The sequence below is a fragment of the Nelumbo nucifera genome, chromosome 5 (assembly GCF_055504915.1).
Source record: "Nelumbo nucifera cultivar China Antique chromosome 5, China Antique-T2T, whole genome shotgun sequence".
Classification (NCBI taxonomy): domain Eukaryota; kingdom Viridiplantae; phylum Streptophyta; class Magnoliopsida; order Proteales; family Nelumbonaceae; genus Nelumbo; species Nelumbo nucifera.
Window position 1 is genome coordinate 53,546,170 of NC_142653.1, and position 137,120 is coordinate 53,683,289.

Here is a 137,120-nt window from a genome sequence, read left to right on the forward strand (position 1 = left end):
ACGAACCACCCATTTGAACCGGATGATCGGACTTGTTAACTCAAGAACCAGTCCCAGAACAATTCCTTGTCCAATTCGGTTTTTAAAACCTGGCACTTACTAGACTCTAGAATTCAATGATCTCAACAGTGTCGTTACGTGTTTGAAACAACAGCCAGCTGACATGAACTGAATGACTTAATATTGCTTTTTCTTGTAGTTTTTATTTGTAAGCTTGTGGCCGAAGCTGAGGTTCGGTTAATTACTATAACCCCAAATATTTTATTATTTAATTATTCAATCAATAATAGACAACAAAATAAGTCATTCAATTCAGCAACTTCAGTTATCATAGGTCAAGATAGTAGGATAGTAGAATGCTAGTATATAGAACACCATTTTATATCTTCCCTGAAAGACAAGCAATATATATAGAGGAAAGCTCTAATTAAGGCTGCAACTTGGGTTGAGTTGGGTTGGGTAGGGTCAGGTTGATGCTCGGGTTAGGGTTAGGGTTGAAATTTATGAACCCGACTTTACTTAGGGTTGGATTGTGGTTAATCCCTTGGGCAATCCGACTCAACCCGAACCCGACTCTATTGTGCATATCATATATAAATATATTATATATGATATATAATATATTTGTTTGTTTATATGCATGATAATTATATAGCCCCCACCACATGCTACCATTTATTTCTTTTAAGATAATCAGTTCACTTAATCCTAATTAGAAATACTAAAACCTCAGTAACATATTTTATGTTTTTGAATATTTTATTCTTTATCTCCTCTCTGTTGTTTTACCACCTATACTTGCTACCTATAAAATATCTATTATAAGTCATAACTCATAATAAACTATAGTCATTTAAAACACTTTTTTTTCTGAATTTTGCACTTAAAGAACCAATAAAAACATCAACAAATAAATACTAATAAAACATAGGATTAATATATGTAGTAAAAGTTGAGTTAAGATATGAGATTAAGAAGTTCTACAAGATTATAAGGAATGGGAAGAAGGTTGGGTTGGATTAGGATTGAAGGAATTTAGTTAAAGTTAGGGTTAGGATAGGGTAGGTCGGGTTGGGTTAGGATTAAGGTTAGGGCTGGGGGTTTAGAACTTAGAATTGGGCTAAGATTGGCCTCAATCCAACCTAACCCAACCTGACTTGCAGCCCTAGCTCTAACAGATACATGGATCTTTGCAGCCCATTATCTAAAATTAATGTGGTTGTAAAAGTCCAATGGTTCAACCCACTAAAAAACCCAAATCCAATGGTAAGTATATTAAGATTAATTAAATGGCTTGAATGGTGAAGATTAACCAACCAATGCAAGCCATTAAAGTGGTCTCTTTAAGATCAATGGATTAATATAAACCAACTAATTGATAACAAGGTTGCAATCAATCTAGACCATCCGAATAATGTGTCTAATAAGGCCAAGGTCAAGCTTTAGCAAATTAAATTAGAGACCATGTTCCTCAAATTGGTATCGATATAAAAATCAATAGATACTCGTTCCAGCAGAGACATGGGATTGAATCCCGTTGCCGGTTGCCACCAGGGTAAAGGGTTATGGGTATGGGGGATGGGCTACCCCCCGTAGCAGTGAACCAAAATCATTTTCTTTTTTTTTTTTAGTAGTAAAATAAGATTTTATCAGAATTAAAAAGGGTATAAGATAAAGCATCCCAACCCAAACAAAACGAAGGCCAAAACATCAAGTTATACAGCTTGTACAAACAAGCTCTATAAAAAAGAAACTTAGCTAGCCCACCCCACAAACTCAGGAACCTCATCTCTAAGACTAATAATTCTACCCAAAAAATCATCTGCATGCCCACGAAAGAAAGAAGCCAGGCCAAATGCGAGATGTCACTGAGACCTCAAGTAAACTACATGTACTCAGGCTTAGGGATGGATTTAAGCCGAGCCAAGCTGAATACTTGGTTATTCGAGCTTGGCTTGCTGAAATAGTCTTAGGCTTGAGGACTCGAGCTTCAACTTGATTCAAGCTAGAGATTTGAGCTCAGTTCGATTACAAGCCAAGTTTTTTCTAAAAAATAAAAATTATACAGATAAAAATATTTTTTTATTTTACATACAGCAAAATAAGAAATAAAAATTATTTATTATTATATATAAAAAATAAAATATATATATATAAATTGATTTTATTTTACATACAAAAAATAAGAATTATAAAAATTATTTACTATTATGCATAAAAAATAAAAATATTATTATATATAATAAAAATTCTTTATTTTATATATATTTATATATTTCTATTTATATGTATGTATATATGTATGTATGTATGTATGTAATAAAAATTTATTTATTTATTATACTATGCTCGCAAGCCTCATGAGCCAAGCTTCACTGGGCTCGAGCTCGGCTTGATTAGAAAATGAGCCTATTTATCAAGCTCAAACCTCGGTTTAAACCGAGCCGAACTCAAACAGCTCGTGAGAAGCTCAGCTCATGGCAATCCCTACTCAATCTCCTTGATTAGATTGAGCTCCTCCCTCTCCCACCTCTCCCCGAGACACTATAAGACAATCTCAACCCTACTTAAACCACTTTGTCAAAACAGAAGTCAACAAACTTTCTCCATTTCCAACATTCAGGGGCTGTCAAAAGCCTTATCTCCAACTTGCTCCTTAGGAAGCCTATATATACAAAGAATCCTTGAAGGAATTTTGACTAATAGCCTTTGCTCCAAGCTTTGAAAAACCTCCTAACCCACAATCTTCACCTCTCAGCATATTTGTTGTTAACCAACATCATTTGCACATAGAACCAAATTCATATGCAAGAAATTGTCAAAGTCAGATCGAAAATTAGAAAAGAGAGAGAGAGAGAGAGAGAGAGCATAGCCGAATGGTGGATGTGACACCTTGTAACAGTCGACACCCTAAAAATTATATTTATATTAAAAGGTAAAAGGAAAAATCTGCCCTTAATGTACAAAAGAAAGAGAACAAATAATAGTTATACAACAAAGGAAAAGTAAAAGAACAAAAATAGCCCTGCGGCTAATTTCTCAATCCTTTACACTCCCCCTCAAACTGATGCCTAGGAATAAGCATCAGTTTTTCCATGAGAAATAGATGCCAAGCTCGAGTCATTGCTTTAGTCAACAAGTCTGCTAGTTGAAGCCCGGAAGAGACATGAAGAAGAGATATGGTACCCCCAAGAAGAAGGTCGCGGATGAAGAGGCAATCAACTTCTATGTGTTTGGTGCGCTCATGGAAGACGGGGTTGGAAGCAATTTTAATTGCACTAATATTGTCTACATACAGAGGGACAAATGATGTTGGATCATTAAGTATTTCAAATAGAGGAGCCCAAAGGCATATGATCTTACTACACACGGAAGGCATAGCCATGTATTCAGCTTCAGTGGAAGATTTGGACATAGTAGTTTGCTTCTTGCACTTCCATGAGATAAGAGAATTGCCTAAGAAAACACACCAACCAGTAGTGGATCGTTGGGTGTCAGGGCATCCAGCGTAACCAGTATCTACATAGGTCATAAGATTAATAGGGGATCTTCAAGATGATAACCATCATCTTTGCTAAGTTTCAAGTTCAATTCTAGTGGGGTGTCCACAATCTTAGAATCACTAAGATTTGCCAGTTTAACAAGATTAGCCGCATACTTTTGCTGATTAACAAAGTAGCCCCGAGAGTTTATGCTCACTTCAAGTCCTAAGAAGTATGTCAAAAGGCCCCATGTCCTTCATCTTAAAGGACTCACTAAGTAACTGTTGTAGCCTAGCAATTCTTTCTGTGTCATCCCCTACAATGAGTATATGATTAACATAAAGGAGTAATATCGTTACTCCCTGCTTCCACCTTAAGGTGAACAATGACTAATCGGAAGAACTCTGGATAAAGCTAGCATCAGTCATGACAGATCTGAATTTCTCAAACCAGGCCCTAGGAGCTTGCTTCAGGTCATAAAGTGACTTCTTCATACGACAAACAAGCTGCGGGTCTGTACAATATCCCGGAGGAGGCTTCATGTAGACTCTCTCTTTCAACACCCCATGGAGAAAAGAATTCTTGGCATCCATCTGATGAATTGTCCACTGTATGGTTGCAAATACAACCATCAAAAGTTGTACAACGGTCACTTTAGCTACAGGAGCAAAAGTCTCCTCATAGTCTATCCCAAATTCCTGTTTGTAGCCCTATGCAACAAGCCTAGCTTTGTTTTTGTCTAGGCTTTCATTATATTTTAGTTTCACAGAATAGACCCATCAACTTCCTATGAGAGGTGTCTCAAATGGAGCTTTGACCAAGTCCCAAGTGTCATTCTCAAGAAGAGCTTGAATCTCAGAATCCATGGCATCTTTCCAGTATAGTTCTGCTACAGCCTGCTAGTAAGATCTGGGGATTCCAATGGTAGATAAAATTGCAAAAAAGGAGCTATGGTTTGGTGAAAAACCATAACGGTTAGGTGAACAAGAAATTATAGAGGAACGATGTAAAGTAGGAGTAGTGGGTTCAAGAGGAAGGTCTTGAACACTTACTAAGGTAGCTGGAGTGACCAGATCAGCAACTGGAAGCGGAGCAGAGTGGGGATGGAGATTAAAGAAGGTTGTTGCTTACTAAAGTAGGTCTAATGTTGTTGTGGAGGTGACAGTGGAATATCCGAGGTACCTGTAGAATCAAAACTGTGCAGCAAGGAAATAAAAGGAACTGGAAATTTCACAATATGTTCAAAAAATGACACATTTTCAAGAAAAAATTACATTACGAGAGATTCTAAGACGATGAACCAAAGGTCATAGCAAAGGAACCCTTTATGTTCAGAATTGTACCCCATAAAGGCACACAAAGTTGCTTGTGTAGTTAACTTTGTGCGTTCATGAGGTGGAAGGTAGACAAAGAAAGTACAACCAAACACCTTGAGCATAGATAGATCTGGGGGTTTGTGAAAGAGAGATTGAAATGGAGAGGAGTTATTCAAAACATATGATGGAAAACGATTTATGAGATACACTACAGTGTTGGCCGCCTCCACCCAAAACCAAGAGGATACATGAGAATCCTGTAGGAGAGTTCTGGCTACACTCAAGATATGCCCATTTTTCCTTTCTATAACCCCATTTCGTTGTGGAGTGCCTGGACAAGACTTTTGGGGTTGAATTCCATGTTGTTTTAAATAATTCTGGAAATCCCCATCAATATACTCTCCCCCTGAATTCGATCATAGCACACAAATTTGGACATCAAATTGGGTAGTAACATAGGTATGAAAGTGTTTAAATATGGTGTACACTTCAGATTTCTTTCGAAGAAAATAAGCCCAAGTGAAACGAGTGCAGTCATCAATAAAGGTTACAAAGTACTTATATCTCAACCGTGAGACAAGTGGAGATGACTAAACATCACTATGTATTAAATAAAAAGGAACCGTTGCATGATCAGAATGAGAAGGAAAAGGCAAAATATGACTCTTACATAAGCTACAAGTGATGCAATCTTTATTCACATTCTTAAAGGAAACATTAGAAACAGGTAAACTACCAGAAGCAAACAACTGATCAAGTTTCTTAGAGAAATGATGGCCTAGGTGCTTATGCCACAAATGCCAATCATTATTACAATTAAAAGATTCAAAACTAGAGGTAGTAGAAATCAAACATGAAGTAGAAACAGGCACAGTTTTATTCTTCTCAAATTCCAAAGCAAAAAGTCTTCCCAGTCTACGCTCCTTCCCCTTCACCTCCCTAGTTTGTCAGTCTTGTATTAAACAGACATCAGAAGTAAATGAGACATTGTTACCTTCCTTTACAAGTTGGCCAACAAAAATTAAATTGGTGGTAAGCTTAGGTACAAATAAGGTTTTAGACAAATGAAATGGAGATGACTTAGAAGTAGATAAATACAAATCATCACATCCAAGTATATCTAATTTCTCACCATTAGCAGTAACAATGTATTTATTGGGAAGATGGGGTTTGTAACACTAACCAAGAGTGGCCCCTATCATATGGTTAGAGGCTCCTAAGTCAATGTATCATAGATGGTTCGGTGAGGGACAATAGGTAGAAGACTTACCAGACAAACCCATAGCAAAGAAGGCTAAAGAGATGACAAAGGACATGAGTTGTCGAATTTGTTCTTCAGACATGCCACCTGAAGTGTCATTTTGGCCAACCATAAAAGTAATGGAGGATATTGCATCAGATCCATCTACACCCGTCTGATAAGCCTTGTAGCTTCCTTTCTTCTAATTTGATCCACTACTTTTCTGAGGCCGAGTGGGGCATTCAGTAATAATATGGTCGACCTGCTTACAATAGATGCATGTATTCTTTTTATTGCAATGGGAAACAACATGTACGAACTCCTTACACTCATAGCACTGTATTTTAGAGAAGTCATTCTTCCCTTTCAATTTTATTGCCAGGAAGACAGTATCAATGTTGGACTCCTTTCTTCCATCTAGAGTAGTCTGTGTGGCAAATCTGGTTTCAGCCCTAAGAATTTCCCCAAGAATAGTATCCAAGTCAGGAAGTGTTCCTCGACTCAGGATATTAGATCTAATAACTCCGAATTTAGGTCTGAGATGCATTAGGAAGTGCATAATCTTCCTTCTATCAAAATGTTCTTTCATATGCTTCACGCAACATTCTGATGAATCATTTCCCATGTGTACAAACTCATATTCGGTCCAAAGGTTAATAAACCCAGCATAATACTCATGGACCTTTCTTTCTCCTTGATAATAGGATAAGATATCAACCTCTATTTGGTACTATCTTGAGGTGTTTGATTGCTAATATACTCTCTCGAGATACCCATACATCTCATAGGTAGTCATGTATCCTCTCATAGGAATTGCAATGTTATCTTCAACTGATCCTAAGATCTATGATGCAATTTTTGCATTATCAATTTTCCACTAATTAAGACCCTTGATGTCTAAATCATCAGGTTTAACTACAGATCCATCCAGATATCCCTAGAGACCTTTCGCCTCCACGTGAAATTGGAAATTGAATTTCTAAAGTGCATAGTCCATACCATTAAACTTAATTGAGAGAATTTCCATCCTTTCTGATGCCATGAATCACAAGAGCAAGAAAACCACAGGAAGTAGGGTTCAAAACAGAAAAAAAAAAAAAGAAGTACCCTTCAACCGATGTCTAGAAAACGAAACTGTAAGGGTCTGCCAAACTCAGAAGTGGATCAAAACCCTTGTAAATCAAATCCAATTCAAACCAAACCAATTAGAATCAGTAGATCTGCTCTGGGCAACACTAGATCTAAAGTTTTAACCTGATCTAATGCTTCTAGAGGGAGATCTAGCACAAACGAGAAACCTGATGGCACAACAATCCAGGAAAAGAGTGTCAAGTTCTGATTAAATGCAGGTTCAAAAAGGGGATTCAAGAGAACTCGAGAGCCTCCCAAATATTGTTAGGGAGTACTCTAGATAGCAGAGAAGAAAGGGGTTATGAAGAAGTTACTTGCATATCAAATCGTGACCTGCTCTGATACCATGTCAGAGTTAGATTGAAAATCAAGAGAGAGAGAGAGGGCACAACCGAATGGTGGGTGTGACACCTTGTGACAGTCAACACCCTAAAAGTTATATCTATATTAAAATTTAAAAGGACAAATCTACCCTTAATGTACAAAAGAAAGAGAACAAAGAATAGTTATACAACAAAGGAAAAATAAAAGTACAAACATAGCCCCATGGCAAATTTCCTAGTTCTCTATACAAATTAGGTGATTTCTTATTCACCATGTACACCCTCAATGGGATGGACATTATATGAACTTAAAGGGGTGAAGTGTTGCAAAAAATAGTATAGGGAGCTACGTGTCATAACTAGGGATATAGGTCAGGTTGCCCAATTCATGAATTTCAACCACATTGGGTTTATGTTAGGGTACAACCTATTAAAAATTTAACAAATTCCCAACCCAACCCAAGTACCATTAGTCACACACCTCAAAGAGAGTGCTCACTCTTTAAAAAGTGCTAAAGTGTCGTAAAAAATAGTACAAGGGAAAAGTGCAAGGACAATCCAAAATTATAGAGGGTCTTAATGATTTATTGGTTTGTCTTTTTAGTGGATGAGTTTTTAATAAAGTTGTGAGCTAGTGCTTTCAATGGGTTGGGTTGGGCCTATGTCAGGGTAGACCTAGTTCTAACCCAATAAATAAATGTGCCCAAGTATCCTAACAAACATTTCCACTTGGTTTGTTACTTTGTTACTCCCCTTGAGTAGTAATCGTGCAGTTCAAAGCGTTGCACGATTTGATTCTATTTCATTTTAGAAACACAGGCATGGTCGTAAATGTCTGAATTCCTAACTTCAATTACTATAAGTAACATTAGTGAATGAATTTACCTTTGGACTTATAAAATGAAAATCTGTTGGCAACAACCCGAACCAATCCATACTCAATTAGAATTAGGATGCATAATGCAAATCAGACTCAATATAATTGGATTTGTTCAGTTGATGTTGGGGAAAACACGAGAAAAACATATTTGAATGGCATCCAATATGAAAGAAAAACAAAAATAAAGAGAAGCAAGCAAAGAGAATACACAAATTTATGTGGTTTAGCTTATAGCCTATGTCCACGAACAAAGGCGCAGCAGAAATCCATTATGTAGTCAGCAATAGAAAAGAAATATAGAGTTGTACAACCTCACTCACAGAAAAACCCTAAACCCCAAATACACCCAACGTCTCACTCTTTTCTCACAAGACAAAGACTAAGTATACAAAAGAGAACCTTGAAAAATACATAACTCTTCGTATTCAGTTTAGAGCAGCCCAAACCCTATACTTCCTTCACAAACCACTATGAAATTTTGCCTTTGGGTTTCTCTCAAATTAATTCGGAGAAGATTCATGAAGTGGATCGCCACAAAGAACTCAAGGAGTAAACATAACAATTGGGACCTATTGGGTCTACCTGACCCATGACCTGTTGTGGGGCAATTTTGGTGGAGAAATATTTGCTCAAATAACTTGCATTGCCTTATTTCATTTGATTCACTTTCTTATAAACCTCAGTTTAGCAATTTTTCCTTAATGTTGTGTTTGGTTTGAAGGAAAAATAGGGAAAGGTAGGGAAATCTATACAAAGTTTGTAAAGGTTTCACTACCTTTGCCTTCCTTTCCCTACTTTTTCCTTCAAACATAGCCTAAATAAAAAGAATAAAAAAAGAAAAACCTATGAGAATATAACATTGTTTTCTGTTGTTAAAAATTGTGAAGATTTCTGTAATTTACCAAGAATTTGAGGAGTTAAATATGTTAACTATTTGATATCGCATTGTCATAAATATTTGAAATCATACTTGGATCCATGATTTAGGATTTTCTGTGAGAAACCTATGTTATTTTCTAATATAATTTATTTATTGTATTTACTAGCTTCACCACCGAGGCAAATTTTATAGCCCAGAATGAAATGTCAAATGGATAAAATGAGCCAAATAACAAATAGGAAGCAAGGGTGCAGACAAATAAGAAAAACAACTGAAAGTAAAAAGCTAGTGATTGAACTTTAAACAATAGTTCCATTGTCTACATACAGAATAAGTATGGGGCTTGTTTGGTGTGTCTTTCCGCGCGGTCTTTCAGCTGCTTACAAGCCATGCAGACCGATTTTTGGTCTATTTCTGTTTGGCTCACGGAAGGTCTAGCCACCAAAAGTCGGAATGCCGAAAAGATGTGAAAAGCCCATTTTGGGCTGATTTCGGGAAGCTTGAAATGAAACTTTTTGCGTCTTTTGCAGTTTATTCTCGTGCGGAAAGACATATGCCTGCCAAACATGCTTCGGACTGCTCAAATCTTCATGCAAAAGCTTAATTGTCATAGCTACCAGAAGATCTTCCCAAAAAGACGTGTCAAACAGGCCCAATATTTTTCTTATTGTTTAACCTTTCATCTTTTAGGGTGAATTTTTTAAATCGAAAGTAAATTAGAATCTATCAAGCAAATGAATATTAAATCCTGAGTTTAAGAAAATATAATACATAAAGATGTGTAAAGTTGAAAAGCATTACAGAGAAGATTGAACCAATGAAAAAAGAAACTGAAGAAAAATAAAAATAATTTCTAGCCCTCTTGGAATGATCTTCTTCTTGTTATATTGCCTCTCTCATTAGATCAATCCAGAAGAAAAATAATTGAAAGGGGGCAAAATAGGGAAAGGAAAGGAGCTGAGGAAATGTATTGCAAAAAAGAACACAAAAAATCACTTTCATCTTTCTTTACATTGGATATTAGACTAAACAACACAAATGGTTAGAACAGGATTCATATAGCTGACCCCATGTATTTGGGACAAGGCTTTCTAGAGTATAACTTCTATTTAGCATCAATCTTCCCAAATATCATGCCACATTAAGCATATTTTTTCTTTCGTGGCTAAGTTTGACAAAGAATTGACATTAGTAGGAGAAGAAACCATCTCGCTTCCTTCCAGCTTTTACAATCTTATTGTTTGAATTGTACTGTAATACTTAAAAGGAATTCAAAATAGTTTCAAATGATAAACCAATTTCCAAGTATACCAGGTACATAATATCATTAAAAAATTTGCCACAGTACAATTTATGCATTCCAAAACATATACATCCATCATAAATCCTACACATATGGGATGAAGTGGTTTGTTGGGAAGGGTTGAGGAAAGCTTCTCTATCAAAAAAGGATTTTATTTTGGGTACTAGAAGCTAGATTAGCTATCTTCCAATTTATCAACTCCCTTATCTGAACCTATGAACATGGTTTTAAAAATTGATTCAGAAATGGAACCGCTCTGGCCACCGGTTTCTGGGTCGATGGTTCGACCGTCTGGTTTGAATGGGCGATCGGTTCTGACAAAAAAAAATTAAAAATAAAAATGACCAAAAACTGTTGAACGGGTTGACAGTTCGACCATTCGGGTCAACAGATCATTGATTGATTCAACAGTTTTTTATCAAAGACTGGGTTTAGGGTAAAATGAACCAGTTTCCTAAACGGTTCCCGAGCCGAATGGTCCAACTGCCCAGATCAACGGCGATTAATAAACCATGTAGTGAATTTAAAGATGCTTGGAGCTACCTCTAGCAAACTGTTCTACCAATTAATATCACAAGTGCATTGGTGTACCACAAGTATCATAGTTGAAGAATCACTTTCGAAAGTAGGTTCCCCTATAGTAACCTTAACCTATAAAAAAAAGGGCTTTTATCTAGCTTTGCTGTCTTGCTTCTACCACCAAACTAGAAATGTCTCCATTGTGGTTGGTAGTGAGAAAACCTAAATATTATTTGTAGTGGTATATACTTTCGAAGTTGTACACTAAAATTAAGTATGGTTTTTTTAGCAAAATTGAAAAAAGAAAAAAAAAAGTGTGGTGGCAATGTGGCATACCGAATTTCAATTACACGTGTAATCATCAACATTGTGCATCATAGCATCTTGGGAGTTAACATGATACTATAAAACATGGTTTTCAAAACCGGATAAGACAGGATGATCGGACCAAAAACACTGTAGGCCAAAAACCATTAATTTGGTCAGTGATCCGTTGATCCGGATGGTTGAATCATTGAACTGTTGACCCAGATAATGGTTTTTGGCCTTTTTTTATTGTTTATATTTTTTATTTTTTAAGTCAGAATGGACCGTCCGTTCAAATCGAATGGTCGGGCGGTTCTACCACCCAGAAACCGGTCCCCAGAACGGTTCACTGTTCGGTCCGGTTTTAAAAACCTGGTAAGATTGGATGACATTCGTAAAACAAATGAGAAGGCATGGTTTTCAAAACCGGACCAGACTGGAAAAACTAAGAACCGATCACCTGATTGGTTTCATTTTACCCCAGAACCATCTTTTGACCAAAAACCAATGATTTGGTCGACAAATTGCTGACCCATGTGATCAAACCGTTCGAACTGTCCAACTGTTTTTGGCTTTCTTTGTCAGAACGGGCCTTCCATTTTGTTCGAATGGTTGGAACGTTCATGGTCTCATCCATGTGTAAGAGTAGCACAAGTGGCAACTTTTGCAAAAGCACGCATCAGATCGGTGAGGGGCATGCTTGTGACTTGTGAAGAAAGGAAAATTATTATAAAATAAAAATCTATCTATGGAGAAGAATAACTAACCACTGGGAAAAAAATATGGCTTTTCTTAGTTAGGTCATAAAATCAACCTATGAGAATAAGGTCTTGTTGGTAGCAAAGTGTGTCCTTGAAGAATTGGGAGAAAACTTGGGCCAACAATCGATCAACTGATTGATATAATAATCCCAATGAAGAAGGGGTAGCTGAAATTACAATGCAGAAATAAAAGAAAAAGGAGTGAAAACTGAAAAGACACCCAGGAGGATCCATAACCTAACATGGGCCCTTCTGAATGAATTATAGAACCCAAGCCCAAGCTTCAACAAGTGGGCCCCCAACTCCGCGCCATTAAATTCTATAAATTCTGGCCCATATCAATAAAGAATCTGATGGCCGCCCACAACCAACTTGCAACTTTTGTCCCCAAGGAAAATTGAAGATCTCTTTAGAAAAGGTAAGAGATTCCTGCGCCACAAAAGGAATATAGAATTTTATGATGACTGATGACCCATCATGGATTCATTGGCATCCGAAATGAGAAATAAACACAATCAACTTAAACATGTTACAGCCTTTAAAAGAGCTTCTCCATGATTTGAAGTGATCTTTAGAACTAGAGCTGTAACCTACTTTTAAATTTGTTTGTTTATTTGCATAAACGTCTACATTTGAATTGCAATTTGTTTGGCTTTGTCTTGATTTTAATGTTAATAACAACCCAAAAATTGAGACTACTAGGAAGATCATTTTCTCCACAGAATTAATTTTGTTACACAATGGCAACCTCCAAACAATGGTTACAAAGCAGAAGAAATGTTCATTCTAGTCTAAAACACATTGAACCTATTGAGAGAAAGAGTAGATTTGATATTGGAAAGATTAATTCCTGTAGAAAAATCAAAAGATTTTAATCTCAAAATTAATTGTACAGAAATTCTACTTAATGGTGGTTATGTGAACATGGTAAAGTAGTTGATGCAGAGAAAGTACTGTCAATATTACCAAGAAAAATGATAAATGTGTTAGAAGATCATCTATCATTTAAATTTTCCATGCTGAGGCTGTTATTAGGTACCTATCCTGCCACCCAAGAGAAAGAGCCCTTCCCTCATCTCTCTCAAAAATTCTGAACCCACCACCTCCACCTACCTCAAGAAGAGAACAGTTGCTCCTAATTTTCAAAAGAAGCTTCGCCTGAATCAATGACTTTGAGCTTAGGTTAATTCCCTTAAACCCATGACTCTCCATCCTTCCTTTCCATGTTTCTAACCTCTCATACCTCTGGTTGTGCTCATCATCCTTCTCATAGCTAATCATTTTCTTTATCTCCTTACCCAAATGATTCTTCTCAATGCTCAACCTCTCGGCACTGTCTCTTGGGAGACAATCTTCCAAAGAATCAAACATGGCGGCAAAATAGTGTATAGAATCTACAAATCTTGACAAGAAGTTTCGAGGGCTTCGGCTACCTTCTTGTTCCACCAAGATTACAACAGAAGGATCAAGGGAATAAGCCAACTTCAACGTATCAGAAATCTGTAAAGAATTGCCTAAGGTGTGCAAATAAAACACCAAGTTCACTGCAACTGTTCCATCTCCTTTCCTCGGATGAATGGATTTAGAACCTCTCAGCAACCCTTGGAATTCAAATTTTAGATTGTGACAACCCTTTGAGAAGTTCACTAATCTGGTCTCAGTTTCCATCACTTCCTCCAAGCTTCTACCATACCCTGTAATGCGAAGAGAGATTTGATTATCACTGGTTGCCTTTTCCGAAAGGGATTGAATTAGAGAAGGCCATTGGAACCCATTGGAGATGTCGAAGTCGATTACATGCAAACTTCTGTTGTTGTGCTTTTCCTCCTTTTCGAAGGCCTCAATTATTGCCTGGTTTGCGGTGAAATGAGCAAATTGGTAATAAGGAGAGACTCGATAGAGTTCTGTGAAGGCCAAGAACTGTTCTTCTGCTGTGGGTTCCTCCATGATCATGTCAAACGAGGGAGATCTCTGGGTTAGGTGTCTGGCAGCCAAACCATCTGCAAAATAAGCCGCAAGCCGCTGCATCGAATTACCAGTCAAGGATGCAACTCTGTATAATTCAACCAAGTTCTCTATGGCGGAGTTAAGGTTGTTCTCATCAACTGCAGTGGCAGATACGAGCAACAGATGGATCAAATGAAGACCCTTTCCATCATCATCCACCATCTTTTCCTTCCTGGGGTCTAATCTTAACATTTGCTCCCTCTTGTGAAGCAGTCTAAAAATCCTCCCTTCATAGCCTTCACATGGATGCAAAGAGTTTGAATCATCTCTTCTCTGTCGCTTCCTCTCACCACCAGAATCTTCTGCAACGGAAAGCCGAAGGTTCAAAAGCTCCTTCTCATCTATTTCTTGCATCCTTTCCTGGGAGAAAGAAAGAGAGACTACGTTTTGTAGGGAGATAGACTGAAGATGGGAAATAGAAGAGGATCATGTACATGGGAAACGAACGAAGAACGAGAAGGAAAGGAATAATGAGTTTGTTTTTATTCCTTCGAACTGAGAATTTGGAAAGAGAAGGCATCTTGTAGCTTCTTATTGCGTCTTGGGGCCATTGGCCGGGTCAAGACTCAAGAGAGCTCTTCCACTACTTTTTTGGGTAGTTTGAGGATTAATGGAATAATGGTTGCGTGTGACTTGGGAGGGTTCCAAGTTCAAAAGCTGCTATTTGAAGTTGACAAATCGTTAGGGAGAAAGTTGAATAAACCTATGTCTTACATGATTTGTCCTCTGCCTCAATTTCATTCTGAAATCCAACAAATCTTCTGTAGATATTCTCCATCTTTATTCTTCTCATTATTTTCCACCTAACTCTTGTCTTCTAATACTTTTCTTCCTTTCTCAGGAAAGACAAAAAGGATGGGGAGTGATATGGACACATCCCAATTTTTATAAATCAGCACACCCCCAGTTGAAAAAAAAAAGAAAAAAAAGAAAAAGAGAAAGATGCAATTGTTTATAATGATAAAAAATAGGAATTAATGCATGGAAATGTGCCCAAATCAATATAATCCTAAATGGAAATCAGCTTGGGATGAATCATTCAACAGTCATTTGCCTTACCTTGGTACAAATATTGGCAAAATATGGAAGCATCATCTACGGTTTGGGTTTGGGTTTGGGTTTGGGTTTGGGTTTGGGTTAGGAAATGATTTGGCCGCATTCCATTTTCACACACCAATAGTTGGCCAGAAGATAAAAGTACATGTTTTATTAATAGAATAAAATGTTATTACTATTTAATAATCTTTTATTATATTATAAATAAGGTTACCTTTTGACTTTGTAGAGGGGAAGACCCACTTGTTGAAACCTCCAGTGCTGTTGATGATGAAAGTGTGTTGGATGTTGATGAAAATACTGTTTTTGTTAGGATTTTTATTTGGATGCTGGTTTGAAATAAGGTAAGACTCCAAGGCATTTTGAGGCTTAAGCCTTTAGAAAAAAATATAATCTATAAACAAAAAGTCATGAAAAAACATAAAATTAAGATTTTATATGTCTTGTTTAATATATTAGACATTGAAGATTATCAAATATAGGGTTTTTCTCCTAAAATCTAAATACCATGTAAATCCAATTATTCAGCTCAAGGATATGAACCAACAGTGTTTTAAGAGCAGCATTTTTGTTTTATTTCTTGCACATCTATGCATCAGTGAAGAATAACCACCTATGTGATGCATGTGCTTTATAAAAAATAAGTTATCAACCATGGGATAGATGGGCAAACGGGTAAGAAGTAAGAACAAAGTGTGAATATTAAAGAACATAAACAATAAAACAAGCTATTTTCACACATATTTATATGCATTTATTTATTATTTTTATATTTATTTATTTGTGTAATTTTCCAATATAAAACAAAGTATTTTTTTTTTGCCTTAAATTTCTGTTTTGCCCTTATGTAAATCTTCATAATCAACATTAGCAAGCCAAATTCTTGAGGCTCATGCTTTGGACAGTATGAGACCAAAGGCCTAAAGGCATAAGCCTCAAACAACTTGAAGCCAATCCTTTAATTTCTAGCCTCACCTCAATAGCCTTTTAAAACAATGATATTAGGTATAGGGGCAGAGTTGGTCGAGGTCAAAATACTGGTGGTCAAGGTCGTGTGCTGGTTAAGTAATATTTTCTTGGTCTTAGTTGGTGGATTTGGAGGGTTTCTTTTGTTTGATTTTGCTTATGCGTTCATTTCAGTTGCATTATGGTGGTCTTTTATTTCTGTTGGTGGGATTCCTGCTTCTGTTGGGTTGTTTTAGCTTCTCCTCTTGTGACCTTGAACTGGGTTTTTGTGAGTCCATTGGACTGGGTTTGATCCAATCTGATTCAGTCCAATGTGAGTCCATTGCAAATGGACCATGTCCAATTCAATTCAACAAATATTTTGAACCGGTCAATTTAATGTCCGGGCCAACAAATCTGTTCATATTTGTAATAGTTTAGATTAATTCTAATCCAAACCTGGTCAATTGACACCTATATTTTTATCTTCTATCAATGAACCAACTATTGGCTCAATCCAATATAAATTCATTATGAATGGACAAGGTCCAATCCAATCCAATAAATACTTTGGACCATGAAGTCTGGATTGGTCCAATTCAATATGTCTTGTTGGTCCGTCCAAATTGATTTTGGTTTGAATGAGGTCCAATTCAAAACTGGTCCATTGACACCCTTAAATATATCCCCTTTCTTTTTCCTTTCTTTATTTTAATATATATTTTACTACCTTAATACAAAAAAAAATCTCAATCTATAAAAATTAAAAAAATTAAAAAAAAAAATTGATGTATAGATAAGTCCTTAATTGTTTCTTCCTTGTGAGGAGATGAGTTGAGTTTGGAGAAATTTTTGTATGATGGACTATGTATTCCCCTGTAAGAATGCAATAGAAGAGGACCAGACATAGGGGCCTGCAAAACACAGAATTACATAAAGGATCGGTGGCCAAGCCATATCTGACCAAATTAGTACTTCTATAGAAAAGCTTTGTGTTGGACCTAACCAAATTGTAAATGATCGATACATTATCCTTTTTCTTACGTAGTCTTATCTTTAGGTTGTTTTTATTTTCATGTTTTTTGAACTAATTTTTTTTTCAGGATGAAATATTTGAACAATATTTTTATCCCTTTCACAGTGAAAATTTTACTTCCTTTCCACATCAAAATAAATTACAAGGGGCGAAAAAGCCTTCTTTTTTATTCTTATAGCTGCCAAAGAGAAGGAATAATAGCTGAAACGTTTCAGTATGAAAGAATCAAATGCAATAAAGGGAAGAGTGTCTAATATTCAACAAGTTATATAATTTCAATATTTATTACATAGTATTTTCCCCTCAAAAAAGTCAAAGAAAATCCTCATGGGTATTAAATATATTCAATGACTCAGCGACTCAACTAAGTATGAGCAGTTGTAACATATCGAATCTAGGTTACAAGTTGGCGCCCAACTAACATCTATATAAGCTCAAATGTCTATAATTAACTATTCCTCACTCAAGCCACGTGTGCTTAGAAAATTCTGGTAAACCATAATGATAGAAAAAAGTGGAAGAAAAAAAAAAAAAAAGGAAAAATCAACACCCAATAAGGAGATAAGTCCTTATTGGGTTACATGATTAAGGCTGTGTTTGGCATTTCTTATTTTAAGGATTTATCTCCATTTTGTTGTTAAAAAATTATTGTCCATAGGGGTATTTTAATTGCAAAAGGAGAAAGCCCTTATTATTAATGCCAAATGCAAGCCTAATTGGTCTTCTCTGAGTTACATGACTAAATTAAAGCTTTTGGATTCATATTTGTAAAATCGATGGTTTGATTGGAAATAAGTATTTTAAGTTCCATTTCTATTTTGTTTTTGAGCTTTGGGCTTTGGAGAATTACTTTTTGGATTCAAAAACACATATCCCATAGTTTATCCAAACACAATATCAGTAACTAAGAGTCCATTTGGGGCGGCTTATGCGATGATTGAATTGTATTGACTGAGCCGCTTCTAAGAAGTTACCTATGATAGCTTTATGGGGGAAATTAATCTATTTTTCAATTCATGTGTTTTTCTACGTACTTTCTATATTTTTACCAAATACGGTTTAATGACTTTTCAGATTTCTTGGCTCATACAACATCACAAGCCACTGCATAAAAACCGTCCCAAACGGGCACTAAACGTTTCCACCAACATGAGCTCTAAGGTCTTCCACCAACCATAATCTATTATGAGAAGTTGAGAACTGTTGAATGGTTTGAAAGTTGCTTAATTTTAGGGTTGACCGGATCCACCACCTGTTGATGACCGTTTATTTTAGTCTTTTTCACATACAAATATTTGTTCTATTTTACAAAACACTGCTTTTAGTCCTCACGACTTGTGTAAAACATTCAACATGTATGGTCCAACCACATCATTATGTTGGCTTTTTTGTCAACATGTGTAAACGGTCTCGGTTTCCTTGCGATTCTGAAATTCACAAGGTTTCATATATAATATTCCGTTGGAAATTTTGAAATTGTATTTGAATTTCAAAGGCTATGTTTGGTTTGAAGGAAAAGGTAGGAAAATTAAAAGAAGAGAAAGATAGAAAAACCTATACAAGGTTTGTAAAGATTTCTCTATATTGCCCTTCTTTTCCCTGCTTTTTCCTTCAAACCAAACACAGCCTTAGATAAAAGCTGACTCCTACACTTGACTTTTGAGGATTCAAATAAAGATCTACTCCCGGTACGTGTTCATGTTAAGGTTGTATATAATTACTAAAACACCCAACCCAGCACCTACCAAACCATATGTAAAAAGACACAAAATACCATCAACATGACGCATGTAAAGCAACAGGCTCCATCTGGAAAATCTTTGGCTGTTTTGGTAGCCTCAATCACGAGTGGGTAAAATAATATTTATACAAATAAGGACCTGAATTAAGGTGTCATGTGCACATTGCGGATCTATATTCTTCCTCTGCGGAATAGGTTCATGCAATTATAATTGGAAGAAAAATGATTCAACCCAGGATCAAAATTTATAGGCACAAAGCACTGTTGGTACATAGAATGTGGGTTGTTGACATTTTAAATGTTTATAACTCCGGTGGAAATCAGAAATCTTCTTTGAGCCTGTCCCTACTTCTCCATTTATAATTCCATATTAATCATGGAAATCATCCCTAACCAGCTCAATTGGGACATCAATTATTATGGTGGTCAATAGGTGTAAGAATATGACCCCTTCATAGCCTATCCACGTATCTAAGAGTCCAGCTTAAGTGAACTCTTAGATACGTGGGATATCCATTGGCATCATCTGGGTGGTATATTTCATTTGCCCGTTTGGTTTAGATGGAAATCAGAATCAGCTTAAGTGAATTCTTATTTACAGAGGGAGAGGGAATTGGCCATTCTATCACATGGGAGAATGCGCTGTTCCACCAGAATGGAAATGGGATTCCAATTCCTAACCACTGTTCCAGTAAACCAAATGGACCCCAAGTATATATTTAAAGCGCTTGAAAAAATAAAGTTAGGCTTTCATCATATCATAATAGCTTGTCTACATACCACATATTATCATTTATTATTGCTCTTTTGCAGATAACTAATTTGATGTGCATGGAAACCCATGCTCAAAGGTGGATGTATCCTCGTATACATCATAGGACGAAAATTGGACTGGGTTGAGATAGGATCTTTGAAATTAATTTGGTCAGTTTAGGGTGAGTTTAGTTGAATTTTAGATGGATGGAAAAACAATCTATTATAACTTTATAAAGACAAAACAATATAGCTAAAGATGATCGGAACACTTTCTTAGAGCCCCAAAACTTAATTTCAGGTGGAGGGGCAGCCACCTTAATTTTAGGGTAAATTGCTAAACCTCCCTTGAAGTTTCTAATTGTTGATGAAATTTCCCTTAAATTTGATAATTGCAATCACCTCTGAACTTTTTGACACATTTGCTCCAAAATACCCATGCAATTAATATTACGTCTGGTTTCTGCTAAAAAATAATACAAACTTAATGAACAACCAAAAGAAAGTTTATAATTACAACTTTACCTTTAATTTGGAAAATAAATCAATTTTGATAAAGAGAGTGGAAGGGTTTGGGGTAATGATTGAATTAAAGAAAAATTTTGAAAAATAAACATTTTAGTCAAAAATAACTGTGTGGGTATTTTGGACACTTTCATGCCTCTTGTTAGAGGATTCTAAGGAAAGGGGTCTACTTGCAATTGTTTTAGAAAGTTCAAGGTCGGTGATTGCAATTAACAAACTTTAAGGAAGATTTCAATAATTTACCCTAAATTTTATTAGCCATTATTAAATGAGAAAAGAAAAAGATTACAAGAGAGGATGTAACCCGCCTTTTGTCCCAAACTCAAGACCTCTCCCTTACAAATTAAACTCAACCCCAAGGTTTTTAAAACCGACCCAGACAACAAACCGGTCAAGGGTCTAATTCCCAGGTCGAACGGTCGGCCCATTCTAACAAAAAAAAAATAAAAAAAAAAAGTCAACCATTGAACGGTTCAACCACCCAGGTCAGCAATTTGCTAACCAAATCAACATTTTTTTGACAAAAATCCAGTTTTGGGGAAAAATGGAACCAGTCACGATTCCCGGTTTTTCTGGTCCAACCATCTAGTCTGGTTTGGTTTTGAAAACCATGCTCAATCCTATCTATTACAATGAAAATCTAAAAGCAAAACATACAAGATGATCCCAACATGTAAGCCCTAATTTTGTATTCAAGTAGGTTTGAGAATGGAGCTAAACCGACCCAAAGACTGAACCGATCAAGGGTCTGATTACTGGGTCAAACGGTCCAACCATTCAAACCGAACTTTCAACCCATTCTGACAAAAAAATTAAAAGAAATAAAAAGTCAAATAACCGCCCAATTCAGCAGTTTACTGACCAAAATCAACGATTTTGGGGGAAAATCCAGTTTTTGAGGAAAGTGGAGATGACCAATTCCCAATTTTTCCGATCCAACCATCTGGTCCGGTCCGGTTTTGAAAACCATGCAACAAACACTCTTGACGTTAATCCATCCAAGTTAATTCAAAATTTATTACCGTGCATGATGCCGGCAGTGGATGAAGAATATTGTTAACATAAATGCAACTACTAGACATGGACAGGGAACAATTAATCCAAACAACAATTCATTATAGTATAGAGACTCAATAAACAGCGAAAAGGTATACTACACAATGCCTTCAGCGGCTCAGCCTATCATTGATCCAGTTGCTCGAACCGTTTGATCCATCACCTGGTCATAATACCTATCTTCAAACAAAGTCATTGACTCGGTCAGAGACCCATCAATCCAAGTGGTTGAACTATTCACCATTTGACCCGATCAGTAGATGCATGGGTTAGAGATCTTTTTTTCTTTTTTATTCACTTTTAAGTTTATCCATTTATATATTAACAACACTTCTTATTTATTGCACATTCGCACTTCTATGTTTAATGTAATGAAACGCTAAGAACGGAGAGATGCTCAAATTTCTACAATTTTTGTAATTTTAACAGTTTTTCTTACATTTGGCCATTTCAATTATTATTTCTTATGTTTTTTATCAAATTTGACACATGCCAAATATCTTGGTGGGGGGTCCTTGCCACCCCCCCCGCAAACCTTCTATCAAGACCATTATTTATATGTGGTTACTACGTGGAGGTTGTTGGATCAAAACCTAATAAAGTGGGTTTTTTGCGCCCCACCCCCCAACATCAACTAAAATGTAAAGGATTGATTACTCCTGAGACCATTTTCCCTCAAACCCTACTTCGTCTGCTCCCTATCTCATTTTATTGTTTAATACTTTAACTAGCAAGGAAGCCCCTGCTTTGCAGGGCTAATGAGAAGATATATTGCTCCCAGACAACTTGTTATAAAAAACTTAGAATTAGAATTATATACAACTGGAAAACCATTTCTTTCTAGAACTCTGTTTTCCACTCAACAAAACAGAATATATAACGTTGCAGGCATGCAACTAAATATAACTTAGCATCAAACAAATATCAAGTGCAACTCAAAGTCAATACGCACCCTCACATGGTAACAATGCACTATGGCATAACAATGGAACAAAAAATATAAATTGGAATGGAGGCCTCCACCATCTTCCGCTTTACCCATTAAGTAGCTAAAAATAAGAATTTTAAACAGGCCATTGTATTCACTTTTTTTAAATTGATTGTGTTTACCTTTTAAGAAAAAACCCAAGTAGGCTAGAACTGATAGACTTGCTGATAAACACAAAAAGGAAAAGAGTTTTTAATCGCATAAATAGGAGAAAGAACTAGAAATTGATCAGCTTGTTGAACAATAAAGGAAGAGAAGAGGTAAAGAGCAAAGACAAAACTAATTAATGATTTTTAATAATTAGTTTAAATTAAATAAAAGTGAAGAATAAATCCAAACATCAAATAAAGAGTTAAAGCCACAATTAATAAATTAATTAAGTGCCATGAAAGAAAAGACTTGTCCCCATCGTATTTGAGTTGAACATGTTATTAGCTACTTAGATAGTAATGTGATGCAATCCAAATGTACAAATTACATTTTGATCAAGAGGCAATTAGAAACGTGCAGTGGGTGAAAACGCACAAGCGAAGCTGATCTACCAAACTAATTACCTAAGGCATCCGCCCATCTTGCCCAGAGTTCGTTCCTCCTCCCACTCTCTCTAATCCATCTTTTTGTCAAATAAATATATAGCTACTCAAGCATCTCCCTCCCCCTCCCCCTTCCACTCCCAGTCTCCCATCAATAAAAGAGGGGCATCCAATGGATATATAAACATTCAAGCATCTACATCGTTCCTCCACCCCCTCTCTCTCTAATCCATCTTTTTGTCAAATAAATATATAGCTACTCAAGCATCTCCCTCCCCCTCCCCCTCCCCCTTCCATTCCCATCAATAAAAGAGGGGCATCCAATGGATATATAAAATTCAAGCATCTACATCGCTCCTCCACCCCCCCCCCCCCCCCCCTCCCCCTTCCCTCTGCCTTTCGCTCTCTTTCTATTCAAGAGGTGTAAGTTTGGACAACCAAACCAGCCCAAATCTAATCGATTTTATCCTCTTTTTTGCTAGTGCAATAGCAAATTGCAATAAAAAATAGCTACATAAAATCAATGAAAAATGCAAAGAGGTATAACTTTTAAAAACAGAATCATAGCAAATAAAAGAGAATTGTCCATAAATCACAACCAGCATTTCAAAGCTACAAAGAAAAAAAAAAACAAAAAAAAAGAAGAAAAAACAATCCCTAATCAATGATCCCAACGGAATAAGCACACAAGTCAACAAAAAAATTAAAAAATTACATATCAAATTAAACATAGAAGGACAAACAACAATAAATCAAGCTGACTACAAACTAATCCTACATATCTATAGATTTAGTGCAAACAAATATAACACCAACCATTAGTAGTTAATAAACGTGAAGAAAGTCTAGGACCACACTTAAAATATCGGCCAGGAGCCTACAAGTAGAACACCATTCAAAAGCGAACAAGATCACAAACATATTAATTGTATCTTTCATAATTCTTTTTTAAAAAACACAAATAGATTAATTGTATCTTCTGCATTCATTAAGAAAACTAATCATATAGTGGAATCTAAAACAATGATATATATTTAATTAATTGAAGCTATCATTGGAAACCCGGGAAGAAAAAATCTTGCAAAAGAGGAAAAAGCCAGAATATGAAAACCCATATAAATTGGACTCAATCAGGAAAAAAAAAGGCAAACTGTTGGACTACAAAAGCAAAAAGATGAAGGTCAAAAAGAAAAATAAATAAATAAATAACTCAGAGGGTGTATAAAAATGTAAATTGAAGTTGTATAAAATCCTTATGAGAATACCATAACTCAACACAAAAGAACAAACCTAAAACTTCTGATCAAGCTTAAATTCATAACTCCATTGAGGAGTTCCAATGGAGTCAGGCAATGCAAATAGCCTGTAAAAAAATGAAACAAAACTTAGCCTGTAAAAAATGAAAACATCGCAGATAGAAGAGAGTCTCTAAAGAAAATAATAAGAACATGAAAAAACAAAAAAAAAGGCAACAACAACGTTCATAATAACATGAAAAAGATCAAGGCCAAGAAGTTAGCCAAGCAATATATTATAGGACTGTTGACGCTGAAAAAAAACCCGACATAGTACAGAAAAAGATCTTCAATGGAAACCATTGGAAGTGGTAGCTTTCCCCATGCGCATGTAGACACAAGATCTAAACAAGGGCTTTGAGAGATAGAAAAGGAAGTGAAAGAAACCCTTACAGTGACGATCGAACCTCAAGCCTTTCTGAAGGCACAAGGAAGGGAAGTTCTTCACCACAATAATTCATCTTGACTGCTCTCATAAAAAAACTTAGAAACCATTGAAAGGTAACTTTCCCCGTGTGCTTGTAGACACAAGATCCAAACAAGGGCTTTGAGAGATAGAAAAGAAAGCAAAAGAAACCCTTACAACGACAACTGAAGCCCAAACCTTTTTGAAGGCACAAAGCAGGAAAGTTCTTCACCACAACGATTCATCTAGACTGCTCTCATAAAAAAACCCAGTAGCGTTGAAGGAGAAAGAGAGGCAGAGGGGAAAATGAGAGGGAGAGAGCGGGAAAAATGAAAGGGAGAGTGAGAGCAGGACGAGGAGAGAGAGGAAGAGAGGGAAATGAGGAACAAAGAGGGGAATAGTGAGTGTGAGACCAAAAAGCTACCTGTCGAGGTAAGGCCGTAAGGAGTAGTTTGCTTGGCAAGCTTTTCCTCTGGAGAGGAGGAGAAGGGGCAGGCAGAAGTGATATTCACACGCTCAAATTACTCGCACATGAAGGTGTTCATCTACTCGCACAAGTAGATTCTATTTAGCGCAAGGAGAATAAACCCATTTCGTAATAATATATATACTAGCAGGCAGGCCCCTGCGTTGCAGGGGCTAGTGATAAGGAATATGAAATTAAATTATGCAAAAACAACAATAAAACAAAAGAAGTGATAATGTAAATTAGTTGTGTTGCATGTAGATGCAATCCTAGTCTAAGTTGTTAAAAGAGTACAATAACATAAATAGTCCAACAAGTAAAGAAATTATTCAAAAACATAAATGGTCCAAGAAGTGAAGAAACGATTCAAAAACGGCCGACTGCTGACTGCTGACCTGTTCAAATCGCTGGAATGAATTATGAATTTCCATCTACAACATGTACAAGAATGTGAGGGAGAGTCACTTTGGTCGAAGTGGTTGACATGCACTCCCCTGATTCATGGAACCAGTAGCCTTTTCAGTTAGAAAACCTTGCCACAAAATCCTTGAATATGAATAGTGGGTAGGTATAATGAATGCAGCTATTCTTGGACTTGAGGATAGAGGTAGAGATCACCCTACATCACAATAGAAATTCAAAGTTAGAGTTAAATCCTTACATTAGAAATAACAAGGATAACCACTCTATCATACTGCCATTCCTTGTTAGGTGATCATATGGCCATTCAGTGGCAGCTATTGCAACAGTGTGCATAAACAATCAAAGCACACACCAAGCCTCTGGCCGCAAGCACCGGTCACCATTGTCAGTCAGCCCCAAACGAAGCAGAGCCAGCCGACTCTCCCTATTGCAGTGTTGACAGAGTTCGGAGCCAAAATCTCAACCGAATGAGTATTTTGATTGCTTATTTTATTTTTCTTCTGTGCTCATTTTCTGGATTTATTTTTTCCTTTGCATTTTATTAATCAAGATTGGGGAGGGGGAAGTTCTCGAAGCCGGCTAGAAATGATTCTTGTCGCAGGCTTCGAACAACGTTGGAAGGAACAATTGAGGGAGGAAGTGGTGGTCGGCGGGGCATTATGTATGTGGTAACAGAGACAGAAATAAGGATGATATTGCTTTGTTCACGTCAAGAGGTAGACGACGATGAACAGAGCTGGTTTGAGCGGGTTTCGTCAAGAAGTGAGAGGAATAAAATGAGAGTTGGGAGAAGAAGACGGAGAGAGGGAATCAGAGAAGTGGAAGATGGGGAGGGAAAACCGCCGTTATCGAGAGTTGCAGCGGCGGTGGTTGAGAAGAAACGAAAACAGGGAGAGGGGCCAAGAAGAATAAGAATCAGAGAGAGGAAGAGAGAGGTCGGTGAAGGAAGGCCACCGCCGCTGGTTCGAGTGGAGAAGATGAACAGTGTTCGGCTCCCTGAAAATGAGTAGAGAAGACCAAACCGCTGCTTGCCAGAAAGGGAAAAGTGTAAAGGGAGAGTAGAGAAATTGAGAGAGGAAGGTGGCTTGCTCGGCAAGCTTCTCCTCGGAAGAGGTGAGTGAGAAAAGAGGGGGAGAAGGAGAAAGACCGGAAGAGAGAAGGCGGAAAAGGAGAGGAGAGAGAAAAGTACATTTGGAAGTCATGTATTCCAGCGAGCAGTTAAACCGACGCAGCGGTTTGGCCTCCTACCCAGCAGACAGCTCGACTGTTGAGCATTCTCAATCCACCTAATCAACAGTAACACGAGAATTCGACTGTAGTTGTGGCATTTCTATAATTTTTAAGAAAAAAACGTAAAATTCACCGTTAGATTCCATTTGCAGCATTCTCAGCCCTCTTACCGTACATATTTATATTGATATATAAATAATTTTAATAAAATTCTGGCTCCGCCACTGTGTCTAATTGTTTAAATAATTTTTATACATACCATACCACATCATGAAATTGATTCATTTGGTCTAGATGGTTAATGACCCGCCACCCATAAGAAAAAATGATCATCATCTATATTGGTTTTCAAAACATGGTATTACATTAATACGTATGTCGAGCATTCGACCCGTCATATTGGATTTTGGGCAACTGGAGAGATGCAATATTGGCTATATATATATAGGTTATATATATCTATATATATATATATATATACTTAAAAAGCGCAAGGGGGCATAAGGAAAGGAGACGTGGCCGCTTGTGGAGCTGGTAAGAAGCATCTACACGTGTGAAACTCACATGTGTATGGGTGTATTGTTTTTGTGTATTAAGTTTTCTGTATTGTTTCTGTGTAACGTGTATTATTAATGGATTGGTGATTTGAATCCTATGCTTGAATGGATCGATGAAATGTCAGCAAAGTTTAATGGATTGGTATTAAAAAATCCAAATCCTGTGCATAATGGATTGGTGCATGGGCTTAATGTACTCAAGTAATGGAGTTTAATGGATTGGTGAAACGTGTACTCAAACAGCAGTATTGAAGAGGTGCATTGGATGATAAGCAGGGGCAAAAGCGGTATTAATGTGCCTTCTAAGACGGCTGAATATAGGAAGGTAGTTTTTAACGGCGGTTAAAGAAAAGTCGTATTAAAGACATTTTTAATGGCAGTGCCTTCTAAGCACATTTAATGTGTCTTTGGAGCACAATCCATTCACATCTTCTCAATGGCAGTTTTTAACATCATCGTTCTACACATCATCAATCTCTCAGACTTGGGATTCCGATCTTTCAAATGGGAAGAAGGCGATTCTACCTTACTTTGCACCATCATCGTTTTGTTTTTGCACCAGCACTACACATCATCGATCTCTTAAACTTGGCATTCCGATCTGGCCGTATTTGCCTTATCAAATCAAAATTCTCTTCGTGGACTTCTTTCCAGTGGAATCTAAAGGCAGAGACGTATTCTCAACAATTGGGAAGCTTTTCATTTGTAGCTGGAGGCGGATGCATCAACTCCTCACCCGACCTGCCAACTCCCAACTGCAAGAGTGATAGAACTTCAGATTTCTTGAGCGGTTGTGTTTTGCACTCATGACATGGAGGCCCCACCCCACCACATGCTATATATCTTTGGGTGTCTTCTGCCTAGCATTCTCCTACTTTGCATCCTCCTTCTACTTTGATTCGTTGCATCCACCAGGTAATTGATTATTTATCTTCTTTGTTTATTAGCTTGATTCTTTATCTTCTTCTCACTGTTTTTGTTCTTGTTTTTAGCTTCTAACCATTAATTTTAAGGTCTTCTTTCCATCCCCAAAGAGGTTAGGTTATTCTTTAGTATTATTTCTCTTGTTTTCTTTCTTAATGTGCCATTGTTGTAACCAGGGTTTTCATATTTTTTATCACTATTTTTTTGTGAGTCTTTTTTTCTCACTAATTACTTTTATATCATTGATATTGATCTTCATCATCACACTGCCAAGTTAGGGATTCTGAATTGCTATTTTACTTCTTATTGTGTCTTTTATATACATTGAAATCTTGTGCTTGATCACTATCATTTGGTGCAACTTCTTTGGAGACTTAGGTGGCTTAAGCCTAATTTTAAAGATCTGGTTAAACTACCTAAGAAGAAAACATAAAACGGTTGTATTATTAGGGCTCAAATTCTTAGACCTTTCCAAGATCCATAATTCCAAGAGATAACTAAGCTACCTGAGAGAAGACATGAAGGGTTTGTATCATTTAGGTCTTAATTCTTCTAACTTGATGAAGCCCCTTACAGATGATGAGAGTTTCTCTTCATTTGATTAAATAAGTACATTAATGGATGGTCAAGATTGAAAAACATCCAAATATCCAATGGTTATAAACCTTCTAGAGTTCTTTATTCATCCCTTTATGCTTATACTTTAAAACACTTCATGCTTTATTCATCCCTTCTAGAGTTCTTGAACCACTTTCATATTTTCCTTGAAATAGGATTAATCTGTTAATTTTCTGTATACATGCTTATGCTTTTGATGAGATACTTAGGTCTCTTTCTTGAACCACTTTCATGTTATCTAATGCCTCTATCAAGCTAATGTACTAGACTACTAGTCAATAGATACCAAGATGGTTCCTAAGTGGTGCCTTGTCTCGTGGTTTTGTTCACCAGGATCTCTATTGCTCCTGAATGGACCTACTCATCTACCCCGATGAGCCTGTCTTGACTTCAATGAATAATTCTGTTCATATTTGCAACGCAGTGCAAGATATGAATATTTAGGGTCAGGATAGGAGATGTAAATCTAGACCATGAGTCAGTGGGTACGATTATGGCAAATGTGTGCCTTCAATGCTATAGGAGACAATGGCGCTTCATAGAATAAATGTGTGTCTTCAATGCTATAAGCCTCATTCTATGATGTAATCTTACTACACATTTTTTGCAGATATGGACTGCCAGGATGACATTGTTTTCCCTATTTGTTTTAAAATTGTCCTGAGAGGTTTGCTTCGATTCCTTGGAATTTCTAAGCCCATGTATTTGGTGGAAAATGATGAACGTGGCTATAACACCAGCCTTGTACTTACTGTTCCCGATGAGAAATGGACCTTCACTGTCCTTTTACAAGTACATCCTTGATTATACCTGCTCCAAGACCAACCCAATCAACTCAAGGTACTATTATACCAGTCCAAGAATTTTTAGCCTGATTCTTGCAACCATAGAATTATTTTGTTCATTATATATCATATATGAACAATAATCAAACTTGCCCAACAAACACAACCTTCCTTTCATGAAAGAATATTAAAATTCAGTGTGACAACAAACACATTTTAACACTATTGCTCACAATTTACATGGAATCTTCCTTTTCCAGGCATTGGCAAGAATTTGTACATTGGAGAGACTAGCTCATCAAATAAACGGGGCAAGAACATTCTTTAAAAACTCCCTCTTTGCTTCAATTCTTACAAATGAATCAGCTGTCATTGAAGCGTTGTCACCTTCATGATAATGCATCTGCAGTTATTAAGCACATTACAACATCTTTATGAAATTTAGAACTATTGCTTTGTTTTTTTTTCCTTTTTGGCTTATGTATCACACCTTAAATTACTTTTTTTTCTATCATTGCTTAATCATCCAATACGGTACCTGCAATTTCTCTATTAATTTCTTCATTTCCAGTTTTTTCTTTCGAATTTATCATCATGTTTTTCCCCTACATAGCAAGGCCCCTCGCTAGTTACAATCTAACAAACTTTGTAAGCATCGGTCCTTCCTCATTTATTTTACGAGAAAAATATATCTGACATCCATGGACGTTTTGTCCATCATGTTGATGAGGTCATTGCCAACCAAAACTTTTGTATTTATTTCTAGGCGAATATATGCAAGATTTATCCACGTCATCCTTGCGTCAAAGAGAGAGAGAGAATTAATCATACATTGAGTGCTTACATGCCAAAAAAAGTAAAATGGAGGGCCTGTTTGCAAGAACTAAGCTTTAGTTAAACTAGTTCAACTGTTTTCAAAAATTGTGGATATATTCAAAAGTTTGAAACGAATAGACCTTAAAATGGTTGATTGGCAATCAGTTTGAGCTCTTTGGATTTTTTACTAAATATAGCTGATAAGTTGTCTCTGTGGAGTCCATCTAAAATAGAGTTTTTTTTTAAGCCAATAAGGATCTTAGCAACTTATGAAACTTATAATGAAGGGCACACTGCAGAAACTTATATCCTTAAGCTATATGTTTACTGTAAGAAAGGAATTATGGAAGTATTCACTAATAAGGATGGCAATACCCACCCCTACCCTCTTCTATGGGGTGGGTTTTTTTGCTTAAATGACGGGTTTTTTGGGTGGGTACGGGTTTATGGATTCTACAATCTATACGGGTACAGGTAGGGTATGGTATTAGGCTAAACCCAACTTGCATATTATTGGAAAGCATATAAACGTTATGTACTATGTGTTGAATTTAATAATATTTCAAATTTTATGTGAAGGATAATTGCTAGTTTATGTTTTTTTACATGTCTTAATCAAATAATTAGAAATCTTGATGTTTATTTGTGTTATTTTACTTATTTTTACTTATAAATGATAATAAATAATAAAAAATTAGATGTAGGTTTTAAACCCAACACACCCTTACCCTTGAATGCAGTGAGGGTAGGGTCAGGGAGGGTTTAGATTCGCAAAATCCAACCCGCTACGGGTTTTGGGGTGGGTACAGGCTAGGAGCTTTAGGGAGGTGGGTAGGGTCTAGAATTTACTAAACCCTCCCCGAACCCGCCTTGTTGCCATCCCTACTCACTAATTACTTTTATGCGTTTGAAGAAAAAACAAAAATAAATAAATAAAAGAGAGGAGGGGTTATGGTGGCAATTTGCATGGTATTTGGAAGATAAAAGTGACTAATAAAAAATAGTATGGTTGTGGTAATGGCAAAGGAAAAGGTTGAAGAGGAGGTAATTGGAGTGGTATTTGGCGGAGAAGAAAGTAGGGGTTAAAGGGAGAGACGAAACAAGTGGTATATTGGCAATGGTGGAGGTTGTGTCTGAAGAAATTGATGAAAATAAATAACGATGACATAATGTGGTGAAGGTTAGTTGAATGATCTTAGGGAATGGCTAATATTAGAGGAGAAAGTTGTAAAGTAAAAGATGAAAATAAGAGTTAGTAAATAGTAATGATGGAAATGGTTGCTAGTTGAAGAGTTAATCAAAGGTAATGGTGGTAATGTCTGGTTTCAGTTACTTTGTGTTTGGTAGGGAATTCCTTCCCTTACCTTTTCATTCAAACTAAAATGGGAAAATCTATGATGCGGGGAAAATATGGTATTGTAAGGATTTTGACCAATCAAAATCCATCCATGAATTTTGATAAATAACACCTGATTGACTACAATGTTTGTAATTTCAATTGACTGGTGAGAAGGTTTTCAAATATCATATCTTTCCCATATTATAGTTGAACCTAACTAAAACACAGCCTTATTGTTAGAACCTGGAAAATTCTACTAGATATGTGAAAACTCTATCATATCGCTTGAATAGCTAGATCAATTATTTGCATTCCGAACACCAATTTGACAAATTGGCTCAGTGGTTTAATTTGTCATATGACTTGGGGATGAGAATAGGAATGACAACGGTGTACAGTGCAGGGCCGGGTTTTGCCTACTCCATTCCTGTCCCGAACCCTGGCGGGGCTAGAAATCCTAATCTCATCTCCGTATTGAGAGAAAATAGGAAGTACGAATCAGATTGAATGCATTAAAACATAGAAGAAAAAAAACTATTAGAATAAATCCCAAGTGGAAGGAAACATAAATCAGATAGGATATCTAGCTATTATCCAATTCGATTCTAGGTTTAATTTCTTGTTGTAATCTCCCACTTTCGATTAAATCTGTGCTAAGTGGTAGATTTGAAAAGAGAATGGACGTTTTAGTATTTAGGAGAAATCTGAAGGGATGTATAAGTACCCTTTAAATTATTAAAATTATTTATTTTTATTAATGACTGGTTGCTAGGTACCCAACAACAACACTTATTGTTAACAACTGCTAAATAGAATTGTCCAATACAGACAGCAGGAAGCTGGGGTTGCTCATTGGATTTATCCATTTCCATGCTTTGTCCGACGTTGCTAGAAGAAGCCATGAGCGTTGGGTTGTTTCAAGGAAGAAGAAGGAACTGATAGAGTTTGGAGGGAAAGGCTTTTTGAAACATTTCCCACAAACGGCGCCAAATGATGTGGCGCGATCCGGGCACTCCTAGCTGGTGGCTGATAGGCTCCTCGCTGGCAATGAGCGGCACCTGAGAAGATGAAAGGAAGGATTCCCGGGGGTTTGCCCGGTGGGAATACTCTAATGCTTAAGTTAGTACTGTGTATGGAAGTAAAGAGGGCAAAAATGAAAGCTAAGAGTGGAGGTCGCGCTTATCACTATATTCAGGGGGTTGGAGTTTTTCCAGAGAGCTTTCTTCTCTGCCCTGGGGGCTTTTATAGGAGCGTTCTTGCGAGATCGGGCATAACCGTCACTGGGCTCTTGCCGTGGCCGTTACCTGCCAGGTCTGCGCAGGTGATCGTTACAGTGTACTATCCACTTGGTTGAGTGACACGTCCCAAAGGGGCAGGCACGCCTCCATCTGTCGAGAGACATGGGTACAGACTATCGAAAGAACAATGATTGCGCCGCCAGTCAAGAGACGTAGCGCAGTCTGTTCGGTACGGTCTTGTCAGATAGAAGCTTCCTGAGAGCGTCGCATCATGGTCGCAAGTTACCTTGTAGCGAGCTATCCTTGGCGCGAGCTACTTTGTAGCAAGCTCTTTGTGGTACTTCGAGGTGACCCTCATCAAGGTGGGTCTTTGGGGCAGTCTTCCGCCCAGGTGCTAGAGCGAGCTGGTTTCCCTAGCTCGTGAGCTGAAATATTCTTGGAGTATTCCCTTATTGGTAGCTCGGGGAACCTAGAGCTCGCGTTGTAGCGAGCCTCTCTTTTACCTTGCCATCGCGTAACGTGCTGCTTTATGAGCCCATCACTTAGCCGTACCGGAACACAATGTTGAGCTGTCGCTTACGCTGAGTCAGCATCCACGTGTCGTCGTTTCATAGGTCGGGTCAAATCATCCTTCATCAATTGCCCCCCACTCCTCGGGCTAAGAGTGCCGCCTTAGCGCGGGGAGTTTATGAAGCGCGATGGACTGATTTGACCGAAATTTAAACTTGATTGATTGTAATAAATGCATTGGCAGGAATCAAGAGATCTTCTGACTTCTCCGACTTCTCAGATTTCGAAAACGTGCTGAGTTGGCCTTTAATTTCGAATGCCGTGCGGCTGTGACTACCTTAATCGTGGAAGATGTGCCGCCAATCGCCTTCGGTTTTTAGAAGGCGTGCGGTCAGGGCGCCCGCGGACCGTTGAATCTGTTTCGATCCGGGCCATCGGTTTGAGAGGGCGAGGGGCTATAAATGGGGAGCCCCCCTCGGCCCTACCTCCGTCCACGCCATCTTGCTTTGGATTCTGCAGTTGCGTACTTCGCCTGGTCTACTTGAGTTTCTCAGTCCGCCCCGTTCCGTCTACTCTAGTGAGTCCCAATCGCTGTCAGCCATGTCTGGGTACCCACGCCACACCTACCACAGGGGCGATGGTCAGGATGATGATGATGCTCCCTCGAGCTCAGGGAGAGCCTGGGAGCATATCCCGGAGGCTCGGGAGTTCTCTGGCGACATGGTGTCTACTTCTAGGGGAAGGGAGCCTGATACCTTTGGCCCTTCCTTGATGACAGTGGAGAGGCTTAGGTCTCTGATCCGTTACTTTTGCCTTCCTAGGGATCTGGTTTACAGCCTCCCTACCGGCAACTTCCCTTGGGAGCATGGTCCCAATGACATAGTGATCTTTCAAGAAGAGCTCGAGGCTGCCCTGCGTCTTCCCCTACACCCCTTGATAGTGGAGGTGCTGAACCACTTCAACGTTACTATAGACCAACTTCACCCCAACGTTGTTCGAAACATGGTTGGGACTATATCCTTATGTCACGAGTACTGCCTCCCTCTAGACCTTGACACTTTCGCCTCTATCCTTTGTTGCTCCTAGGGTTCCTCCGGAGAGGCGCTTTTACTACCTCTTCCCATCACGGCTACAAGCTCTTGTACGAGCTGCCGAATAGGATCCCCGCCTGGAAGCGGGACTGCTTTGTGGTCCGTAACCCTGAGGGGTGGCATTTTCCCACCGCTTAGAGGGGCGCCATCCAGGACCCCGGGGCCGAGCTAGACCCTAAGACTCGAAAAACGATGTTGTCCTGGGCGTCGATAGGCTTCCTTTGCTCGGACTACTTGGCCGAGGAGAAGCTCGTGCAGGCAAGCTTGAGCCCGGGTAGGTTGGCCTTTTAGGTCGCGTAGTGTCTCGTGACTTGTGTACACATGCATTTTGCTTCCTATCGGACTGATATCTTGTGGTCTTTTGGCAGCCATCATGTCCAGTGCCGATTCGCGCCGCCTTCTCTCAGGTAGCTAGAGACGCTAGGTGAAGAGGACGCGCCCCGACCGGACCCCTCCTTCAGGAAGCATTGAGTTCGGGTCCGCCAAGTCGGTCCTGCCCTCTCCCCCACTTGAGGTTCCGATGCCCCCTCCCGAGGGGACTAGCAGGGTCAACCCTGGGGGAAGCGAGCCCTCTCTGTTGGGGGATGCCCCCTTTAACCCCCTTTAGCCCCGTCCTTACCCCCGGTTCCCAGTGGGGAACTGGGAAGGGGTAAACGATTATCTGGTGGCTCACCGAAGGAGTCGGAAGGCGATCAGTAATGACGAGATAGCTCAGTGGGGAAACATGGAGCCCGGGGACCTCTCTGCGTTCGCTTCTGCCCACTGCATGGTGGTGAGTGACCTTTTTCCCTCTTCCTCTCTTGTTTTGTCCTTCTCCGCTGTGTTCTGATCTTTCTTTTTCGCCGATAGGTAAATTCTACCATCCATGCCATGGCTCTCTAGACACGCATCTATCGCGTCGACGCCCTCGACCAGCGTGCTGCCAACTAGAAGCTCCAGGTCGAGCTCGACCGGATCCGGGGTGAGCTCCATCACACCCGCAAGGGGAGCGAGTCTCAGGAACTGCTCGTCGACGACTAGAAGGCTCAAATCGCTCGGCTTACTAAAGAGAGCGCACGCTATAAGGAGGAATCATCGAGGATGGCGGGGGAGAGGGAGCTTCTCAGGCAGCAGGTGCGGGACTTGGAGTCCACTCTTCTGAATCGGACCCGAAACTTTGATCAGATGGTGGAGGCTGAGCGAGAGAAAGCGGTCTGGGATTTTAAAGACTTCCAAGAATTTCATGACCTCCAGGCAGAGTATGGTTCGGGTTCGTACCGCTCAGGGTTTAAACTCTGCCGGTGGCTGGTTCGGAAGAAGTTCTTCGGGCTCAACCTCGACGGCATTACTATGAAGGGTCTGTCCCCTGAGACAGCAGACCAAGCGGATGAAGAGGAGCCTGACTCTCTGGAGGATGAGGAGACGGATCCTTGAGGTGGCGTTTCTCTGGGCTTCTGTGGCTTTCAGGTGCCGTAAACTCGGTCTTTCACCAGTTTTTTTCGGTTGGGCGATTGTGCCCCGTTTAGCTCGGTTGCTGCACTTGTTATTTTCTTTGTTGTTGTTGTTTTTTTTTTTTTGACAATGAAAGTTTCTTCCTTCTTCTGGGTATGATGAACTCCCTTTATTTTTACTAAAGCAATCTCATCATTTGAGCTGTTAAAGTTACATACTCGAAGTAGGGCTCTTCGGTAGGCGTTGTCCCGATTTGTCACGTTTAAGGCCCCTGTGGTATACCATGGAGTGATTACAACGTATGTCCGATCTAAGCATTGGTTGGCCATTCCTTAGTTCGACCAACGTATCGGGTTGAGCTATGCTTCGCAGGGTTTAAACCCGAGTTGCTTACGCTTTTGATATTTCATACCTTGCCTTCGCCACTGAAGTGTCTTTCTTCACACCGAGGTCTTTGTTAGCTCGGTGTTTTGGCCCTTGGGCTGAAGGAGTGGCTCGTGGCCCACTCACGGAGTTTGCCCATGCCATAGAGGCGGCTGGGTCTTCTTGCACCGAGGTCATGTTAGCTCGGTATTCTGGCCCTTAAGCCTCGGGAGGGACCCGTAGTCCGCTCTTGGATTCTCCCAAGCCGAGGTGGCGAATGGGGTCTCCTTGCGCCGAGGTCATGTTAGCTCGGTATTCTGGCCCTTAGGCTTTGGGAGTAACTCATGGCCTACTCACTTCTTACAGATAATATTGCTTCAAATTGACAATACTCCATGCTCGAGGTACTTGTTTCCCTTCGAGGGTCTCGAGCTCGTATGTTCCTTCCCCGAGCACTCATTTTACTCGGTAAGGACCTTCCCAATTGGACCCGAGTTTGCCAGTGCCGGGTTCAGGTACCATAACTTTACGAAGGGCCAAGTCGCCAACGCGGAGGTTCTACTTCTTGACCCTGGCGTTGTAGTACCGAGCTACTCTCTACTGGTAGGCTGCGGTCCTAACGTACGTGAGATCCCTTACTTCGTCGAGTAGGTCGAGGTTGGTGCGTAGCTCGTCCTTATTTGTTTGATCACTGTATGCCTCTAGGCGCAACATAGGTACCTCGATTTCTGCGAGGATCACTGCTTCGGTGCCGTAGGTGAGATTGAAGGGTGTTTCTCCCGTGGCGGTTTTCTCCATGGTTCGGTAGGCCCATAGGACACTGGGTAGTTCATCTGCCCACAATCCTTTAGCTCGATCCAGTCGTGCCTTTAGTCCGCGGAGGATGACTCTGTTCGTGACTTCTGCCTGGCCATTTGCCTAAGGTTGTGCGGCTGAAGTAAAGTTCTGTTGGATCCCCATGTCTCGGCATCCGTATTGAAATTTGATGTCCCCGAATTGTTTGCCGTTGTCGGAGATCAATACTCGAGGTAATCCGAAGCGGCATACGATGTTCTTCCAAAAGAAGTTTTGGACACTTTGGGCTGTTATTGTTACAAGGGGTTCGGCTTCTACCCACTTGGTGAAATAGTCCACCGCTACCACTAAGAACTTCCTTCCACCCGTTGCTGGTGGAAATGGTCCGAGTATATCAATGCCCCACTGTGCAAAGGGCCACGGACTGGTGAGGTATTTGAGGTCGGTAGCGGGTTGGTGGTGAACATTGGCATGTCTCTGGCATTTATCACATTTTCTAACGAGTTCAATGGCATCTGCCTTCATCGTTGGCCAATAGTACCCTTGTCGAAGCGCTTTATGGGCGAGGGCCCTGCCCCCTAAGTGTCCGCCACACAGACCCTCATGGGTGTCGCGTAGTACAAGTTCGACTTCGGAAGGTCGCAAGCAACGTAGGTAGGGGAGTGTGTAGGATCTCCTGTATAGCCGCTCGTCTGTCATGACGTATTTAGCTGCTTGACGTTGCACCCTTCTGGCTGCATTGCGCTCTGTAGGGAGGGTCCCGTGTAACAAGAAGCTCATGAGTGGGTCAATCCAGCTCGGCTCTGCTTGAACGACGGGAGCGACCTCCTCTGCCCCCCTGAGAATGCTAGGCCGGGGTAGGTCCTCTATGTACACGGTTCTCATGGTGATATCGCTGGTGTTGGCTAACCTGGACAGGGCGTCGACCTCGGCGTTCTCTGACCTATGGATTTGTCTGATAAAGTGTGATTGGAAGTTGAGTAGGGCCTCTCTAACTTTGGCTAAGTAGGCGATCATGGTTGGCTCACGAGCTTCGTACTCACCGGTAACCTGGTTGACCACAAGCTGGGAGTCACTACAGATAACGATGTGCTTGGCTTTTACTTCTTTGTCTAAAGCTAGTCCAGCTATCAACGCCTCGTACTCCGCTTCATTGTTAGATGCCGCGAACTCGAAGCGTAGCACGTACTCCAGTTTCGTGCCACTCGGGTCGTGCAGAACTATTCCGGCTCCATTGCCCTGCTGGTTCGAGGAGCCATCTACGTGAAGGATCCAGGGCTCCTCATCCCGGCTCGGGCTTGGCCGAACTAGGAGAGATGCCACACTGGTTACTACCTCACGGGGCTCGGACTCCACTGGCCTGGGAGCCTCGGGCTCACCTGAATTGGGGGCCTTGTGCTCAACCGACCTGGGGGCTTCAGAGCTGAATGTGCACTCAACGATGAAATTTGCCAAGGCTTGGGCCTTGATGGCAGTTCGCGGCTTGTACTGGAGATCGTACTCGCTGAGCTCTACGACCCACTTCGTTAACCGACCAGAGACCTCAGGCTTCAGTAAGACTTGCCTTAGGGGTTTGTTAGTGAGAATGATAACAGTGTGAGTCTGGAAGTACGGGCGGATCTTCCGAGCTGCAATTACCAATGCATACGCTAGTTTTTCTATCTCCGGGTATCTCGTCTCTGCTCCCTACAACACTTTACTAACATAATAGATGGGTCGTTGGACCCGATCTACGTCCTTTATTAGTACCGAATTGACCACTTCATCGCTCGCCGAGAGGTACAGTTCTAAAACGTCGCCCTCCTCGTGCCGGGTTAAGACTGACACACTAGCGAGGTATTTCTTGAGCTCGTCAAACACGAGCTGACAGTCTCGGGTCCACTCGAACCCTTTGCTCTTGATTGCCTTAAAGAACGGCAGACAACGGTCCGTCGATTTGGACATGAAGCAGCTTAGGGCAGCTACGCGGCCATTCAACCTCTGAACCTCCTTCAACTTACAAGGTGGTCTCATGTCTAGGATGGCCTTAACCTTATCCGGGTTGGCTTCAATGCCGCGCCGGTTAACGATGTACCCTAGGAATTTACCCGAGGTCACACCGAACTAGACCTGTTCATGGGCCGGGTGGCCCGACCCCCGGACGGGCTTGGACATTTTTATAGGCCCACGGGCTTAAATTCGGGCCAAAAAGTCCGGCTCGCAATAAATTCAAGCCGGGCTCGGGTTTTGTCAAAATAGCCCAACCTGAGCCCGGCCCGGCCCGACCTAATATTAAACTTAAAATTATTTATGTGATTATGTCCATTTGAATAAATTTTTTTGATTTAAGAATGTAAAATTGTGTTTTAAATTATAAAAGAAAGGGAAAAATACCATATTGTAGGCCCATTGTTCATTTAAATAAAAAAAATACTTATCTGAAATTTTAATTCTAATTTGAATAGGGAAAATTGTTTTTTTTTCAATTTGATCGGGCTTCGGGCTTTTTACCATGACTGGGCTCGGGCCCAAGTTATAGGCCCGTTGGTCAGGCCGGGTTCGGGCCCAAGTTATAGGCCCGTTGGTCGGGCCGGGCTCGGGCTCGGGCCTAGTATATTTTCATTAGTGACAAGTGAAAGCTCGACCCGAGCTCGGCCCGGCCCGGCCCATGAACAGGTCTACACCGAACACACACTTGTTCGGATTCAATATCATGTTAAACTTACGCAGAATTCCAAAAACAGAATGCAAGTCTTGTATTAATTCATGTGAGAATTGGGTTTTGACGACCATATCATCTACATAGCATTTTACTTTTCTGCCGATTAACGCCACAAACAATTTATTTACAAGCCTTTGAAAGGTTGCCCCTGCATTTTTCAACCCGAAGGGCATAACCTTGTAACAGTACAGACCGAATTCAGTAATGAAGGCAGTCTTTTCTTCGTCCGTCGGGTCCATCTTGATCTGGTTATAGCCCGAGTAGGCGTCCAAGAAACTTAGCAACTCATGCCCTAAGGTCGCGTCCACCAAACGGCCAATTCTGGGGAGCGGGAAGCAGTCTTTTGGGCAAGCCCGGTTCAGGTCGGTGTAGTCGACGCACATGCGCCACTTGCCGTTGGCCTTCTTTACCAGAACGAGGTTGGCTACCCAGCTCGGGTATTGGACTTCTCTTATGAAGTCCGCTGCGCGGAGCTTCTCGACTTCCTCATCGACCGCTTTCCACCGTTCCGGGGCTAGGTTGCGTTTCTTCTGTCTAACGGGCCTAACTACAAGATCAGTGTTCAGCTTGTGAGTTATGTGTTCGGGGTCCATATTGGGCATTTCTGCCGCGGACCATGCAAAAATATCTAAATTTTGAAGTAAAAAGCTTACCAGTTCGACCGTAGGGGCTCCTGAACGGAAGCGCCGATTTGAAGCGTCCGAGCTGGGTCTGCTGTTGAGGTCGGGACCGCAACTGATTCTTCCGTGGGTGCGGCTCGCTCTTCGCCTTGCTCCGGGGGTCATTCCAGTTCGAGGTCATCAGCCACCTTGGTTTTCCCTTTTAGGGCGGCAACGTAGCACTTGCGGGACTCGAGCTGGTCGCCCCGCGCTACTTCCACACCGAAGTCTGTTGGGAACTTCATAGCCAAGTGGTAAGTGGAGACCACCGCCCGTAGGACATGGGTGATCGGTCGACCTATTATGGCATTGTAGGGATGGGGGTCGCTACCACCAGGAAGTTGTGTTCAAATCTGACCACACAAGGCCATGTGCCGATCTCTACAGGTACTGTTATTTTTCCAAGGGGCCGGACTTCCTCTCCGCTGAAGCCTACCAAAGGAGTGTCTGCGGGCTTCAGGCCGCTTTTCTGCAATTGGAGCTGGTCAAACGCGGCTTTGAAGAGTATGTCGGTCGAGCTGCCCGAGTCGACGAGTATGCGCCTAACCTCGAAGTCGTTGATTCTCAGCTTTATTACGAGCGCGTCGTTGTGGGGGTAATGGGCCCCTCGCGCATCGTCTTCCGTGAAGAAAATTGGCTCTTCCATTCTTGGCCGCTTTGGGGGGTTCTGCTCCTCCTGGGCGGCCTCGCTAACCGACGTCCGAGCTGCCACGGAGGTGCACCCTGCAACGATCGAACCTCCCACTATCATGTGGATGGTTCCGCGAACTGGCCTCTCCTCTGGAGGTTGCCTCTACGGTTGTTCGATCGGCCTGCTGCTGGACTCAAGAGCATTTTTGCTGTGTTCCCCTTGCCAACCTGCTCTACTACTATTGTTATTATTATTATTTTGTACAAAGTTTCTCAAATATCCACGACGGATGAGCTCCTCTATCTCGTCGCGGAGGCTTTTACAACTCTCGGTACTGTGACCGTGGTCTTTGTGAAAACTGCAATACAGACTCTTATTTCTCTCATTGGGGTTCCCCCTCAGACGGGGTGGCCACTTCACGTATGGGGCGTCCTTGAACGCCATCAGGATTTCGGTCCGCTTTGCGTTCAGTGGGGTGTAATCAGCTCGGTCTGGTGCGGGAGCTCGGAACAGTTGACCCGGCTTTGCCCCCCGAACTGTTTCTTTTTTTCTTCGGGTGTCCCCTTGGCTGGAAGGCTCTCCTTCTCTTTCTTTTTTCAGGTGCGGCCTCGCCCTTCTGGTTGATCTCCTTTTCAGTGGCTATGAACTTATCTGCCAGATTTAGAAACTCGGTTATGGTTGCGGGTTGGTTGACGACCATGTGCCACTTGAACTCTTTGTGCACCACGCCCTTCTTGGCTGCAGCAAGGCGTACGACGGGGTCCAGGCGCGGTATCTGCATACAAGCGTCGTTGAACCGCTTGACATAGCTCCGAATGGACTCTCCCTCTCTTTGTGCCACGTTGAAGATGCTTTCTTCGGTTTGCGGGCACCGTTTGCTGGTGACAAAGTGAGACGTGAAGGCTTGCACGAACTGCGCCCAACTTCTTATTGACCCGGGTGCCAAGTTCCGGTACCACGTGCGGGCCGCTCCCTTGAAAGTAGTGGAGAAGGCCACGCACATGCACGACTCACTGGCTCACGCCAGGTGGATCTGTGACTGAAAGGCATCCACATGATCATTCGAGAGCTGAGGCTGCTGCAGCTGAGGTTGGGGCAGCTGGGGGAACTGCTGTTGATACTGATACTGGGAGACTTGGTGCAGTACGTGCTGTTGATAGAGTTGAAGTTGTTGAAACTGTTGTATTAGAGCCTGCATGGCCCTCATGCACTGCACCAAGTCCTCCAGCTGGTTCGGGCTGGCCGTTGGGGGCACAACCGAAGGTTCGGTGAACGTCGTTCCGACTGTAGCAGGGAGTGGGGCGATGACAGGTGCCATTGTGAGAGGCACGTTTAAGCTGGGGATTCCGTCCGCTGAGAGGGGACGGTGAACTGTCCAATACAGACAATAGGAAGCTGGGGTTGTTCCCTGGAGTTATTCATTTCCATGCTTTGTCCGACATTGCTAGATGAAGCAATGAGCGTTGGGTTGTTTCGAGGAAGAAGGAACTGATAGAGTTTGGAGGGAAAGGCTTTTTGAAATGTTTCCCACAGACGGCGCCAAATGATGTGGCGCGATCCGAGCACTCCTAGCTGGCGGCTGATAGGCTCCTTGCTGGCAATGAGCGGCACCTGAGAAGATGAAAGGAAGGATTCCCGGGGGTTTGGAGTTTTTCCAGAGAGCTTTCTTCTCTGCCCTGGGGGCTTTTATAGGAGCCTTCTTGCGAGATCGGGCATAACCGTCACTGGGCTCCTATCGCGGCCGTTACCTGCCAGGTCTGCACAGGTGATCGTTACAGTGTACTATCCGCTTGGTACTTCGAGGTGACCCTCATCAAGGTGGGTCTTTGGGGCAGTCTTCTGCCCAGGTGCTAGAGCGAGCTGGTTTCCCTAGCTCGCGAGCTGAAATATTCTTGGAGTATTCCTTTATTAGTAGCTCGGGGAACCTAGAGCTCGCGTTGTAGCGAGCCTCTCTTTTATCTTGCCACCGCGTAACGTGCTGCTTTATGAGCCCATCACTTAGCCGTACTGGAACACAATGTTGAGTTGTCGCTTACGCTGAGTCAGCATCCACGTGTCGCCGTTTCATAGGTCGGGTCAAATCATCCTTCATCAGATCTTTTTTCATTTTTTGATAAAATTACAAGACACAAGCAAAACAAACACCTAGAATACCTACAAGAACTTTATAATGATCCATTTGGTTGTGAAAAAGAATAGGACCGGAAAGGAAAATTTATTTTCTCATTTTAGCATCCTATGTTTGGTTGTTGAAATCAATTATCCTGCAATTTTTTTCTAGTGTTTGATTGTTGAGAAAATTTTGTAGGATGCTTTATATCATTCACCTTCTATAAATCTATACATTCTCTAACTCCACAGCACAAACTTAAAAACCTTGAGTATTACTAATCAAAACCTACCACATGGCATGTTATTGATCGAAACTTGCCACGTTGCATGCTAACATGGCAAACTTAAAAACTCTTAACAAATAAGATTTTTAGATTAAGGAGCCATTATGTTGGGTTAGTTGGCTTTGAACTAAGAACTAATTATCCAACCACAAATTTGTAGAATATATAGAATTTCCATCCACATCTAGATCTGTTTCCATACTGAATAACATTAAGCACAAGAGGGTGAAAATTCTAGAATAACAAATAGCAATTTAACATTAAATATAGTTCTACTGAATCTAATGCCCAAACAATTTAAATAGAAAGTAGAGAAAAGAGAAAGAGATGGAATAAACCCACTCTTCAAATAAAAAAAAAAATCTAAAAAGCATCATTCATATTGAAAATAGCCTCATCAAAGAGTTTACAAGTACTCAAAGTCTAATCATAAAAAAGCAATGAACAAATGGAACAAACTCACTACTTGAAGTACATGTACTCTACAAAGCACCATTCATAGTTTAAAATATTTCCATCTAAGAGTTTACAAGTACTCAAGTTTCACAATCATAAAAACAAATAACAATATGAAAATATAAAGCTATAGGTTAGAACATTAAGAAGAATAAAAAAATATCTTTAGAGAAACTTTCCTAGTAAAGGGTGTTAACTAAATTGTTATCATGAACTGCTTCTTTCTTTATGGACTCAAAAAGACATTGAGAATCTGGAATGATACATACAGTCAAATTAATAAAGACAAGTTGTGAGGTTTCTGCACAACTTGTCTAGTATCTATTACCTATTCTTTTACAAATTAATAAAGATTTTGTTGTGTTAAAAATTAAAAAAAATGTTACAAATGTTGGATAGTGAGAAATGTCTACTCATTCAAGTTAGGAAGGATAAAAGATTGGTTTGAAGTTCAAAATCATTTACACCTTATGACATTTTAGATAATACAATCTTGCTATCCTATGTGCCTACCCAAAACAGAAAAGATCCTTGAAATATGGTCTGGGTGATAAAGTTTGATTACTAGACAAGGTTATCTCCCATTTGTATCTTAAGCAACCACTATGTATTTGAATATCTATGGGATCAGGTTGAAGAAATCAACCAACTTTTACAAGTTGACCTTTTTTAAATGTGTAGATGTAAGACATTTCTTTCTTTCAATGCCATAACATGGAACCATGTCTACTGAAAACAAAGAAAAATATGGAGAGAATAAGATATTCAAATAAAAAAAAAAAGTGAAGGGTAGGATACTTTTGAGGAAGAAAAAATAAACCATGGGTACTAGTTTGAGCACAAGACTTTTTTGAATGCTTAATTTAATGGAAGATCATCCACCTTTAACAAGAAATATGCTAGCCTTCAGAATATCTAAAGCAGTCTATAGTCCTCCTACACATGACTAAGGATGAAAGAATATTTTAAGTGCCCAGAACATTTGAACTTCTTAGCAAGAAAGATGAACCTAAGAATACATATGGGGAGAGAGGCTAATGTAATTGCTGATTATCTAGCAATGAAAATGATAAATAGGGATCAATTTGAAGGTTGTTTCCATTCCCATATGGTCCTTTTAGCTCGATGGGTTTTGTTTAAATTGGTTTAAATTGTCCTTTTATATGCCACTTTTATATCGGAATCAAAAGGCATCAAAACTGGATACACCAGTTGTAGCGTATCAGTTTGATACACCACCGATGCATATCGTATAGTATTGGTCGATACGGTCCGATGCTTAGCAATATGGTCCAAACAATTAAACACATCCTTAACCACTAAGTCCATTTTATGATAATATGTGAAATACATTAACTTTCATTAAATTTAATGTCCATAACCAATTCAAATAAATAACATATATTATATTCAATCACCCCAACTATAAATTAAAAAGAATAATATTTAAAAGTAATATTTTATAAACTAATAGAACAAATAATCTATCAAATCCACATTTATATTAAAAAATGATTTTTAACCTTAAGGAATTTATACAAATAAAAATATTAGTACTAAAATAATTATTTTAGTACTTAAAATTTATAATTTTTCATATGATATGTATCTAAAAAAAATTATAAATTATTAATTAATATTTTAATTTGTATTGAATAACAATGTATTTGTTGTTTACAAAATAAAAATATTATTAACAAATTATTTGAGAATATAATATAAATTGAATCTATCAAATCCACTAATCTACGTTTATATAAAAAATTATAATTTAAAAAAAATAAAAATATTAATAATTGAATAATTATTTTAGTAATTAAAAATTATGAATTTACATGTGATATGTATCTTCAAAGTTTTAATAGATTATATATTTTTGTAAATTATTAATTGGTATTTTAGTTTACATATTATAATAACAAATTTGTTGTTTACAAAAAATAAAAATATTATTTACCAAGCATTTGAAAATTAAATTTTAATTTGACATTTTTGTTAATGTTAAAAATTAAAAAAAGATAAATATAAAATAATTGATATAATAATTTCAATATAATAGTTACATATGTTTTTTTTTCCTTAGACTTATAGAAATTAAAATAATAATGGTTGTGTATGCATTAATTTATAAAAAATCTATATAATATATGTCTTGAACTCTTAACTAATGTATTATCGATAAAATTATATGATATTTATACATCATATTATAATAAATTTAGTGATATTAATATACTATTTATATGTGTTTTTCTAATATATTCATGCATTTCTATAATTTTCATCTGTACCTATGCTTTTCCAAAATATATGCTTATAGCCGATACCGACAGTAATCCTTGCCCCTAAATTAATTTTCCCTCTAAATAACAAACGCGTTTGAGAAAAAGGGTATGATTGTATTTTCGCATAAATTATCCCTCACTCCTCTCTCTATTCTTGCCGCCGCACTTCTCTTTCTGTTACTGCTAAAGCTTCCTGCATAACGGTTTGATTACATAACTCCAATTTTCTTCTCCGGCGACGACCACCTGGTTACAGTCGTCCTCAGCTTATTTATCGGTATGTAGATTAACTCCAATCGTCTTCTCTACATGTTTTGTGTGTTTCTTACGTGATTTTCCACTGTTTTTTTTTTTTATTTACATTTTACAAGATTAACTCCAAAACGGGTTCTACAAAGATATCAAAGCATGAAACTTTCAAGGGTACTGGTGAAATATGCCCACTGTTAGGTCAATCAGTACAAGCCGGTATCTGTTCTCTGTTTGTTTTGCAAACAGAGGACGCATCCTTGAATAATTAAAAATGTATATATGTTAAAACCATGGATACCCAATGTTTTCTAAAGTATAGCAGAACACCAGAAAACTTATTATTGCCTTGGTTTTCTGTGGATACCATCTCAAGCATATATAGAAGCCCTACATTGGCAAGAAAGAAAATGCTATGCCGACCCTAAGATCTAACTCATTCAGACATGCTTTAGGACATAATTTGTTCAGTACAGCTATGTCGAGGCATGCCTTGGGACACATTTTGGTTAGCCTATTTTGGATCAAACCAGATTGTTCAATCTAGATTCCGGATTGCTTCCCATAAATAGATGTCTAATATTTGAATAAGTCCCTCACCACACCGTAGTCAGGCTGGTTGTTTTTGTTCAGCAAAGGTCCCCAAAGGGATGGCAAGTTTCCCCATTTCCCACCGGGGATGGGGATGATTTTCCCCGCAGGATGGGCATGGAGAAATTTATCCCCATCGGCAGGATGGGACGGGGCGGGGACGGGGAGAACACTTCTCGCGCCATGGGGTCTTCACTTAAATATCTGTAAAATATTTTTAAAATGTGGTTGAATATGTTTTAATATGTTTGGATCCATTTTAATAAGATTGTAAATTGTAACTGAACAAGTATTTAAACATTCAAACAGAAAAGACAATTTGAGAAAGATCACCCGTTGCATTTCTGGGTTGATCAAGAATTGAATTTATAACTTACAAGATAGTTACAGTTACAACAGTCACAGTACATGTGTTTTGAAAATAATTAAAGTGGCAGTTACAGTATAAAGGATAGAATTGAATGGATGAGAAGAAGCCAAGTAGGACTATGTTATCATCCCCCCTCAAGCTGAACAGGGGGTGGACCAATGTTCAGCTTGGACAGCAAACTTTGCAGGCGATTTGAGCCGAGATGTAAATCGGCAGCCTGATCTATAGAAGACACATGACGAACCTGGAGAAAGTTACAAAGCACTTGTTCTCGTACAAAGTGATAGTTGACTTCGATGTGCTTTGTGTGAGCATGAAACATAGGATTAGAGGTGAGTACAATTGCTGAAATGTTGTCACACCAAATAGTAGGACAAGAGAGGATGGGAATGTGTAACTCCTTGAAGAGAGTGCAGAGCCATCAGCCATGTGATTTCTGAAGGGATGAGATATCCATCACATGGACACCCAAGTCTTGCGGAATGGATTGGGCGAATTTCAAAAAATTTCTCCCATCTTTGCAGGGAATCGAATTCCCCATCTTTAGAAAAACATGTTTTTCAATGATCAATCTTGAATCAAGAACCAAACCAGATCTGAACCAAAAGGAGTAGGAGGGAGGATGTACCTGATACGGAGAAACAATATCTCCCAATCGAGGTGTTCACGCCCAAAGAAGGATCCAAAATCTGCTCTCACTGAAGATGGCGTAGTGTAGGATGAAGCAGAATCAGCAATGTTCTTCCAAAGAACTTGACCCTTCGCAAGAATCAACTGGATGGCTTGTGAGTACAGCTCCAAACAATCTTTTCCCAAAAGATTGGAATCAAGATCAGATATTGATTTCTCCCAAGAACTGGAGATCGAACTGAAGGTGATGGCGGCGGCAGGAAGGAGGCGGCAAGAGAGAATTCGCATGGTGCAAAAATCTCTCTTCTTGTGATTTTCAGCTCTGAAGAGAATTGAACATCAATCACTAACTGTTGCCGCCCCTTTCTTCTTTCATAATCTTAAAGGGGTCAGCTCCTAATCCCATTAGGAGTTGCTAATCCAAATCATATTTGGATTAGAAGTCCCTTTAAGTGATAAGGGATAACCCTTATCTTATCTGCAGATCAGATCAGCCATCTCCTAATCTAATTAGGAGGCTTCCAGATCTAAATCTCATTTAGATCTTGGACTCTCTAAGTGGATAGGGTCTAGGCTCAATCCTATCAGCTGATCCATCTCAGAATTCGCCCCCTTTAACTGACTGATCAAATCAGCCCAGTTCGAAATGGGCTTAAGGCCCATTTATGGTTATGTACTCATTTAGCCTTCCAAACTGCTACCCAGTTGGGCTTCCTTGTATGGCGTGGGACCCAAACATTGATCTACACATCAGCCACATGGGTTCAGCCCAGCCTTTGATACAAGGCCTGGCCGAATACACTGTTATGGACAGTGCACCCCCTGAAAACCCATCTTATGGGCTCTATGGGCCCAACACTTACCCTAAGTGGTTCCTGGGCCAAGCCACCTTGTAACACCCAGGGACTGTGGGCAGATGCAAGATTAGCCCATCAGGTATTATTCTCAATGGTCTTACACTTAACCTCTCAGCCCTTAATGATCATACACTGCCCGACAAGAGAGGACCTCTCCCTCGGTTGCGAGGAACAGTGTTGCACTCTCTACTTATATGGATCCCGAGAATTAAAACCTTTTGCAAACCATTTCGAAACCATAACATATATATATCTAAATATATTTTGCAAAACAAAATCTCAACAATTGAAATCGGCTGCCGGCAGTCTTGGTTTCCATCAGAGAGAGCGCATCCCCGATCATTACCTTTGTCTGACAAAGGGGTTGATCCTGTCACTATGATCACCCACTCAGATGAATTCTCGGACTGTCCCAACATACCCAGGTTTTGACCCCCACTAAGGGTCTCACTGATTGGTACATCAAAGACAGCCCAATCCGACACTTAGTGTAGTATCATAATCGAGTCTAGGGGTTAGGTGTAACTTTCCAGTTTTGCCCATCTATCTCCAAGGTCCAGGGCAATACTGGAAATCTGGTCCGGTTCAAAGGTTCTATTAATCCTACACTGCATGTGCTTCGGGTCTTACCCTGGTAGCTGAGACAAGCCACCCCAACAGTTGGCCGCACACCAGTGTCAGCCTTGGCAGGATAAATCTCCCCAGACTTACCCAATGGCTGTGAACATTCTAAACTAACACAAGTCTCATTAAGTGTCCAGTTTAAGGGTATTACACAGAAACACACCATAGGAACATGAATCAAATGTGTACTTTATTCATTTACAATAAATTCATAATGTACATCATTCTGATTGAAGCTAAGGGCATACAACTATCTAACAATTTCAGCAGCAGTTTGGGCAAGACATTGGTAATCTGCTTCAGTGGAGGAACGAGCCAACGTGGGCTGCTTCTTAGCACACCATGAAATAGGACTTGGGCTGAGAAGAACACAGAAGCCACTAGTGGACCACCGGTCAAGTGGGCAACCAGCTCAATCAGCATAACAGGCACTTAACTTCAGTGGGCCAGGTTGAAGATGTAGTCCAGTGGTGATGGTGCCTTTTAGATACCTCAGAATTCTTTTCACAGCAGTATAATGAGCCTCAGTGGGTGAGTGTAAATGCTGGCATGCCTGATTAACAGTGAAAGCAATACCAGGCCTAGTTAGGGTGATTTATTGAAGAGCTCCAACCAGGCTTCAATATGTAGAGGGATCATGCAACAATGGACTATCGTCATGTGTGATTGAGGAGGAAGTGGGTGAGGATGCAGGTTCACAACCCCCCATATTTGCACGATCCAAGAGATCCATAACATATTTGGACTGATTAAGAAAGAGCCCAGTGTGAGTACAATGAACATGAACACCCAAAAAATAGGACAATGGACCTAAGTCTTTCATCTTGAAGTTGGTATTAAGAAACACAATGGGTGTAGAAATTAGTGTGGAGTTGCTGCCTGTGATGATGATATCATCAACATACAATAAGAGGAGAGGAGGAGGATATTGTGTCTACGATGGTAAATAAAGAGGGAAGAATCAGAAGTAGAGATGGTGAACCCAAAATCTAAAAGTGTAAAACTGAATTTCTCATACCAGGCTCGTGGTGCTTGGCATAAGCCATATATGGACTTACGCATCTTGCAAACATGTGTGGGTCATAAAGGATTTGTATAGCCTGGAGGTTGAGCCATAGACTTTTTCCTGAACATCACCGTGGAAAAATGCACATTCAACGTCCAACTGGTGAAGTGGCCATTGAAGAGTGACGGCTAGAGAAAGAACAACCCATATAGTGGTGTGTTTGACAACTGGGATGAAAGTTTCAATGAAGTCAATACCCGGTTGTTGATGAAAACCTTTAGCAACCAGTCTTGCTTTGAACCTGCTAACAGAGCCATCTGGGTTGTGTTTACCTCGGTACACCCATTTACAGCCAACGACATTCATGGTGGGTTGAAAAGGCACCAGTGTCCAGGTACCTTGGTGTTGAAGAGACGTGTATTCCTGATCCATGGCGTGATGCCATTCTGGGCTTTTGGATGCTTGTGTATAAGAACGGGGTTCCATGACGGTGGTGGCACCAAGGGTAGTGGGGAGTGGGTATTTGGTAGAATATAGTTTGGGTTTAAAGATTCCTGATTGAGAGCAAGTTTTCATGGGATGGGTGTGCAAGGGCTGAGAGGACTTTTGGGATTGGTGATTACTAGAAGGCTGGACAGGGGAAGGTGATGATGGTGGGGTGAGACACAGTGGAGAGGATGATGCAAGCAGAAGATTATCGTCGGGTGCATGCATTGAGGAAGGAGAAAGGTGAACATCAGTAGAATCCTTTGACAATGGTGGTTCACCTGAAGAAGTATATGCAGTAGCATCCTTTGAGATCGACGCAACTAAGGGTATGGAGCCAGGTTATGTCAGTGGGCTGTTGTTGGAGTGGTAGCCATGGATAGCATAGGCAACCGAAGGACTTAAGATGACTATAATCTGGTGGATAGTGAAAGAGTTTTTCATATGGGGAGAGAGTGGGGAGAGAGTGTGAGAGTGAAGAATAGGCATGCGATTAATTAAATAAAGTGATGTTTGAAAGGCATCCAACTAGTATGTTGGTGGCATGGAAGCATGAGAAAGAAGAGTTAATCCGGTTTCTACGATATGCCGGTGTTTCCTTTCCACCACACCATTCTGTTTGGGTGTGTGAGGACAAGAATGCTGGTGGGAGATACCATGGGTAGTGAGAAAAGTTGTAAATGGTGTGCTTGAAAATTCTCCCCCACTATCAGTTCTAAGAGTTTTGATTTTGCAGTCATAGAGATTTTCAACTAGTGCTATGCATCTTCATTTTTCTTAATATAAAGAAAAATGAGATTTTTCTTTGTTAAAAATAAAGAAAATTGAGATTTTTCTTCCCCCTTCCTCCTCATCCCCCCCTCCTCTTAAGGAGGCTTACGCGTCTTACATTCTGAATTATGCCTCATGCCTCGAGGTAGTGGAACGCCTCGCATCACGGCTCCGTGTTTTAAAACATTGGTTGTGTCTGGGAATTAATTAGTCATTTTTTCATAGAAGACCAAGTATATGCCTGAAAATCTGATGAGCATAACTTTGTGCTTCCTATTTGGTAAAGCCTGATCCTTTGCACTTTGCTTCTTTGAATGGGCAGACAAAACTCTCCTTCCAGTGCTTCCTAGCAATGCACTAATGCAGTTGTAGGCCTTAGTGCTGTGAGAATGAGTTCCTCCTTTATATTACGAAAGGTTGAAGAGTCTTTCTCCTGCCCATATCTCGAACCCAAAGTCCTTAACATAAAACTCAATTTCTAATCCCTACTAAGAAACTCAGTGTTTTTTGCAGTATATCGTAACAGTTATTTTTAAGGTGTACCTTTCTATATCTCTAGTATTAGGAAATTTGTGACAGTCCAAAGTTTTTTAGTATCCCAAACAATGTTATACCTTAACAGTTATTTTTAGTTAATGAACAGGTGCATAAGAGATGTTGGATATGCCTAATCATATATGCAAATGCTGCCTGTGTGGGAACTTTAGTGGAGTGCTACTTCTCAAAACATATGTTCTATCATGAGGATAGTTTTAAGAAAAACAAGGGCTTCTTTGATTCCTCATTACTTCAAACTACAATAGCAATTTTACAGTTCTGCTTCATTTCTAATGAGTACCTTATCTCCCATTTTATGAAAAGGAGAGAAGATTCCTCCCATAAATAGATTCAATAGCATGGTAAATCAGGCATCACTTGATATCCAAATGAGTGAATTCTATTTCTTGTTATCTAGATGAGTCAGTAATCATCGAAGTATTGAGAAAGTTGATGTTGTTTCCTATCATTTGCAGCTGTGAAAAGTTAGGATTTCTTTCTCAAATGATGACATCTCTATATTGCTGATATCTAGGCTTGTGTTTTCTAAGGAGGAAGAATAAATATAAGAGAGCAATCCCTAACCTTCATTAGATAAACCCCTCCCCTCCCCCCTTTTTCAATTTTGATGGTATTATTCTCATACCATAATTTAGATGGTATTCTTCTGTTTTAATGGTATTTTTTATTTTGACATTTCTGGTTTATCTTTAATGAAATCACTCTTTATCTATTAGAAAAAATATTTCAAATTTAATATTAATTTTCATATTTTGCAATTCTTTAATTTGTGCTTAGCTACTGACTTCCTGCTAAGAAAGAAAGATTTTCACTGTTTTGAAGTGCTAGTAAATTAACAGTATGTCAGTATAATGTTTTTATCAATTTCTCTGTTTATCTAGAATTTCTGTTTTTTGAATGCAATATTTTTATTTTTAATAAATTTCTGTATTTTTCTGAATTTTTCTTTTTTGGATGAAATATATGTTTTTTGATTTTCCATTAATTTCTGCAATTTTCTGCAATTTCTTCTATTTTTAGATTATTTATAATTTTTTATAGTCAACAATAAATTCATTAAGAAGGCCAGTGTGCTCAAACAGAAGCATCTGGAAGAAAGTAAGAAGCTTTCTCGAAGGCTTGGAGCTCAATAAACAATGCAACTAATGAATAGGAAAACAAAGCAGCTCAAAAAAAGGTTACAAATTGAAACCCAGTCCTGGACATTCCCAATCAAGAAGATTTTTTCCCACCCCCACCATTGCAAGAGAATCTGTAAACATTGGCACACCTAGGCACCCAATTGAATGAGCAGTTCGACTAGGATGCCGAAACTTGTACTTGTCTTTGTCTCACCAACAGTTTGAAAACCCAAGGAATTTGGTCTTCGTTATTCATCCAGAAATTTACAGTTTGGCAATCTCTCCTTCTACCTTTACTTCTTTCAGACAGTATATGTTCAAGACTGCTATCAGCCTTGAACCCTAATAGATTTCAGGTTCGAAAATAGGAGAAAAGGTATAGAGGAGAGAGGAGAAAGAGTAGAGAGAGAGCAGTAGAACACAAGAATTGAAAGGAAGGACAGAATCTAAAATGTTCTACTGCCACCACTTCTATTTAGTATTTATAGGTTATGCTAATTACATGGAAAGGACAGATCTGCCCTTAGTATTTACATAACAAATAGAACAAGATAAAGCTGAAATAAATAACAACTGAAATAACAGATTGGCCACTAGCTAACCCTAGGATGAATAGAACACATTCTACCCTACGAACACAGTGGGACCATAGCTGTGGGGCCCACATCAGTGTTCTCTACACTCCCCCTCAAGTCGGGAATAAATGTTTATCATTCCCAACTTGGATAGGTCCGCCTCTAATTGCAAGTAGTGTCAGAGAAGACTCCACCCTCTTGATGAATAGGGTATGATCTGTCTGGGCCTGTACATAACCGAACTTCCCAAGGTCTAGTTTGAATCTATCGAACCAAGCTCTAGGTGACTGCTTCAAACCGTACAATGCCTTATTGAGTCGACAGACCTTCTTACCTGTCTCTATATCATAGAATCCAGGAGGCAACCACATGTAAACCTCTTCCTGCAGGTCTCCATTCAGAAAAGCATTTTTAACGTCCATTTGGTACAAAGGCCAAGTGTGACTTGCTGCAAGAGATAATAGAACTCGAATGGTGGTCATCTTGGCTACCGGGGCAAAGGTCTCCAAGTAATCTATACCATAAGTCTGGGTGAACCCTTTTGCATCTAGCCGAGCTTTATACCTCTCAATGGAGCCGTCCACATTGTGCTTCACAGTAAATACCCATCTGCAACCAACTGGTTTCTTTCCTTTGGGCGGATCAACTATCTCCCAGGTGTTATTTTTTAACAAGGCATCCATTTCAACCTGCACTGCATCTTTCCACTCTGGAACGGATAGGGCTTCTTGCATTGTTCTTGGAATAGGGACATTGGCAACGGAAGTAAGATAGGACCTGTAGGTGGGAGATAAGCGATCATAGGATAAAAACTGGGAAATACAGTGGGCTGTAGATGTGGTACAATGCCGTCTCCCCTTACGGACGGCAATGGGAAGGTCAAGGTCATCTGTGGGAGGTGAAGTGGCAACAGTGGAAGAAGTCTCTATGGGTCGTGGGATTGTAATACCTGGGCTTGGAGCCGCAGAAGAGATTGGAGCTGGTTTGGACTGCTGATGACTAGGATCAACCTGCCTGCATCGTCTGTGATAGACCCTCAACTCCTGATCCCTCTAACCACCCTCACTATGGTAGCCCTCATCACCCAATGGAATAGGTAAGGGAACAGCCCCAAAAGTATGAACCCTACCCTCACTGCGCTCCCCCTGAAGAAAGTGACCCAAATCCCGACTCGCACTGCTCTCCCCCTGAAGAAAGTGACCCAAATCCCGACTTGCACTGCTCTCCCCCTGAGGAGAAACCCGAGAATAATAGGGTGTCTCCTCAAAGAAAGTGACATCCATGGAGACAAATCTTTTTCTTGAGACAGGATCATAGCAGCAATAACTCTTTTGAGTTTGTGCATAACCAAGAAAAATGCATTTGGAGGCTTTTGGTTCGAACTTGGAGTGATGGGGTCTGAGAAGCTGAACAAAACAGGTACAACCAAAAGTTTTAAGGGGAACAATGAACAACTCCTCATCTGGGTATAGAAGGGAAAAAGGAGATGACATATCAAGAACCCGATTAATAAGATATACCGCCGTGAGGATAGTATCACCCCAGAAGCGAATAGGGACATTGGAGGTAAACATAATACTTCTAGCCACCTCCAAGATGTGTCTATTTTTCCTTTCTGCAACCCCATTCTGCTGAGGTGTATGAGGGCAAGTGCTCTGGTGGATAATCCCATGATTAAGAAGGTAAGATGCCAATGGTTTAGCAAAGTATTCCTTTGCATTATCAGATCTAAGAACTTTGATCTTAGCATCAAACTGGGTTAGGATCACTTGGTGAAAGTTTTGGGTCAAGGCGGGAACTTCATCTCATGAACGCATAAGAGAAACCCAAGAAAACCGGGTATGGTCATCAACAAATAACAAAAGATATCTGTACCCACCCATAGAAGGGATGTGATATGGCCCCCAAACATCCGTATGCACAAGATCAAAAGGACGATTACTCCTTTTATTACTCAATGAATAAGAGTTTCTACAATGTTTAGCAAACTCACAGCTTTCACATTGCAACTAGGACAACTCAACAGACTCAAACAAATTAGGAAACAGACTCTTTTAAGGACCGAAAAGACAAATGACCCAATCGGTTATGCCAAAGCATAACCGAACTCACACTCTGGGAAATAAGTGACTTCTTATCCACTGACTCTTCCCGACGAGAACTCTCCCCGAGCAGATAGATCCCATTCGTCTCACGGCTAGTCCCAATCACCTTTTTCGTCTTCAGGTCCTGAAAAACACACCGGTCAGGGAAGAAAGTTACTGAGCAGTTCATGTGTTTGGTAATACTATTGACTGAAAGAAGGTTAGTATCAAGCTTAGGAATATGTAAGACAGAAGACAAGGAGGTGGTATCCGATAGCTTGATGTCACCCTTGCCAGAAATGGGGACAAGAGAGCCATCAGCAATAGATACTTTATCCCTACCAGAAGATAAATGATAAGTGGTAAACAATGAAGGTAAGCTAGTCATATGGTCGGATGCACCTGAATCTATTACCCAACAGGGTTCAGTAGTACTTGGAGCTGAGGCATGGTAGGCTGAGGCTCGAGTACCTGAATGTGCGAAAGCAGATGTGGCAGGGGCTAATGGTGACTGCGGTGGCTGAGCTGAGTTCCCAACTTCCTTTTCCAACTGTATAAGGGCAGCCCGAACTGCGGCTAAGGTCTCTAAGAAAGTGCCTCTTGTGCCAGACGAGGATGCTGAATCAGTTCACGGCCACATGAGCATTACCCTTCTTGCTTCTCAACTTTGCCGGGACCAAATGAGGATGCAGCTTCCAACATGTTTCTTTTGTGTGTTTGGGTTTCTTACAATGCTCACATACCACATAACTGTTGTTCCCAAAACTGCCTTCGGCCTGATTTTTAAACTCCATTTCGGTCAAAAACTAGTAGTCTCAAAATTAGTGTTACTACAGTCAAAGAACAGCACTTGGACTATCAATCACAACCAAAAATCAGTATAGAACCAATCTGTATTCACGGTATATGTGCATGAAACAGGTATAGCTGATGATCTGAAACCAACTAGCAAGCACAACAGCAACAGTCCGTACAGTTCTCACCCCTTAAGAAAACCCCCAAAAAAAAATCTGAAAACAGCTTGGAAGCAGGTCTGATATGTTTAGCAGAATTAGGGCTTTAATCAGTCCTTAAAGAAAACATTTCAGTAGCACATTCCATTCAGTACCGTACAGATAGATTTGCAGTAGGGTTAATATGAAACCCTAAAAGCTGATCAATGCTGGAAAAAACTTGAGGAGAGCTCCAGGTAAATCGCAAGGTTCAGCCTAACATTAGGGCTTGACGCAAGCTTATTAGGGTTTGCCGCAAGATCACTTTCAATCCCTAGAGTAGGAGAAAAGAACCCTAAGGTAGTTCGGCCCAACAGTAGGGTTTGCTGTAAAACCCTAGAGAATAGAAGGGAGAAAACCCTAGAATGGTTCGGCCGCCCTTTCCAAGGTTTCCCGAACCCTAGCCTTCTCTGATTCTTCCTGATCACCAACACTCTGCAACCGTGACAAGTCTTCAACAGCTGCTAAACCCTCTGGCGATCTCCAAGAATCAGGCCACGAACTCCACTTTCTCAGCTTCCAGCCCTAGGAGATTCTCATGTGGTCGGCTGGACTAGACTCACATGAGAAACCCTAACCTTGCTTTGATACCAAGTAGATGTTCAAGACTGCTATCAGCCTTGAACCCTAATAGATTTCAGGTTCGAAAATAGGAGAAAAGGTATAGAGGAGAGAGGAGAAAGAGTAGAGAGAGAGCAGTAGAACACAAGAATTGAAAGGAAGGACAGAATCTAGAATGTTCTACCGCCACCACTTCTATTTAGCATTTATAGGTTATGCTAATTACATGGAAAGGACAGATCTGCCCTTAGTATTTACATAACAAATAGAACAAGATAAAGCTGAAATAACAGATTGGCCACTAGCTAACCCTAGGATGGATAGAACACATTCTACCCTACGAACACAGTGGGACCATAGCTGTGGGGCCCACATCAGTGTTCTCTACACAGACCTTGCAAATTCATTAAAATTAGCCACTGAAGTAAATCCTGCAACTCAGCTTTTAAAGAAGTACCAAAGCCAATTGCGCCGGAAAATCTAAGCAGTATTAGTCCATTATAGTCCCTAACTACACCCCCAATGCCAGAATCCCCTGAATTCCCACGACAGCATCCATCAAAATTAAATATTATTTTTCCTAACTGCCAGTGCACCCCACTCAACCAAACTTTCAGGCTTCCTAAGTTCCTAACTTGGAAATCAGCTACAATTTTTCATCCTCTTAACAGATAATTCATGGCAATGCTTCTGAAATCTTCACAAACCAATGTCCAATGAGCTCAATCAAATCCTCAGCCCTTCTTACCTTTTCCTAAAAAATTCTAGCATTTCTTTCCATCCACAAACCTCACAGGACTGCTCCACGCATAAATTGCGAAGGATTCTTTCTCTTTGTAGTGTATCTCACTTTGTTGCTACTGAAAAGTTCCTTCTGAAATCTGAAGGTGCCATCCAAACACAACCAAACAAAGATGAGAAATGTTCCAAACCTGAGCCTCAAAAGAGCAATCCAAGAGCAGATGATTTGTACTTTCCCCACTTCACAAACAAAGGATGCATACATGAGGTGAGAGACACCAGTTTTTTTGCTTCCTTTGCAATCTATCAGAGGTATTACTAATGTAATTGTCTGCTTCCCAACAAAAAAGTTTACCTTGGGAGGGATAGGCCCACACCATAGTTCTTTACCGGGAAAAAGGTTTCTATCAAAAGGTTGATAGAAAGTTTGGAATAAGGAAGCATAAGAAAAGGCACCATTAACATTTGGGACCTACACTCTCTCTCAGGACACAAGTTCACCTCTTGAAGGGTAGAAAGTAGGGAAGACATCTCATGCATCTCTTAACCCTCCCCCCCAATGGACACCAATTCTGCAATAGATTTGTTTTTGGATAGAGAAAGGTTGTAAGTTCTGAGAAAAGCTTGACGAAAGGTAGTCACCCCACCAAAGGTCTTCCCACAACTTCACCTTGGGACCCGAATTCACGTCATAAGGATGTGTTGCATGAAGTTAGGTAGAATGGTCAAAATTGTTTTCCATGGACATTGAGAGGTAAAGTTTCTACCAGGACCCATATCCCACCGATTTGAATGCAGCCCATACATACTTTTAATAACCAAATTCTACATGCCTCCTCTCTAGGGAACCTCCACAACCATTTACATAATAGAGCCATATTCTTTTCCTTCACCCTCCCAATTGCAAGCCCACAGCCTCCTTAGATTTGCACACGTCCCCCTAGATCATAAAGTGATCTTTTATCTTACTTCTAGGGTCCCAAAGAAAATCCCTAATAATCTTCTCAATTCTTTATACAACTCCCACTGGGGCCTTAAACACTAACAATAAGTAAACTGGGAGACTAGCGAAAGTAGATTTAATTAAGGTAAGCCTCCCACCCTTAGAGATGTAGTTCTTCTTCCAGCTGTCAAATTTCCTTGTGAGCCTCTCAATAATCACCTCCCAGAAAGAACCATCTCGAGGATTACCCCCCAAAGGAAGCCCTAGATACTTAATTGGTCATTGCTTAACCTCACAACCCAAAATTTCCACTCTTCCAACACTTTATACCCCATTTGTATTCCCACCAAGCTACACGTAACCAAGTTTATTCTCAACCGTGTTATTTTTTCCACAAACTCCAAAATTCTTTTAAGAGCCCTCACACCATGAGTCTCCCTGAACTCTCCAAAAATTAAAGTGCTATCCGCAAGTGCCTAAGAATAAAATACTATTTTTCTGAAATAGGTCATATTTGGGCATATGGGTTAACCTGGCCCAGTTTTGCCACATAGTAGTAGCCACAAGTGCCACACAATAAGATGCTATTTTCCTTGTAATAGATCATTTTCATTTTTGGGTTTACAGGTTCACCCAACCCAGTTCAAGTGTTCAGCCACATACACACAGATGTCACTTTTGGCTAAACAGGTCAAAGTGTGTCGGTTAGGTTTGGGTCGCAACCTCAAAAATGCCTGTTTTCGGTAGCCTCAGTGCTATCCTACAAGGTATATGCCTTCTGCCTTTAACCTCTTGAAGTGTGAGGTAGGCATCTCAAATTAGTGCAATGGCAGCTACTGATTTGGAATTTTGCATCAAGCTTTCAAGAGCAAATATGAAAATTTCTTTTTAAATAAACAAAAGGACCAAAAGATTAGGGCTTTTGGTCAACATTGAGTTTCCTTTCTCCCTCAAACTCGTCTATTCTCCCTTGGACTCTTGGTCAGCCACTGAACTCTCTCAACCCTTCTCCTTAAAGCAAGCATTCAAGGTCAGGTCTCCAGCTCTCTAGAATCTTTACCATTGATTGGTCAAGGACTCAAGAAGTGGGGTTTGTACTTTGCAGGTATGTAAGCAATCATTCACCACAGGTGGATTTTGAATTGGCAATTATCTTGTTTTTTTTTTTTTTTTTGCTTTCTATTTTATCCAATGCATCTTGAGGAAATTTTGAACTTTATCCCATGGATTTTCTACTTATTAGGATTTGTAGTCTCAAATTATCTTTTCAAGATTCCTTTTGCTTTGCTACTGGTGAGGAGGGTTAGGTTTTGTGAAGATTGTGGAAACATGTAGGGATATGTAGACCATATCTGGGCGGAAATGGGAATTTTGATCAACCTGTTGAAATGTCTTGTAGATTATTTTTTGGGTTGTGTTGAAGGCAACAAAATTTTTTGAGTGTTGTAATTGGATTATATGTTACTTGATAATTTGCACCAGAGTTGCTGACTTCGGTGAATCTTAGATCTTGCAGTTTTTTAGTGATCATGATTTGTTTGGTCAGCACTTTTCATTGGAATTTATGGGTTTGATCTGTATGGGATCTTTGATAGATTAGATGACATTTATTGTAGAGAGTAATTTATGGGTTTTGATCCGTTTCCTTCAATCGTTGATTATAATAGTGGAAAAAATCCACCTAAAAAGCAGGGAAAAGGCAATACTTCTTTAGTGTATGTGTATACATAGTGTTGACACCAAAACAATCTGTTAGCTTGGTTAAATTTTGTCATAATAGCCACTGGCCTAACTTATATTCAATCACTAGCCAACTGCCATCCCATTCCAAAAGTTCCATAAAAGATACTCTTAAATTGAAATAGGTTAACATTGCAAAATAACGAGTATTGACTTCGCTTTTTATTTAGTGATTAAATTTGACACTGCTATATTCTATTTTTTTTTATAAGTAAATAAAAGTTTCATGAAAAGGAAGAGTACAAATTTGTGGTGATAAGGCATCAACCATTTACATCAAAAAGAGAAAACAAGATACCCAGATTCAATACAAATTTTCCAAATTACATATTTGAAAACCCAGCACTTTCCCTAAGTTTTCCCCCAAGTTCTCCCTTGCGCATTTGATTGAATTCTGGGTGAACCAAAATCCAGTCAGCTACTGATTTGCTTACTGCAGCTACTATCCTGTCCAAATTACAGCTTTTGTCATAAAAAATTCTTCTGTTTCCCTCCTTTCAAATGTTCCAACAAATTGCAAACGGGATGCAGCTCCAAACCACCCTCACCTTCTTGCTACCTCTCAAGTTTGGCCATGAAGAAAAAATTTCTGAGACTAAATTTGGATGAAAATCAGATACCCCAAACAATGCTGTGAACAATCTCCATAGAAAACTAGCAATCTTGCATTCGAAAAATAAATGTTTGACATTTTCCTCCTGCTCTTTGCATAAGCAGAACCTATTGGCCAAGTGGAAGCCTCTTGATTTCAAATGATCCACAGTCAGAACACTGTCCATAGCCACCAGCCATGCTAAAGCTTCTACCCTTGGGGAAACCGGATTTCCCCACATACCTTCTAGTTGATCTGATTCTGAACTGCTGCTGCTGAGGGCTAAATAACAGGATTTTACAGTAAATTTTCCATCTGAGCATTCTTTCCACCACAGCTTATCCCTCCTCTGAGAAGATATTTTCACATCCTCTAATTTCCCCAACAGAGAGATGAATTCATCAACCTCTCTATCCAGCAAAGGCCTTCTGAATTTTGGGCTTCATATCAACTGATCTCCCCTTCTTTCAAGTTAAAGTAGTCGAGAAGAAGAGGAAGAAAGGTTTATTGAAGAACTCAGGTGTGTTACTGTTCACACATTGAAGAGGCTTTCTTAACATATGAAGAAAATTACAAATGGGCCCTTGAATAGGCGCCCAAATACAAAAAGGATGAAAGGACATAAATGCCCTTACATTCTTAACACTCCCCCTCAAGCTGAGCATAGATATTTGTCATGCCCAGCTTGTTCAAATTGTTGTCAAGCTTTGATTTGGAGACACCTTTAGTAAGACAATCAGCCAATTGATCTTCAAACCTGACAAAAGGTAAACAAATCTCTCCACTAGCAACTCTTTCTCTAATGAAATGTCAATCAACCTCTATATGCTTTGTACGGTCATGTTGAACAGGATTGTGGGCTATGTTTATGGCTGCTTGATTGTCACAATATAATATCATTGAAGTATCAATCTGCACTCCCATTTCTGTCAACAAGTTCTTCAGCCATAACAATTTGGAAAATCCATGAGCCATAGCTCTGTACTCTGCCTCTACACTAGATCGAGCCGCAACTGATTGTTTCTTACTTCTCCAAGATACAACATTACCATCCACCAAGGTACAATAGCTAGAAGTAAACCGTCTACAATAGAACCTGCCCAGTCAGCATCAGAATAAGCATCTACCTCGTAGTTTTCAAGGTGCCAAGGCTAGACTAGTCGCCTAGACGATGCCTAGGCGATGGATTTTTTTTAATTAAAACCATATATCCCTAAGGTAGTTCCCTAGGTTCCATAACCATCTTTCCTTAATAATTATTCATAAGAGAAGTATAAATTTCATGTTTAAGTATAGAAAGTCAACATTTTATGAGAAGAAAAACAACAAAGGAAAGAAAATTCAAAAAAATATAGGGGCTGAACCCCTACTTTTATTATAGGAAAGAAGAAAAGAAAAGGTGGAAGAAGAAGAAGAAAATGTGTTGATTAGACCAAATTTTAAGTTCTTCCCTTGCTTATTGGTTCAGGTTTTGAAAATTTTGAGGGTTCAATCAAGGATCAAAATTTCAATACGACACGCCCCGTATCGGGTGTATTGTATTGTATCTTTGGGGTCCCGATACCTATTTACAGGTGTTTTCGGGGACCAATTTTTTTAAATAATGTATATATTTAAAAATGAAATTGAAAACCAAAGAAATAAAAAAATAGGGGGAGTAACGTTATAAGTACCGATACACCTGTGCCAATACACAGAGGTGTATCAATACAAACGATACTTTGAACCATGGGTTCAATACAATAGTTAGCAATGTTTGTGTTGATTAAACCCTAACAAATAAGAAAATAATAAAAAGAATTAGTATATAAACACATAAAATGAATATTCTAGTTTAATAATGTCTATTTTATAATTATAATGTCAAAAAATTAAAAATATAAAAGTATTTTATAACCCAGTGCACAAAACTACTTGGCAACTAGGCGAAGCAAGCCTCCAAGGGTGCCTTGTCGCCTAGGCGTCGCCTTGATAGCTATGATCTACCTTGAGATGCCCATGATTAAAATACAACATCCCTATTCCTGGGCATCCTTTTAAATAGGCTAGTATTCTATTCACTGCTTGCATATGAGATGATCTAGGCTTGTGCATTTATTGGCTAACCACACTCACAATATGATATATTGGGTCCAGTCAAACACAAGTAGAGAAGGCGACCGACAAGTCTTTGATACACAACTTTGTCAGGAAGGACATCTCCATCATCAACTCCCAACTTATGATTGGGATCAATTGGAGTTTCAGTTGGTTTACAATCCAATTTCCCTACTTCCTGAAGCAAATCAAGGACATATTTCCTCAGAGAAATATAAATGCCCCTCTTTGACCTTGCAACTTCAATCCCTAGGAAATACCGAAGATTTCCAAAATCTTTAATTTCAAATTCAGCAGCAAGAAAAGACTTTAGTTCAGCAATTCCAAAGATATCACCCCCTGTAATAACAATGTCATCAACATATACTATCAACATAGTCACTTTTCCATTCGCTCTCCTGATAAATAAGGTATGGTCAGCTTGAGATTGAGAAAAGCCAATTTTTTAAGATAGTTTTTCTGAATCTGTCAAACCAAGCTCTAGGGTACTGTTTAAGGCCATAAAGGGATTTCTTCAAACGACAAACCTTTCCTTCACTCCCAGGGATGTTCACTCTAGGAGGAACAATGCCGTAAGATTGAGTGTACCCTTTTGCCACGAGTTAAGCTTTACCTTTCAATTCAGCCATTAGCTTTATGCTTCACTGTGTAAACCCAGTTACATCCAATAGGAACTTTGCCTACTAGAAGAGAAACAATTTCCCATGTCTGATTTTTCTCAAGTGCCTCCATTTCCTGGTTCATAGCATCCTTCCAATGAGGGAACTACACTGCCTTAGTAACATTGTGACGGATAAAAATAGAAGCAATAGGCACAATAAGAGGGAGATAAGGTATTATAAGAGACATAATTTGAGATATGATATTTAGCACATGTCTTATTTGCTTTACGAACCGCAATAGGAAGGTTAAGGTCAGAAACCACATTAGGAAGCTCAGTAACAGGTTCACTGCAAGTATCAGAAACAATAAGAGGTTCAGAATCCAGACTACCTAAGTCCGGAAAGTCAGATTGTAACGGACATTCAATCTCTGGAGTCATCCTCTTTTTCCGTCTAACGAACCACTGGTGCCAAGACCGAGGAATAGGAGGCACAGGAGGAGTATTACTACCACCACAAGGAGGAAGAGGAGAAGGAAAAGGATTGACAATACCAGTTACAGCTAGAACAAGAATCGACATACAAAAAGGAGTCCGACCTTCACTAGCATTCTCCCCTTGAAGAGAAGGACGAGAAGAGGAAAAGAAAGGAGTAGACTCAAAGAATGTAACATCTTTGGACACATACCTTTTTCTAGAGCGAGGGTCATAACAACGGTACCCTTTTTGGACTGAAGAATATCCCAAGAAGACACACTTAATAGACTTTGGATCAAATTTCAACCTAGAAGGACTCAGACTGACACATTAACCTAAACTTTGGAGACTGATCAAGAAGATAAATTCCATCGGCTTCATGTCCACTGCTAATTGTCTTCCCCGTACTCAGATCCTAGAAGACACAATAAGATGGAAAGAATGTTACAAAACAATTATGAAACTTTGTAAGAGAGCTAACAGATAAGAGATTTCTATGCAATTGTGGGACATGGAGAACTGATTTCAAAGAAAGGTTGTTGGTAAGTTTAACTTCACCCAAATCCGAGATTGGGGTCTGAGATCCATCAACAACAATAATCTTACCTTTCTCTGAAAAAAGTTAATACATGGTAAAGTAGGAAGGCATACCAATCATATGATCATGGGCTCCTGTGTCAATTATCCAAGAGCCAGAGGATGAGGCATGACACGCAAGTGCAGTACCTGATTTTGCAAAGGCACTAGAAGGTGTATGTGAACCAGCAGATGTAGGCAACCCACTCTTTTCAAGATGGAGCAAGATGCCTCTCAATTTTTCCATCACATTAGAGGTGTCATGAGTAGAAGAATTTCCCTCAACCATGTGAGTTTGAGAATCATGACTAACTGTAGCAACATGAGCATTTACCTTTTTTCCAGTTTTAAACTTCTCAGGCTTTAGGTGGGGATTTATTTTCCAACACCTATCCTTGGTGTGCTTTGGCTTCTTGCAATATTCACAAACTACATCTTCAGGTTTACCAGAACTCCATTTGGGTTTTGTAGACACAAGAGTTGTGTGCTCACTGACAGGAACTTGCATTAATGGCAATCCTCCTACTCTCTTCATTCTGCACCAAAGAATATGTTGTAGAGAGTGAAAAAATATCAGCACTAAGGATGTGTTGCTTGGTGAAATCATAATCGGCATTCAGTCCAGCAAGAAAATCAAAGCCTTGAGTTTTTTCAATGCACTTCCTGTATTGTTCAACATCAATAGGATCCTTCCACTCCAAAGCTTCTAAATGATCAATTTCTTCACAAACTGATTTGTAAGGAAGAGAAATACATGGCCATTGAGTTCTTCCCCTGTCGCATATTACATGCTTCTCTTCGCAACTGATAGATTCTAGTCGTGTTCTTCATTTGAGAATAAGTTGAAGTTAACCTATCCCAAATGTCCTTAGTTGTTGGAAGGAACATATACTTGCGGGCAATGTGAGGCTGCATAGAGCATACCAGCCAGACATAACCAGCAAATTATCCTACTTCCATTTGGATAAATTTGGATCTTCAGGCTTCGGCTTAGCTTCCTTACCGGTAATAAACCCAAGCTTACCTCTTCCTCCGATTGTGAGCCTAGCTGATTGAGACCACTCAAGAAAATTTGTTCCATCAAGTTTTATAGTAGTAATTTGCCCTCCAGCATTGTCATTACTTCCCGGGAGGACATAGGTAGGTATGTACACATCCTTGCATGAGTCCATTGATCACCACCCCTCTAAAAACACTTTTCTCACCAACAACACAATCTCTCAACACTAGCTGAACACCCAAACACCTTTCCTTGAAGGTTAAACATGGGCTACAACAATAAACAAAAGAAAAGAAGGTGCTAGTGGCAAAATAGGGGAAGAAAAAAATTTCCAAAAAAAGTTTTAGGGCTCCAAAAAATCTGAGACTGCTTCCTGTAATCTCAGAAATTTACCACACTTCAAACACAAGTGGGTTTAACAGCAACCAACCCACCATGCTAGCATGCAAGCCCTAAACTCCAAATCTGTAATTTTCATCTAAAAAACCCAAGAAAAGTGTAAAAGAGCTTCAAATCTCCATGAAATGTATATCAAAATTCCTCTAAAAATGAGGTGCACCAAGGGGTTCCAAAACCGCAAATGAACGCCGCCAACTGTATGGGCTGCTGACGTCAACCGGCGGCGTGCTGACATCAGCAGGTTCGCCTGTGAGTCACGACCAGTGGCAGATGCTCTCCTTGATCTTCCGATGCTCTGATACCAGGTTAAAGTAGTCGAGAAGAAGAAGAGGAAGAACGGTTTGTTGATCAGGTGTGTTACTGTTCACACCCTGAAGAGGCTTTCTTAACATTTGAAGAAAATTACAAATGGGCCCTTGAATAGGCACCAAAATACAAAAAGGATGAATGGACATAAATGCCCTTACTTTCTCAACATTTCATAACAGCAGCTAATAGGCACTTCAGCCTCTGGTAGCCTGTATAGTCTTGGACATACCTCACTTAGCTTGCCAAACCCGCACCAATCATCCTCCCAAAACATCACTTTTGAACCATCTCCTACTGAAAAACTTGTTAGACTTCTAAACTCCCTATTGAAATTCACAATCCCTTTCCACACACTCGCTCCATAAGAAGACCTGACCTCTCTAGGTTCCCATCCAAACCGTACCACCCCATACTTTCCCACCACCACCCTCCACAAAGAACCTTCCTCTGTCCCTAACCCAAACTTCCACAACTATTTTCCCATTAAGGTCCTATTAAAACTCTCACTTTTCTAAGCCCCAGCTCTCCCTTCTCCTTCAGACTTTGTCCCAATTCACCAAATGAAATTTCTTTTACCCTCCCCCTACACCCACACCCTCCCATAAAAAATCCCTCTGAAGCTTCTCAATTCTTTCAGCTACTTGAGGGATCTTCAGCAAGGACATATAGTAGGTTGGTAGACTTGAGAGAACACTTTTAATTGAAGTTACCCCCCCCCCCCCCCCAAGGGAGCTCACCAATCCTGCATTCAAAAGCATTGGCACAATCCAGCAGAACTTCTTTATCAATATTTCCAACTCCAATCCGCAGACTCTTTGAAAGGTTAACTTTTAGACCAGTTCAAAATTTGCCAAGACTGCCCTCAAATTTAACACTTGTTCAGCCGAGGCATTCAGAAAAATCAAAGTATCATCTGCACATTGCAAATGAGATATACAAGGACCATTTCTTCCCACTTTAAAACCCTCAATTAACCCTATTTGCCCAGTTCTCATTAAAAGAAGGTTCAGCATCTCCATAACCAAGACAAAAAGCATAGGAGATATTGGATCTCCTTGTCTCAACCCCCTGGATGCTTGAAAGAACTCTGAGGATACGCCATTTAGCAGAATAGAGAAGGAAGCAGTAGACATACATGCATACGTCCAAGATCTCCATGAAGGAAGGTAAGATCCATCATATGGATGGCCGAACCATGCTAGATGGTTGGGTGAAATTTCAAAAATTTCTTTCTACCTTCTGGGTATCGCATTCCCTAGTTTCAAAAAAATTGCATTTTCTAGAATCGTTCTTGCACCGAAACCGGGTCAGATTTGAAACCAAAAGGAGGGAGATGTATACATGATACGGATTCCACAAATGTAGCTCCCAAAGTGGTAGTTCACGCCCAAACTAAATCCCAAAACCAGCTTCCACTGAAGATGGCGTAGCTTGGAATGAAGTCGGTTCAGCAACGCAGTTTTCAGCAAAACTGCAATCCAACTATATGGATCAAACAAGGGAGGTGATCACGATTTTTCTCTACAATTTTCTTGCAAAATTCAGAGAAGGAATTGATCAAAATTAGTCCAAGAATAGGAGATCAAACTAGGGTTTCTAGGCGGCAAGAGCAAAGAGAGAAAGAACTGATAGTAGAGTTATTTGAAGTAGTTCGATCTCTCTTTTCTTAAACCTTAAGAAGCACCACTCCTAATTGAATTAAGAGGTTTGTAATCCAAATCTTTATTTGGATCTAGACTCTATCAGTGGATAAGTCTTGTCCTCTTATGAGAATGGGTGCTCCAAACTCATATTCACCCAAGTCACATGACAGCTTAATAAGTCATGTGACAGGTTGATTAATCTCATTAATCATGGGCTTTAGGCCCATTAAGCAAGTGGCTCACGTCCCAAGATAGTTGCTGGCCCATTTAGGTTCAATTTGTATGGCGTGGGACCCCAACAATGACCTCACATAAGCCTACTGGGTTTGGTCCAGCCTCTGTGAAAAGGCCTAGCCGAATTCACTGCTAATCAGTATGGGCTCAATATGGGCCCAACATTTATAGTTAAATGATCACAGAGTCTAGCCATCCTATGAAGGCCCAAGGATAATGGACTTAAGTAAGATATAGCCCATCAGGTAAACAACCCTTAATGGTCTCTTACACTCAACCTCTCAGCCCAAAATGATCAAACACTACCTGACAAGGAAGGACCTCTCCCTTGACTGTAACACTCTCTGCTCGGATGGGTCCTAGGAATTAAAACCTTTTGCAAACATTTTTCTTGAAACATAATATATATATATATATTATATATATATAAATATATTTTGCAAAACAAATCTCAAACACGATTGAAATCAATTGCCGGTAGTTCTGGTTTCCATCAGAGAAAGTGCAGTCCTGATCATTCATTTTGTCTGACAAAGGGGCTGATCCTATCACTATGATCACCCACTCAAGTGAATTCTTAGACAGTCCCAACATACCCAGGTTTTAACCCCCAAAGGATCTTACTGATTGGCATATCAAAGACAGTCTGATCCGACACTCAGTGCAGTACCATAATCAAGTCTAGGGATTATGTGTAACTTTTCATTTTTTGCCCATCAGTCTCCTAGGTCCAGGGCATAACTGGAAAATGGTTCGGGTTCAGTGCTTCAAACAAACACGCATTACATGTACTTCGAGTCTAACCCTAGTAGCCGAGACAAGCTGCCCCAACTTCTTTGGCAACACATTAGTGTCAGCCTTGGCAGAATAAACTCCCCAAATCTATCCAATGACTTATTCATAAAAAGGAAAGTCTATCCAACGGCTGAGAACATTCTAAGCTAACATGAGTCTCATAAGTGTCCAATTTAAGGGGTAATTACACAGAAACACACCAATGATAACATGAAACAATTATGTACTTTTATTCATTTACAATAAATGTATTTGTATGGCAATCTGATTGGAGCTAAGGGCATACATTGTCTAACACTCCATTTCTCACCGAAGCCCATCAGCCTTTGAATTTCTTCTACAAAACTCCACTCCACATGATCGTAGGTTTTCTTGATATCAATCTTACATACCAGACCTGGTTTACCACTCCTTAATCTGGAATCAAGACATTCACTTGCCACTAAGACTCTATCCCAAATTTGCCTCCCTTCCACAACGCCATTTGGGAATCCCCGACAACCTCATGCGGAACTTTCCTCAACCTTTTTGATAAAACTTTAGCCATCAACTTGTACGGGATACTAATCAAGCTTATGGGTCTAAAATCCTTCAGATCCACTACTCCCTCCTTTTTTGGATTCAAAGAGATGAAAGTAGATTTCACCATCTTTTCCAAGATTTTCTCTATGAAATTTCTTAAACAGCAATTCAAAATCTCTTTCCATCACACTCCAGCATACCTTGTTATAAAAAAAGTTAAATCCATATGGACCTAGGGCTTTATCTCCATTCAAATCTCTCAAGGCTTCTATGATCTCCTCCATCCCAAATTCATTTTCAATCCATGATGCAGAAGCATCGGCCAACTTCTTAAGAATCATCTCCCCTAGGGAAACTCAGCTCCAAAGTCCAAACTCTAGAGGTGTATAACCTCTTGTAATAACCAACCACCTTCTCCTGAATTTCACTCCAGTTTTCCACCATCTCCCCCCCCCCACACCTGAACTCTTGAAATAAAATTCTCCTTCTCGCACTAGCATAGGTGTGAAAAAAAAGGCTGTATTTTTGTTGCCTTCTTTTAACCAAGATAATCTGGACTTTTGTCTCCAGCTCCCCTCTTCTCTATGAATTAGATTTTTAACTCAAACTCCAACCTATCTCTTTCCACTCTCTCCTCCCTTGATAGGGATCCCACCTCCTCCAAAATGTCTAAGCTGGTCATTTTCTCTAATATTTCCTTTTTCTTGTTCCCCACATTACCAAAAACCCATGCATTCCACTTCTTTATTTCCTCCAGCAGCTGCAATTTCCTGATCAGCTTGAAACCTGTAGTTCCTTCCACTTGCAGTGCTCCCTAATTCTCTTTCACCCAATCCAAAACATCTGGATGGTCCAACCACATTCTCAAATTTAACTGGTTTTGGACATGAAACCACTGAATTGTCTCAACATCATTGGCTTATGGTCTTACATGATAAAAGGTAGAGCTTCTTGGATCAAATCACCTACGTGTTCCTCCCAATCTCCAGAATATAGAAATCTGTCTAGTCTTCTTAAAATAGGTGGAGAACTGGAGATTGGCCGTTCTTCCAGGTGAACCTACAACTACTCATGGGAGGATCAATTAAACCATTTCTCCTGATAAAATCCCCAAACCTCTTCATACCCAGCCTTTCACTTCCCTCCCCCCTTTCATTTCCCTCAATCTTCTGACCCTGTTGAAATCCCCCCCGAACACCAAGGACATCCCCACTCCCACCTTGCTTCCTCCAGTTCCTCCCACAAGTCCGCCCTCGCCCCTTCTACATTTGGGCCATATACACTTGTAAGTCCCCATTGCCACCCCCCATCTTCCATCTGAAAACAAATCAAAATAGAAAACCTTCCTTTTTTTCTCCAATCTTCCTAAGCTAGGATCCCAAATTATCACCAAACACCTGAAAGACCCACTGCATTCAACTCCACCTTTCCCCACTATTAAAATCCCATATTTCATTCTTCAAACTAGGAGTATCAACGACATTCCAAAATCCGGTTTTGAATTCGATATTTGACATAATCAAATCAAATTTGGATAATTCAAATATCTAATCGGTCGAATTCGAATATGACCTGATTCGATTCGATAAATATCTAAATTTGACCGATTATTTAATTCTTATATATAATATATAAAATATTTAAATGTTTTATATAATTTATATATATAATAGTTAAACCAATATAAATATTTTATATATTCATATACTTTATATAAATAAAATATTTATTTTATATATTTATTAATTATTTAAAATAATTAATTAGTTGAATTTGAATCGAATCGAATATTCAAATATTTAATCGAATTCAAATTCAAATATTAATTTTCAATATCTGTCAGATATCAGATTTTCTAATCGGATTCGAATTCGGATATTGCCATATCCGATTCGAATTTGATCCGTTTACACCCCTACTTCAAACTCATGTCAAATGATTCCAACTTGGTTTCTTGTAGCAGAACTACATTAGAACTGTGTTTTCTTAGGAAGTTCTTTACAATCTCCCTCCTTCCATCTCTTAACCCTCTCACGTTCCAAGTAATCAATTTCATCTTTCAACACTACCTCCCCCTGCCCCCCTACTCGTCAACCAATTCCTCTTCTTCCTCTTCCCCGTCCTCCCCACACTCCCGCTTCTCCACAAGTAGTCATTTTAAGTTGTTCTTCTTTTCTATTCCTCTCAAATTGTTCTATAGCCTTCCTTACTACCCCTTCTCCCAAAAAGAACAATCCCAAAGATTTGCCCACCTGTACTTGCCTCTCCATCAACCTGACCATCTCCACCTTAAGACTCTTCTTTGTTCCCATTTTTCATCCTCCTCTGAAAATTCCTCTCTCTTTTTCTTTTTCTTTTCATTAGATATCCATCACCCAACCATCAGTATTTTTTTGTTGCTTTGGTTTTTGTATTTAATTTCTTGACATTCATTAAGGACCTATGGTTTCAAATCTTTAGATAATTATGCTACTTCCCTTGGATGTATATAATTTCAAAATCTGGACTCTTTCTTCAATTGAATGAAACCCACCTTGTATGTTTTCCAAGAAAAAAGTTCACTAAGCTCCCTTACTGTCATCTGAATGGAAAATGTAGATAGCATTAATGTCCGGATGTTTAGTTGTCTGGAGGAATAAGATTATCAAAAACACATGTTTAAATGCCTTGAAAAAGTATTGTAGATTACATAAGTCTTCAATTATTTGTCTTTTTTATGTTTTTATGTCTTTATGTCCATAATTTTTATTTTTTTAATCTAGAGGGTTATGCCTTGCCTCTCCAAGACCCAACTGCCTTGCTACCACCTTTAGTCTTTTAAAGCCTTGGTTGCAACCCATTAGTATGTATTTGGCATGGGTGTTTATTGGTTGTGAGTGATTAATGGATAGGTTTGGAGGTGTTCTTGTTGCGTGACACTATCTACCAAACCCTAGCCATTTGGGGGTGTTCTTGTTGTGTGACACTCCTATGCTTCATTTCAACTATTACTGCTGGAGCTCAAGATCAAACAACCTGTCAGCCAGTTTTGTAAATCTATGTTTTTTTTTTTTTCCTTTTTACAGAAAACAACAAGTGTAGAAACGAGTCTTTACCTGTGATTTCTTCCTCTTCCTTGTTTAAGAATGTATTTCTTCTCTTCAGTGGAGCATTTACGGGTGAGCCTAATCTGATTCTTTCCTTGTTTTCGTGTTATTCCTGGTGAACTGTTAACCATCTCAATTGCATACTTGTTAAGCTCCAATGAGATTTTGCTGTTTGCAGCAACTAGAGAATTTATTCAACCTCATGGCAGCTTTCCATTTACAAGAAAATGAGTTCGCTAACTTTAGTAGTTACATAAGATTGCCAATACTTCACTAACTGTTTGCTCTCTCACTCTCCCCACCCACTCAAATAGGAACCTTCTTATCTGCATCTTCCATACTGCCTGGTCCACCAAATCTGAGTTACTAAGTTGCAGATATCAGTTAAATGATTTTGGTCTTGAGTAAATATTTGATTCTCATTTCTCACAAGAGTTATTATTTGTGGGTAATATTTAGAGCTGACACCTATTATCTTTTCATCTTTTTTTTTTCTTTTAAATAATTTTTTCTTATCATATAAAAAATGGTTAAATTACAACCAATGACTTAAAAAGGGAAACTAAAAGAAGGATGAGTTTTTCTATTAAAAATTCTTAATATTTTGGGGACAATCCTACTCAATCTTTCTACAGTTTTGAATTTTTACAATGTTGCGCCTATAATTCTACATTATGAGCCTCCAGGAAGTTGCCACACCATATTTGTGTGTGTGTGTGTGTGTGTACTTGTATACATGTTAATGTGTAATTGTTTTGAAAAGTGTTGAAGATCTGATATTTTGCTTAAGAAATCTTAATTAAGTGGAATGACCTCAACGTTCCTATTATACATTTTCTGCTATTTCTGTCTATGTAATCTAATCTGTAATGTTCCTGGCTGCTTTAATTCTTGTGAATGTTGATTTTGGAAGCAGAGATGGTTATCCCTCCACCTGTCAGGCCACCCAGAATTACAAATTTTCTTAAGCCATATGTGCTCAAGATGCACTTCACAAACAAGTATGTCAGCGCACAAGTGATCCACTCGCCAACAGCAACAGTAGCCGCCTCTGCGAGCTCACAAGAGAAGGCATTAAGATCAAGCATGGAGAATACTCGAGATGTTGCTGCTGCAGCAAAGATTGGGAAGATTCTGGGGGAGCGCTTGTTGATTAAGGACATTCCAGCCGTCTCTGTTATATTAAAAAGAGAACAGAAATATCATGGCAAGGTGAAGGCTGTCATCGACTCTGTAAGGGATGCAGGTGTGAAGCTTATTTGATTGGGAACAGTCTCCTACGATTGCTTATGAAAAGTTGTTCCAATAGAGGTCTTCTTGTTGCAAGGAGTTGTCTTCTGGTTCTTTGAACTTTAGATCAAAGAATAATTTCTGTTATCTTGGGCCATGGAAGATTAACAAATAGATCAGCTAGTGTGTGGGTATCAACAAAAAAAAAAAAAAAAAAGCTTGTGTGTTTATATTTTGGGCTGAAGATATTGGATTAAGACGAGTAGATCAGCTAGTGTGTGTTTATATTCTGGGCTGAACTGAAGGTATTGGACCCAGGTTCGGCCTACAACGTCTTGGGCTTCGTAGAGGCCCAGGTCGGGTCTGGATGCAAAACCCAGGCCTAAGCCTGCATATTTGCAGGCCGGGCTGGGCTTCTTTGCTGACCAAGTGGCTAGGATTTTTTTTTTTTTTTTTTGGTATTTTGGTGATACGCCTGAATCCTCCGTTAATGATGGCAATTTTTCTGTCCCTATAGGGTGCCCAGAATCCCCAACCCCTAGGGAATGGAGATCGCCTTGGAGATGGGTATTGATAGTGATACTCAACCAGGAACAGGGACAGGAATGGAGAGTGAAATTGCTGCCCCACCCGACCCCAATATATATAATTTTAATTTAAAAATTTTAGGAATTCGGGTCCCCCATGGGGAATACGTCTCCATCAAGGATTGGGGGTGGAGAGTCACTTTTATCCCCGTTGGGGGTTGGGATTGGGGACCTGAATTTGTTTCAAAGTTGGCGTGTGGGATGGAGAATAGGATTGCCACCCCAAACCCCAACTTGCCATTCCTAAGCGCAGCACCACACTAATCCTCCTAATGTACCAACTGAGCCACCCGTCAGTTGGCACCAAGTGGCTAAGAATAATCATCTATAATTGCAACCCTTCAATTTGAAATTCGGGAATTGCTGAATTAATATATTGATCATGGTTGAGGTTAGTACCAAAGCAAAGACGATCCATAAACAGCTTCAAAGTTCAAAATACTAGCAAGATTAGCATGATGATTACCTACAGTGCCCGGTAAACAGAACTCAAAAAATACCAGCAAGAGCAGAAAGTCTATTGCTTTGTCCTTAAATGGATAAAATAATTAGACAATATTCAAGGTTACAGTGTTCTACCCAACTGCAGCTTCAGAGTTCAGACGAAGGAATCCACAATAATCGCTAAAAAAACTTGGTTCACTAAAAAATCAAAGCAATAGGTTTTCCAGTTCAGCCACTTCAACTGATACTGAACTACCCCTTATCAAAATCAAATGGCAATTTGACCTGCCCCCATCAGGGCTCCAACCTGCGACCGCTAATCAGGTTCAGGGCAGGTTTCAGGGGAACCCATATCTCTTGTAACTGGATATGGTATTTGTCCACCCCAGCCCCGAATCCCCTCCATCTGAAAGTAGAAATGACAGACAGGGTGGGACAAATTCGAGGATCCCTGGGATCCCTGTTTCCTGCAGAGGGGTTGGGATTTTTAGGCCCGTAGGGGTATGGGGTGGGGTATTAGGGTTCATGGTCAGGGACAGAGCATGGAAAACCAGCCCGGCCCTGCCCTGCCCGTTTTACATTCCTAATAAAAACACAAGTTGGAGCTTGTTGACATTTAGAAGCAGCATAACTTTAGATGAGGGGGCCAGAAACCAATCGAATCACAAGTGGAACCCTATCAGACTAAATGCGTAAACGGAAAAAAAAAAAAAAGAAAGTTGCATTAAGAACCCGCAGGGATATTTAGGTCTAAAATTGGGCTGGATGCTAGTCTGTAAAAGCAACAACTATAAGTACATGGTTTGGGCTGAGATACTAATCTTAGATGGGGGACATATAGTTGATTGAAGAAACCCTGGTAAAAATCTGACTAAGAGCACCTGAGCCTGTGGAAGATAGCCCAAAAGTTTCATGAGCTTCCATGAAACTGACAATGTAGAACTAGTGAGCACGGGTCATCTTCACTTTTGGCATAGCCTTCCTCATCTGGCGAGAACGTTCTTTTGCTTCTTTCTTGCGAAGAGCTTCTGCAGTAAGTTTTGCCTCAGCCTCCTCCATCATCTTTTTCTTCTCCGCCTTCCTCTTCTGCAAAGCTTCCTGCCTAGCATTCATGAATTCTTTGTATGCCTCTTGAGCAGCCTTTGTTCGGGCAGCCTCTGTTTTAGAATGGACCTGCACTTACATGGAGGGAAAAGCCAGAATCATGAATGACCAGTTTTTTTGCAGTCAAAATCATAAATAACAATCATAAGTCGAAATAACAGATTAAACTACTGCCAGAGAGAAGGATAACTAACCCACCTGTGAACTGACTTTATACCGTCCAATTAAATCAATGTAGTAAGGTACAAGTGCAACCAATCGTGTCATGTCAGCCATGTGATTGGCATCTGGAAGAGCAAATTTGAACAGCAACATCTTCCTATGGGTGCCTGGGTGTTGATCAGAGAAATGCATGGAGATGAAACCCCTACCAAATTTCTCAAATGCTTTATCACCAAAGACCTGAATATTGATTAATCTAAATCAGAATCTCCACAAAACTCCTAAATCATAATGTATACAATGAAAGAAACGAAGTTCAGCTCCTTCATAAAGGTACAACTTCTATAAAGCAAAATGAGAAATTACAGGTTCAGAAATTACCAAGATTCTAAGACTACCCAATAGCGGTCATTGGCCCCTATAATTAGTTTTTATTTTCCAGTTCAAACCACACATAGACAAGGAGATTTATCAAATGCTAATTTATACAAGAGTAAAATTAATTCATTCGATCTTTTGACCAGATAATCTCTTATCTTCAATAAGCAATTGATGCATTAGCTTTATTTAAACAAAAAAAAAAATTACAATTTTCTATCCAAAAATTATGCAGAGCACTTGCCAACAATGTTTTAAAAAACGACCCGGAACTGGAACCGTTCTAGCCACCGGTTTCCGGATCGACAGTTCGACTGTCCAGTTTGAATGGATGGCCCATTCTGACAAATAATTAAAATAAAAAACAGCCAAAAACCATTGAATGGGTCGATGGTTCGACCGCCTGTGTCAACAGGTCGTTGACCAATTCAACGGTTTTCGGCCAGGGACTGGGTTTGGGGTAAAACGGAACCGGTTTCCTGGATGGTTCCCGGGCCAAACGGTCCGACTGTCTGGGTCAATGGCAGTTCGAAAACATTGCTTGCCAATCTCTGATGGATGAATTGACCTTGCTGAAAGATTCTCTGATTGAGAATTATTCCCTATTTTGTGTTTTGACCAATGCTGAAGCATTACAAAGCATTGGAATATGAATGATGAATTATTCCCTATTTTGTGTTTGACCAATGCTGAAGCATTACAAAGCATTGGAATATGAATGATGAGACAACTCTGGATTTCAAAAAAAGGCACAAGTACAGTTATAGAAATATAAATAGCCAATAGAATATGACATGGAGAGTACTCTGAATTTCTCAAACCCAAAGAATGAGCATCCATGTCAAAAAAAAAGGCACAAGTGCCGATCGTGCTTTAAAGTTTTTTTTTATGTTTTCAAGAAAAATATCTTTACTATATAATGCTGATCTTCGTGTCCAAACTATCATGTGAAAAATCAAATCCATTTATTTTCCTCTCTCCGAACTATATCCATCTCCCCCCCCCCTGCATGTCAGCTAGTCAGTTATAATCTTCACAACATGCCATTTTCCCATATCCTTTCTCCTTCCCTAAATAGTTAAAGGATATCAATGCCGATCTCGTTTTTTGTTTAGAAATTAACACTGCAAGTATTCTATAATACTCCCAATAGAAGATCCATTTTAACCAAAAGAAATGCATACCAACTTTCAGATTATCCAATATCATAGCTTATGCTTGTAACACAGCTGTTTATCCTGAAGCTTTTTATGAACATACATCCAAATTCAGAGCAAGACAAACGTTTCAAAGGGAGAAGTAACTTGAGTACTTGGATTGGGTAAAATTGTGGCCAAGATCAAATTACACTTGGAGCTCAATGCCAATATGACAATTCTGTCAATAATCAACTTCAGATACCACACAACAAACTTTAATATTATGAAGAAGATCATTAGTTACTAAACCCTTGCATAAAGCAGCAAAATGATGGGTTGAAGCAGGACAAAAGGTGGATCTATGTGAGTGCAGCATAGGAATGAAATTTTAATGCGTGTGCATTTTCAGCATTGAACCTGTGATACTGAGATACCTATACAAGCGTATCGTATCTTATCTTTTTTTAGGAAAAGGTAAAGTAATTTTATTCAACTAAAAAACATACAACCTAGGATCAGACCCAGAAGGGCGGCCTGAAGACTACAGCAGTTACACTTTCCACCAGAAATCAGAACAATAAAAAGAAGACAAATTCAGACTTTTAAATTCCTCATACAGATATCCAAGAAATCAGTTTGCCCACAGCTCTCTGAATGGTATCTTCAGGACTTTTGCCTTCCTTATTGAAGATTCTACTATTCCTCTCAGCCCAAATGGACCATAAAACAGCAGCAGGAATAGTCCTCCACACCAGGCTCCCTTTCTTACTAAGGCATCTCACCTTCCAACAACCGAGGAGATCCTTAACTGATCTAGGCGTTACCCAACGGAACTCCAAGACTCTGAGAAAGTATCCCCAATACGATACTAAGGGTATTGTATCTTATCAGATACTTCAACTTTTTTCTTATCAATCTTATCATATACTTCAATTTTAGTGTAAATTTCAGATTCAATATCATATCCAGCTCAGTGCTTTAAAAGCACAAAGCACAATAAAAGCACAAGGGCCTTTTAGCACCCTAGGTGCAGTGCACAACGTGAGGTGTGCAGTGCACAACGCGAGGTGTGCAGTGCACAACGCGAGGTGTGCACCTTTTCAAAGCAAGGAACACAATTTTTGAAAAAAAAATCAAGCAATAATAAAAAATAAAAAAACAAAGTTTGAAATTTAAAAGAAAATAATGTTTTAAAAAGCCTATTGGTTCAAACTAAAATATATAAACTGATAAACAAAACATATAAAACATACTCTAAGTGAAAATGTGGAAGTGAAAGCAAATATACATGGATTGTATCAAAATGTTTCAAGCACTCAACAATTCAAGCATGTGAAACTTTCAATTTCCTAGTTGCATTACTTCAAACAGCTAGTGTGATGTTAAACATCTTGCATTCCCAATCCTAGGAGATCAGCCCTCTGGTCTCCATAAAAGACACTTGAGGCAAGCCCAAACAAGTCCATACTAGGGTTAGGGTCCCAACCTAAACCTTCAGCCCATATGTAAAGAAATTAGTTTTGCGATTTTAGTCACAGTTCATTCCATTTTAGGATTAGAGACCACACATTAGTTGTATTATTATTTCTTCTTTAGTGGAATTTTTGTTTTTAAGTACTTGAAAGATCTATTTTTGTTTGTTTTAAAAGTTAATAGACCTTTTTTTCTCTGATAGGCAAAAGTGAACAGACCATACTAGTGTACAAATAACAATAAAAGGTAATTCAGTAGTTGACGAACCATTTCAGAAGTTCAAAATATGAAAGAATGAAAAAAAGGGGACAATTTTGAAAAGGTGCATGCTTAGGCTGAGGTGAAAGGCGAACCAGGCATATGACTTCTTTTAAAAGGAGCTGCACGTTGGTTCAGCAAGGTGCATACCCTCAAATTGCACCCCACCAGTGTGCCTAAGCACACCTGAGACATACCTTTTAAAACACTAATCCAGCTGTATCTTTGCCATATCCAGGTAACATAGCATAGAATTAGTAGCAAAGGTAAGTTTTGGTTGGGTTGACACAACCTGACTGAAACAGTTTTAACCATGTCCTAACCACCCAAAATATAGGAGATTAGCATTTTCAACTATCATTAGGTCTAATATTATATATGTGGTAGGCACTGAAGGGATTTTGTAGTTCTTAAATATCAAGATTTCAGCAATCAGGGGCATCAGATTATAAGGGAATATGGCTTTTAAGGAATAGAATGCTCTGCATAATTGATCATTTTGTAATTTGTACATGTCATCCGCTTGAGGGAGCCCCTCTCTCCTTAATACAATTTATACTTTTAGCTTCCAAAAGAAAAGAATATTATAAATATGGTAGTGATCATCAACAATATTATATATGTGGTAGTAGTATGTGTAGAGAGACTGGACCAAATGGGCCCTAGCCCATTATTATCTTATTGATTAGTTCTTTCTTGTTATTTGTTCTTAATGGGCCCTTTTCTTTATAGGCCTTTAATCCTTTTTATGTTTTCCAAGTATGCTGATGAGGTGGACACCCACTTAAGGGCAGACTTGTAATTTATGTAATCTTAGTAAGATTAATAAAAGATTAGTGGAGAAAGAGGAGATTATCGAACTCCTTTCTCCCTTCTCCATTCTTCCTTCTTCTCTTCCTCTTTTGCTATAATCTGAAATATTTTACTATTTTTTATTGGTCTAAATCACATCGTGGTATCAGAGCAGGTCTTCCTTCTCTTTTATTTTTTTTCCTTTTCTTTTCCCATACACTCTTCTAATCGAAAGGTGTATGGAGATATAAGTTGCTGATTATAAAGAGAACTTGTATGCCTAGTTGGTAGAGGGTTTGGAAAGTCAGAATCTGGTTGTAGATTGCCAAGAAAGTGGGGTTGCTGATTTTTTACCCAAAACCCTACCCGACTAAAGAGTTTCCAGTTATAGGTTAAAGAGACTGTTTTGGGTGTGGCGCTCAAGGCTTGGAGGGTTCCTTTTGATCTCCAAAAGTGGGTGGTTGCAATTAGAAAAGGTTTGGGAAGCTCTAGTTGGAGTGGCTACTTCTCTCTTTCTCCCCGGAGGCTAGGTATAGTGAAACCCTAGTTTTGAGATTTTTAAGTGTTGGACTGACCTCAATTAGGTCTAATTTGAAAACATTGTTCTTTTTATTTTCATTTGATCAATGAAGCAATTTGGAAGTGAGATGAAGCAGATCCCAGTGTCGAGGGTTGGTCCTGTAGATTCCATTTTGACAGGAGTGACTACAATCAAACTTGTTGGAACAAATTATTTAGCTTGGGAAAAATCCATTTTGACAGAAGATTTGAGATAGTGTTACAGAAACATATTCTCAGAAATTGAATGTTGCAAGGGCCTACAAACTGAAGAATGATGTGAAAAATCCGAAACAGGGGGAGAAGAGTGTAGCTGTCTACTACTTAATGTTGAAGTCACTATGGCAGGAGATTGATGTTATAGAAGCAGTTGTATGGGAAAGCACCAAGGATGCAAAGATATTCAGGAAATTTGTGGAAAGAAACAAGGTGTTTGAGTTTCTTATAGGACTTAACCTTGAATTTGATATTACGAGGTAGAATATTCTGGCCAAGGATGAAGTAACACTTGCTCAGGCTTATTCTATGGTGAGCAGTGAAGAGAGCGGGCGATAGGTACAATTATAGGGTCCACCACCTTCAAAACATTTTGCACATGTTGTAATAAAACCAAAGAGGTCAACTAAGAAGAAAGAGGTAATATGTGAATACTGCAAGAAACCAAAACATACTAAGGATACTTATTGGAAACTTCATCTAGATCTTCTTCCAGAGAGGTTTCAGAACAACAACTTTAAGAAAGATGGTTAGTCTAAAAAGCCTAAGAGTGCACATGTTGCTAACTTGCTACAGCATCTGAAGGTGAAGAAAAGCCTGTTGTGGGGCAGTTGGAAGCAGTGAAGGCAGAATTTGAGAGATATGGGAGGTTAATTAATCACTTGGAGACTACTATTCGGCTTCCTCCTTAAGCAACACCTCTTCATCCACATTTGCCCATTCAGGTATGCGTGCATGCTACAGCCTTAGGTAATCGTAGAATTCCTTGGATTATAGATTGTGGTGCATCAAACCATATGACCAGCATATCTAACATTTTCTGTTCATACCAACTCCTCTCTAATAAAGAGAAGATTTCACTTGCTGATGGCTCTCTTGCTCCCATCTTTGGCAAAGGGAATATTAGAGCCTCTGACTCCCTAGTTTTGTCCTTTGTCCTTCATGTTCCTAAACTTAGCACTAACCTTTTATCTATTAGTAGCTTAACAAAATAAATGAATTACAGCATAACCTTCTTTCCTACTCAATGTTTTTCAGGACCTGAAAACTTAGAGGATGATTGGGAGTGGCCATGAGGTGAATGGAATATATTTGCTGGATATCTCTGATTGAAGTCCTGGACCACCTAGTGGAATAGCCTTGCAATCTATCTCATCAGAGTTAATTGATAGAGTCATGATATGGCATTTGAGATTTGGTCATTTGTCTTTTTCAGCTTTGAGTCATTTGTTTCAAAAAATGTTTAATGGAATATTATGTGAATTGCTGCAATGGTTGGGTGCTAAAAGAGAAGGAAACACAGAAAGGAAGCAAATTTAGAGAGAGAGGATTGGGAAAGTAAACTGATAGTTAAAGCATCAGCTTGGATTGTAGATTGGAGGAAAGTTGCAGATTTGTTAACAGCGAGCTTGAAGTTGAAGAGTATGTTTATCTTAACCCCCTTCGAGAAAGATAAGGCTTTGCTGGACTTGCTTGAGAATAGAGTAGAAGCTGAGGCTTTAAATATCCAAACTGAACTCGGGAATTTCACAATATCAAGATGGTGTCCAGGGTCAAACTCCAAAGATTTCTTTGTTGAAGATGGGGTGCTGGTGCGACTCTTAGGCCTACCTTTTCACTTGTGGAAGCAAGAAACTGCTGAAGACATTGCTCTAATGTGTGGAGGATCACTAGGAGGTGTTTTCTGGGGAGACCTCTATTCAGCTTCCATTTTACTAAATGGAGTAAAACCTTAGGAGATACCTCGGAAGATAGAGGTGCAAGTTGAAGAACAGTTTTACTCAATTTGGCTGGCTTCATCCATTGAAACTATGCTTTGGAAAGAGGCTCGTAGGGAGGGAGATGAGAAAGGTTGAAGAAGAAGAATTGTGTGACAACAAAGGATTGGATGGTGGCAGCAAAGGATTAGGGATCCTGCAAGGAAAAGAAAGTTATACAAAAAAGGGCAAACATAACTTGAGAAGTTCAAAAGATTTGCAAAAGGAGGACAGTTTGAAACGTTCTCTACAAGGTAGCTGTTGGGCCTCTGACAAATCTTATGTCCAAGCAGTTACAAGTGGCGTCAGTCCTAAACTTTCAATTGCACATGCTTTTCTGCGAGAAGACCAGAAAGGGTTAGGAAAACATGCTGGAGATGGGATAATTAAACAAGTGGGTCAGGGAGAAAAAGACAAAACTAGATTTGGGGTCCCATAATTCAAAAAATTGGGCCGGCTAAATCGGGAGTGGTGAGGAGGCCCTTATAAAAGACAAGGGGTGGAAGTATTCAATGGGCCACAAATTTTAAGCCCATATAAGGTGGGTCAGGTGGACATAAGGAGCCCATTTCAGGGGCCCAACTTAAAAGAGAAAGTTTTAAAGAGGCACGTAACTAAGGGTGTGCCTTCGATAGATGGTAATAACCATCTATCTTCTTCCTCTTCGAGCTCAGCAAACCGAATAGCAGGAAGTTCGACCTCTGCGCATGCTGGAGGTTCGAAGCAATGATTTGCGACCACAAGTCTAAAACAACCGTCGCCCGAAAAGCGTAACCCAAGATGTGTTAGACGAAGTGATCCGGGCGAAAGAAGAAAGGACTTCCCTGAGTTTGAAGATTCTAAACGATTTTGTGAGTTTGGGTAGCATCGACCTAGACAGATCGAAGGACATCACTGAGGAAGACAACTTCGGAACGGAAGTTTTATTCCAGGAGGAGGAAGGAGATGGTTCTCAAAGTTATGAGGGAGACCCGAAGCTTATGATGGAGTGGCAGAAAGCTAACTATGGATGGGACTCAGATTCTGTCTTTACTCGCAAGGGAGACCAGCTCGTTAGCCCAGGAAGAACAGGTTTTTGGTTTGGAAAGGAAAGACTCTACCGGAATAGTCTGTAATGTATCGCCTGAAGCCAGACAGCAATGGAAGACTAACTCAACTGTAAGAAGGTGGCAAGGTGTTGATCTCCTACGAAAAATCTTCTATGCAGATCAGACCACAGGAAACATGATTAGACTTGCTTTCCTATGCCAGTCTCACTCCTTTGGAAGAATCTAACCTGGTCCCCAACAATGCAGGTATTTTTGCTCATTCAGTTTTAGTTATTGATGCTCTTCCTGTGGTTGAAATAGATACTCCAGCATCCCGAGATGAATTATTAGGCGGGGGGGAAGCAGAGAGATTAACACTGGTGTAGGTGAGAGGAGTGAGTTGGAGGTTAAAAAAAAAAGCGGGAGGAAGAGTTAGAATATGGGAGCAGATCTGTGCATTATTGGAGGAATATAAAGCAAAGGAGAAGGGACTAGAAGGTGGGGAACATGAAGCAAACCCTCAGAATAAGGAGTGTTATAGAAGCCCTTGGTTGGGGGGGAGGTGGCCCAGGTGGGTGAAGCCAGTGGGCCGGCTAAAAAGATAGAGGGGAATGTACAAAGGAAAAAGAAAAAAAGATCAGAAGTGGAGAGACTAATCTCAGATATAGAGGGTGATATCAAGTTTAGTGGAAGGGGAGAGAGAAGGAAGGGTTTTGTGTGAGATAGAACCGGGTTAGAAAGGGGCATCAAAAAGGAGTTTTATAATGAAAATCATTAGTTAGAATGCGAGAGGGTTAGGGAGTGCAAGAAAAAGAAGGGAAATTAAAGACTTGCTGAGAAGAGAGAAACCTGACATAGTCATGTTACAGGAAACCAAGTTGGCAGATTTGGATAGAAGATGGGTCAGAAGTGTGTGGAAATCAAGAGGAGTTTGTTGGACTTTTAGCTCCTTGGGGAAACTCAAGAGGGATAGTTACCTTGTGGAGGGAGGATGTTGTAGAATCAGTAGAAGAACCTATAGGGAGATTCTCCGTGTCTTCAAAATTCAAAAATGTGGAAGACGGATTCACTTGGGTGTTAACTAATGTCTACGGGCCAAATAGTTGTAGAGAAAGGAAAGGAATGTGGGAGGAGTTGTATGGAATACAAGGCTTGTGGGATGGTTCGTGGTGCCTAGGGGGTTTCAATGTAATCAGGTTTTGTAATGAATGAAATAATCCCCAAAGAACGATTACTACAAGCATGAGAAATTTCAACGACTTAATTAACACTTGTGGGTTAGAAAGGGGCGTTAGAAAGGAGTTTTATAATGAAAATCATTAGTTGGAATGCGAGAGGGTTAGGGAGTGCAAGAAAAAGAAGGGCAATTAAAGACTTGCTGAGAAGAGAGAAACCTAGCATAGTCATGTTACAGGAAACCAAGTTGGCAGATTTGGATAGAAGATGGGTCAGAAGTGTGTGGAAATCAAGAGGAGTTTGCTGGACTTTAGCTCCTTCTTGGGGAAACTCAAGAGGGATAGTTACCTTGTGGAGGGAGGATGTTGTAAAATCAGTAGAAGAACCTATAGGGAGATTCTCCGTGTCTTCAAAATTCAAAAATGTGGAAGACGGATTCACTTGGGTGTTAACTACTGTCTATGGGTCAAATAGTTGTAGAGAAAGGAAAGGAATGTGGGAGGAGTTGTATGGAGTACAAGGCTTGTGGGATGGTTCGTGGTGCCTGGGGGGATTTCAATGTAATCAGGTTTTGTAATGAATCAAATAATCCCCAAAGAACGATTACTACAAGCATGAGAAATTTCAACGACTTAATTAATACTTGTGGTCTAAAGGAATTACCCCTCCAACAAGCTAATTTTACATGGTCTAATTTCCAAGAAAACCCCATGTGCTCCAAACTTGATAGGTTCCTTTTTAATGTAAAGTGGGAGGATCATCTGAGGAATTTGGTGGCTAGAACTCTCCCTAGAGTTATGTCTAATCACTGCCCTATCCTATTAAGTCAAGAAACTCTAGGCTTTGGACCACGACCCTTCAGATTTGAGAATATGTGGTTGACTCATCCGAATTTTGAACGATTGGTGGGTGAATGGTGGAATGAAGACTTTAGAGGGGTAAAGTGGAAAGGTGTAAGGTTCCACAAAAAGTTAAAGGGATTGAGAGCCAGGATTAAAGAGTAGAATTGGGAGCAGTTTGGAAGGATAGAGGATCAAAAGAATAACTTGTTGTCTAGGATTGAGGATCTAGATTCCAAAGAATCTCAACAAATCATGAATGAGCAAGAAAGGAATTTAAGAAGAACCTTAAGAAAGGAATTGGAAGAAGTTCTTCTTAGAGAGGAGATTTCCTAGAGGCAAAAGTCAAGACAAATGGATCAAAGAAGGGGGCGACAATACAAAATTTTTCTATGCATTGGCTAATGGGAGGAGAAGAAAAAACTATCTAGCCAAATTAAAAGGGGATGGAGAGGAAGTAACAAACCAAAATGAGATAGCCGAAGTGTTGGTGGATCACTTTAAATCAATTGTAGGGAAGCCATTGAATAATAGACCAAAGCTGGAAGGCCTAGATTGGCCCAGACTGTCTGAAGAGTAAGCAATCCAGTTAGAGAGGAGTTTTGAAGAAGAGGAAATTAGGTAAGCAGTGTTTTCTATGGACAGATCCAAAGCTCCTGGGCCAGATGGATTCACCATGGCTTTTTATCAAGACTGTTGGAATGTGGTAAGAAAAGACCTTTGTGTTGTGTTTAAGGAATTTGAGGACAATAGCAAAGTAAGCCCGGGAGTTAATGCTACTTTCATAGCTCTAGTCCCTAAGAAGAAAGAATCAAAAAATCCTAAAGATTTCAAGCCAATTAGCTTGGTGACTAGCATTTACAAAATCCTAGCTAAAGTGTTATCTTTGATGATTAAAGTAGTGCCCGTCCATCATTAGTCAAGACCAAGGAGCATTCATGCAAGGGAGACAAATAACAGATCAGATCCTAATAGCTAATGAATGTGTGGAGGATATGAGAAAGTCTAGAAATCAAGGTTTTGTATGCAAGCTGGATTTAGAAAAGGCCTATGATATGGTAGATTGGAGTTTTTTATTAGAAGTCCTAGGGTGTTGTGGGTTTGGAGTAAGATGGTGTAATTGGATAAAGGGTTGCATAAGTTCTTGCCATTTTTCGGTCTTGGTTAATGGGGTAGTCAAGGATTTTTTCCCAACTTTTAGAGGATTAAGGCAAGGTGACCCCCTTTCCCCTTTCCTTTTCACCCTAGTTGCAGATGTGTTCAGTGGTTTGATTTCTAAGACAAACTTGGAAGGAGTAGTGAGAGGAAGGAATGGAATCAAGGTGACCCACTTACAGTTTGTTGATGACCTAATAATCTTTTGTGAAGGGGGTGATAGGAGAACAGTAAGGAACCTTAAGTCTCTGATAAAACACTTTGAGAGAATATCAAATCTAAAAATAAACATGGATAAGAGTTGCGTGGTGGGTGTGAATTTGGATGAAAGGGCTATTGAGTCTGTGGCTGAGTGTCTAGGTTGTCCCATTTCCTCTTGGCCCTTGCAGTATTTAGGTCTAACCCTAGGAGCCAACCCTAAGGAGAGCACCTTTTGGGCCCTAGTTTTGGAAAAGTTTGAGAAAAGGTTAGCCTCATGGAAAAGGAACTATATTTCGTTAGGGGGTAAAGTAACTTTACTGAAAACTTCCTTACCAAATCTATCGATATATTACTTCTCTGTGTTCAGGATTCCCATTAGGGAGGCCGAGAAGTTGGAGAGATTAATGAGAAATTTTTTTTGGGAGCCAGGGGAGAAAAAAAAGAATCATTTAATAAATTGGGGAATAGTATGTAGGAGGAAAGAGGAGGGTGGGTTGGGATTAGGGAACTTAGTTTTGAAGAACAAAGCTCTCTTAGGTAAATGGTTGTGGAGGTGGCCCTTAGAACAGGAGAGGTTGTGGCATGAGGTAATAGAGAGTATACATGGTAGTTCAAGAAATGGATGGGATGCTGGTGTATCGTATCAAGCCACGTTAGCAACTCCTTGGAAAGCAATTCAGAGCATCCTCCTTTTTTTCCTCAACTTTATCAGGTATAATGTCAATTCTGGTACTTCTGTTTTATTTTGGAAAGACATCTAGGTGGGCAATTCTACCCTTAAGGACAATTTCCCTTCTCTTTATTCCCTTTCTTGTTACAAGAACAAAGCAATCTCACATTTTCTTCCAACATCTGTTTCTCCTTCCTCTCTGAATTGGGACTTCGGGTTTTGTCGGGGCTTGAGGGATCATGAGCTCTCGTGTTTCAAACCTTTTGTCACTACTTGGAAGTGTTTTTCTGAACCCTCTCAGATCTGATGTAAAACTTTGGTCCCCTAATCCAAAAGGTTATTTCATGTGTACCTCCTTCTTTAAGTCCATTTGCTCTTCCTTGGGATAGTTGGGTTTTCCAACTAAGGAGATCTGGTCTAGACCTGTACCTCCTAAATTTATTATTTTCTGCTAGGAGGTGTTCTATAGGAAAATCAACACTTCAGACCTATTGCAGAAAAGAAGGCCTTTCATGTGTTTGTCCCCTAACTGGTGTGTACTTTGCAGGGCTAATGGTGAGGATTTCTTTCACTTACTTTTAACCTGTTCCTTTTCTGATGCTATTTGTAGCTGGATCTTTGCCTTGTTTGGATGCAGGTGGAATTTGACTACAACTGTAGATTCGCTCTTTGACCCTTCCTTCTTTGTGTGGCCCACAAAATTTGGTAAAACAATGTGGAGAAACATTAGAGCTGTTGCTCTGTGGACAATTTGGGAAGAAAGAAATGTGAGGATCTTCCAAGAGAATGAGAGAAATATTCAGAACGTAAAGGATTGCATTTTGACCAGAGTAATCCATTGGTTAAGATCATTGGAACCCTTTAAAATATACTCCTTTGATGACATATAAAGGAGTTGGATAGTTGTGGCTAGTAGCAATACTAGGAAGAGCAAGGTACTAGCTGTGTGGGTGCCTCCTTCTAAAGGCTGGACAAAGCTGAATTTTGATGGTAGCAGCCAAGGAAATCTAGGCCCTTCAGGGATAGGACGGGTGCTGAGAGATAAAGACAGCAATATCTTAGCTTTATTCTCAGGCTCCATGGGTATAGGAGACTCCATTAGAGTTGAGCTTCTAGCAACGGTACAAGGTATTCAGCTTGCAAATCAGTTAGGAGTTCAAAATTTGCTTATTGAATGAGATTCTAAAGTTGTTGTGGGTTGGTTAAAAAATCAATATTCAATTATTTGGTGCTATAGGGACATTATGAGGAAAGTTAATTGGTTTTCAAGGAACATGATTGTTAATTCTCAGTGGGTGGGTAGAACAGCTAATGCCATAGCGGATGGGTTAGCTAAGCAAGGGGTATCAAGGGAACATTTATTCTAGGCAGCTCTGTAAACTTTCATTTTCGAGCCTGATGTAGTACTTTGTTGTTGTTGAGGAGAGGTACTAGCTCGTGCCTCTCCTCGGGTACTCTGTATTGTAACATCGCATTGTTTCCTTTGAATAAAATACCATTCATTTATCAAAAAAAATATCCCTATCAAGTCTTCATTGTGAGTCATGTGAACTTCCAAAACATTGTGGACAATCTCTTTCAGTGAGTATAAAATATCAGTTTCTCCTTTCCATATTGTGCACTCTGATGTGTGGGGGCCATATCATTTATCTACTATGGGGGATTACAAGTATTTCATCATTTTCATTGATGATTTCTCTCATTACACCTGGATTTACATTATGAGATCCCGGGATGAAATGCAAAAATTGTACAAAAATTTCATGAACTTATTTTTACTCAGTTTAATACTCGGATCAAAATATTCCAATCTGATAATGCAAAGGAATATTTTGAGAAGAGCCTTTTCTCTTACATTGATACCCTTGGAGTTATTCATCAGAGTTCTTGTTCCTACACTCCACAACAAAATGGAGTGGTGGAAAGGAAGAACCGACATGTGGTTGAGGTTGCGAGGAGCCTCCTTTTTGCTTCTCATGTTCCTGTTAAATTTTGGGGGAATATTGTCCTTATAACTACATACTTGATAAACCAAATGCCTTCCCGAGTTTTGGGTTTTATTAAAACCCCCTTTAGCCTCCTATTTCCAAATGAGGATCTCTTCTCTCTTCCTCTCCGAGTGTTTGGGTGCACTTGTTATGTTATGTTCATGTGTCTTCTTGGGATATGCTTCCACACAAAAGGGGAATTGTTGTTTTGATCCGGTTCGTGGCACTCGCTTTGTTTCCAAAGATGTCACATTTGTTGAGTCTGTTCCTTTCTTTGGTACTTCTCCTGAGGGGGAGCATTCAAAGGAGTTGTTTGCGATATCACCATTTGTTCCTCTTCCAATTCTCATTGTCTTCTATTGAGTCTCTTCCCATCGAGTCTTCTAATGGGTCTTCTTCTCATGTTCCTGCTCCCCCTCCTCCTCTTGCTCATCTTCCCACATTTTCTTCCCATCTTATTGTCCAAAGGTGGTACCAGAGACAAAGACTCAGGGATGTGCAAGTTGTTTCCACACCTTTAGGTGAGCCTCTTGCACCTCCCATCACTACTGAGGTAATAAGTCAATCATCTTCTACCACTTCCAATACCTTTCCTAACCAATGTTTTAAAAGGCGTGGGAGGTGTACGCCTGGAGGCGCACCACCAGGCAAGGCACCCCCAAAACGCCCGGAGGCGCATGATAGAAGTGGTTAGACCTTTGAGGCGTACGCCTCATGTACAGAGGCGTGGACAGAGGCATACGCTTCTGGCACACCTTTGGAAAGAGGCTTACGCCTCCCACATGTGGCATTTCTAAACATTTACAGATTAATTGTTTTTAAGTTTTTATGTTCTTATTGGTGGGGCCACGATTATATCATGGTCCCCATTGTATACAATCATCTTTTAAGTGTAAAAGAGGGGGAATATCCCTCTTTCGATTATGTTCTAACCCAAACATTAGGGCTCGAAAGAGAACTCTGAAGTCTGAAGACTCTGAACTGTGTATGTGCGAACTGCGAAGAACAAGACTCACTCAGTTTCAAGTTTCAACCTTAAACTTTGAGTTCGTGCAATCTGGTATGTTTTTTTTTTCTTTTCCTTTCTTCTTCTTCTTCTTCTTCTTCTTCTTCTTCTTCTGCACTCTGCAACCTGCAAGTTCGAGGCTTTGAGCAACCTGCAATTTTTTTCTTTCTTTCTTCTTCTTCCGCACTTCGCAACCTGCAACTTGTTCTTTCTTCTTCTTCTTCAAGCAACCTGAAATTTCTCAGATGTGGTCTTATTTTTTTTATTCTATTTTAAATTGCAACCGAAGAGAGGTTGGAGGCTTGGAGCTGCTGAACCAACTGACCAACCTGGGTGGCTGTGAACTGTGACAAAGCTGCAACGGTTTTTTGGATAATAAGCTTCAACAGTTAGTTGTTATGTTCTCCATTTCCTTTTTCCTTTGTTTATTTGTTTCTTTTTTTTCTTGATTTCAGTAGCTCTGTTTCAGCCTTCTTGAACAGAGCTGCATGAATAAATTATGCCACACAGCCATGTTTAGTGGACCGAATAGGCCAACTGGACAAGACCCAACTGCTGGCTGTAACTTCATCAGTTCAGCGGTTCAGCCTTCAAATTTTTGCAGTGTTGAATTTGATAAATTTTGCTTCTTTTGAATTTGATAAATGGTTTATTGATTTTTCTTGTGAATTGTAGAAAGTAGAAACTGAATGCTCATAGAAAGTAGAAATTTGAAGTGAATGATAGAAATTATAATTTGTGAATTTTAACTAATACTTTTTTTTAATTTAATTAGGTGCTGCAATTTGATATTTTGATCATTTCTTTGATCCATATTTCATCAAGATCCTAGAATGTCTAGAAAGGATTTTGCTTGGGAATATGTTAAAGAAGAGAAGGGGAAAAAAGGTTATATTTATTGTGCATTTTGTAGTAAACTGTGCACAGGAGGTATAAACCGATTAAAACATCATTTGGCCGATACCAAACATGGAATGAGTGAGTGCAAACAATGCCCTGAAGAGGTGAAATTAAGATGTAGAAATGCACTTACCGAATTTGAAGTGGAGAAAAAGAATAAATCTGATTTTGTGGCTAGTGTTGGGAGGTTTAATCGGACACCTATGACTTCTCAACATGGGAGTTGTATGGCTCCTAATCCTAGATTTGAGGAGTCTATTGTGGGAAGTGGAAGTGGGACTTCAGTCACTCCACAATCATTTTCACCACGACCAGCAGGCGCAATGGATCAATTTGTTTCATTTGAGACACGGCAACAGACTTTAAATTCAAAATGGAAAAAGATCAAAAAAAAGATGTTGATAGGGCTATTGGAAGATGCTTTTATGCCAATGCATTGTCTTTTAATTTGGCAAATAGACCTTATTTCAAGAGTATGTGAGGCAATTGCAAATTTCTGTCCAGGTTATAAACCTCCATCCATGCATGATCTTCGCACTAGAATTTTGAAAGAAGTGGAGAATATAGATAAATTGATGGATGAGTATAAAAATTCATGGAAGGACTATGGTTGCACAATTATGTCTGATGGATGAACTGATGGAAAAAATAGGTCCATCTGATTCAAGTGGGACAATGTTTTTGAAATCTATTGATGCATCTGATTCAATTAAAGATGGTGAGCTTCTTTTTAAATATCTTGATGATGTTGTTGAAGAAGTGGGAGAGGATAATGTGGTTCAAGTAATCACAGATAATCATTCAAGTTATGTGCTTGCTGGAAAAAAGTTGATGGAAAAGAGGACAAAATTGTATTGGACTCCTTGTGCTACACATTGTATAGATTTAATGTTAGAGTCCATTGGGAAGATGAAAGTTTTTAATGAAACAATTGAGAAGGCAAAGCAGGTTACAAAATTTATTTACCGCCATGGATAGGTTTTAAACTTGATGAGGAGTTTTACAAAAAACCGAGAGCTTTTACGTCCAGCAATTACTCGGTTTGCCACTGCTTACTTGACATTGCAAAGCATTTATACAGAAGCAACCTCTTCAATCAATGTTTGCTTCTGAAAAGTGGAATGGAAGCCATTGGAGTAAGCATCTTGAGGATGTCAAGGCAAAACAAACTATAATGTTTGATAGCAGATTTTGGCCTCAGGTGGCATTTTGTGTAAAGACCACTTTGCAAATAGTTGCAGTGTTGAGAGAAGTTGATTTTGAAGTAAGACCCTCAATGTCTTATTTATATGAAATGATGGATTCAGCAAAGAAGCAAATTGTATTTGCTTGTGGTGGGATAAAGAGAAAATACATGCCTATTTGGAATAAGATTGATGAAAGATGGACCCCTCAACTTCATGTCCCTCTTCATGCAGCAGGCTATTATTTAAACCCACAGCTACGCTATTTGAACGCATGAAAAGGATGATTCCTGATAGGCATGAGTGTGCCCTACCAGATTGCTAGTTGGATACGTATGATAGACATGGCAACCGATACGAGGAAGAGGCAATCTCCTGGTACGTGATTATTTGTTTGATAATTAGTATGCAACTATGCACAATTACTAATGTCTTGTTAAATGATATTTTTGTAACTAATTGGTGGGCACGGTTTGGAACCCAAACACCAGAGTTAACAAAATTTGCCATTCGAGTTTTGAGTGTTACATGTAATGCTTCTGGTTGTGAAAGAAACTAGAGCACCTTCGAGCAAGTTATTATTTATTTTCTTATTTACTTTTTAGGTTTCTATGAAATAGTTGTGTTTTTTTTTTGTTAATGTTTTTAATAATATATATTTTGTCATTGTACTACATACACACAAAAAAGAGAAACAAATTGGAGTAACAAAGGTTAAATGCTTTAGTTTTTGTGATGTATAATATGAAGTTGAGGGAAAGAAACATGAAGAGGAGGGCAAGTGCAAATATTGATCCCATTTTGACACAACATGTGGAGGAGGATGAATGGATTACTGAAATTGAGGATCCAATTCTTCCAACTAATCCTTCTTGGGTGGATAATGACTCTTTGGGCCTTGAAATTGCCATAGTTGAAGATGCAGATACAAATTTAGTAGAACTAACAACCCCTACCAACAAAGTAGGATCAAGTGGAAGAAAGAGGGGCTCAAGTGATGGTGGAAACAATACATTTGACCATAGAAATCAAAAAGCTCAAGCTACTAAATCTCAAAGTGATAATTAGTGTATATTGATTTTATTCTTCTAGTGTCCAATTAATTTTCTAGTTAAGGATTATTAAGTGAGGTGATAATTGCAATTGGATTTTGTTTGTAGGGGCAAGGAAAGGGAAGAGTGTTGAATTAAATTTGATTGATGAGGATGAAGATGATGAAATAGGGAGAAATGAACCATGTGATGTGGATGCAACTCTTGAAGCAGATGATGATGCCTTTATTATTCTAGAAGAAGATGATTTAGAGTCTTTTGATTGAGTTTCAGTCCTTAGAGTTTTGTTTTTTTGTGATCTATGTTTCAACTTTCAAGAATTGTATTTCACATTTCCACTATGCTATATTGCTAGTTGGAGTTGAAAACTTGAGATTTGGAACTGAAATATTGATTGAAATGAAATCATTTTAGTGTTATACATGTTTTTATGCTTAAAATATCTATTTTTTATTAGTATACCCATTATAATTATAAAAAAAAAATACATAGTTGAGGCATACGCCTCCCTGTGCTCGGGAGGCTTACGCCTCTCGCATTCTGAACTATGCCTCACGCCTCTAGGTAGTGGGACGCCTCACGTCACGCCTCAGCATTTTAAAACACTGTTCCTAACCTTAATCTCCCTATTGCTCTTCGCAAAGGAAAACGGAAATGTACAACTCATTGCATTTCCAAACACCTATCCTACAACCTTCTTTAACCTTCCTACTATTCCTTTCTTGCCTCTGTTTCCACACATGTGACTCCCAAATTTGTGCCATAAGCCTTATCCAAACCAAAATGGAGGGATGCTATGATGACTGAATTAGATGCTTTGCAAAAGAACAATACCTGGGAAATTGTGGATTTGCCTGAGGGAAAGGAACCGGTTAGCTGAAGGATGCTATGATGACTGAATTAGTGATTGTCTAACAACTATCCCTGCAAAGAGAACACATAACAGGAAACAAACACCATATTTTGAATGAAATCACAAGTGTTGATTTACTCATGTACCACTTCCCAACAGAAGGCCTTTACTTTAGGAGGAATAGGGCCATGAAACTGCATAACCAAAAAATCATGGCTTAAGAAAGAATTCAAAGAAAGGGCATCAAAAAAGACATGTAGGAAAACACACCCTAAGCACAAGCAACCCAAATCCTACAATCCCCTCTAACCACATTCAAGTTAAAATCCCCTAAAGACCCCAACAAATAAATATAGCACTAAACTCCTCATCTTTAGTACCTCTCCTAAAGCTAAAGTTCCAAGATAAACCAGTGAAGGTCAAGGATAAGCAATCTGGAACCAAAGAACTTTTGAATGCAAGAGAATACAAAGAAGGGAATCAATCCTTGGGAGGCAAATCCTCCCACCACAAACCCAATAGAACTTTGTTTTGTCCCCAGAATGAACCTCCAGTCTAATGAACCAAAAGAAATCTAAAGATAGAAAGGAGATAACTTTCCAAGGAGCACCATGAGTTGATCTAGGAGTCAGCCCCACATCCCAACCATCAGCCAACATCCGTGATAAGCAATCTGAAACCAAAGCATTTTGAATGCAAGAGAGTGCAAAGAAGGGAATCAATCCTTGGGAGGCAAATCCTCCCACCACAAACCAAATAGAATTTTGTTTTGTCCCCAGAATGAACCTCCAGTCTAATGAATCAAAAGAAATCTAAGACAGAAAGGAGATAGCTTTCCAAGGAGGACCATGATTTGATCTAGGAGTCAGCCCCGCATCCCAACCATCAGCCAACATGCCACGAATGGGAATCTCCATAACCATTTCCCCAAAGGAGCTTGATTTTTGATAGCCAATTTGGTAATCCCTAACCCCCCTTTCCTTTTTCCGTCTACAAACAATGTCATAACTAATTAAATGGCCCTTCCTACTAGCTCCTAGCTCCCAAAGAAATTCTTTCATAATTTTTTACCAGTTTGCAATAAAGGATTGGACCTTGAACACAAAGAGAAAATAGATAAGTAGGTTAGCTAAAGTGAACTCAATAAATGTCATCCGACCCCCCAAAAGATATAAAACTCTTTTTCCAATTGGTCAATGTTTTGGAAAATCTATCTACAATGGGATTCCAAAAGCTATGACTTATAGGCATTCCTCCCAAAGGTAGCCCTAGATATTTTAGTGGGCACTCCCCCCTCTCACATCCTAATAATCTTGCAATTCTCTATACTGATGGAACTTTGAAATTCAAACACACTAAACAACTCATACTCCAAGTCACCTTTAACTTCAATATCCTTTCCATACGCTTTATTAACAATTGAAGGTTTCCAACTCCTTCCTCACCCATTTTCTCATAAAAGATAATAACATCATCAACAAAACATAAATGAACCACCTTTACATTCTCTATCTCCAAACCTCTATCCTCTCATCAAGACCAACCTGTCTAACCCTAGTAATGCGTCTACTTCGGACATCTAAAATGATTGTAAATAGGAATGTGATAGTAGATCACCCTACCTAAGGCCTCTTTTAGCAGGAAAGAAGTCTCTAACTACCCCATTGATCAATATAGAATAATGACAAGAGGAAAGACATCCTTTTACCCATCTAACCTCAAAACCATACCTCTCCAATGTCAAATCTGAGGACCAATCTACAATGCCATAATCTTTTTTGAGATTCGGTTTCCATACCCATCCTTTGTTTACTCCCCTCTTCAAATCTTGCACACGCTCATTAGCCACCAATATTTGGTCCACAATTTGTCTTCCTGAAACAAAAGTCCCATGTGGTTGGGAGATAATAGCAGGCAACACTTCCTAAAGCCTAAAAAATGAGACCTTAGAAATAATTTTATAGAAACTCCCCACAATGATGATAGGTCCAAAATCCTTAGGTTAAGCTGGCTCTCTAATCTTTGAATCAAAGTCACAAAAGTTGCATTGGCCCAAATATTTTTTTTATAATGCCTCTACCAAAAAAAAATCACCAAATACTTCAGCTAAGTCATCTCTAATGATCTCCCAACAATCTTGATAAAAGACCATTATAAACCCATCAGGTTCAGGCCCTAATGCTTTGTATCTCTTCATTGAAATTATTGCATTTTTTATTTCAACCTAAAACAACTTTTTCAATCTTCAGCACTTTCCCTAAGGTTGGCCACTCTAGACCTTCCACATCTAATCTTTGTTGTTGAGGGGTGCTAAAGAAATTTTTGAAATGATCGACAAAGATTTTTGCTATTTTATCCTATTGATTAATTTCTCTCCCCCTACAACCAACTTCAGGACTAGATTCCCTCTCCTAAGTCCTACCATTTTATATGACGTGGAAATATCGCAAGTTACCAACACCTTCTAGTAAATGAGGTCGGGTCCCCTCCAGCTACTGGGTGGAAGAATTTTTTTGTTTTGAAGGATCAGTAGAAAAAATTTCATTAAACTGAAAAAGAGGTACAATACAAGTCATTTGTTGTCAATTTGACAAACCAAACAAAGTTACACCACTCAAAACTGAAAATAAATCTTCATTACAGGGATGAAACTCAAGAGTACTCCAAAATTTTTCTAACAAATCAGCTTTGTTTACTTCATCTAACTCTGGAAACTGTAGAACCCAATCTGCTATCAGATTACTCACTGAAGCTACCAGAAGATCAATGGATTTTGACTTGTCTTCAAAAAGAAGTAGTGGAATAAACAAATAGACTTGACAAAGTCTAAATCCCCCACAGAATTACAAATGAGCCCAAAACATAGATTGTCTTTGAACCCCTTGCTTAACTAGACCATCTGCCAAGCTGTTTGCAGACCTTCTAACCCAACTAACTTGAATGAGCATGTCCTTTGAGAGACAGTTGAACCGTCTGAGATCATTCCTTAGATGCCAAGACACTCCTTCCCCCTTCTTTAACCAGTCCACAACTATTTTGGAATCACCTTCAATAATTAACCAGTCCACAACTATCTTGAACCACCTGAATACATTTCTGAATTGCCATAATACCCCTTCTCCCTTTTTCAACCAACCAATGACAATTTTTGAATCCCCTTCTACAATCAGTCTTGTAATTCCCATTTCCTTAGCTTTTCCTACCCCAACAATAGAAACCAAAAATTCAGCACCCTAATCAATAGGCCCCGAAAACAGGCCACAAATGTTTCCATTGCCATCTCTAATCACTCTCTCCAATTCCGGCCGGTCCCGGATTTCCATGAGTACTTCCATCAAAGTTACTTACACACCTTGACAACTATTCTCACATATTTGTTTTATATATCTCACATATTCTCTTCATATTAAACAAGATTCTGCGGAATAATATCATAGATAACATTCAAATTTCTCTTGATATTGGAAAGAAATTCCTACATTTGTAAGAACCACCACAAAATTTAAAACCCTGAATTGTATTAACCAAAGGATGAAGGGCGGGACTTCCTTTTAAATTTCAGTCACCTTCAACTGTGTAGCCAATGACCCAATAGTTGAGACGGTCACTCAGCATCCCTACAAAAAAGGGAGGCATGGGATTAAACCTGCAGAATTGCAGGCTCTCCATGGTATGGCCAGGGGAATTAATGTGCACCCCTCTCTGCCCCACCCCTAAGTCCCTTTGTATTGTGCACGGTGTACTACATAATACACAAAATAAAGTGGATACTTTTTATCCTAATTCTCAGTATTTGTCTTGGTCAGAACCAGGAAAATTGAAAAATGACTTGGAAACAGCCTCTTTGTATGTGCAAGGGAAAGGCTGTGTACATCTGTCCCTCCTCAGACCCCACATTGGTGGGAGCCTCATGCATTGGGTTGTCCTTTTTTAGAGTCAGGAAAATCCTCTGTTCTTTCCCTTTTTTTTTCTCCATAAAGGGAAAAGACAATTGAAAAATGACTTCAATAGGGATCTTCTACATTTATCCTTTTGTACAAACAAATAAAGAAGATGGTCCTATGCCACAAAAGCAATATTTTTTTTTTGAAGGATAAAAGAAAATTTCATTAAAGAAAAAGAGATTACACGAGAAAGGTGACAAGAAATCACTCGAGAGGGAAACGGACACTAACAAACTTACACCCAGGACCGCCTAAAACATAAAATAAACATGACAAAATACTCCACATTAATGATTAACCACCTTCAATCAACTCCATACTCAAAGACCTTAATCAGAAATCATACACCCGATCTCTCTACATCACCTCCTCAAGACTTTCCTTCTCCCTGTCAATTTCTTCATCCCATAGATCACCCTTTTTCTTGATCTCCAATTCCTACACCTCTCTTCCATCCTCTTTCTCGCAAACACCTCAAAAGCCTTTTTAGTAAACTCCTCGCCTCCCCAAAAAAAATAAGCTAAGACTTTTACCAATCTCAACTTGTCACTCAACAATTTTCTTGATAGGGACTCTTCTAGATCCCTCCTACTCCTCAAAACTGCTATCAGCCAATCTCACTTCAGAACTGACAGCAGATTGGATTTCTTTTTCCACCTGATAACCTGAACTGCTGAGAGCCCGAGAATCCACCTCCCCAATCTCTTCAAATGATGATGCTAAAACCTTCCTCCCTCCTTCCCGTATCCACACGAAAACTACCAGTCAGCTCTTCCTTAATTTGCCATTGGACAGAATCATTTTTCTCCGCTTGGGTAGGTGAGCAGCAAACCACATCCAGACCAACATTTCCTCCTTCGGAATTTCCTGAAATGCTTCCTGAGTCAGCCACAATAGACTCTTTCCAGACCCCGTTTTCCTCCAGCCCGGGCTTCTCTTCTTTACTGTCCTCATTTGGGCCACTGGACAGAGCTTTATTCTCCTGAGGAGTCGAAGATGGAGTACCGGCATCCTCCGTTAGAGCCGCCCCTTCAACTTCCGCCATAAATTGCTCGCAGCAAACAGGTGAATTCTTGCCTATGCCAGGGCTCCAGACATAATCGCTTCTTGTGTTCTCCTCCACTGTCTTCATTGTGTCTTCCTTTTTCTAACCTGAAAGTCACTCATTCCCAGCAGTCGTCCTTTCCCCTTCAAGCTCTAACTGTAGAAGGTTTGCATGATCTTGTCCATCTTTTTGGGCATGACAAAACATCTCAGAATATACGTGACAAAACATTGCAATATCAGTTCTAATAATCTCTCTTTTACAATTTGTACGTGACAAAACATCTCAGAATAAGAACCTTTTAAAGCTCAGGGCTAAGTATATAAATCTACCCTTTTCACACTTGAAAAGGTCACAAGTGGACATAATAATGTAAGAAAAAAAAGGAAGGCAATATGTGGTATTTACATGGACTCCAACCTCATAATCAAGGATTCTCCATTATGTATCCGTATTAATTATGGTTCTCATACTGCATAAGAAATATATTATTATGCAAAGTTGAAATAAGAGCACCATCATCCATCCTTTCTGTCTTTTCCTTCTCTACCTTCTCAGATAGTCTCCATATAGTTGAAACAAGGCTTTATTAAGCAGAATCATTTCCCCTCAATTAATAAAATCCATGGGCATCCATACATTAATAACATGACCTACGAATTATCGAGTGATACTTCTCAATTAATAAAAGTCATGGGCATCTAAACTTTCTTATTAATTCATGGAGTACTAGTATAAATCCCTTGTCCATCAAAGCACCGAAATGCATTGCAACATTAAATTTTTCATCACTATAGTACCAAAGAACCACAGAATTCTAGCAACTCCAGCCACTTTTATAATCCAAATACACACACAAAAAAAAAAAAACACGAGCAATCACAATAATGTAAAAAAAAAATCAAGAAACAATTGAAAATCCAAAGACAGGAAAAAAATGCAGCAAACTGTACCTGATCAAGCACAGCCTCAGTGATAAGGTCCCCAGCCACTTCCCTTGACTCCGAAATAACAGACAAATCCTCTACAACCCATTTTCTGTTAGTTGGTTGTGAGACCAAATTCGCAAACCTCTGAAGATCCTTAGTTTCTTTCTGCATCACCTTAGCAGCCTTCTTTTTGGCAAGCGCGAAAACCACCTGATCCATGGCATCATCATTCATGCAAACCTCAAAAGTAATCTCATCCTTACATGGCACAATAAAATTGTAAATCCTCGATATCAAGTCATGACGACTCTGAAGCTCCATCGTCGCCAGCAAACTCTGGCAGTATCTTCTCCCGCTCGCATAGAATTTAAACACATTCTGCCCTTCTTTCAACAGCAGAGGCGTGTCTTTACCGTCCCCAGTCCCCAAAAGACTGAAGTTCTTATCAAAAATCGAATCCTTGGTGGCAAACATCGCCGCCCAAGCCAATGCAATATTCTCATTTGCTCTCCTTCCGGCGAAGTAATTAATTATAAATGCAATCAAAAAACTCCCGCAGAGGATCTCGACAGTGTAAGATCGAACAGTTGGCGGTGGCTTCTCCACCGGCTTGGAATCAGATTCGCCGGGGGACGATGGGGTGACGTTCTCCGGCGATTTTTGGTCTTGCTGAGGTTCTTGAACTGGGAGACCCTCGAATTCATCTTCATCCCAGTAATCGAAGGTGGTGGATGAGGGTTTCGGGGTGGGATCGGACGGTGGAGATGGGACGGCAGGAGATTCAAGGGGAGGACCATGGTCGGTTTCGAAGTCGGATTGAGTAAGAGTTGGGGGAGGGAGAGGAGAACGAAAGGGTAGATCGGTAATTTGAGGGGAATCGGAAGTTTCTTCTTCTTCGCCTTCGTCACCGAAACCTTCGAAATCAGCGGCGAGGGCGGAGCAACGAGTGAGTTCTTGGCCGAGGAGGGAGAGCACGGAGAGTAGAGCTAGGCAGTACCAGAGAGTGTCGCCCCGTGGGGCCAGAAGAGAATACATGGGTCGAAACCAGACTGAGGAAGTGGGTTTCGCCATGGCGGAGAGAGAGAGAGATGCACCTCCAGAGCTAGAGAGGTGTCATAACCAATGTAGATCGTGCCAGTGAGAGGGATAACCGAATTTGCTACCAAGAGATGGTGTCAACTAATAATAATCTAGGAAATGTTCGGATGCTGGGGCAAGAAATGATGTCAGCTAATGTAGGAAATATTTGGGCCTCGGAAACAATCTACGGCCGTTTAGAGGGCTGGGCGAGTGAGAGGAAGAATGAGCTCAGCTGCTATGAAGATAGGGCTAGCAATATTTGATATGATATGTGAATACTACTTTAATATGATATAAAGCTAGTTGATTTGGGTTTATTTTAATATTTTTTGTGTTAAAATTGTACAATGATTAATAAATGTGTCAATTATGGAATGACCCATTAATTTGAAAATAACCTGTTTATGACTGAAAATATATATCTGGATGAAATACTATAATGGTATGACATTGAATGGATTTTATGAATTTAATTAGATAATAGATGATTGAAAGTTTATTTTAATATTTAAATCTATTTATTATTTAAAACATGTTAACTGTGTTGATTTAGTATTAATTTGAGTTATATGCATCCATGGTTCAAAGTATCAATACGATATGCTACGTATCCGGTATATTATATCGTATCTTTTAAAAATGATATGATTTGAAATGTCTGTTTCTAGATGTTTTGGACTCTCAATTTTTTGTAATAATAAAAAGCATGTTAAAAGTTCCCAAAAAACCAAAATTAAAAAAAAAAAACTAAAAATAAAGAATTTCAGCCGTTTCTAAGTGCCGATATGATACAGCCGAAACTCATACCATATCGATACTTTGAATCTTGTATGCATCATTTACTAAATAATTAAATAGGATAATCATATTAATTCAGGCTACATGAGTCATGTTCATGTTTGAAATTTTAAAATAATTAATTAAACATGTCATGTTCTTATCAATCCATATATTCAAATATCCCTGCCTTGATATGACACGAATATGATACTAAAACACGAAATCATGAATTGCCACCCATTTTAAAGCATTCCAAATAAGCTATTCAAAGACGCCAAAGCACGTGGTCCTTCAAATGATTGTTCAATAGTCTACGTGGGCGTGGATCTTTAACCAAACGTAGCTTATAAGCTGTTCATGTAAGGTCTACCTTGGAAAGCCATAAGCTATTGCACTTCAGCCCTCCCAAACAGGCACCAAGAATGAAACATAAGTGGTGCTTTTCAAGTTCAACACTAGAATGTAAACAAAGCTTCTGTGACATGTAGGGTGCCCCTGCGCAACTCAAACAACACTCCAAACAATACGTTGACAATTGATTTGAGCTTGGATCTTTCACCAAACATAACTTAGAAGTTATGCGTATCAGAATGACAAATTCAAGAGACGTATCGGGATACGAATGAAAAATTAAGATATGCATGGAAACGCATGGAAATACTATAAATAATCAAATAAATCATAAATAAATATCAGCATTACTAAATATAAGACATAAATTGGCTATTTATACAAAAATAACATGTTTTAGTGGGTTTTATGAAAAAAACATATTATAATCAATATATGGGAACAAAAACATACTATTTAATAAAGCACTCAATTCAGTTCCAATGTGTTTGCTTGTTTTATTCTAAAAATTAAATTAAAATTAAGAAAAGTAAATATGTAATAGCAAAATTGAACGGATTTATGGACATAATAGATCAAGTAATTCTTTTGCATGTTTCATTCTAATTTTCTAAAAATTAAATAATTATTTATTTTTATTCAAATAATTATTTTGGATGTTTTATTCTAAAAATTAAATTAAAAATAAGAAAAGTAAATATATAAAAGAAAAAATTGAATGGATTTATGGACATAATAGATCAAGTAATTATTTTGCATGTTTCATTCTAATTTTCTAAAAATTAAATAATTATTTATTTTTATTCAAATAAATATTTTGGATGTTTTATTCTAAATATTAAATTAAAATTAAGAAAAATAAATATGTAACATAAAAAATTGAATGGATTTATAGACATAATAGATCAATAATTATTTTTCATGCTTCATTCTAATTTTCTAAAAATCAAATAATAATTTATTTTATTCAAATAATTATTTTGGATGTTTTATTAATTTATTCTAAAATTTAAATTAAAATTTAGAAAACTAAATATGTAACACAAAAATTTAATGGATTTATGGACATAATAAAACAAGTAGTTATTTTGCATGTTTCATTCAAATTTTTTAAAAATTGAACAATTATTTATTTTTATTCAAATAATTATTTTGGATGTTTTATTATAAAAATTAAATTAAAAATAAGAAAAGTAAATATATAATAGAAAAAATTGAATGGATTTATGGGCATAGTATATCAAGTAATTATTTTGCATGTTTCATTCTAATTTTCTAAAAACTGAATAATTGTTTATTTTTATTCAAATAATTATTTTGGATGTTTTATACTAAATATTAAATTAAAATTAAGAAAAGTAAATATGTAACAGAAAAATTGAATGGACTTATAAACATAATAGATCAAGTAATTATTTTGCATGTTTCATTCTATTTTTTCTAAAAACTGAATAATTATTTATTTTTATTCAAATAATTATTTTGGATATTTTATTCTAAATATTAAATTATAATTAAAAAAAGTAAATATATAACAGAAAAATTTAATGGATTTATGGACATAATATATCAAGTAATTATTTTGCATGTTTCATTCCAATTTTCTAAAAACTTAATAGTTATTTATTTTAATTCAAATAATTATTTTGCTTGTTTTATTCTAAAAATTAAATTAAAATTAGGAAAAGTAAATATGTAACAGAAAAATTGAATGGATTTATGAGCATAATAGATCAAGTAATGATTTTGAATTTTTCATTCTAATTTTCTAAAAACTAAATAATTATTTATTTTTATTCAAATTAATAATTATTTTTCATGTTCTATTCTAAAATTTAAATTAAAATTAAGAAAAGTAAATATGTAACAGAAAATTTGAATGAATTTGATCTATAGACATATCTATGGACATTTTAGATCATCCATAGATCTTCAACATACTCAGCCTATAGGGTTAGATCACATAAAATTAAAGAAATTATATATTTTTTATTTATTCCGAAAATTAAAAAATAAAAAAAAAACAATTATTTAGAAAATATAAAATTGATCTGTGGACATGGTAGATCATCCATAGATCTACAACATAATCAATTTCTAGAGGTAGATCAAAAGAAAAACCTAAAAATTTCATTTTTTTCAGATTTTTTATTACAAATATTCACAAAGATTTACATATAGAAGCAAAATAAGTGGGATTTTTTGCACAAGAATAGCAGATCAACATACATAAAGATTTCCTCAAGCATCCAAATTTAAAAAACCCAAAAACATTGGTTGAAAATGTAAAAAATTTTGAAAAAACATCCTATTTTCGCTACTTTTTAAACAACCTTGAAAAACTTGTTGAATATTTCAATTTCGTAGGTATTTTGATGGATTTTTTGTTTCTAGATTTGAGTCTCTAGGAATGTAAAGAAAGTTTCTGGAGGGTTTGGGGAAGAAAGAGGGCTTCTAAAATGGGCTTAGAAGCCCTCTTTCGAAGACTATTCTATTTGTAACAGTGAATTCATCGCATATTGGCTGAAACATACCGAAACAGCCCGATACAAAGTTAATATTGTTTTGGCACAGCGAAAAGAAATGGTACCTTCAATTTAGGACCGTCTCTCGTGCCGGTAAGTCAAAAAACCGATACGGGCCGATACGTAACAAAATTTTAAACCTTGGCTTAGGCCTAGCCTACCCCACAGTTAAGCCAAGTTTATCAACCTAGGGCCAACCCAAAATCAATCTAACATAATTGGGGTAGAGCTCTGACTTAAGTTAGGTCAAACCAAGCTTAAGCAACCTTTATGTGGGTTGGTATATTTTTGTAGGGTCATCTTTATTAGGCTCTATGTCCAAATTTGTAGGTAGAATTGATTGAAAATAGGGTTAAATACTTAAACTACCCCTAAATTTTAGGGAATAGACTAAAACTTACCTTATTGTTTAAAAAATCTCTTAAAGTACCTTTAAGTTTTTTGACGGTTAACATTGTCGTTAAATGTTAACAAAAATGTTGAAATGTCATTTTTGCCCTTCCATTAAGTGAATAGATAATGACTAAAAAACCCAAAAAATAAATTGCTAGAAGGATGAAATGATCATTTGTGAAACCTTTCTTCCCTCCGTGCAATGACAACAAAAGAGCAATGGCAAAAAATAGCAAAGAAATAGCAGCCAAAGGTTATGTTGATACAAGCAACAAAGGCCAAAATACGAAAAGCAACTTGTAATTTTAAATAAATGAATTAGCAGGGTAAGGGTTGTCTTCTTTTCGTAGATCAACTAGTAAAGGTTGTTCATTGAACTTGTTGACAAGTTCTTCTCTCACACAAAGAATCAATATATGGTTTTATTTTTGAAATCCTATCTTCTTCCCTTAGGCTATGTTTGGTTTGAAGGAAAATGTAGGGAAAGGAAAGGAACCTTTACAACCCTTGTATTGGTTTCCCTGTCTTTCCCTTCCTTTCCCTACTTTTTCCTTCAAACCAAACATAGCCTTAATGTGACAAAGTAGAACAGGTTTGTAAACTATTGGTTGAGAGACCTCCATTTCATTGCTTTCTAAACTACCTTCCTTGTTATGCATATGGTTTTTATTGTTAGTGATTGAGATCCTTTTAAAATTCAATAAACTATGCTAAGTAAGTTTCTAATGATTCCTAGGTATATCATTTTAACTTCAAGGTAGAAACTATCCATCCATTGCCGATTCTGCATTCATAGTTAAAAATATTAAAAACCATCTCATGGACTGGTCACATACTACAAACCAACCACTTTGGCTTGGCTTCTGTGTCTTGGGTGGATCTATTTGTTTAAGTGTATGATTTCCTTGGTGTTTGCTTGGATATATTTGTTTCCTGGTTGTTAACATAGATTAAATTTTGAAGTTGTTGATATCTTAATTTGTATATCATGTGCAGGATGATTCATATTTAGATATCAGTACCATTGGTGTTGATTTTGTAAGTATGATGACATGTTTCAAAATTCTAATTTCCATCTTCTTACTTCTGTTATAATCTTCAGATTTTCTTTCTTTAGAAAATACACACAGTGGAGCAGGTAAAAAACTATAAAACTCCAGATTGTTAAGTATCCAACTAGATTTTTGTTTTTGAACTCTTAAAGTGATACACGGAGCTTCCTCCCTTGGCACCCCATTACTGAAAACAAGTGCCAAAAATGCTATGAATGTTGAACAAGCATTTATGACCATTGTTGCAGAGATAAAAGTATTGGTAATCATTTTGAGTGGTTATATGGAATTGAGTATGGCATAGTGAATGTAATCATTTTTGCCTTCTATTGGCTAGGATAGTAATCAATAGGACTTTGTTCTAGCTAAAAGTGATAGTAGGATTTTTCACTTGGTTTATGAATAATATAATTAGTGTTTGGATTGAAAACTGTAACGGTTAGGTTATCTAGATTACATGCTTTGTAAATGAATCCATTTTCTTTTCTTTTAAAATTGGGAAAATTTCTTAAAGTATCCCTATGGTTTAGGAAATTGACTAACTCCCATGTTTTTTTGATAATTGACTAATCCTTCCTTGTCATTAACATCAGTTAACGGAAATGTAGAAAAAGACTATCTTACCCTCCATTTTTCTTTAAATTTTCAAAAGTACACCTATCTTCTACCGCTTCAACATTTCTAGTGCCTAATTGTCCTTCTTCGTCGTTGTCAATAACGAGAGAACGTATTTGGGGTTGCCCATGTTTTTGCATCATTTAATGACACATTCATCCATGTGATTGATTTGTTAAGGAAGAGAAACCATTGTTTGACTTATCGGATACATGAATGAAAATCAAAACTGATTGATAGGTATGAGTCCTCACCGTATGCAGCCATGCTTGAGCACATGATGTTGCACAGCGGTGCGAGGAGCTTCGTATTACTGCTCTACATATTAAGCTTCGTGCTACTAGTGGGAACAAGACAAAGACACCTAGTCCTAGTTGCCAATTTGCACTTAGAGCCCTTGCTCGGTTTGGGATGAAAATTAGTCATATTGAGGATGTGACCCCAATACCCACCGATAGCATTCGCAGAAAGGGTGGCAAAAGGGGAAGGAGGCTGTGAGTTCTCTTTTCACAATACCAAATCAATTTTGGGTGGTGGGTTATTTCAAGAGGGTGAAGAATCCAAAGGAATTGGAGGTCAATGAAGAATTCAAAGGAATATAAGAAGTTGGGTTTGAGATTGAATTCCTTGATCTTTCTAAAGACGATAAAGAAACCAGAGGGATTTGGATAGACATAGTTAGGATTTTGTAGGAAGTCAAGGGAATTGGAGGGTTTGGAGGAGATCGTGTAGGATATGAAAACCAAAAAGGAAACTCTTTTGCAATGAAAGAAGAGGACCACCACTATTGGAATTTGCAACGATGATGATGATTTAGTTTGAATGACAAAAAACAGGGGAACTGGTGGAGGAGAATCAAGAGAGGGAAACAAGAAAGGGATAGAGAGAGAATGAAATAGAGAAATATGAGAAAAAGAGAGAGAATGAGAATGGAATCACTATTGTTGGTTCGACAGTGACAAAGGAGAACGGAATCGAAAGAGGAGGAGAAGAATGTGAAAAGGTATTTTAGGAATTTTTAAAAACATATCAATCACGTAATATAACATATGAACGAAGTGTAATAGAAAGTTAATAGCAAGGGAGGTTTTAGACAATTCTCAGAAAACTTAAGGGTACTTAAGATAATATGTAAACAGTAGGAGTAGAGGTAGTCAATTTCCTGAACAATAGGGGTGCTTTAAGAAATTAGCCCTTTAAAATTTTAACTTAATTATTTTCTGTTTTGAATCATTCCCGGTTAATTTCTTTGTAGGATACATGAATGGTGGATTCATATATTCAAAAATCAAATAATTAGGTACTTTATTTTTCAAAATGAGTCATTTCTCCCATTATATTAAGATTACATACATATTGTTGTCATTAATTAGTTTAACTTTAATTTTGATTAAAATTTTTATATGTGGTAATAAAGAATAAGGAATATATTGAATATCCATTTTCCTTTATTAATCCTCTAACAAATTTGGAAATCGGCCCATGTAAAGTTTATATACCATTTCTATCTTTATAGGTAAAATACTTGAATATAATTCTAATATTTATATGTCTTGATTTACACGTTCAACCAATATATTAAGCGGATTTGCATTGGAAGATGTGTTACATTATTAAAGAATTTGAATTTTTTAAAGTTCTTATACTATTTATATTGGATATTGCATTTGAATATTTTTTTTGAATATTATAATATCAAATCTTTGAATTAATAGATTTCATTCTTAATTGAGTTTTTTTATTTAAGTTGTCTGTATCAATTGTCAAATGATTTGCTGTATTAAACATGAATTAAAATGTTAAATCAATAAAAAAATTTAGGTACCACAGAAATGCTGAAATTAAGCAGACATATACATTTTTTTGTTATAAATGTGTTTATGTTGACAGTTGTGTCTACCGGCTTATCTCTTAACATGTCCAAAAATTGTAGTTACATAAGTCCTAGAATGGTAGTCAAGTCTACCAACTTAACCAACAACAATACCAAAGGCGGCGGTTATATCTGCTAGCTTAGCTATGAATATAACTGAGGATGGTGGTTACATAGGACTTGGGGCAGCGGTCAATATTCGCTGCCTTAGCCACTAACAAAGTCTAAGGTGGCGGTTAGAGACCAACGTGTTAAGAAGGCTAAGGCTGTGGCTCTAACCAAACTATCGCTTCATGGGATTTTCTTGGGATTTTGGACCGCCTTGGACCAATCAGTTAAGGCAGTAGTCTTTTCTACCTAAGTTGGTGGTCTAGGTCTAAGGTGATAGTGGATTAGATGGCTGACGGATGATTGTTGGCTTAGATCTAAGTTGGTGGTCAAATGGGCTAAGCCAGTGACCGTTTTTCTTGTAGTGATTATAATGTCACCATTAATTGATAGTAAACATTTATATACAATTTTAATGTATACATATTACACTTGTGTACCCATACCGTTATCCATATATCCCCCAAATCATTGTACTCAATAACTTGTGAACAATGCACATTGGAAGTAACAATGGTTGATAGTACACATGGGGTAGACAACAACCTAGCAGTTGAGGAAGTGATTGGTTATGAATTTACAACATTTCTCGTATTTAATCATAAAAGTTTCAAACTATATGGGCATTATACAAAAAGTTAAGCATTACCTACGAAGACATTGACCTCCTTACGTTAAGACAATTTATTAGTTATTGAAAGAAGGCCTTTACATTTTCTTTTGTTATGTTTATGTTCCTTGTTTTTGCTGTGGTCCTTGATTCAAAAGTGTGTGGAAGACCGGTCCCACCTAGGGTCGGAGCATTTTGTTGGGAAATAGCTTTGGAAAGAATTAATACTTGCAGTCATCTTAAAAAAAAAAGAAGCCTTTTTAGTGCTTGCCCCCGCACTGGTATACACTTTGTAAAGCCGATGGTGAGTCTTGCTCTCATTTACATATATCATGCCCTTTTATTATATTTGGGAGTGGTTTCTCTCTTTATTTGGTTGCAAGTGGATTCTCCCCATTAATCATTTGAAGCCTCTTCACCTATTTAGTTGAGAGTTGGATCAAAAAGAGGGGAAAATCTTGTGGAGGTGGACTAGGGCAGCAATTTATTGGATGATTTGAGAGGAAAGGAACCAAAGGATATTTGATGAAAAAAAAAGTAGGGTCACAATTATAGAAGTGATTTCTTTGAGGGTAGCACAATCGGTAAAAACAATGAACCTATTTGATGATACTTCAATAGAGACCATCATGAACAATTAGCAGCAAATAGTAGTCTCGGCTCCTAGCAGAATCAATGTCCATCCGTTGTGGCTTCCCCCGATGGAAGGTTTTATCAAACTCAACTTTGATGGAAGCAATGAAGGAAATCCAGGGCCATCAAGGGTTGGTAGTGTGTTCAAAACAGAGATAGGTTCAGTTATAGCCCTTTTTTCAGGACCAATTGGAGTTGGCGATTCATTGAGAGCATAAATTCTAGCCCTCTTGGAGGGGGTAAAAAGGTTAAGGAGTTGAATATAAGTAGGTTGATTATCCTAGGAGATTCGCAAGTGGTAACTGGTTGGATAGATAAGGCAAACGATGGGTTATGGTCATGCATTAATGAACGAAGGCATTTCAAGTGGCTAACCCAAGGAATGGATGTACATGTCCGATGGGTTAAAAGATGTGCTAATTCATTTGCAGATGCTTTGGCCAAACAGGGGGTGGAAAGAAGTCAATTGTTTTGGACTACTTTGCAAATTTCCTTTTGGGGTGTGGTAAGAGGGTTTACCTCCCCCCACCATTGTATTTTAAAGTTTTTTTCTTAATTAATGAAAGTTTTTTGTTACTGATAAAAAAAAATCACCTAACATTACTTCCACAAGATGATAAATTAATCTTATTTTCTTCTCTTTGCCTATTTTTATGTGGTCCACCAGATTTTTTTTTATGTCAGATGGTCTTATCATGTGCGTATTACTCTTAGGTCATTGCTTATTTATAAAGATTGCATGCATCATATAGCCGTAAACTTATAGATAAGTAGTGTGATAGAATACATTGTCATAATAATCTTCATCCTTTGACATATTGTAAATGATGATTGCCAAAGCATGCATACATGTAATACCATTAACATCCCACACTCAACACATGCACGATCATTCATCAATCTTTATCATATGATTTTCAAAGTCCCTACCTTATTCCTTCAATTGACTTGACCTTATTCCTTTAATAGATGTGCAGGAGCATAAAATTAGTATCTTTATGCATTACAATATAAGAAACAAAACAACAAACATTAAAACAATAACTTATTACCTGACCTCTTTCATTCTCCTATCTATTATTTTCTATATCTTTGGTATTAAAACAATAACACAACATTAAATTCTACAACCCATTATTGCTTTCAAAACAACATTTTCATCCATCTCTTTCTTATACCATCTAACAAACCAATGATTGAGCTAAACTTTGTTGCACCGACCTATGCATTTAATGACAATGCCTTCATCCAATTGTCCCTAATATCATCTAATTTGATCCAATGATCGAAGTATCGATATCAAGTATCATATTGGATGACTTAGATACAAACACAAATACAAATACACATTGAAAATGCATGGGTACAGACGAAAGATATGAAAACACAAAAATACACTAGAAAAATATATACAAATTTTGTAAATACAACAATTACACTAACTTTAAAGTCAAAATAACCACAAATAAAGTATAAATACATAAAAAAGTATAATTTAGTGATATATACAAAAAAATATATTACAATTAATATAACAAGATACATAAATATCATACAGCTTTATTGATAATATGTTAATAAAAAGTCCAAGACTTATATTATATATTTTTTATAAATTAGCACATGCATAAAGCCATGATTATGTTTTATCATATTTAAGTCCAAGATACAAAACATATGCAATTAATTATCGTACTTACTATAACAATTATTTTCTATTAGGTAAAAGACTTAAAACATACCCTAAATTTTTATAAATTTGACTTAAACATACCTTGGGTTTTATAAAAGGACTTAAATATACCTTGTGACTTTTTTTAACCTTTATTTTCTTTTAAATTTTCAAAGTATGCCCAGAATTTTTCAAATTTATGTGGATGATACGTAAATCCTTTTACAATTACACAAAACCAATCAGTATATATTTAACAAAAAAAAAAGGTATTGTATATCCTCTTTTTTTCACAATTCAACTTGATTTAAGTGATTGGAAGCCCTCAAATAATATCAAAACAAATTAACACAAAACATATAAGCCTCTTTACGACTAACAAGAATAAACACTAATGAAAACCGTTGTTTTTGTTTGTCCCATAAATCATTCACCATTAGAAAATAAATAGTAAACAAATTGAAACTCAACCCAAAAGCAAACGAAAAGACAAAGAAGAGCAATGAATACTTCCTTATCATTGTTTATGAGACTACTGGTTACCATGACCAAGTATTGAGTACGTTGCGATGACATACTACGACTGTACAATCTATGCATCAATCCTTTACAACTAATAGAGAAGAGTTGCAATGCATAAGCACACAACGTGAGCTGAAAACAATTTCTCATAAAGCAGATAATCAATATATTGGTTTTGTACTTTGCATTCTGATAGGAACTAACTCCATCCGCTGCACCTCTGGTTTCACTTTTCGCCGCGACTATTAATTCAGGTTGTTACCACTGTCCTATTATCATTATTAGGGTTCAAGTCGGACAAGTTGTGAGACATTGCAACGACAATTATTAAATCACTCAACACAAAAACATTGTACCCACCACCCACATCATTGGCGTTCCATTAAAGAATCAGTCATCAGTCAAATATAGGAAAGTATCGTCAACATACTAATTCTATTACCGAAGAATTGCATTGCTTAGCCAAATCCGAATTGGTTTTCTAGGATAGGAAATTGCCATCAATATACTTCTCGAGTGTAGGCTTGACAAACAATTTCCAGCAACAAACACAAGCTTTGAAATGTACATTGAGAGTGATTCTCGTTGGTGATTCAGTACTAAATGTTCTAGGATGCTAGGAAACTGATATTTTAGACTTGGCTATGTGTTAGGAACGAGATTGGGAGAGCTGAGGTGATTTGAATGCCTTTTAAAACCCTAGGATTTCCATTTACATGGAGTTTGGATCTATTTTCACTAAAGACCGAGTTTCTTTGAATCATGGGTGCTATATTCCTCCTTTTCCTTTCTTTTCTCTTTCAACAAGGTTCCATTTATAGAGGATAGAAGGCAAACAAGGTCTGCAATTTCTTCCCCATGCATCCAAGGTTTCATAGGGCTCTTTCCATGCGTGAAATCTTGAAGATTTTGATTGTAGAAGCTTCTTATCATCATTTTTAGTGGTTCCGATTCCCATGAAATATTGAAGAGATTTTGGGGTTTTTATCCCCCACTGAGGTGTTTTTTGAATCTGACCTTAAAAGGCTTAAATTAGGCTTGCTAATGGCAGAAAACGTAAATTAAAGATGGTCATAATGACCTTTATGTCATTTCCTAATAAGTCCAAGAAGGTTTTGGGGGTTATTTGGCCTATTAAGAGCATCATAATTGGTTCAAATGGTTAGAGGGGCTTAAGTGAAGGGCCAACATTAGACACCGCCTCCTTAAAACCCTAGGTCAAGGCTAATTAAGGGCAATTTCATCCGGTGCACTAAAATAGAGTGTTTTCAGTTAAATGGTCAAATGGATGAGTTAGGTTGTAAAATTTTTTGTATTGGGGTTTTTGGGTCTTTAAACATGGTGGTGAGGTTTGATTGGTGCTCTAATCAATGAAATTTGTGGAAACACAATCCTAGCTTAATGGTGGGTCAAATGAGAGAATCTTGAGATAAAATTTTGTGGATATGCATTATTAAACACCACGTCCTGAATCTGAAGGAAAATATGGATCTTTAATCAGAGGTGTGGATTGAAAGATTTAGTTCAAATTAAGGTTTCAACTTACAATTTATCAACCAAATGGAAGGTGTTGAGGGCAAATTTGGCCCTCCACTAACATGCAAACTTGGTCAATTTCTTTCGTCATCCACCTCGGTTTTAGGCTCTGCATTGACCTTGTCGGCTATTGGAGACCTACTAGAGACCTGGCTACCTACCTCCGAAGACCTGCTAGAGACCTAGCGACCTACCTCTGCCGACCTAATGGAAACCTAGCTGGCGACCTCATACACAACTCGGGCAACTCGACAAAGCGGCTAGAGGCACCTCGTCCAGGGCCAGCCTGTAGTTCCTCATTGTTACCGGTCCGAGGGATCTCGACATGAGGAGCAACCTCCTCGAGGACTTTCCAACTTGACTGAGGTCTAGGTGGTGACCTGCGAGACATGCTCGTCGACCTCTTCCTTAAGCAAGTTACTATTTCCGACTTCTCCGTGACCATGACGCTCGACCATTACACCCGTTTTGCCGTATTGTCCGCATCGGAGTTGATTAAATAGATTTTATCCCTCTCCTCTAAACATGATGAACACGGTTTCTTGTGAATCTCGGATGCATTACAAGAAGCTCCCGATTCCTTATGCCTATATAAAAGTCTCATAGTTGCGGGTCAGGAACACATAGTATATAAATTAAATAGATCCATATATAGACTTAAGCAAGCTTATAGAAGTTGGAACATCCGGTTTGACTCTACCGTCAAAAGGTTTGACTTTCAGCAAAACCCGGATGATCCCTATGTTTACAGAAAATCCAGTGGAGATAAGGTTACGTTCCTGGTTCTGTATGTAGATGACATTCTACTCATTGGGAATGATGTAGGAATGTTAACTATGGTGAAAGTATGGCGTTCACAACAGTTCTCCATGAAAGATCTTGGAAAAGCCTCCTACATACTAGGTCTTCGACTCTATGGAGATAAATCGAAGAGGATAATAGGATTATCCCAATCTGCTTATATTGACAAGATAGTCAAAAGACACAACATGGAGAACTCCAAGAAAGAAAATGTTCCTTTCAGGCATGGAGTCACTCTCTCCAAGGGTATGTCTCCCAAGACTCTCGAGGAGATTGAGGGCATGAAGGACATTCCCTATGCCTCAGCCGTAGGGAGCATCATGTATGCTATGCTGTGCACTCGTCCTAACATCTCTCAGGCAGTGAGTGTGGTAAGCAGATTCCAATCAAACCCAGGGCAGGAGCACTGGATTGCTATGAAAAACATACTAAAATACCTTCGAATGATAAAAGAGTTTTGTCTGGTATTCGATGGTAGTTCACTATAGATCCAGTGGTATACTGATGCCGACTTCCAATCAGATCCAGATGATAGAAAGTCTACATCTGGTTATATCTACACGATAGGATCGTGTGTTGTTAGCTAGAAGAGTAGCAAACAGGGGTCCTAAGTATTAAGAATAACAGTCCACAACCCAAGCTGAACACATTGCCGTAAGTGAGGCTGCCTAATGAATGAAGGTGTTTATTATGAAATTTAGAATTCAACATATCACCAATTCCACTGTTGTGTGACAACATTGGATCTACGGGAGATTGATGTTAAAATGTAGCATCAGTGGAGAATGTGGTAGACCCATTGACTAAGCCACTGACACAGAAAGTGTTTAAGAAACACGTGGAAAGTCTAAGACTCTGGCTTGTACCCGATTGGACCTAAGTGCAAGTGGGAGCTGTTTGATAGTGTATGCCCTTAGCTCCAATCAGAATGATGTACCTTATGACATTTAATGTAAATGAATAAATCACATATTTGATTCATGTTATTATGGAGTGTTTCTGTGTAATACTTTTAAAGACTGGTGTTAGTTTAGAATCTTCATAGCCGTTGGATAGATCTAGGGAGATTTATCCTGCCAAGGTTGACATTGATGTGCTGCCAAGTTCGTTGGGGTGGCTTGTCTCAATTGCCAGGGTGAGACTTGAGGTACATGTAGTGTGGTTTTCTTGAAACCCTAAACCGGACTAGAATTCCAGTATTGCCCTGGACCTTGGAGATAGATGGGCAAAACTTGAATGTTACACCTGACCCCTAGACTCGATTATAATACTACACTAGGTGTCGGATTGAGCTGTCTTTGATATGCCAATCAGTGAGGTCCTTAGACGGGGTCAAAACCTGGGTATGTAGGGGCAGTTCAAGAATTCATCTGAGTGGGTGATCATAGTGATAGTATCAGTCCCTTTGTCGGACAAAGTGAATGATTGGGGATGCACTCTCTCTTATGGAAACCAAAGCTGCCGACAACCGATTTCAACCGTTGAAATTTGTTTTGCAAAATATATTTAAATAGAGATATAAATATATATATATATATATATTATGGTTTCAAAATGTTTGCAAAAGGTTTTAATTCCCGGGATCCATAAGAGTAGAGAGTGCAACACTGTTCCTTCCAGCCGAGGGAGAGGTCCTCTCTTGTCGGGTAGTGTTTGATCATTATGGGCTGAGAGGTTAAGTGCAAGACCCTTGAGGCTCATACCTGATGGGCTAATCTTGCATCTGCCCACAGCCCTTGGATTTTTATAAGGTGGCTTGACCCAAAGACCATTTAGTGTAAATGTTGGGCCCATTAAGAGCCCATGGTGATGGACTCAGGGGTTCACTGTATCTTATAGTGAATTTGGCTAGGCCTTGTAACGGAAGCTGGGTTGAACCCATGTGGCTGATGTGAAATCAATGTTTGGGTCCCACGCCATACAAGGATATCCAACTGGGTAGTAGTTTGGAGGACAAGTGAGCACATGGACTTAATGGGCCTAAAGCCCAATTCAAACTGACTTAATATGATTAATTAAAGAGGGACAGTTTTGGGATTTAGATCAACAGATAGGATAAGGGATTGTCCCTATCCTCTCAGAGAGTCCAGATCCAAATAGAGATTTAAATTAGGAAACTCCTACTTAGATCAGGAGGGTTAATTTTTATCTGCAGATAAGATAAAGGATTATCCTTCTCTCTTAAAGAGAGTTCAGATCCAAATACAAGATTTGGATTAGGAAACTCATAATAGGATTAAGAGAACCTCTCTTTAAGGCTATAAATAGAGGGGAAGGACGAACCCCAGTTCACCCATCAGATTACTGATACAAGAGAGAAGACAACATACAGTTGGACTGATGCCATCTTCTGCTCTTGCCTTCTCCTGCTATTGTCGCCATTGCCAGTTTGATCTCCACCTGTTGGAGCGATCAAGAAGGGTTCTTGATATCACCTTTTGGCAGAAAAGGTGATCTGAAGTCGTGCTCACTCGCCCTCTATCAGATTCTTGGTGAAGAATCAGGTTCTTACTGAAGAGCCATCCTGCAGATTCTACTCCACCCTACGCTGTGTCATCTTCAATGGGAGCAATCTTTGGTATTCTCCTTGGGCATGAACACCTTCATTGGGAGTTATTGTTACTCCGTATCAGGTATATCCCTCTCCTACCTTTTGGTTTCAGACCTGGTCCAGTTTAGGTTCAAGATTGATCATTGAAAATGCAGTTTTCTAAAATAGGGAATGTGATTCCCACATGGGAGAGAGAGAAATTTTTGAAAATTTGCCCAACCTACCTGTAGGGTTTGGCCATCCATATGATGTATCTCTCATCCCTTTAGTTTTTATCCCCCACTGAGGTGTTTCTTGTATTTGACCTTAAAAGGCTTAAATTAGGCTTGCTAATGGCAAAAAATGTAAATTAAAGATGGTCATAATGACCATTATGTCATTTCCTAATAAGTCCATGAAGGTTTTCGGGGTTATTTGGCCTATTAAGAGCATCATAATTGGTTTAAATGGTTAGAGGGGCTTAAGTGAAGGGCCAACATTAGCCACCACCTCCTTAAAAACCTAGGTCAAGGCTAATTAAGGGCAATTTCATCCGGTGCACTAAAATAGAGTGTTTTCAGTTAAATGGTCAAATGGATGAGTTATGTTGTAAAATTTTTTGTATTGGGGTTTTTGGGTCAACATGGTGGTGAGGTTTGATTGGTGCTCTAATCAATGAAATTTGTGGAAACGGAATCTTAGCTTAATGGTGGGTCAAATGAGGGAATCTTGAGATAAAATTTGGTGGATAGGCATTATTAAACACCACATCCTAAATCTAAAGGAAAAGATGGATCTTTAATCACGGGTGTGGATTGAAAGATTTAGTTCAAATTAAGGTTTCAACTTACAATTTATCAACCAAGTGGAAGGTGATGAGGGCAAATTTGGCCCTCCACTAACATGCAAACTTGATCAATTTCTTTCGTCATCCACCTCGGTTTCAGGCTCTGCATTGACCTTGTCGGCTACCGGAGACCTACATTCGAAGACCTACTAGAGACCTGGCTACCTACCTCCAAAGACCTGCTGGAAACCTGGCGACCTACCTCTACCGACTTAATGGAAACCTAGCTGGCGACCCCATACACAACTCGAGCAACTCGACAAAGCGGCTAGAGGCACCTCGCCCAGGGCCAGCCTGTAGTTCCTCGTTGTTACCGGTGCAAGGGATCTCGACATGAGGAGCAACTTCCTCGAGGACTTTCCAACTTGACTGAGGTCCAGGTAGTGACCTACGAGACGTGCTCATCGATGTCTTCCTTAAGCAGGTTACTATTTCCGACTTCTCTGGGACCATAACGCTCAACCATTACACCCGTTTTGTCATATCATCCACATCGGAGTTGATTAAACAGATTCTATCCCTCTCCTCTGAACATGATGAACACAGTTTCTTGTGAATATTGGATGCACTACAAGAAGCTCCTGATTCCTTATGCCCATATAAAGGTCTCATTTCCAACCTCAGAAGGTATGCGCGATTCAGCTCTCGTAGCTCTTTAGCTCTCTCAAAAATCTCAAATTTGCTGACTTAAGCATTAGAGTGCCCACCCTGGGTATAGAAATCGGGGCACTCTAATACTGTTTCCCTGCAAGTCTCCTAGAAAATTGCATAGCTCACCTCATTCTTAGATTGACATCTAAGCTACCTCCTAGCTCGATCCTACTCAGCTCGGCATCGAAATCACTTTCCAACAGGAAACTCTCCAGCTTGGCCCTATGCAACTATCCTGCATAATGCTACATTCGACCCTTAGATTCTTCTAACTAGGGGTGCAAACTGGTCTAACGCTTATGAACTCATCAAACTAGTCATTCCAGTCCAAAGGACCTATAGCAAGTTATTCCCTTTGCCGAGCTGACCTCAGCTCAGGAATGGGGGGCAATTGATGAGGGCAAATTTGGCCCTCCACTGACATCATGACACATGACATATCAAAATAGTTGGATGACACCTCAACACCATGTAGGCGATGACTTGCCTTAGCCAAAACAATGGAGTCCCAACTGGCGGCCTACCTTGGGAGACCTATTAGAGACATGGCGACTTACCTCCAGAGACCTACTGGAGACCTGGTGACCTACCTCCACCAACCTAGAGACTTACCTCCGGATATTGGAGACTTGGCGACCTACCTCCGCCAGCCTGGCGACCTACCTTTGGAGACCTGGCTACCTACCTTCGCTGACCTGGCAACATACCTCTGAAGACCTACTGGAGACCTGGCGACCTACCTCCGCCAACCTAATGAAAACCTAGCTGGCGACCTCATACATAACTCTAGCAACTCGATAGAGTGGCTAGAAGCACCTCGTCCAAGGCCAACCTGTAGTACCTCATTGTTACCGGTCCAAGGGACCTCGATGTGAGGAGCAACCTCCTCGAGGACTTTCCAACCTGACCGAGTTCCAAGTGATGACCTATGAGACGTGCTCGCTGACCTCTTCCTTAAGCAAGTTACTGTTTTCGACATCTCCGGGATCACGACGCTCGACCGTTACACCCATTTTGTCGTATCATCCGCATTGGAGTTGATTGAACAGACTCTATCCCTCTCCTTTAAACATAACAAACGCGGTTTCCTAGGAATCTTAGACGCATTACAAGAAGCTCCCAATTCCTTATGCCTATATAAAGGTCTCATTTCCAACCTCAGAAGGTATGTGCGATTCAGCTCTCGTAGCTCTCTAGTTTTCTCATTTTAGCTCTCTCAAAAATCTCCAATTCGCTGACTTAAGCATCGAAGTGCCCACCCCGGGCAAAGAAACCCGAGCACTTTAATACTGTTTCCCTATAGGTGTCCCAAAAAATTACATAGCTTGCCTCATACTTAGCTCGGCATCCAAGCTACCTCCTAGCTCAGTCCTACTCAGTTCGGCATCCAAATCACTTTCCAGTAGGAAACTCTCCAGCTCGGCATCTGAGTCAACATCCAACAGAGTGCTGCCAGATCGCGCATCATTAGAAGGCTTGAAACAAAATCTTGTTAGCTTCAAAAATAAATGGGGGAATTTAAGGGCTGAAAATAAATGGGTGAATTATTTTTAGGGTTTTAAAATTACTAACAGGGGTTTAGTCTTCAGGAATGTAACTCTTGGTGTGGTTTAATCATAAATGTTAAATTTGAATATTTATCAATGGGATGGTCAACTAAAGAGATTTTGAGTTGAAATTTACTATGCAAACATAAATTAAGTTGTTGAATTGTGTAAGGAGTTTAGATCTGGTGTAAGACATATAGATCTTAGTTATTTCAATAATGTCCAATTTGGGGCCATTAAAATGAGATCTTATCAATTTTTATGGTTGACTGTAGGGATTTGGTGGTTGACGTATCTAAATGGTTTTAGTGTGTTGGAAGTGAGTACAAAGATGTTGGGAGGAGGCCAAGCAAAAATTGGGTGTTGACACCCATAATCCTCTAAAATGGCCCATATGATGTTGGGATTAGGCAATAGGTGAAATTGGGTAGGGATGGGTGGCTAGATAGAGTGGAGTAGGGAATAGGGGGAAGTGAGACATGTGTAGTGAACAGGGCACACCTAGCCCTGTCTTGCTTGCCCACCCACGCAACATGCCAAGGCCAGCTTGGGAATTCCGTCGAATACATAGTGTTATATTAAGACACCTTTTGTCCTTTTTAAAAATGTGAGTTCACATATTAACTAGAACTTTGTGTAAAAAGTTTTAAATATTAAAATGCATAGAAAATTCATAAACAATGATAAAAAGCAAACAAAAGATAATAAAAAATTCAAACAAAAATGATAATAACTTGGAGATCTTGAAAAGGTCCCCTGAGAGATAATAAAACTTGTACTTCTCAGTATGCTTGCAAAAGGACAATGAAAGTAAATGGCATTAACATTAGGCTGACTTTAAAAATGACAAACATAACTATCTTAAAGGCTTGAATCTCCATTAAAAAACGACTAGCATGTTAAGGAAATAATCATTTTTAAAATGTTGGGGGTTTAAATACTTACTAGTTTCACTGTTATCATTATAATTGATGAAGAATATATCGGAACAAGGTTTGGTTCTACATGAAGAAGAAAATGAATAATAACTTTACTATCTTAATGCTTTTATCCACATAATAGGTGAGTTAGTAAATGGTATACTTGGAATTTCTTTAATTTCATTAGTTAATGGTATATTTGGAATTTCATCAGTTTTGTTAGACTTAACCATTGAATGAGTCAAGAAGGCATATATAAGTTGTTTTTTAAAATTTTAGGGAATATATAAGTAATTATCACCATATATAACCAAAACTTGATGTAATTAATTGTATGATGTACTCCATAGGTGTTTAACAAGACTGAACTAAGTCATTTATCCTTAAAAACCACAATCCTTATTGGGTTTGGCTCCATGGATTTCTTGAACTTGAACAAGTTATAAAAATCAAGAAAATATTTGCAGAAAGCCAATTGAAAAGTTTATAAACCTTAAGACTTAATTTTCCAAGGTTTTTAAGTATTGGGTTGTTTGTCAAGCAAATTAGGCCTAATTGTAAAAAGCGGTTGACTACCCAGATAGATGTTTCAACTAACTATGACAGTCGAGGCATGAAAAGTGCCCTATCTAAAAGATGTGTCAACTACCTACAAAAGATGAGTTAACAACTATTTAGATAGGCTGAGTTCAAGGCGTACTAGTCAACTGTAATAAGGAACTAGTTGACTATGAGAAAAAAGATTCCTCCCTTTATATTATAATTGAATATCAAATTACACAGTCGACTACTATGAAGAAAATTTGACTGTTTGAAGGTTCCAACGACAATTTCTATTCTCAGAAACCCTCTTATTATTGGAAGAATTTGACTCATTTCCAAAAGAAAGTAAAATTCCTCCAATGGCAAGAAAATGGGCACTTTCTCTCAATTCTTCTATAAATACATGAGTTTAACTTAATTCAAAGAACAATAGGGAAGAGCAAAGTTTTGAATCAAGGTTTGTGAAAAATAATCTATGCATTCACTTGTACATATTGTAAATAGTTATTTTACACGAAGAACAAGGTAGGCTAGAGTCATTTTGAGGAAGGGATCCTTGTACTTTAATAATGTTATAAGTGAGCTTGTTCGAGAAATCTTTAAGTTTATTCTCACCCATCTATTGGCATCCACTTCCCTGAGCTGAGCATTTGTAGAAAACTCTAGAAACTGATTTAATTAGTTTGTGATTGTATTGTTTATATCTACTTATTAAGAAGTTTCTCTTGCATGTAAACCTACTATTGTTCTTATGAAGTAAAAAAAATATTGGTGAACACTTATCAAGGTCTTGTTGGCACCCCTATTAAACCCAACTACAATTTATTGTAGGCGCCTCGGAAGCCCTACTAGTTTGGATCTTATTGGCACCCGTGTAAGTCAACTGGTTCACGTATTGTAGGAACTCATGAAGTCTTATTAGTTGCAAAGGCTTGGTTAGCACCTAGGAAGTCCAGTTGGTTAGTGGAAATTCTCAGTGGTGGTTTAAGGTAGAAAACGTAAACAGGGTTGGCCAAACCTTTATAAAAATCTGATGTGCTTTATGTTTTTGTTTTCTATTGCTTTTCCTTTCAAGTCTTATAGTTTATTTTCTTTGTGCTATGATTCTCATAACTACAACACTTGATTCCTTGAGCTCTTGTAGATTTGTTCTTTACATTGTTTTTTCTTTTTCATCTACAAGATAGAAAGTCACTTAGTGTAGTTATTGAATTGTTACATTACGAACCCTATTAATTACTACTAATTGTTTTACATTTATTACTATTGTTATTTATTTTATTGTTCATTTATATTTCAACAACGTTTATATTTCAGTAGTTAGATATGTCCTTGAGATTTTAGAAGCAGATGATCATTACTTAAATCTCAAATTGATTGTAAATTAAATAGTTGGTCCATACCTTAGCTATCATATTGTAGCAAGTCCATCTCTTTGTTACTGTTAGTGGTTGGTCCTCTCTCTCTAACTGCTAAGGCACATACTACCGGGCATGGTTTCCATTAGTATTTGGTGTTCATTTACTTTTAGCTACTTCTTTTTTTTTACAAGTATCTACTTTCATTTTTATTACTCTTTTATTATCTATAGAACCACTAATTCGATACCAGGCTGATGTTCTTAATTATTGTATTTATCTTTAAGCTATTATCATCTTGTTAGTAGTCTTGTCTATCTATTGGCTAATAATCCCTGTAGCTCTTACTATTATATTGTTTTTTTTTTCTTGTAGCTGCAAGTTTTCTAGTTCAACAATAAGGTTAACCAAAGAGGAACATCTTGTTTAACTACTTATCCAAATTAATTAAGCCTAAAACTTCCATTGCATCTTGATTGTTAATAAGGCTTAGGTTTAGTTTAAGGGGAAGGGTCTTGATGAGGGCGGATTTGGCCCTCCAATGATATTGTGACACATGGCATCTCAGAACAGTTAGATGACACCTAGACATGCTTTTATGCCGGCCTAGAGACCTCGACCACAACTCAGGTTGGCTAGAAGCACCACGTCCAGGGCCGACTTGCAACACCTCGTCACTGGCCGAAGTGACCTCGACGCAAGGAGCGACCTCCCTCGAGGGCCTGCCGGCCTGACTGAGGTCCAGGTGGTGATCTGCGAGACATGCTCACCGACAAATTCGGCATGCATATCCCGACACTCCCATGATTCTTGGAAATTAGCCCACGTACCGAATGTTCCGAAGGATGGTCAACGTGTATGGCGGTTGCCTCTGAGGATCTCAGACCGGTTAGGCATGACCTACCGGAAATCTCGAATGCGGTGCGTGAGGCCCACACCAAACAATGCCTATATAAAGGCACCAACCGCAATGATACAAGGTACGCATGATTTTTCTACTCTCTAGCTCTCTAGCTCTCAGACTCTCAAAGCTTTCAGCTCGCACCATAATACACTAACTTAAGCATCAGAGCGACCTCGCCGGGTTAGCCACCCCGGGTTCTCTGATCTGCTGTCTTGCAGATTCACCTAGCCCACTGCTCGACTGGAAGCCAGATCATCCTCCAGCAGGGAGTAGTCAGATCGCACTACGTCAATTGGCGCCGTCTGTGGGAAATGCTACAAGAAGCTAAGTTCTCACCTTCTAAAAGGCTAAGTCCTCTTCTTCCAGAAAGCTAAGATCTCACCTTTTAGAAACTAAAGTTCTCACATTCTAATTTCCATTTTTTATGAACTCAAAGGCACCTTTGAGCAACATCAACACCCAGAATGAATACCGATTAATGGGGGGCAAAAACATCTATGTTGAATCTAGAGAACTCCCTTGTGACAATCAAACAAGTTCAAGCCGAACTCAGCATCCCTAGTGCCCCAAATAAATACCCTGCTACCGTATGTGAACGCCCCTCTCCCCATGGTAGATCCATCAGCAGTTCCTGTCGGGATCAAAGCGTGGCAGTTTTATGAGATGAAGCATGAATTTCTAGATGTGAGCATGGGAGCAACTCGATGTATTCATGTCGATGCAGAATAAGTAGCAACAGAATGACCTTAACAAATAGCAGTCCGGCGATAGGCACCTCGGAGTAAGACTGTCCTCGTAGGTTGAGCCAATCATGGTTCCCGTAGGAAGTTGATGGCCAACAGACTAAGCAGCTCTGCCGACTTTATTTCAGCTCGGATAAGCCTCAGCAGTCCTCTTCGCGAGGTATCCTCTACATGATGAGCTCTTCGTGGCTTCCGCGGGATTTGGCGGCCAACGGACTGCATGGACGCCCTTGCAGGTCGAGCCTTCCAAGGCTCCCGTGCGAGCTGGTGACCTAAAGTCAGTAGTGCTGCCCCCGTAGGTCGAGCTCCCAGTGGCTTCTTGTAGGAGTGGGTGACCGGCGTCACTAACGAGGCTAATGCAATGCAGTCGTGGCCCTGAACTGCCGACTCACACCGACAACAACATTATGCCCTCGCAAGGGGGGCAGAACATGTATGATGTGTTCTTGCAAGCACTTACCCAAGAAGATAATCCCACGGGATGACATAGAAGCAGCCATATTAAAAGTTACTACAGAATGACCACCCGCTCAGGCGGAAAGGTCAGGTCGCACGTCGGCTAATCAAGGATAAGGAGAGTGGACCGCGAGTCACTCCTAGAGCCTAAGGGCTAAGGTGCCGAGCTGATAAAAGATCTCGGCACCACATGAGACCCAGTAGCCTCTTTGGCATGGGCAAAATCAAGGATAAGGAGAGTGGACCGCGATCACTCCTAGAGCCTAAGGGCTAAGGTGTCGAGCTGATAAAAGACCTCGGCACCACATAAGACCCAGTTGCCTCTTTTGCATGGGCGAAATAAAAAGCAGTTCGCATTCAACACGAGAAAGAAAACAGAGGAAAGACTAGTTCGCTCTCAGCACCATGATGGATGCAAACTTGGTCGATTTCTTCACAGTCGACCTCCACCTAGGTTGCAGGCTCTACATTGAACTCACTAGCTAGAACCAGCTCGAAGGACGTTGCGTCGAAGTCTACCTAGGTGGAGTGACCTGATAAAGCAGTCACACAGAACCCCCTCTTGAGGACGACATGATGAGCTTCACTCTTGAGGTACTTAGCCGGATTGCAAAACCTCTTGATGGTCACATCCCTAATAAGGTAGATGTCCTCGAGGTACCTACTCCACCTCTCCTCGAGCAGATGAATTCGCTCTCGTGCCCCGTGCCCCGAAAATAAAGATGGCGAGGTCCTACATAAGGTTGCAAACACTTGGACTCTTCCAACCTGAGAAGCAAATTGGATCGTCATTTACGAGCTTATCGAATCAGTCATTCCAGGCCAAAAGGAGCGATCTACTCCCTCCGCCGAGTTGCTTTTAGCTCGGGAGTGGGGGATAATTGATGAGGGCGGATTTGGCCCTCCAATGACATTGTGACACATGGCATCCCACAACAGCTAAATAACACCTAGACACCACCTAAGTAATGATTTGGAGTCCTAGATCGTGACTCGTCTTTGCCCCGATCTGGCGACCTGTCTTTACCCCGACCTGGCGACATGCCTTTATGCCGACCTAGCGACCTTGACCACAACTCAGGTCGGCTAGAAGCACCTCGTCCAGGGCCGACTTGTAGCACCTCGTCACTGGCCAAAGTGACCTCGATGCAAGGAGCGACCTCTCTCGAGGGCATGCCAGCCTGACTGAGGTCCAGGTGGCGACCTGCGAGACGTGCTCGTTGACAAATTCGGCATGCATATCCCAACACTCCCATGATTCTTGGAAGTTGTCCCACGTACCGAATGTTCCAGAGGATGGTCAACGTGCATGGTGGTTGCTTCTGAGGATCTTGGATCGATTAGGCACGACCTCCTGAAAATCTCGGTTGTAGTGCGTGAGACCCACACCAAACAATGCCTATATAAAGGCACCAACCGCAATGACACAAGGTATGCGTGATTTTTCTACTCTCTAGCTCTCTAGCTCTCAAACTCTCAATGCTTTCAGCTCACACCACAGTACACTAACTTAAGCATTGGAAGGACCTCGCTGGGTTAGCCACCCCAGGTTCTCTAATCCACTGTCTTGCAGATTCACCTAGCTCGCTGCTCGATTGGAAGCCAGATCATCCTCTAGTAGGGAGTAGTCAGATCGCGCTACATCAGGTCTTGAGCTTGATTTGTTAAGAGTCTAAGAATTCATATTGAATTCCAAGACAAGCATATCTTAGTCCTAATAGTACTAAGATAAGCATATTTCAAATTCTTAACACACTTAAGAATACATTTTCTTGACATAGATGTTTTAAATTATTCATGTAAATAGTAATATCAAAAGACAATAATGTTAAAATGCTCATTTATTAAGAAAATGTGAATAGTACAAAGTTTTCCTTCTACAATGTCACATTATTGGTTTTATGGCATACAACTACCATTATTCACCCAGGTATCCTTTATTTGGTGTTTATTGGCTCAAAGCCCTTAATTAGAATGAAAATCAAGGTTTGAGTGCTTGAGTGGGAGGGATGAGTTAAACTAGTCTATGGACTATAATTTATGGAATACAATAGAGATCTAGAAAGTTCTATCCATTGGAGAAATACTATTAGATTAGATGATTTAATTTTTTTATTCATATAAATAAAATTTAATTTCTACTTTATCAACACTTAATTCTATAGTTGCAATTACTTCTAATATTTGAACTTTTAAATATAGTATAAGTTATATTTGTGTTATTGAACATTTTATTAATGAAAATTGGCTTTTACAAAAAAGAACTTTAAGTTTTAATAAGCTTGAATGGCTACATACTAACCCAACAATTGCTATAAGTATTTTAAATACCTTACATAATTATGAAATTGAAAATAATTTTTTTCTATGAGTTTTGGTAATGATAGTAATAATGATTCAATAATAAATATTTTAAAAGCTCAATTAAAACCATGTTTAAATTGTAAATTATTTCGTATTAGATGTGCATGTCACATCTTATATTTATGTGTTTAAGATGATTTAAATATTATTTCTCATTATATTTTTAAAATTGTAAATTGTATTATATATATTAGTTAAAGTCTAATGAAGAGAAAAACAATAATTCTAAAATAATGGGTCAAACTTCATTAACTTGATTCGATTGTACAAAGGTATTATATACAAAATAATAGTGAATAAATCTAGAAAATAATTACAAGAATAGAAACACATAATCAAGGTAATTAGCCTATCTAAGAATCTTCCTAAGGAGAAAGTTTCCTTTTCATTCTAGTTGGTCTCTCTATAGTAACCATTCTCTCTTTGGTAGGAACTCTTTCTATAGTAACTACTACATTTTTGGTAGGAGCTCTTTTTTGAGTAACAATTCTCTCTTTGGTAGGAGGACTAGAGCTGGCCAATTCCTCAATATCGTCAATAATATTAGAAGTTCTAGAATAAGAAAACATGAATTTAAATATTTATGCCAAAAATATTGTTTAAAATATAAAAATTTTGTATTAGATGTTCAATATAAGTGGAACTTTATCTATCCTATGCTAGAAAGTTTGTATTTCATACAAAGACATTCTTACTAATTTTTATAATGAAAAAAAATGCCACATGATTTTATATCTGAAGATGATTGCTCAGAAATGGCAGTTTATATAAAAGATTTTTTGTAATTTTTTATGATACAACTAATAAATTTCCAGGTGTTTATTACCTAACTAGTTGTATTTTAGTTAATCATTTATTTATGATTAGTGAATGTTTTGCAAAATGTAGAAATAATTCAAAATTTAAAAGTATTATTGAAATAATGAGAGTTAAATTTAAAAAATGTTGGAAAAAATTTTCTCCTCTTTATTGCTTAGCTACAATATTATATCCTAAAATATGGAAAGACAATTTAGATGTTTTACTTGAATCATATTGTGAAAACTTGTACAAGTGCAACTTTCACATGAATATCAATTATTCATAAATAATTAATATGGAAAGAAGAAATTAATAATTTATTTTTTGAAATGTATAGTTTATATGAATATCAATTATTAGGGCATAAGAAAACTTGTACAAGTGCAACTTTCACTTCTAAAACATCTAGTAGTAGTGAGAGAGAAAAATTTTGGTCTCTAATAAGTAAAAGGCAGAAATCTACGACTACTTCATCAATAAGTTCATTTACTAAACTTAAATTTTATTTACTGGATTTTCTAATTTAAATGATTCCTTTGACTCAGAAGAAATAAATAATTATGATATTTTAACTTGGTGGAGTGAACATGAAAGAAATTATCCAATTCTTGCTGCCATGGCACATGATCTACTAACCCCTCCAATGTCTATAGTTCCATCAGAGTCTTGTTTTAGTGGGCAAATACTAGGGTGTGAGATGACAAGAGAAGTTGTATGAACAATAAAAGCCTAAAGATGTGCATGCTTAAAAGATTGGCTAGATGTTGAGGATAGATTTCAAGATAATGGAGGGCATGGCACTTTACCTAATGTTTCATCGGATGTAAATGATATAGAGGTGGCACTTGACGAAACTGAAGTCAATATATTTTTTTGTATACACAATAATTGTATAACATTTTTATTTTTAAAGTTTTTGTAATTTTTTTCTCAAATTTTTAAATTATTTGTTATTTTTCCAACAATACCATTATAGTTTTTTATTTTCAAATTATAATTTTATTACATTGCTTTTTATATTTTATTCCATTCATTCATTATATTGTTTAAATTTAAATGAAATAATTTTCTATTTTTTTCCAATTTATTGTCTATTTTGTATTTTGTTATGTATATGTTGCTAAATTTTTATTTTTCCAAAGTTTGTATCACTTTACTTGGCAAAAAAAAATAATAATAATAATCAAAATGTCAAAAAGAGACTGGCCCAGTTTGACCTAGGTCTAAGGCCTGACCAGTAACCTAGACCGGCCCGACCCAAGCCCACACATGGCCTATGGCCCACTCAACCCAAGCTTGCGTTATGGTTTGACACAGCCTGGGCTCATGTCGTAGGCCGTGTTGGGCCAATCCTTTGAAGTATCCCAAAGGAGGAAAGCATGACATGGCTCGATTTACACCTCTAGCTAAGAAGAAGTTGACAAATTATCGTCATGCACATCCACTCATGAAATTTTGCGAGTACCTTAGAATTACCTTAGAAGTGTGTGGTGATAAAACTTCTTTGGTATGGCAATTCTCTATCCCTATAAAGGGATTGTGTGTAAAGAATGAAGCCATCAAGAAGTGATCAACTATCATCTCTAAAGACAAAATAGGATGAGGTAGCAAATGATCCAAAAATTAAGTTTGTTATTGATTATGGTCGTTGAAAGATAGAAGTTGTTGGAAGCATCCTAAAGATCCAGTCAAAAGGGAAGGCGAGAAGAGGGGATGAAATCAACATAAAAAAAACCAAGTAAGGTCTAACACTAATCCTGTAGATACAAATCTTCTTAATTATCATCCAAATTTGGAGATTTTTCTAGAAATCAAGATCCTAGTAGAAAACTTAGTAAATCAATCAAATTGTTTAAAAAATAGAACCATCCTCTTAACCTCAACAATTTCAAGATTAAAAGAGCAAAACAACTAAGGAAGGAAATCACTTAAGAAAACGAGTACATTCAAAATCTAGTGAATGAGAGTATAAGTTTGAAAATAAAAAAGGGGGATCTAGTAAGAATAATAGAAAAATTCACCAATGGAACAACTAATCTCAATAAGATGTTGGGAGTTTGTAAAGGAAGTAATGACAAAAGCGGTTAGGATATATTGAGGGCAATTCATCTTGAACCACTAAATTCATAAAAGCAACTAGCCTAAGGGAAGACCAATCATGGTGTACCAATTGCAAAAGATTGAGACACAATATATATCATTGTTGGTATAAAAAAGCCCCATGGAATACAAATGGAAATGAAGAAGTCAAACTAGCAAATCGAGTTTAGAATAAAGAAGGCAAACCGGTTGATTGTGACAAGAAATTAGTTGACTAATAAACAAAGTTATATAGTCTATTCCTAAATGGGACAAACACAACCATAGATGTTTATCCTTCCTCAACATCGCAATCACATGTTGATGTGGAAAAGTATGTGTTTACATACAATCATCCATTGGTGACCCCAACTAGGGGTTTGTTGGTTGGGTGGTTAGTTGGCTTTAAGGTCAACCTAGACACTTGACCCTTTTGAACGAAGTCTTTCAAGTACCTTTTTCTTATGAGGGTCCCTATTTCATTCTTCAATTCCTAGCATTCATTTGTATCATGATCGACACCACGATGATACTTGTAATACTTGTCCTAATTGTCTTTCTTAGTGTTTTTCTTCATCTTCACCAACCATGGCATCTATTAGAGCTTACCGACTTGCTTGAGAATGTGGTTTTGGGAGGAACTAAGGGGAGTTTGATTGTCATATGATGGTAGGACTTATTTAGACGACTTGTTCTTTTTGTTTTATGAGCTGCTAGGCCTTGGCCCATCTCTATCCTTCCTCTTCCTATTAGCTTGTTCATCTCTCATTAGGCACTTGTTGGCTTCAACTTCCTCTACACTTATGTACTTCTTGGCTCATGATAAAAATTTTACCATGTTTCAAAGTGGTTTCCTTACAAGAGAGAAGATGAAGGTTGATGATGTCAAGTCGTTGGTGGCAGTTGTGACAACAACAACCTAGATGAGAACTTTGACCTCTTGGGCCTCGACATTGAAGCATTGGATGTAATCTCATAGAGGCTCATCCGGTTTCTATCTAATCACCATTAGGGCAGCTGAGATCTTTTTGCAGCGCTTGTTGCTCATAGAGTGAGAGAGGAAGAGATATTCAAATTGGTTCAATGAGGTGATGGACTGAGGAAGGAGACCTGAGGACCACTGTTGGATAACCTTCTTGAGTGTGGCCTAGAAGGATCAACACATTAGGGTATCAGAGAATATGTGGAAAAGCATGACTGCGTAGAAGCTCTTGATATGGTCATCGAGTTGGTGGTACTGTCATATGTCTCTAAGTGGAGCCTTGAAGTTTGGGGGAAAGGATTTGAAATGATCTCATCGACAATGGCTTCCATTGTACTCACTGAGTTGTAGTGACTAGAGGGGGAATCTATCTTATCCTTCTTTACTTCTTGATTTTGGTGCGAATAACACCAAGTTGGCTTATTAGGTTGTTGATCCTCCTTTCATGGTCCCATTGTGAGACGTCAGCCATGGGTGTCTCCTTGATCTATGAGAGATTTGGGTCATTTTGGGAGTGCCCTAATGTTGTGGGGTTGGCTCCTCTTTGTGTACGATGGTTGTTAAGATGGTCATGCAAAATTGCTGGCATTTAGTGGTATGGTTCTCGTTTCCCCTAATACTTCTTTGTTGTCCGAAGGCATGATGGCTGGTGTAATAACTAGTATAGGTGCGAGAGAATTGTTAGCTTCCCAAATGATTGTTGCTTTTTTGCCTCAGAGTTGATCTTTTTGTTGGATCAAGGATGGAGGGTTAAAGTCTCTTGTCGAGGTGATTATTGGCATCAATGAATCGGCCAATTTGATGTTGGTCGTCTATTAGTTGCCACATATGGCATACTTTATCAGTGAGGAGGGTCACCCATTCCATCAATTGTTAGAATTGCTCTTGAGTAATGTGAGCTTGAGGTGCTAAAGGGGAATTGTCTTTTGAAGACGAGCAATTCCTCATTCTCGAATTGTCTTGTTTATTGGCCATAGCGATTTAGATGTGTATCCTTCCTATAGACGTTGCCAATTAATGCTACTGAAGATTGTAGCAAGGGTAATTTGGGAAATGTCGAGGTTATTTGGCCATAGATCTTGCCTATTAACTCAAAAGGCATTAGATTCCCCAGGGCGTGGTTCTAAGGGTGAGGACTTTGATGATTAAGTTAGCTAAGGTAATTAAAGAACTGATGTACCAAGGTGAGAAAAGAGCAAGAACAAGAATGATAGTTGGAGAAGTGTAAGAAAGTTACTTGTGGCTCCTTGTCCTTATTTATAGGCGAGGTCCCACTATTGGCTGCATTATGGGCTCCTCCAAATGCCATGCTATAATAAAGGTTGATGTCATTAAAATGGTAACCACATGCCCGAGCATTACTTTGACAATTAATGAGTCTAAGAGCTCAATTGAGGGCATAATGTCTCCAAGAGTAACATGCCATTAAGGCTAGGTGTGAGATACCAGGGATGCCCCCAAAGTCTGTGAAGTGACAAGATTTGCCCCTGGGTGTGTCACGTGTTTGTCAAGGATTGGTCAGACAATTACAACTATATCAATATTGATCAACTTGAAACATTTATGAAGAAAAAATATTTCACACAAATTTGTACTAATCCACCCTAAACGGAACGGCAATACAACACCATTGTACCAAACACCCCTATAGAAAACGAAATATTTTCTTTTTTGGTGTATTTTAGTAAATGTACATTTAAAAAAGTTTGTGAATGGTAAATTTAGTATTTTGAAAATTGTGCATTGCATTTTCCATTTGAAAACTAATGGAAGGGAGTTATTTGCACCTTTTTTTTTTCAAAATGTTAAGAAAGGTTTATGTTATGGTCAAAGCATGAGGAATGTTTATAGGATTATTCGAAAACTTATGGGAGATTTTTGTAATTTTTCAACCCACAAAGTTATTTTTCTAAATGTATGTAAGTGAATATTAGTACAAAGTCTTCACTTCGATTAGTAATTTACTATATTTACTTAGTTCCAAGTTGTTTTTCTAAATGTATGTAATTGAATATTAGCACAAAGTCTTCACTTAGATTAGTAATTTACTATATTTACTTAGTTCCAAGACTCTACACAATGGGGGTAGCCCATTCTCCTTTCCTAAACCCCCACCCTGGTGGCAACAAGATTATATCCCAAGTCTCTGCAACAATGGAGTCATGTCCTACCAACTAGGCCACCAACTAGTTGGTATGCCAAGATTCACCATTAACTTTGTTTGAACTGGATGAATGTATAAACCAAAAAAAAATGTTTTTCTATGAACTTTGAGCATTTGATCTTAGGGTGCTGTTGGTTCACATGAATGGGTGCTTGGAATCGGAATTGGAATGGCCCATTCTGGTTCTAATAGTTTGGTTGACTAGAATGGGATTCCCATTTCCTTCCTAAGCGAAATGTGGTTCCCCCATATAGGGTAATGGCCATTCCGTCACCTCCCCTTAGAATGCCATTCCCATTCCTCCTCTATTTTTTTTCTTTTTGACAACATAGCCATCATTTCCTATTCAACCAAAAGGCTTCAACTTTCACAAGCCTTCCTCCATCCAATGTCTGTTGCCAACGACCATAATCTCTAGAAAGGTATGATCAGTCATTGGTCAACTTTCCTCCATCCAACTTTTATAGGCCCTTTTCCCATTACTCCTCTTCTTTCTTCTTCTACCCCCATCTTCTTTATCTCCCTTTTCCTCATTCCCTTTTGTCACTTCCACCATTGCTAATACCACCGACGGTATTAGTAGTGATGGCTTCTTTTTCCTCTCTCCTTTCATCTTTTTTCTTGTTTGTTGCTGCCGCTACTACTAATACCATCAATGGTATTAGCAAGTGGAGGCTTCTTCCTCCTCTCCTTTCTTCTTTCCCTCCCTCTTCCTCCTCTCCTTTGTCGCCGCTGCTTCTTCTAATATATCATTGACAGTATTAGCAATGGTGACTTCTTTCTTATCTCTCCTATCTTCTTTCTCTCCCTCTTCCTCCTCCCCTTTGTTGTTGTTACCATTGTTAGTACCACCACGACTTCTTCTACCCCTCTCCTTTCTTCTTTCTTTTCCCTAGAAAAATTGAGAATTTTAGTTAATTCCCACTCCATCTTCTAATTGAACCAAACAATAAAAATCGAAATCCAATTTCAATTCCTTGAACTAAATAGGCATGGTGATTCCGATCCTAAAACCAAAGGGCTCTTAATTTACTTTACATTGAGAGCACTATTTTCAATTTATCGTTGATGTATATGGTCAAATTGTTTGAACTATCACCCAACCCACTTCTAATTTTAGTTTTCTTAAAACCCAATATTTTGATAAAAAAATTGTTGACGTTGTCAATGTCTTGTCATCTAATCAGATGACCTGAATGGCAGTGGATGGGTCATGACTTTGAATAACTCTTTTTATTTTCAATTTTTAGGCTTAAGAATTTTAAATCTCACATATATGTTAAAAACCCTTTACTAGAATCCTCTAGCAAGAAACACAAAATGTCCAAAATACCCATGCAATTACTATCGTGGCTGGTTTCTACAAAAAGAAAAATACAAACTTTATAAATAACAACAACAAAAAAAGAATTTAAAATTGTAGTTTTATCATTGAGCGATTGATATCAAGGGCAAATTTGGAAAAAGAAATCAAACTTCAGGGGAGGTCATTACAATTACCAAACTTCATGGGAGGTTTAAGCAATTTGCGCTATATTTGAAGTCCCTCAACCTCTTTTGCTTGATACCCTACATCTCTTTTTGTTTTTTTTTTGGGTAAAATATAAAAACCTCCCCTATGTTTTCACTTTAACAAAAACCTTTCCTGTATTTTTTAGAAAACATGCAACTACCTCCCTTTCATCATCATTCCATATGAAAAATGATGATATAATACATTTATTTTTTGAAAATACCTTTTTTTCCATTATATTTATCCACTCAAATATAAAATTACCAAAATACCCAAGAAACACTGTTTGTCTTCTTTGCCTAATAACTAAGAACTAGAGGTGGCGAAGAAAAACCCAATAGGTCCTCCGTCCTTCCTTTCCCCCTCTCTCTTCCTTTTTCTCTCCTATCGCTTTTTATTATTTTCCAAAACCACATTATATTGTCCAAACCCTAAATAACAAACATATGAATCTAAAGTCATCAAACAAATTCTTCAAATGTTTTCACTTGTCCTTTAACTTTGGGATGATATTTAAGATAGAATAGCAAAATAAAAAATCCCTAGGATAAGTAAAAAGGATGGGAAAAAACAAAATGTAGTGAACCAATGAGTCTTAACTTAAATTCCTCAATCTTGCGGAGTCTCAACATTGTCGTCGGTGATCTCTTGTTGTAGATCTTTTGGGTTCTTA

The 137,120-nt window shown here is 38.8% G+C and overlaps 3 protein-coding genes across 3 annotated transcripts; 1 reads left to right on the forward strand and 2 right to left on the reverse strand.

Moving 5' to 3' along the window:
• Positions 1 to 12,282: 12,282 nt before the first annotated feature.
• LOC104596745 (GRAS family protein RAM1-like) lies at positions 12,283 to 14,681 on the reverse strand. The gene has a single exon (XM_010258021.3). It carries the CDS (start codon positions 14,500 to 14,502, stop codon positions 13,147 to 13,149), a length of 1,356 nt encoding a protein of 451 aa, XP_010256323.1. The 5' UTR covers positions 14,503 to 14,681; the 3' UTR covers positions 12,283 to 13,146.
• Positions 14,682 to 46,313: 31,632 nt separating this feature from the next.
• On the forward strand, positions 46,314 to 74,930 carry LOC104596746 (uncharacterized). Its single transcript, XM_010258022.3, has 2 exons — positions 46,314 to 46,473; positions 74,343 to 74,930. Exon 2 carries the CDS (start codon positions 74,345 to 74,347, stop codon positions 74,687 to 74,689), a length of 345 nt encoding a protein of 114 aa, XP_010256324.1. The 5' UTR covers positions 46,314 to 46,473; positions 74,343 to 74,344; the 3' UTR covers positions 74,690 to 74,930.
• Positions 74,931 to 76,387: 1,457 nt separating this feature from the next.
• On the reverse strand, positions 76,388 to 102,827 carry LOC104596747 (uncharacterized protein At5g49945-like). Its single transcript, XM_010258023.3, has 3 exons — positions 101,519 to 102,827; positions 76,990 to 77,193; positions 76,388 to 76,860 (listed from the first exon to the last, which is right to left on the reverse strand). The coding sequence occupies exons 1-3, from the start codon at positions 102,563 to 102,565 to the stop codon at positions 76,630 to 76,632; spliced, it is 1,482 nt and encodes a 493-aa protein (XP_010256325.1). The 5' UTR covers positions 102,566 to 102,827; the 3' UTR covers positions 76,388 to 76,629.
• Between the last annotated feature and the right edge of the window lie 34,293 nt (positions 102,828 to 137,120).

Excerpts from the sequence above, each read along its gene's own strand:
- LOC104596745 (XM_010258021.3), bottom strand. The coding sequence starts at position 14,502 with ATGCAAGAAATAGATGAGAAGGAGCTTTTGAACCTTCGGCTTTCCGTT.
- LOC104596746 (XM_010258022.3), top strand. The coding sequence starts at position 74,345 with ATGGTTATCCCTCCACCTGTCAGGCCACCCAGAATTACAAATTTTCTT.
- LOC104596747 (XM_010258023.3), bottom strand. The coding sequence starts at position 102,565 with ATGGCGAAACCCACTTCCTCAGTCTGGTTTCGACCCATGTATTCTCTT. Across the intron at positions 77,194-101,518 it reads CTGAGGCTGTGCTTGATCAG|GTCTTTGGTGATAAAGCATT; the intron begins GTACAGTTTGCT and ends ATCAATATTCAG. Across the intron at positions 76,861-76,989 it reads GGTATAAAGTCAGTTCACAG|GTCCATTCTAAAACAGAGGC; the intron begins GTGGGTTAGTTA and ends ATGTAAGTGCAG.